At 46.2% G+C, this 144,179-nt stretch overlaps 1 protein-coding gene across 2 annotated transcripts; it reads right to left on the bottom strand.

Annotated features, from left to right (window-relative positions):
• Positions 1-31,442: 31,442 nt before the first annotated feature.
• On the bottom strand, positions 31,443-143,297 carry IRF2 (interferon regulatory factor 2). Of its 2 annotated transcripts, none has more exons than XM_075556835.1 (9): positions 142,700-142,732; positions 88,336-88,428; positions 68,968-69,067; positions 67,995-68,171; positions 67,683-67,729; positions 58,431-58,548; positions 47,375-47,539; positions 34,158-34,204; positions 31,443-32,824 (listed from the first exon to the last, which is right to left on the bottom strand). In XM_075556835.1, the coding sequence occupies exons 2-9, from the start codon at positions 88,420-88,422 to the stop codon at positions 32,492-32,494; spliced, it is 1,074 nt and encodes a 357-aa protein (XP_075412950.1). In that variant the 5' UTR covers positions 88,423-88,428; positions 142,700-142,732; the 3' UTR covers positions 31,443-32,491. The 2 variants fall into 2 exon arrangements, with proteins under 2 accessions (XP_075412950.1, XP_075412949.1); XM_075556834.1 differs by lacking the exon at positions 142,700-142,732 and adding an exon at positions 143,122-143,297 and having other exon boundaries at positions 31,445-32,824.
• Positions 143,298-144,179: the final 882 nt, after the last annotated feature.

The raw sequence follows: 144,179 nt of genomic DNA, 5'->3' as shown, positions 1-144,179 counted from the left end.
AGTTGTGTTACAGGCACATCAAATACCAGGAGGGTCACCCAAAGGGAACAGGTTTCAGCAGAGCTTCCAGACAAAGAACAGACTCTGAAGAAGGAATAGCTTGTCTACTTAGGAAGATTAGCCATTAAGAATCTTATGTATAGCATCAAAATATTGTCAGAGATCGAAAGCCTAATGAATAAAAATAGGATTTTGGGTGGTGTGATGGGTTCAAGTTGGGCTGGTATTCGAATGATCAGCAGTTGAAAATGACCAGCAGCTCCGAGGGAGAAAGACTGGACCTTCCACTCCAGTAGCCGGTTACAGTCTCAGAAACACACAGGGCGGGGCTGTGAGTTAGCACTGACTCCAGGACAGTGAGTTCAGATTTGACTGGAATGAATACAAGCAGAACACTGCCAGAGATAGTGTCGTCAGAAGATGAGCGCCTCGGGTCAGAAGGAACTCAAACTCTAAGGAGGTGACAGCTGCATTTTCAAAGGAGAGCCGCCAGAACGCCATGAACAGAGTAAAGCCTGTGTGAGAAAACCTTCGGGACCTGCATTCGCTGATGGGATATGACTCAAAGTGAGATGGAAAGGCTGAAAATTCAACTAATATTCAGAACTTGAAATTTACTAAGTATGAATTTAGGACATTGGAAGTCATCCAATATGAAATGGAAAGTACAAAGATGGATATTTTGAGCATTACTGTGCTGAAATGAAATGATGTTGGCCATTTTGAATCAGAAATTTATATCACGTACTGTGCTGGGAATGACACAATCAAGATGAATGATATTATATTCATCATTCAAAAAGGAAATTGCAAGATATAACTGGAGATACAGTGCAATCTGTGATAGGATCATAGCTGTCTGAGTCAGGGAAAGCCAATCAATACAAATATTTTAAATTTGTGCACCCACTACTAACACTAGTGATGGAGAAATTGAAGAATTCCATCAGTGGCTTTAGTTGGAAGTTGATCAAACATGCTATCAAGATGCATCTGGAATTATTGGTGATTGGAATGCAATAGCTGGAAACAAAGAGGAAGGAACCGTAGTTGGAAAATATGGACTTGGTGATAGAAATCAGTTGGAGGTCCCATAATCGAATTCTCAAAGACCAACAACATATTCATTGCAAATACCTTTTTTTTAAAACAACACAAATGGCAACTATACACATGGTCTTCTCCAGACAGGAGATCAGAAATCAAATTAATTACATCTGTGGGAAAAGACAATAGAGACACTCAATACCAGCAACTAAAACCAGACCAGGGACTGACTGTGGAACAGACCAATTGCTTGCATGCAAGTAAAGGTTGAAGCTTAAGAAAATGAAACAAGTACATAGGAGCCAAACGTTGACTTTGAGTCTAGCCCACCTGAATTCAAGAACAGATTCGCTGTAGGAAGATTAATGACAGGAGACCTGATGAACTGTGGGAGGACATCAAGATCGCCCTTCCCAAAGGAAGCAGCAGGTCATTCAAAAGGCAAGAGAGAAAGAAAAGACCAGATGGACTCAGAAGAAACTGAAAGTTGCGCTTAACCAGAGAGCAGCTGAAGCAAAAGGAAGAAATGATGAGGTCAAAGAGCTGAATAGAAAATTTCAAAGGGCAGCAAGGTCAAATATTATGATGACATGCGCAAAGACCTAGAGTTAAAAAACAAACAAACAGGAAGGACATGTTCAACACATCTTAAACCGAAAGAACTCAAGAAAAATTGAAACCTCAACTTGCAATTTTGCAAGATTTTAGGGGAAAAATATTGACTGATGTAGGAAGTATCAAAAGAAGATAGGAAGAATACACAGAGCCACAATACCAAAAATAACTATTTGATATTCCACCGTTTCAAGAGGTAGTATATGAGCAAGAACCAATGGTGCTGAGAGAAAAAGTTCAAGTAGCACTGAAAGCATAAGGTGAAAAAAAAAAAGGCTTCAGGAATTGATGGAAAAGCAAATGAAAAGTTTCAATGTGCTGATGAAGCACTGGAAGCGCTCACTTGTCTCTGCCAGCAAATTTGGAAGACAGCTACTTGGCCATCTGACTAGAAAAGATGTATGTTTGTACCCATTCCAAAGAAAGGTGACCCAACATAATGCTCAAATGTAGAACAATGTCATTGATATCACATGTAAGTAAAATTTTGCTGAACATCATCCAACAATGGTTACAGCAGTACATTGACAGGGAGCTGCCAGAGGTTCACGTAAGATCCAGAAGAAGATGTCAGATTAACCTTGGCTCAAAATAGAGAATACCAGAAAGATGTTTACTTGTGTTTTGTTGACTATGACAAGGCGGTCAATAGCCTTGAGAGGAACTGGAATTCCAGAACACTTTGTGGTGCTCATGCGGAACTCTACATAGACTGAGAGGCAGTTGTGGGACCAGAACAAGGGAATACTGCAGGCAGCACAGGACAGACCTTCCCGTCTGGGCTTCTGAGACTGTAACCCTTTACACGCCTCATCTTTGTCTTAAGAAGCAGCTCGTGGTTTTCAACTGCTAACCTTGCAGTTAGACCAATGTATACCCCACGATGTCACCTATGCATCACGAAAACACAATGACAGAACATGAAGCACCTCATGGTATGGATGGACCTGGAGAACATGATATTGACTGAAATGAGCCAATCACAAAAGGACAAATAGTACAGGAAATCACTGTTGGCAAAGTATGTATCTATAGAATAACTTTTTAGACAAACAAATAGGGATTATTGACCTGCACAGGTTGAAAACTTAAATGATTGGGTATTATTTATACCAACAATGAGGGCTGGAGATAGGGCAACCCTTTCAATAACACTCGTTCACAAAGGCACACGCGAGCACATCATGGGGGGGTGAAGACCCCATGACAATAGTCGATGTATGGGGCCATATATGGGTCATCCTCCAAGAGATCCAACCCAAAGTTCAATGACCTCTGAATCCACAACCTTGGGATACAATCATCTCCCTAGGGTGTGTCAGCCTGACATCCAAGGGAGCATGCCAGCTCCTTAAATCTGCTACAGGTGAATTTAAGGTAAGTCCGGTTCACACAGCAGAGTTGCCAAAGCTGATCTTTGTGGTGCGGCATATTGAAGGTGCTGTGCAATTTGAACGGATAGAGTCTAAAGTCCCAGTTGTTTCTGGCACGTGGCCTGGGTCACCAGGGGCTGGATAAAAACGAACTGAAACATGTCCTGTTGGGGACATAATATTGGGTATATTCTTTCCTTGTTGGTCTATGTAAGTAGTGTTAGGTGTTTCTCCTAACAGCAGGTTGCCCCAACCAGTTTGCCCACCAATAGAAGTATAATCATCTTCCAGGAGACAGATATGTCCACCCCCACCGCTTGACTTGAATTTCCAGTTAGGTTCACTAATCACTCTTGTCAGAGTGTCTATAGATGTAAGGCGATAGCAGAAAAATATTTCATGGCCGGAACTGTTTGGTTTTCTCCCTCTTCTCATCATGAGAAACTGACCCCAGCTGAGGTAAGGCCTTCCCGAACAAAGGAGTTTTTAAGATGTGTAAATAGGGGGTAACACAGAGCTCATAAGCACTAGACAAGGTACACTACCTCATTGTTTATGAGAGCAGATTAGATTATAAGACCTGAGAACAGAAGCCTGCCTTTGTATTGGTGTCTATCCTTATTGTCCTGGTCTGATACAATAGTGTTCCTTTTGTAATTGACTGCCTTCACTCAGCATAAAGATCTATCCATGTCATGAAGTGGTTTGTGTTTCCATTGCTGTGTTTTAGGGAAGCCGAGTATCCCATTGAGTGCATGTATGCACCATAGTTTCTTTTTCTTTAAATCATTTTATTAGGGGCTCATACAACTCTGATCACAATCCATACATACATCAATTGTGTAAAGCACATCTGTACATTCATTGCCCTCATCATTCTCAAAACATTTGCTCTCCACTTAAGCCCCTGGCATCAGGTCCTCATTTTCCCCTCCCTTCCCCTCCCTTCTCCCTCATGAACCCTTGATGATTTATAAATTATTATTTTGTCATATCTTGCCCTGTCCGACATCTCCCTTCACTCACTTTTCTGTTGTCCATCCCCCAGGAAGGCGGTCACATGTAGATCCTTATAATTGGTTCCCTCTTTTCAACCCACTCTCCCTCTACTCTCCCAGTATCACCACTCACACCACTGGTCCTGAAGGCATCGTCCACCCTGAGTTCCCTGTTTTTCCAGTTCCTATCTGTATCAGTGTACATCCTCTGGTCTAGCCAGACTTGTAAGGTAGAATTTGGATCGTGATGTGGTGCGGGGGGAGCATTTAGGAACTAGAGGAAAGTTGTAGTTTTCATTGTTGCTACATCACACCCTAACTGGCCCATCTCCTTCCTGAGACCCTTCTGTAAGGGGATCTCCAATGGCCGACAAATGGGCTTTGGGTCTCCACTCTGCACTCCCCACCTCATTCACTATGGTAAGATTTTTTTTGTTCTGATGATGCCTTATACCTGATCCCTTCGACACCTCATGATTGCACAGGCTGGTGTGCTTCTTCCATGTGGGCTTTGTTGCTTCTGAGCTAGATGGCCGCTTGTTTACCTTCAAGCCTTTAAGACCCCAGGCGCTATACTGGACCATAGTTTCTTTAGCCATTCTTCTACTGGTGGGCATGTGGGCCATTTCCTGCTTCTTTCTGTTGTGAACTGTGCTGCAATAAACATGGGGAAACATGAAAGACAAAGCATTAGATGTCACATTAAGAAAAGAGCCATTATTAGAATAATTGATTTATTCCTTGAAGTACTTAATATCACCAGGCACTGCGCTGACTACTTTATACACACTGTGTTATTCAGTCTTCTCAATGATCCTTCCATGAACACAAAATCATTTCTATTTATAGAAGGAAAACACCCCGAATGACTCTGAGTTAGATTAAGTAAGCCCAAGGTTTGCAAATGACAGCAGATGCACTTGAGCTCGACTTATCAGGCAGCCTCTAAGTCCATATTCTCCTCTTTCGCCCAGCCAGCCCACCAAAAGTCCCGGTGCTGTTTGCAAAGGGCTTCATTCAGAAGGGGCACACGACGTCTGCCCCACGCTGCACAGCAAGTGCTGCTGCCATACAGCTACCTCCCAAACCGGGAACACAGTGTTCTGAAATTGTGCCAGGAATAAAAACAAGATAAATGGAATTTCTCAGAATTAGTGCTAATCCCTTCCTGGAGGTAAAATTCAGGAAAGGAGTGGGGGCGGGGAGAAAAGTTTTTTGTGTAACGTTTGAGTAGAAGGCATGACCCTGGACACATTAAAGAAAGTGGTGACAACATGAACAAGACAAAGGATGATATTTTGAGGTATACAAACATTAAAGTCAACAATGATTAATATCGCATACTCCATCCTGCAACCATAGTAATAATCAACAATCATATATGAGTGGATACATATCTAGATCTCCACACTGAACAAGTATGGTATGGTAAATAGGAGTGCACCCATGAATAGATAGCAGTTTGGCAATGGATACCTCTGCATACATATTTGTATGTGTATATTACTGCAAAAATGCTCATATAGTAGAGCATACAGGAATCTGAGTCGTGGAAATTTCTTAGCCATACCAGACACCTTGATGAACTAAGTCACTGTGCTTGGGGACTCAAGAGCCATAGTCTCTGGGAGCATCAAGTTCAATTGGCACAATATAGTCCACAAAGACAAGCTTGTACATCTGATGTTGGTGAGTGGCAACTGGGGTCTTGAACAACATGGCATTGGCCATCCAACACACACTATTGGTCTCTCCCCGTCCAGAGCATACAAGAGTGAAGAAAACCAAAGAACCAGGAAAAAAGGAATCCAAGGGAGGAAGGGACCACTCACAACACAGCCTCCACTAGCCTGAGACCAGAAAATCCAGAAGGGACGTGGCTAGCGCTAGCAATGGTTCTGGCTGGGATCACCATAGTAGGACCTGGATAGTGTGGGAGGCAAATGACGAGATTCAAAATCATCCAAAGGATCAGACTGGCTGTCTGAGTAGAGAACACTGGAACCCTGAGCTTATGACACTTAGATATCCTTCAAACATGGAACAGAACCCACTCCAGGGGATTACCTGTCAGTGAACAGCAGACAGTCTGGACCATGAACAAGGATACCCACACGGAAATGCTCCTCGGAGCAATCAACCGCATGAAGCCAAAGGGCCAGGAATCGTCCCAGTGATGCTGTTGAGAAGGCAGGAAGAGGCAGAAACACTGAGCAAATTGAAATGGGAATCCAAGGGAGAAAGTGGTGTTCCTTTGAAGGAATCTCTAATCTTACACTAATCTCACAAAACAAAATGTGTGTACATCATCGAATGGAAAAAAATTTTCTCTGTCAACTTTCACCCAAACCACAATAATATGTAAAAAAAAGTAAGGGGGGTGGGGAGCAGTGGCAAGCGTCATGACTGGGTTTGGCCAGCATATAGGCATTCAGGATCATTTGTTTCTTGCTAAGAAAATGGTTCCCTTACTTAGGCCAGACCTTTCATGCACGCTGAGCTATTTAAGAATGTCAAGGAAACCTGGAACGAACTGATATAAGGAAATCCCCATGCTGCCATTTGTTGATAAAAATAATTTCACAATTTTAACAGCGCAATTTGGGGACTTCACAGTGGATCCCAGTGTCATCTATTTAGGATTGGTAGCCCCTGAGTGGCGCAAACGGATTTAACTGCTAGCTGAAAGGCTGATGGAGTAAGTCCACAGAGAGGTGCCTCAGAGAAAAGGCCTGGGTTCTGCTTTGGAAAAAATCAGCCACTGAAAGCTCTATGTCGTCCAGTTCTACTCTGGCACATGTGAGCTCACCATGAGTGGGAATCGATTTTGAAAGCAGCTGGTTTTATAGGGAGCAGTGGGATGGAGTCATATGAGGGACTCCTACCCAGCCTATCCCTCTAAAATTCTTCATTGCTTTAAACCAAAATGCTCACCTATATTTTATGCTAATTTTATATGTAGCCAAGCAAGACTTTAGGACGTACAGGTATGAAGAGTTAATAAAGAGGTGCCATTTGCTGCATGTTTACAGTTTGTCGGTGATTGCCTATGCATGTTATCTTACTTAGTCCAGACAACATCTTGTGAGCGTATGGAAAGGGAGGTGCCCAGCTCCACAGTACAGACGGGAAGCAGAGTCAGAGGGTTTATAGGACTTTCCCAAGAGCACCGAGGGTCTCAGATGAAAACCCAGGTCCTCCTCATTTCAGGGGAGACTTTGAATCATTTCTCTGAGAAGCAGGCCTGAAGCTTGTGAGCACGCCGGCACGTAACTGCCCACCTGAGAAACCGCAGAGCCTCGCGGCTACGGGAGGCTCCGACTCCCTGAGGCACGTGAGGAGTCCTTGGGAGTCACGGGTGCATGATTGCTCTTGTTGTTGTTAGGTGCCATGGAGTCGGTTCTGACCCACCGCGACCCATAGCGCAACAGAACGAACCTGCTGGCGCTCACTGTAGCAGCCACTGGGTCAATCCACAGTTTGTCGCACTGTGGTGGCTTGTGTGTTGCTGTAGTGCCGGCAGCTCTGTCACTGGGGGTTCACATGCCAGCAGGGTCCCCCAAAGCAAAGAGGTTTCAGCGGAGCTTCCAGACTAAGACCAGAAGATGACCAAGCAGTCAGCTGCGCATGCCAGTGGAAACAGCCACTGAAAACCCATGACTCGGAAGAGCCCCAACGGCAGGGAGTGTGGGTTTGGGGAGAACATAGAGGAATCAGTGTTTCGAAAGCTTCTGCATTTGAAAGCTTCAACTCATTGATTTCTCCAAAAGCTCAGCTTACAGTCTGGAGACCATGCTGACTCCTAGCTACCCCACAGGACAGACAGGACTGCACCTGTGCGTTTCCCCGGCTGTAACTCGTCATGGGAGTAAGAGTAGAAAGCCTCATCTTTCTCTACTGGAACACCTGGTGCTGTTGAACTGTTGATCTTGCAGTGAGCCGCCCGTGGCCCGAATGTGTTGTCGCGGCCACTAGCTTAGAAGGAGCATAACTGAGTCTCTGGTCAGGTCCTCTAAGTGCAGGACGGGAGAGTAGGAATTCCAAATAGTTTGAGAAGACAGAGAGAAACACGGGAGTGAATCCGGGCTTTGTGGAACCCCCAAGCTTATATAGGTTGGGGTACTCTAAGAAAAGTGCAAAATTGCAAATTCAAAAGTTATGTGTGATTTTTACGATTTGTAGTGAGGAAAGAATACCAAAAAATACATAATGTTTTAAAAACTGATAACTATCTCAAGGATTATCAAGTTCTTAAAAATAAAATACTTTTCATCAAGTGCTTATCACACCATTATCATCTTTCTATATTGATTAGGTTCCTATTTTATAGCATCACTTTGAGAAAATAGAAATATAATCCAATCTCTTTGTGAGGATATTGGATTAAAGTTTACTTTTTATTATTGGTAGTTTAAGAATATTTCTTTCCGTTTGAAAAGTTATTATTAATCATGTAAATATTTAAGTCAAATGCAAGACTGCACTTTGGAGCACCCAGAGTGATGTCAAACATATATTCATTATGTTTGTGTCCAAGAGACATGGAAATTCTGACAAATTATATAGCTTGCAATTCCTATCAACAAAGAAGCTACATGCTTGGTATATTTTTAATGGAATACTCTGCATTATTCAGATTAGTTCAAACCTGGGAGAACGTGCCTCTTGAAGGGGCACCTGTAAGAATCAAAGTCTCTACTTACACGGTGTTACTGTGCGGTGACGGCAGCTACAGACATGCTTCCGGCTCCGTACATTACAAAGATGGTTTCTCCTCTACGCCCCCTGTGCTTCCATTGCTGGGTGAAAATCGCTATGTCCTCTGACTCTGCACACTTCTGTCTTGACATCCTGAGAATCAGCACGAGGGGCTGAGGGAATGTCTCAGAAAGTTGTCCCTCACCAGGAAGGCAATACATAGCTTACCTGTATGTGGAAGTGTCTGAAAACTGCACACTTAACCCTAACTAAATGAATCCCCAACCCAAACTCCTCTGGAGCAAATATTAAAAACACCTAGAACCACTCCCAAGACTAACCACAGAGAATATAAAATGAAGGGTAACTAGAATGGAAAGAACCAGCCATCTCAATGTCTTATGGCCAAAATGTCATAATATTCTTATTTGTGGTTGGTTATGAGGTGGTGATGGTAGAGTAATTTTAGGGGAAAACTTTGTGGTGATGGTTGCATATGATGAATGTAAATCAATGTCATTGAGTTGTACATTAAAATTATTAAATTGGCAAGTGTGGGTAGATTAAATAGATAACAGATAGACCATAATAAAAGCATCTTACTTTTAAATTTTTCTTTATACTGCTCTTTATAGAAGCAGTTCCCCAACTGGTAGGTTCAAAGCACCAGCCAGCCTTTCAGTTGGCCCTTGACTTTTGCACCCCCCTCCCCCCACCGAGCTCTTATGTATTCTTACATGACTTTGACATTCATTTCTCCATGGAAATCCATGCCGCTCTTATTTTTGTGGTCACTACCCAAGTTTAAATCTAGATGAAGCGCTCTTCCAAAGCATGTGGACATTCAGCATTGAGAGCCTAGTGCTGCTTCTCCAGTGTGCTATGAGCAGTCTTTAGTTGCCTTAAGATTGGCAATGTGATAGAAAGGCAGAGAGTCCTGGCCGTTTGTGTGCTTCTTCTTTGGTTAAACTGGTCATTTTGGTGTTTGTTTGTTTTTCCTTTTTAGAAGATAAATATTAAGCAACATCTTTTGAAAGTCCCTAGAAGCTTTTGATACTTTCTGAACCAGATGAAGAGTTAGTGTTCTATGATGGGTGAAGTAGTCACACCAATCTCTCCTAGCTTTTGAAATTTGTCTGGTTTTCTCTATGAGACAAGGCCATCTTTTTTAATTGGTTATCAATGTTTTATTTATGGACTATCATTATATAATTGGGGTTTTTTATTTTTATTTTATTTATTTATTTTAAACGTTTTATTAGGGGCTCATACAACTCTTATCACAATCCATACATACATCGATTGTGTAAAGCACATCTGTACATTCATTGCCCTCATCATTTTCAAAGAATTTGCTCTCCACTTAAGCCCTTGACATCAGGTACTCTTTTTTTCCCCTTCCTCCCTCCTCCCCCCTCCTTCATGAGCCATTGATAATTTGTAAATTATTATTTTGTCATATCTTGCCCGAGACAAGGCCATCTTAGGCACACATAAGGACTGTTATTGTAACATAGAGTGGAATCTGTGAATGTCATTTTCAATGACAACCAGGGGCACCAATCTGTGAGGGAATCCTCAGAGAAGCTGGATGATTTGAAGAAGAATGTGACATCAGGACTGGATTATTAACTTATTAGCTTATTAACAACCTGAGATACACAGATGATATACCTTGCTGGCTGAAATTGAGGATAACTTCAAGCACTTGCTGATGAAGATAAGGATTACAGTCTTCAATATAGATTACACCTCAATGTAAAGAAAATCTAAATGCTCACCACTGGAACCAATAGGTAACTGTGTTTGGCAAGGTTCTCTAGAGGAACAAACCAGGCCACTTATGATTTTATATATATATAGATTATATGGAATATATATTTATGGGTAGTTTTATACAGAACAAATGAATATAACAGCTAATTAGTCCACACAGCAGTACAGAAGACTCAGTTCAACTCACTTCTGTGGAACAGTTAATATACTGGAAGTTTTTCAGCTCACACGGCTGCAGGGTCCAAAGTCAAGGAAGTAGACTTCTGAGTCTTTCTTCCTAGGGCAATGCAGGCAGAGTCTGCCTACACGCAGCAAACAGTAGGGTGGGTCACCAACAGTCAGCAGCTCAGGAGCTTAGTGAAGCAGGCCCGGATGAAATATAAAACTCAAGCAATGCAAGACGGCAGGAACCACCAGCCTCAAACTCAAGCAATGTACACACCAGCAGGTCTCAAAGGAACCTCAAGCTCTAGCAACATGATCCACAAGTTGGCTGTCCCACAGGTAGTGTAGCTTACAAGTTACGAGAACTAGCTAAAGCAGCCACATGCTGGTCTGATCACCAGGAAGAAAGAAAGCGAGGGGTAGGCTTTGCTGAGCCATTTTTCTCTTTACCCTCCAATCAATCTGTGACCGGGGATTAATCCAACATGTTCCTATTGGCCACATTGGCACATTAAACCTACCTATCACAGTAACATCATGTTTAATGGGGAAAAGTTTGAAATTGTCAAGGATTTCATCTTGCTAAGATCTACAATCAATGCTCATGGAAGCAATAGTCAAAAGATTAATTGACGAATCTCACTTGGTAAATATTCTGGACAAGACTTTTTTAGAGTATTGAAAAGCAAGGATGTTACTTTGAGAACTAAAGTGCACCTGACCATGCTATTTTCAATTGGTTCATATGCATGTGAAAGTTGGAGATTGAATAAGGAAACCTGAAGAAGAATCGATGCACTTGAATTATGGTGCTGGCAAAGAATATTGAAAATACCATGAACTTCCAGAAGAACAAACAAATCTGTCTTTGGAGAGGTACAGTCAAAATGCTCCTTAGAGGCAAGGATGGCAAGATGTCATCTCCCATTCTTTGGACATGTTGTCAGGACAGACCTGTCCCTGAAGAAGGACCTCATTCTTGGTAAAATAGAGAGGCAGTGGGGGGAAAAGGAAAACTTTCAACAAAATGGATTCACACAGTGGTTGTATTGATGGCTCAAACATAAGCAGTGTTATGAGGATGGACCAAGGCTGGGCAGTGTTTTGTTCTGGTTTTCTGTAGGGTCACTGTGAGTCAGAACCAACTTGATGGCACCTAACATCAACAACAGCAGTATGTGGTGGCCCCAGTGCAAATCCTGAAACAAGGGACAAAGTGGATAAATGGATACTTATGGGAATGCACCCCATGTTTGTGAGGCCAGAGGGCAATGCCAGCCATTAATGCCTGTTTCCTCTGTCCAGCCGCTAGCAACATCTTTTGACAAGAAGTGCATTACACATTTCAATTTAATAAATGTGAAAAATTAGGATGACTCTTAGAAGAAACATGGCAGTTTGGGATAAACAATCACAAGGCCTCGAGAATTTCAGATAGCCTGCAAAACACAGCCCCTGTCCATCCGCTCACAGCTTGTTTCTACCTCTTACCTTCTGCTCATCCGTTGCCTCCACCAGCTTTCACTCACTGCCTGGAAGGAGCGCTAATCTCAAAAGGTAGGAGAAGAATAGTTAGTGTATTTTAAGCATCCTGCCTGGTCTTCCATTAGACTAAATTTCTCTTAGGTCAGACTTCATTTCCTGAAGGCTCGTGGGCATATGCTTATTTTCATGGCTATGCTAAGAGCTGCGGGCTCTCCAGTCTAGGACTTGAACCTCATTTGAATTAGTAATGCCATAATGGTTTTTGCAAAACACCAACTTTGTCTGCCAAGGAGCTGCAGGGAATTAGCCCCTCAAAGTCTTTTGCAGTTTTTTTTTGTTTTGTTTTGTATTTGTGAGTGTGTGTGCCTTGTGTGTGGCTACCTTTGCTTTTATGCCTTTCTGGGTTTTTTCTTTTAAATAAAACTAGAAAGCAAACACCTTTTCAGTATTTAATAGTATAAAATGCTCTAGCAGTGCCAAGCCCCTCCCTTCCTATTTTATCAGTAAGACCTTTCTGATCTCTGGGAAAAAACGAAACCACAGTCAGTTCTTTCGAAGCTCAAAGGGGCAGCAGCAAGCCCCCCACACTGGAGATGCCTGAGAGTAACCTGCGTGGGTGGCAAAGCCCAGGCACCCAGTAAGTGCTCCTGGAAGGAATTTGCACCAAACTGGTAGGGAGAATCCCCTTTGGGGGGGTTCCTTTCCACATTGCCCATTGCCAGCCCCAGGGTGAGGGTGAGGGTGAGGCTGAGGGTGAGGCTGAGGCTGAGGCTGAGGGTGAGGGTGAGGGTGAGGCTGAGGCTGAGGGTGAGGGTGAGGCTGAGGGTGAGGGTGAGGGTGAGGCTGAGGGTGAGGGTGAGGGTGAGGCTGAGGGTGAGGCTAAGGGTGAAGGTGAGGGTGAGGCTTAGGGTGAGGGTGAAGCTGAGGGTGAGGCTGAGGCTGAGGGTGAGGGTGAGGGTGAGGCTGAGGGTGAGGGTGAGGGTGAGGGTGAGGGTGAGGCTGAGGCTGAGGCTGAGGCTGAGGGTGAGGGTGAGGGTGAGGGTGAGGCTGAGGGTGAGGGTGAGGCTTAGGGTGAGGGTGAGGCTGAGGGTGAGGGTGAGGGTGAAGGTGAGGCTGAGGGTGAGGGTGAGGCTTAGGGTGAGGGTGAGGCTTAGGGTGAGGGTGAGGCTTAGGGTGAGGGTGAGGGTGAGGCTTAGGGTGAGGGTGAGGATGAGGGTGAGGCTGAGGGTGAGGGTGAGGCTGAGGGTGAGGGTGAGGCTGAGGGTTAGGGTGAGGGTTAGGGTGAGGGTGAGGGTGAGGCTGAGGGTGAGGGTGAGAGTGAGGCTTAGGGTGAGGGTGAGGATGAGGGTGAGGCTGAGGGTGAGGGTGAGGCTGAGGGTGAGGGTGAGGCTGAGGGTGAGGGTGAGGCTGAGGGTGAGGGTGAGGATGAGGGTGAGGCTGAGGGTGAGGGTGAGGGTGAGGCTGAGGGTTAGGGTGAGGGTTAGGGTGAGGGTGAGGCTGAGGGTGAGGCTGAGGGTGAGGGTGAGGCTGAGGCTGAGGGTGAGGCTGAGGGTGAGGCTGAATGCGCTTTGTGTGTGTCTCAGGCCTGGGTTCCCAGCTGGTTTGCATGCAGCCCTCCAGACGCCCAGGAACCACGAGACAAGCGAAAGTGGGCCGCAGACCCCTGCCTCTTACCCCTCACTCTTTTCTATCTTAGCAACTCTCACTCACTGGTGAGAAAGGGCAGTAAGTAGTTCCACTCCACAGGGACAGCTGAAAACGCTTTCCTCTTATTTCTGAACAAAGTCAGAGCCCCCCAGGTCGCCTCCTTTGGATATCTGTCGTTCAGTCAGTATGAGTTCCTGTAAGGGACACGCTTTGTTTCCCACTGACGAGTATCTCGGCAGTGAGGGCGTGGTTTTTCCGTCCACTGACTAGGTACCAACCCAGCAGTAATCGCTTCTGTCGGCGTCAGTCGTCCTTTACTGGGGCCGCCCTTCAGATGGGTCAAGGGCACAAGGATTGCCACTTTTCTTCCAATATCTTGACTATTCTCCAAGGGGGGGAGAAAAACCTTATTGTCTTTCAAATAAATTTTCTTTTAAAAATTAAATAGAATTTTAAAAATCAAAGCCTCTGATGCCTGATGAGGAACTACTTCATCCCTTTCCTGTGTTTTGATTGCCTGATAGAAACAGAAGAAAAGATGTGTTGGAAAGGCCATGCATTAGACTCCAGGCGGTCTCTCAGCCACTAGTGGCCTTGGGCAAGCCAACTTAAGCTTTGTGAGCTCCACATTCCTCATTAGTAAACACCTGTCCAGTGCCTCTAGGGATTCATGTGAAAATGAAATTCTCCGATGTATGCTAATCTATTTTGAAAACAATATAATGCAATAGATGGACCTACTCTTCCATAATCACAGTTAAAAGTCAGAGAAAATTCTCAAGACAAGTCACTAAATTCCACCAGACCTCTGACCACACCTGGTGCCCAAAGATCCATCTGTGCCTTTCTGCACACACCAAACATTCCTGGATGACAAACGTGCCTTGTGCTGGGCTACCGACAACAACAACTAAAAGGTTGGTGATTTGAGCCCATCCTCACCAATGGACCAATAAATAACATCATGATCAGAAAATAGAAGATTGAACATGTCAAATATGACATTTTACTTGTAATCATAACAACGCTCATTGAAGCAGTAGCCAATAAATCAAATGACACTCAGTACAACCCCAGACCTCCACGCTAACCCATTCTAGAAGGAGCATCGAGATGCAATGTAGTCGAGTTCTGAATCAATTTTTCCCATAAGAAACAACTGAAAACCGGTTAATCCATTCTTGACCACCAAGTTTTTACCCTAACCTTACCTTTTTATACAAAGCATTACCCATAAATTTCAAAGTAGATGAGTTCAGAGTTAAATAATATAATTTAAATAAGAAACACTATATTTTAAAAGATTTTAACAACTACAGTATGGTCCATACCTTGAGACTGATGAGGATCTGGATCTGTGGACATGGATGTGGAGAGGAGGGATGGAGTCACTGTTTGCCAGGGGAATCCCCTTTCATAAAATCAACTGGCAGCTGTTTTTCAGGAATTTTTCCCCTTCTTTGCCTTTTTTCACTAGGATCTGGCTGACTTTCTCTCTCAAAAAAAAAAAATCTGTCTAATGTGGTCTGCTGTTGACATTTCCTTAACTGTTTTCTAAAAGAGTTTACTAAATTCTCATCAAAAATATCAACAACCAGTTCCTTATCATGATGATTCTTGTTAAAAAATAAAAGACCCTCTTTCTTAGGATCCATTTTTTTCATCTAAAAGCAGTACACAAAAGCACAAAAACTAAGCAAATTATAGCAAAATGCTTGGAGCACAGGTGCAAAAGTTTGGAACGATGCACACTAACAACGCCAAATAACACCGAGTGACCGAAACACGAACTGCTTTTGTTTACCAAAATCACATGTGTCAGGTTGGATTCCGATGTCTTGTTTGAGCTCCAACACAAAATTTTCTGGACATTTCACATGGAAATCTGATGATGTCGAGTACTGATGTAGTCAAGTCCCAGGGTTCTACTGTACTGCATTGGGCTAATCCGCTGCACCAAGCCCACTGCCATCAAGTTGATTCCAACCCTCGGCAACCTGACACAAAATCCCACACCAAATTCACTGCCATTGAGTCAATGCTGACCCCCAGCAGCCATAGAAGGCAGGGTGGAAGGGCCCCAGTGAGTTCCCAAGACTTTCACTCTTTACAGGAGCAGAAAGCACCATATCTCTTGTGAGGAGGATGGTGATTGCCAACTGTTGACCTTGTAGTTAGCAAGTTACCAACACGTAACCACAACCAGGATTCCTGACCCTATACCAACCTCCTTAAAAGTGCTAAAGAGTAAAGATGTCACTTTCCCAAGCGGTAGTCATTTTAATCACCTCCTGCACATGTGAAAGCTGGACAATGCATACGGAAGAGTGCAGAAGAATCGATGCACTTGAATGATGGTGTTGCTGAAGAATATGAATCTACCATGCACTACCAAAAGAATAAGCAAGTCTGTCTTGAAAGAAGTTCAGCCAGAAAGCTCCTTAGAATTAAGGGTGGTGAAATTCATCTCAAACACTTTGGATCGGTTATCATTAGAATTTTAATCCCTGGGGCGGGGGGGGGGAGCATCATATTGGGTGAAGTTGAGGGCCAGTGAAAAAATGGAAGACCCTCAATGAGACAGATTGGCACAGTGGCCTCAGTGATGAAGTCAAGCATGGCAGTGATGTTGGGGCTGGCACAGGACTGGGCCATATTTGGTTCTGTTCTATTGAAGAAAACGTTCAGAGTTGGATGGAACAAAGTAGACGGCATGTAACAATAAAACAGGAAAGCCTTAGTGATCCACCTCTGTAAAGATTACAGCCCAGAAAACCCTGGGGAGTTCGGTCCACATTGTAAGCCATGGGCTCTCCATGAGTTAGAATGGACTCCACGGCAATCGGTTTGGTTTTTTGCTGTTGATACTTTTGGTCTTTGGTTTTTCACACAAAAGGAGACCCTGGATGGCACGGACAGAAGTTGGTGGTTTGCATCAACCCAAGAGCACCTGCAAGGGGAATGCCTGGTGACCTACTTCTGAAAAATCAATCACGATTTGGGAGTCAAGCCAAGGGCAACTGGCTTGGTTTTGGTTTTCCCACACAAAAAGCACACTCAGCCCTTCAAGAAAGAAACCCCCCCAGTGCCTCTCCAGTGACTGTCTCCACTTCAGTATCTAGGATTTCTTAAAGATGCATAGCCTTCTCCATTAGATTCAGGTATAACTCTTGATGGATCTATACTTTTTGACCAAAAGACACAATTACTCCCTTTCCCCTCACAACTAATACACTCACACAGTAGAAAAAAGACCCAGGATAATGACAATAGAGTGCCCCCATGTGAGGCTGGATTGACTAGAGAAACAAATCCAGTGACCCTTATATATGTGTAAGAAAGAGCTTTATATCAAGATGTAACTATATATCAAGAAAACATCCAATCCTAGCCCCACTCAAGTCTGTAAGCCTGTTACTAGTCCAAAAGTCCCTCTTCAGACTCATGCAGCCACATGCAACGATACAGAATTCAGGAAGATCACAGGCTGGTAGGTGCATAGTTTTGTGGATCCAAAGTGCGTGGAAAACATAACAGGGCTCTCAGGGTCAGCAAGCAGGATGGTCAAGGCAGAGAGAGGCCTCCAGAGAGCTATATATCTCAGTTGAAACTCCAACAGAAGTAATCAGGCTGTGACCTGATTGACAGGCTAAACTCTACCAATATCTTCTTACAGGTATCATGTTGACACACACAAAAAAATGATCACAATCCATCCTTCGTCAACTTGGCACTGTATACAATTCTTTTACATGCATAATCTCTAAACATTAATGAAATCAGACCTGCACCTAACATCATACTGCTAGCATATAAAATGAAACCATTTGTACCTGCTAGATTATACATGAACAAGAAAAATATATTTGATTTAAAAATACTGACAATTATCGACTTTGCCTTTGCAATTGATCATGTGGTCATAACCGATACTTGGAGCTATCTTTCTCCACTACCCATTTTGTATTCCCTTTGCCTTCAGGCAACACCTCAGCTGGTTGCGGTTCTCTGCCTGGTGGGCTGACCCAGACCTTCCCTCCTGAGGGGTCTGGTCATTAGCAGTCCTGTCAGGATGGGCTTGCTCAAGTTTACCATTGACTTTAATCACAGGGTATGGCAGCACTAAGGATCCCTTAGGTCATCTCTTGGTTCTACCAGGTCCTGTGATGAAAGCAAATGGTAAACTACAGCAACTCAATCCTGACAGGACCGTTCATGACCCAGACTCTGGTACCATAATGTGTTAGGCTGCGACCTGACTGACAGGCTAGCCTCCCCCATATCTTCTTACAGGTGCCATGTTGCCCCCCCCCCAAAAAAAACAACCTATCACACCTCTCTTTTGGAAAAGAATAAGCAGCAACAGCAGCCATTACTCCAAAACAAGCAATGGCGTTTCTGAGGCAGGAAACAGGAGGAGCCCTGACCCTGTATCAAAATATAATTAAGAAAGTTGAAAACATAATTTTAATACAAATACCTAGTGAGTACAGGTCAAACATTTAACTCATTAATGAAGAAGTCAGAAGGGTCACAAAGCTGGCTTAACTGAGGTTATGAGATACCGAAAGAAAGGGTTAAAGATAAAACATTGGAATGATGTCCTACAAGGACAAGAAAGTGTATAATGTTGGAGTTTATCTATGAAACAGAATCACTTATTTTTCTATTAGACAAAATTCATTTCTAATTTGCCAATCTTCTACAAGTTCATGTCTAACCTGTGGATAAGCTCTTTGGCCATTGTCAGTAGTAACTATCAATAGTCCCTTAATGGTTAGATGACTTTAAATGGTTTGTTAGACAGTGGTTTCAACAATGTTGCAACCACTGGGTCAATACGGTTAATCTTTCAAGGGCCTTCTTCTTTTTGCTGCCCTTCTGCTTTACAAAGTGTGATATACTTCTCCAGGGACCGGTCTCTCTGACAACAGGTCCAAAGCATGTGAGTCAAAGTCTCTCCATCTTCATTTCTAAGGAGCATTCTGGTTGTACTTCTTTCAAGACAGATCTGTTGTTCTTCTGGCATTCCATGTACTTTCAAATAGTACCATGGACTGTCAAAATAACAACAGATAACACCAGTATCTAATCTTATGATGAATTGAGAACAGGTTGAAGTTGTCAAGGATTTTGTTTTACAAGGATCCACAATCAATGTTCATGAAACTAGCAGTCAAGATATCAAAAGACTAATTCCTTTAGGTAAATCTGCTGCATGGGCTTCCAGGAAGATGGTGACTGAGTAACACATACCAGAGGGACTCTGCAGAAATCAACCCAGGAGAGTTATTAAGAGGGAAATTCCACACTGCCGGGGTGCAGAAGGAGCATCATAAAGCATCATAAGGCACATATCCACTAGGTTTTGAGGAGCTGGGGCCTTTTGGCTTACCACAGTGGGGACTGGTTAGGGTTTGACCTTAGACCCGCCACTGTCTCAGCCAGAGCCAGGATCATTTGGAGCTGGTACAAGGGCTTTATCTCAACACAGCCACCGTTTTCCGCCACCTCGGGGTAGGGTTTAAACCCCTCCAGCCCCACATCAGGGATTGGGGCTCAACTATACTATTACTTTGTTTTCCCTCTCATCTCTCTGTCCCCCCACAGTCTCTGAAGGTTTAGTTGGGTTTTTTTTCTTTTCTTCTGACATGCCACTGTGACTTCCAGACCACTCTCCCTAACCTAGGGCATTTACCATTGCCCTTCTCCAAACTGGGAGCGCTCCATTCTCTGCAGCAATGGGAGTGCCACCAGGGGATCTCCCGCCCACCCGCCCTCTGCAGTGCTTAGCATGTGGTTGGGGGAATCCTGCCCACCTTCTTCAGGGGACATCCTGGCTGCATGATGGGGGAACTCTTATCCATCTTCTGTGGTCCCACGTGACAGAGGGAACTTCCCCCACCTGCTGTATTGCCTCACATGGCCTAAGGCAGCTCAACAAACACTCGCCCAAACTCCACGCTGCTGAGGGAACCTCTGCCCACCTCCACAGCGATTTACCAGACCAGGGAAATTCTGCCCACCATTTTTGGTGCTCTACAGCAAAGCGGCCCACCCATCTTTCTGTGGCACTCCCATTGCAGTAGGTACCCCTGCATACCCTCTGCAGCGCTCCAAGCAGCGTGGGCCACAGCATCACAGCTTCTTGTGAGATCACCTATGCCATTCTGATGGGTTCACAACCACCCAACCAGCATCCCCTGAGAGGATCATCCTACTTGCCCTCCAAATAACAGAATGCTGGTTGACAAAGGAAAGAGTGAAGCCACAGGAGGATAAAGCAGTAGGCCAATTTCACAGTGCAAGAATGATATCAACAAATGGAAGAATATCCCATGCTCATGGATTGGAAGTCTCAGTATAGTAAAGATGTCAGTTCTGCCCAAGGCACTATATAAGTTTAATGCAATCCCAATACAATTATCCTCATATTTCTTCAAAGAAATGGAAAAACTGATTACCAACTTCATATGGAGAGGGAAGAAGCCCAGAATCAGAGAACTCCTCAAGAAGAAGAACAGAGTAGGAGGACTTGCTTTAGCTGACTTAGCACATACTATACAGCCACAGTGGTCAAAACCACATGGTATTGGCATAATCACACATACTCAGACCAATGGAAAAGAACTGAAAACCCAGAAATAAAATCATCAGAATATAGACAACTGATCTTTGATAAGGGCAAAAAAAATATCCAATGGGAAGCAGATGCCCTCTTCAACAAATGGTGCTGGAAAAAAATGGATATCTACCTGCAGAAAAATGAAGCAAGACTCCTATCTCACTCCAGGCACAAGAATAAACTCAAGGTGGATCACAGAACTTGAAGCAAACCCCCAAAGTATTAGGGCCATCAATGAGGGAATTGGGACAAACCAGAGAAGTTTGGTGCAAGGACTACATAGGCTATCAGAAATAGGGAAGGACACAAATACAGATGAGTCACAAATTGACAAGTGGGATATACTGAACATAAACCACCTGTGTACACAGAAAGATTTCCCCAAGAGAGTAATAAGAGAGCACATGGACTGGGAAAACATCATTAGCAATTACATATCAGACAAAGGCCTTATTACTAAAATCTACAATACTCTGCTAGCTTCCAAAAAGAAAAAACTAATTGCCCACTAAGGAGGTGGGCAAAGATCCTGAACAGAAGTTTCACAAGGGCAGGAATCTGAATGGCCAACAAACATATGAGAAAATGTTCCCGATCTTTAGCCATAAGAGAAATCCAAAATAAAACAACTGTGAGATACCACCTAACACCCTCAAAGGTAGCCCAATTCAAAAAATCAGAAAACAACAAGTGTTGGTGGGGCTGTGATGAGACAGACACTCTCATCCACTGCTGGTGGACCTGTAGGTATGTACTGCCACTATGGAAATTGATTTGGTGATTTCTAAAGCAGATGGAAATTGAGCTACCATATGACCCAGCAATCCCCCTACGGGGCATATACCCAGAAGGGGCAAGAAACAAACTACGGCCAGACATCCGTGCTCCAATGTTCATCACAGCGCAGTTCACAATTACAAGGAGTTGGAAACAACTGTGGTACACACATACAATGGAGCACCACGCATCACTAGAACGCAGTGATGAATGCATGAAGCACATCGCCCCATGGGAAGAACTGAAGGAAATCATGCTAAATGAAGTAAGCCAAGCACAAAAGGACAAGTACAACATGAGTCCACTGAGGTAAGCTAAAAAAATAAAATCCAAAAGGGACAGAGGGGGAAAACTACTGTATACAAACATTCCTGAGGTAAGGTCCAAGTAGTATGGCAGGGGCCAGACCAAATTTGGGGACACATATGGTAACCAATTAAAATGAGGGGCAAAAATGGAAAAAATACATAGGTAGTGGGGGAAGAGGGCACTAGCCCACCCGAGGGGAGAATATTATTTATATCTCCACAGGGACAGAGGGGCCAGACTTCAACCCAGTGCTCCAAGATGTGAATGCAGCATACTGGCATGAAGCAGGGAACCAATAGAGGGGTCTAAGGAGCCGGCCCCAATCCCAACTATGTGGAGAGCCCACCCCACCCCCCAGAAGCATTTACTTCAGACGACAGCATTGAAGCTACAGCTCAGGGAGAGGGACATGAATGATCATAGCACACAGGAGCAAATGAAGTGGGAGGAAGAGAGAGTAGAGCACATCCTGGCCTACTAAGCCCTGAGAATGATATCCCTGCTCAGAGTAGCCAATGTACACAGAGGACCATTTGGCCAGCCTCACTATGAGACATGACATCCCTCACTGACCCATAGCCCTACAGGGACAACACTGGAGACACATTGCAGGAATTGTGCCCAATCTGACCACACCACACCGAGGCAAAACACTGTGTTCTGTGTGCAACATAACAGCAAGGGGAGAAGAGCAAAGAAGTCCCCAGGAAATACCAAAAATAGACTTTGGGGCCAGGGCATGGCACCCATCAGATTCAACTGGAAAACACTCATAAAGGACAACAAACAGACCTTGAACTATTTACAGCCTTTTCTCTTTTTTTGTCATTGGTTTTCTGTTGTTGTTTTTTGTTTACTTTTGTTGTTTCATTTTGCTCTGTCTTGTTTTTTGTGCATATTATTATCTCTTCAAGTCTATCTAGATATGATAGGCTAGATAAAAAATCTGGGGGACCGATGAAACTCAGGGACAAGGAACAACAAATGATCCAAAATTGATGGCAAGGAGGGTGTAGGAGGCCTAGTAGGGCTTGATCAATGGGAATGTAACCGAGAGGAATTATTAAAACCCAAATGAAGGCTGAGCACGATAGTGGGACAAGAGGAAAGTAAAAGGAAATAGAGGAAAGAACTAGGAGGAAAAGGGCATTTATAGAGATCTAAATAGAGGACTGTATATATGTAAATATATTTATATATGCTGATGGAGAAATACATCTAGGTGCATATATTTATAGATTTAGTATTAAGGTAGCAGATGGACATTGCACCTCCACTCAAGTAGTCCCTCAATGCAAGAACACTTTCTTCTATTCAACTGACATTTCGTGATGCACACCTTCCCAACATGATCGATGAAGACAAAGTGAGTTCATAAGCAAATATGGTGAAGAAAACTGATGGTGCCTGGCTATCAAAAGATATAGAGTCTGGGGTCTTAAAGGCTTAAAGATAAACAAGCGGCCATCTAGCTGAGAAGTAACACAGCCCACATGGAATAAGTATATTTGCCTGTGTAATCACGAGGTGTCAATGGGATCAGATATCAGGCATCAAAGAACAACAACAACAAAAATCACATCATTGTGAATGAGAGGACAACAAAAATCACATCATTGTGAATGAGAGGGAGTGCAGATTGGGGACCCAAAGCCCATCTGTAGGCAACTGGACATCCCCTTACAGAAGATGTCGTGGGGAGGAGATGAGCCAGTCAAGGTCCAGTATAGCAATGATGAAACATACAACTTTCCTCTAGTTCTTTAATGCTTTCTCTCCACAACTCTCATGATTCCAATTCTACCTTACAAATCCAGCTAGACCAGAGCATGTACACTGGTACAGATAAGAACTGGAAACACAGGGAATACAGTACAAATATACCCCTCAGGACCAATAATGAGAGTAGCAATGCCAGGAGGGGAAGGGGAAGGTGGGGTAGAAAGGGGAAGACAATCACAATGATGTACATATAACCCCCTCCTTAGGGGACAGATAACAGAAAAGTGGATGAAGGGAAACATTTGACAGTATAAGACATGAAAAATAATAATAATTTATAAATTATGAAGGGTTTGTGAGGGAGGGGACAAGGGGAGAGAGGGGGAAAATGAGGAGCTGATACCAAGGGCTCAAGTAGAAAGAAAATGTTTTGAGAATGATGATGGCAACAAATGTACAAATGTGCTCGAGACATGGATGGATGGATGGATTGTGATAAGAATTGTATGAGCCCCAATAAAATGATTTTTAATATGCTTCCTGAGACCTCTTTAGCATATTGAAGAGCAAGGATGGTACTTGGAGGACTAAGGTGCACCTGGCCCAAGCCATGGCCTTGTCCACTGAGTCATGTGCATGTGAAAGTAGGATATTGAATAAGGAAGACCGAAGAAGAACTGGTGTGTCTGAAATGTGATGCTGGGGAAGAATATTGAAAGTGCCCTGGATTTCTGAAAGGAGAAACAGATCTGTGTTGGAAGAAGAGCACCAGAGAGTTCCTTAGAGGCAAAGATGGCAAGACTTCCTCTTACATACTTTGGACATGTTGTCAATAGATACCAGTTCCTGAAGGACATCATGTTTAAAAACGTGACAGGGCAGACAAAAAGAGAAAGGCCCTCAATGAGATGGATTGGCACAGTGGCTGCATCAATGGGCTCAGGCACAGGAACAAATGTGAGGATGGCACAGGACTAAGCAATGTTTCGTTCTGTTGCTCAGATGGTTGTTATGGATCAGAACCAATTCGATGACACCAAACACCATGGTACTTTCAATATTTTTCACCAACTCCATAATTCAAATGCAAATGTACTGTTCTGTTCATTTTATTCCTAGAATAAAGAAGTGTGTCTGGTACATTGATATGTACTGACACTTGAGAGATGCTTAAATGATTTAATAACTCCTCATCAGATAGCCACACTTTGGTGAAGAAGAAGCGGGTAGAGACAAAGAATAGAGTCCTGGTTCTGACTCAACCTGACCATGGCCTCAGACAAAGCACTAGCACCTCAAGGTCAGCTCAAGAAGCTGTGCCTCTTAAAGGCTTGAAGTTATACCAGCAGTCATCTAATAGGGACGCAAATAAGGCCACATGGAAAAAGCACGCCAGTCTGTGTGATCATGAGGTGTCGACGGGATCAGGTATCAGATATCAAACGATCCCAAACAAACACTATATTGATGTGAAAGAGGTGGGTTGGAGTAGACAATTGGACTCCCCCACACAAGGTTACCAGGAAGGGACAATTCAACCAGGGTACAGTATAGCACAGATGAAACATACCTCATTCTTCTACTTCCTGAATGCTTCCTCCCCCTTCCACCCCCGGCCCCAATACCATGTCCCAGTTCTACCTTACAAATCTGGCTAGACCAAAGTACACACATTGGTACAGATGACAGCTCTCAACCCATGGAATTCAGGGCAGATAAACCCCTCAGGAGCAGTAGTGGGAGTATGGATATCATGAATATAGGGAAATATTGGGGCAGGCAAGGTAGGGGAAGGGTGAGAGAGGGGAACCTATCACAAGGTTGGATATATAGTCCCCCAGAGGGTACGAATAATAGAAATGTGGCTGAAGGGTGACAATGGACAGTGTAAGATTAAAAAATTATATATAATTGATCAAGGATTCACAAGGGAGGAAGAGTGGGGGAGAGAGGGGGAAAAGGAGGAGCTGATAACAAGGGCTCAAGTAGAATGAAAATGTTTTAGAAATGTTGATGGCAACATATGTACAAATGTGCTCAATACAATTGAATGATGGATTGTCATAAGATTTGTAAGAGCCCCCCCCAATAAAATGAATACTAATAATAAAAAAGATAAATCACACAGCCAATGATGCTCAGATAACAGCAAAGAATATTGCAAGTGAGGTTGCCAATCAAGGAGCAATTTGGAAATATTGTAAATACAGTTTTTGTGGAGTTTTTTTTGGTCAGGCATCATTTAATATTTTTCGTTAATATTTTTAAACTCTTTCTTATAACACACACACACACAGAGAAAAGAGGTACAATCTCTGAAACCTACAGGGGCAGCTCGGTCCTGTCCTAGAGGGTCACTGTGAATCAGAATCCACTCAATGTGATCTCTATTCATTTGTATGAAACGTAAAAGTCAGAATCCAGGCAGAAGCTACCTTCCCTTGATTTGCCTTTTAGCCCTGGCAAACATGAGCATGGAAACGTGGGAGGGTCTGAGCAGCGTCTCAACGTTCAGTCACTAATTTCATGACGAGATCATGAGGGGGCTGGTGACAAGCCCTTCCCGGCTCCTGGATGTCCACTGCACCACGTGTTCTCCCAGTGCCTGATTCCAGCACAGCCACCTGACTCCCAGCCTTCGCGGCGGTGACAGGTGGAAACAGCCCTCAGTCTGGTTCTTCCATCCATCCTTCCCAACAACTTGTAAACACTCACTTCTCTCTCTTTAATCCTTTCCTGCTTAAAATAGCTGCAGTGGTTTCTGCTTCCTGAGAGTGAACCCTGCTGATACACACAATTTTCCTTCCCCTCCCCAACTGCTGGTCTTTGCAACTGCCAGCCCTTCGGCCCTTGAGGCTCCAAGAGGAAAGCTTTACGGACCTCTGGCATTCTCTCTCCCTTACCTGGCATGGCTTTCCTTCATTGCACTTACTTTCACCCAAAGATGTTCATTTATGCTTTGGATGTCCACCCCGACTAGAATGGAAGCCCCACCAGAAGCGGGATTTTGTTCTGTGTGTTTCTGGACAGCCCTCTGAGATTCAAGCCCAAACCAACCCAGTAGCTGTCCAGTCAATTCCAACACATGACGATTCTGGTGTTAATAGTGCCAGCAAGTCCTCGGACTCAGTACCCGTCGTGGATGAAGGCATCTACCTTTCTTAGTGACTACTCCTAAAGCAAGTCATTGGTAATGGACCCACCAGCTCACGGCCCTAAGAACGCCTGGTGAAGGTGGCCCCCGGGTTTAAGCAACCCTCGGGGGCACAGAACCGCCTGCTTTCTTGAAGCTCAGCAGTACAATGAGGGTGGTGACCAGCCTCTCCTGGTTTGCCTGCGAGGGTCCCAGGTTTTGAACACAAAATTTTGCATCCTGTATACTCCCTCAGTCCTGGAGAAGGCAAAACAAATGTTTAATTGGAAAAAAAAAAGTTTGATTGCCCAAAATGAAATTCATGAGGTATGAAGAATGACATTACTGTAGATCAATCTCGCAAATACAAGAGTTTGGAGACATAAATCTGCCGGACCAGCCTGCAGTTTCCTTCCTGCATCACAGATGCACAGCACATGAGCCCAGGAAGCGCCAGGTAAAGTTAGAGCCCTGCCTTTTAATTGCATTTTGCATGTTTATGAAAGCTCCCGTCCGCCTAGACCTGCGATATTTGTTAGTCTGAGATTAGAATCTCTTCCTCACTACATGTGGTTGTGGTTGTAATGTAGCTACCAGTGATCTGGTCCCGTTTTCTGGAGGCCCAAAGTACATAAAAAAAATGGGCCATCTTCATGATCAGTTCTACTTCAGACCACTGTGGTCCACAGGGTTTCCTTTGGCCAGTTTGCTGAAGTAGATGGCAGGCCTGTCTTCCTAATCTAGCTTAGTCTGGAAGCTCAGCTTATCCCCAAGGTACCATCATAGCCACATGCAACCCCCACTGACAGATGGCAGCTGTCCACGAGGTGCCTTGGCCAGGAATCAGACCCACATGTCCCACAGAGAAGGTGAAAATTCTACTACTGAGTTGCGTACCCCAAGTCCACTGCCATCGAGTCGATTCAGTGACCTTTTAGGACAGTAAAACCGTTCCTTTGGGTTTCTGAGGCTTTAAATGTTAATGGGCGCCATCAGCTTCATCTTCTTCCTGTGGGTTTGAAATGCTGACCTTGTTTGCTGCTAGCCACCAGGGCTCCTTACTGAATTGCATAATTCCCTTAAAATAAATGACCCATGGAATTTCCAGAGAAAAGACGTTGCAGCCCTCACAATGCCAGGCCCTGGTGCCAAGGCAGGAGAAGTTCAAGTGAATAATCTAGTCTAAAGACAGGAGACAGAGCCCCGGTGAAAATGTTTATGAACATTAATTTGAGAAAAGCATAATGCGGTACATATCAGCAACCCAGGGCATGGCATTTTCAATTGCCTCCAGAGCATGGGGAAGCTGGACAGTGTGAAAACGGCTCAATGCATAAGGAAGACAAAAAAGCAATTGATGCCTTTGAGTTTTTGGTTGGGGAGTGATATTCAATAGACCGTGGGCAATCGGAAGAATATATACGGTTCTCCTGGAGGTGCTTCAACCAGATGCTCCCTAGAAGCCAAAGTGGGTGGTGAGGTTTTGCCTCTCTACTTCTGACATGTTATCTGGAGGGACTGGTCCCTGGAGAAGGACATCAGACGCAGGAGAGGGACAGTAAGAAAGAGGCAGCACCTCATGGCCTTAAACATAGCAACGGTGGTGAGGATGGCAGTGTCTTATCCTCTTAGACATAGGATTGCTATGAGTTGTACCTGGCTCAAGGCCACCTCACCTAACACAATCTCACATCACGAACCATAAGACATTCACCCCATCTAGCTGCTAATGTTATCCTGAGGCTTACAACAGAATTGCTCCAGGATAGCTTGTCGATTCCATGAGTCAACACTCCTGAACTCTGATTGGTCCGTAAGAATCTGGGGAATAAGACCATTCTCGGATACTAGGATTACCACCACCACCACCCCCCCCCCCGCCGGGTCATGCCAACCCACTGGCGTCTGGACAATTCCAACTCATAGCCCCTCTTGGAGGGTTCTGAGGCTGCATACAACTGTTTCTGTGGGCGCAGAAGCAGCCCAGAGGACAGCTCTTTAAGTTTCAGTTTTGGTTGAGAGGAGCGTTACAAAATCGAAACACTTCAACCCATGTGAGTCACCAGAGAAAGAGGATACAGTTGTGTGACTAAGAAACTGTTTTCTCCACACAGGAGGTGGTGTTTCTCCAGCCAAGGGTGTAAGGGGTTAAGCCAGCAGCAGTTGCAGAAGCCCAGCACAATGGGTGCCACCGAGCCAGCGGCCTCTGTCTGAACGTGTTGATAAAGCAGACACGGCGACCACACCTCCGGTGGGCAACTGGCTGAGAGGAAAACACACACACACACACACACACACACAGACAAACGCGCGCGCGCACGCACACACAGCTCTGCTCCTCCAGAAGCTTGGTCCAAGAACTCCCCCCAAAAGCTCTTTCTTTCAGTCCCACAGCTTGAGCCCTCCTCGGCGTGGCCCAGACCCTAGAACACACTTTGCATTTTACTTTGGCTGAACCCAGTGATCAGGCCCGGCCACTTCCTTCCTTCCGGGCTCTATTTTCAGTAGCAGAGACACAGTGCCTTGCACCTGTTGTTAAGTGTGGTCACAGAGGAAGGGGGGGACGGGGGAAACAAGTTCTACAAAACCCACCTTGGTCTGACTGACCGCACCAGCGGTGCTGGTTCTCTTGACCTTCGGGCTGAGTGGCTGCACCTGTCATATCTAGACTCACAGGTGTGCCGTGTGCCTCACTGTTCAGCGCGGGGATGACTGGGGGCGGTGGGGGATGGCTCCTGGCTGCAAGAATGGGGTCCCTTGTTGCAAAGGCTGCCGGGTGCTTATCAGCAGCAGACCCTCGTCCATCACAAAGGGCTATCCGCTCACACAGATGCCCAGCACAGGCGCAAGGCGCCTGTCCCGTCTTCCTCTGAGGCTTGAACCCACAGGATGGCCCGTCTCATTTGGGTTTCCTCCCTGCGTTCCCCTAAGCACGGTATGTAACAAACAGCAGCTGGCTTTCCTAACACCTGGCCAGGAACACTCCGAAATAACACGCAGCCCAGGCCTGACCTATTGTCAAGGCAATTCTCTTTTCATTGATCTCAATGGATCTCAGAAACCTGAGCATCTTCCCACTTGCTAATAAGGTCCTCTAAGTCTAGTGCAACCGCAAGAGTGGAAGCAGCAAGCTTGGGACTCGCCTCGTTGCTGAAGGAGGGAGGGAGCTGAGGAGTCAGTCAAGTCTGAAGGAGATAGGGGGGAGAAGAAACAAGAGGGTACCCTTCACTCTTGGGTAGCCAAGCCCTGTGATGTAAGGTCACCTCCAGCTATTTTTTAAATGAATGTTTCAAAACACAAGATGAATAAGCCAGCTGGTTTAGATATAAACGACATTACAGTGTAGGGTGTGTTTATTGAGGCTTTCCAGATATGGTTCTTGACCGAAGTGTGCAGGCGGCCAGAGGGCACCTCTGTCTTCCTGCAGGCTCCTCCTGGGGAGGAGGGGCCAAAGCTGCTCTTCACAGAACCCCCCGACCCTCACCAGGGGGCTTTTCAACCCCGAGACACCAGCCGATAAAATGCTTCAGTTAGCCATCTGGGCTGGACAGCTTGATGGCTCTAATTATATCTGCAGCCATGGAAGATGAAGCGAAGACATAAAAATAGCCCTTTGTCCTTTCATCGAAAGAACCTTTTCAAATATTAACTTAGCAATCGCCCTCACAGTGAACTCCCCAGAGGTGGTAGGTGGCAGCGAGTTTTATTACGTATTCTGATCGCAAAGGTGGGAATGGAAATAGGCAAGGCCAGTTAAATACCTTTCCCAGTGTCACTTATAAGTTCAACTTGAAGAACCATGGGTGGGGAATGGATGCAGGCCGTCTGGAATTCACCTTTCTCACTCCAGATGACGTACCTTAAGTACTGAGGGCAGGGCCCATGCTGAAAACCCAAAGCATGGGCGTAAGGCAGGCAGCCCCGGGGAGATTTCTTGTTGTTGCAAAGGACTCAGCCAGGGGTCCCGTAGGCAACATGAACACAGAACGTGGGGCGCACTTGTACGTCTCTGGATGGAGACGCAGAGGTGGCTGAAATGTGTCCACAGAAGGAAGTGAAGAACCCTCATCTCCCTGCTATCGAGTCAATTCTGACTCCTATCAAACCTGGAGGGCAGGGTGGAACTGCCTCTGTGTGGTTCTGAGACTACGACTCTCTACAGGAGTAGAAAGCCTCATCTTTTCCCTGCAGAGGGGCTGGTAGTTCTGAACTGCTAACTGCGAGTAACTACTCCACCAACAGCGTGGGTAAAAAGACTCCCTCAGTAGCCCTGGTGGTTCTGTCAGGTAAATGTTAAGACTGCTAACCCAAGGTTAGAGGTTCAAATCCAACAGCTGCTCTGAGGAAGAAAGAGGAGGCTATCTGCTATTATCCAGATGTATAGCCTCAGGACCCCTACACTGGGTGATTGTGAGTCAGAATGGAACTGGATGGCAGGGAGGTGTCAGGGGTGCCTCATAGCAAAGGGCAGGCCTGACACCTACTCCACAAGACCAGCCATGGAAAACCCGAGAGAACAGTTCTCGTCTGACCCGCACAGGGCTGATCTCAATGGCAACCAACCTGGTCGCTCGCCCTTGGCCCTTCCTAGCTCTGTGACTTTGAGTGAGGCGTTCTATGGTCACTCACCATTTCTGCACATGTGCGATGGAGATCGATGCACACTGTGGAGCACACCTGTGATCAGGGAAGACGGTAGCTCTGGGAATGCTGGCCCAGTGTCTGGCCCGGATGAGCACCCACCAGAGAGAGTGTCTGGGTGGTCCTCAAGCACATAGGCGGAGGATGCTGTGATTCCTGTCCCACATATGGAGGAATCTTGGTGGTGAAGGGGTTACTCTTTGGGCTGCTAACTACAAGGTCAGCAGTTTGAAACCCCTAGTCGCTTCTCAGGAGAAAGATGGGGCTTTCTACTCCCATAAAGACTTCCAGTCTTAGAAGCTCACAGGGACAGTTCTACCCTGTCCTATCGGGTTGCTATGTGTTGGCACCGACTCAATGGCAATGAGTTTGGTTTGATCCCATGTTTATATTTAAAAGTAGACAGAGACAAAGCCAGGCGTGGTCATGCCCATTAAAAATTTAACTATATGTCATATTCATTTATTATCAATCCACAGGATAATTTCATTGCTACATGAGCTCATAAAAGCTTTTCACCTTTACAAAATTAAAAAAAATGTGCCACAAGGATGTAATAACAACTGCCGATAAACAAGAAAAATGAATCTTAAAATTATAAATTTGCTGTAGAAAAGATAAAAAACAATTATATTTCCTTTTAGAATTTTACCTTGAATAAAATATTCCCCTGTATAAAAAATAAAAAAGCTTGCTCTGGTTTAGAATTAGAGGTTTTTTGTTTTGCTTTTTAATCTTCAAATCTGGGAATTTGCATAATATTTCCATGATACTTTTCCTTTGTACCGCGTGGCATTCAAGCATAGCAGATTAGAAAGATTTTTTTAAAAGCAGTCTTAAAATGGGACATCTGTAGAAAGGTCTGTTTTCTCCTCCTCCTCCTCCTCCTCCTCCTGCTCCTCCTCCTCCTCAGGCACGTGGGACACAGCCTTGGAGACAAGGAAAAGGAGGAGAACCACCTCAGGGGCAGGAAGGGAGGCAGGAGGAGGGATTCTGTGCTGCGAAGCAGAGCAAGATCTTAAGAAGGCCTATTTGTAAGTGCTTTAAGATAAGGTGCAGAAGCAGACTGCCACGTGGCGAGTCCTGCCCTATGTACATATTCACAAGAATAAAAAATTCCAGCTAGTTCACATTTTCTCTTGCATTCCGAGGCAGCCACTCCACCATGCTGGCCTGGGCTGCCCATTGAGGGTGTTGGTCCTATGGCATCCTTGAACTTGAGGAGGGAGCAGCCCTGGGGGGGGGGTGTCAGGGGGCAGGGCGGGGGTCCAGCAGACTCTAGAGAGACGTGTTTACCAACGGGCTGGAGTCCTGAGTTTCAAAGAAGCTCCAGTACTGGAGTTGGACACAGCGATAAATGTTCTGTCGCCAAGGCCTTCCCCCTTAGATTTGTCTAAAACAGGTGTCAGGAGAGACCAATAAAAACACAAACAACACCAAGCCAAGAAATCCCGACAACCACCAGGGAGAGTTCACGGCTTTAGCAGCTCTTGACCCGGGCCTGGGTGACATCGGATGTTTTCTTGATGACGCTCGCCCGCGTTTCCCGGTCTGGCCGGCTGCTGCTGCTGCTGCTGCTGCTGCTGCTGCTCGGGGCTGCAGTCCCAGGGGGCGTCAGGGGCAGGTCTGCGAAAGAAGGCCAGGAGCTGTTGTACGGCACCGGACAGCTCTCCTCTTTGATGGTGACCTGGAGATCGGGCTTGTTGGAAGTCACGAAGGTGGCCATGCTGGGCAGCAGGTAGGTGCTTCGAGTGCCCATGTTGCTGAGGTACTGCTTGCCTTCGATGTTCCTCTTCCTCCAGTGCGGCCGCACCTTTCAGGGAAAACAAGCGTGAGCTAGTTCTTCTTTGCCTGCTGGCGACTGCCTGCCCTTGGCTTGAGAAAACAAAACAAAACAAAGCGAAAACCCTACCCGGGAGGTTCCTATGGGCTGCTGTTTCAACAGCATTTCTTCCCCTTTTTTGTACTCTTTTTTCAATCGTTTTATTAGGGGCTCACACAACTCTTATCACAATCCATACATACATCAATTGCAAGGGCATTTCTTAAGACTCACAGAAGGAACAAAAGCCTAGCGGCTCCTTCGGCAGCCCTCCCTCAAACCCCCTTCCTGCTGGACAATGGTTGTTTTTCCTTTTGAGTCCATTCCCAGAAATCCAGCCAAGCCGATTCCGCGAGGGCGAAAAAAGAAGGTTGACAACTCCGATGCTCCCGCCCCTGGGCTCTGGGCCCAGCTCTGCTGGCCAGCCTGAAGCGAGAGGGGCTTTAGGACAGCCGGGCTGGCTTGTCAGGGCTACTGGACACCTCACCGGTGGCCTGACCTGCATAATCAAAGGAAGGTCAAGTGGGGACAGATGCCCCTTGCCCCCTCTCCCACCAGGGATTACTTAGAGCTCTGGGAGGCCTGACAGCAGGTGGCCTCCAGTGGGGTTCATTCAGAGAAAAGAATGGAATGCTGGTCTTGGAAAAGAAGGATTGAAAAACACCCAGGAGCATCTACACCACATTCAGAACTGCTGGCCTCTCCTCAAAGGTATTTGGTATATTTGAGAATGACTGATTCCAACACCCAGGAGTCCCCTCTCTCCTTTTCCTCTCATTCATGCACGCACCCCTCAGACGCCCCTCCTATTCCTGCTCGCACTCAGGCAGCATTTAGGCACTGTGGGAATCATCACATCCATCCTTGAGGCAGCGGGCCCTTTGCATGGCCACTTCCCATCACCCTGCCAACCATTTCCTGCTATTGTGTGAGTACCCGGCTGGCCAAGAGGGGAGAAACAGGAAGCAGGTCGGCTCAGAATCAACCTCTGGGTGCAGAACAGGGAGCGCCGGCCTCCAGGTATCTGAGGAGGTTGTTCTTGCTTAGCTCTTCCTGCTGGTTACTTCCAGCTGGACATTCTATTTCTGCTTGTGCATGAGGGTATTTATAGGGGCAACAAACCCATTTCCTTTTCCTGCCCTCCCAGCCTCTAAGGATAACACATACTTCCCCCCCCCCTCCCGAGCAACCCCCACTGGGTCATTTTACCACTCAACACACCAAACCCCAAACTCACAAGGGACACCGGAAACGCTGAGCCAAATGGGCAGGGAGTTTGCAGGGCTCCCAGGAGTGCCCCAGCCCACCGTGGAGGCATGCTCACCTCGTTGCTCTCCTCGTCGCTGGGCACGCTGTTGGTAGTCTCACTTTCTGTACAGGGAGAGAAATACACAGGGCCGTCATTTCTACCACCCACGTCCTTTTGAGGCTCAGTTTATAAACATATTTATCATATTTGTGGGAAGCTCCAGTAAGCATTGTACTCCTAACCACAAGGTCAGTGGTTCAAAACCACCAGCTGTTCCTTCCTTGCTGTGAAGATGAGGCTGTCTCCTTCTGTAAAGATTTACAGCCTTGGGAACTGCACACAGGCTCACTGTGAGTCAGAATGGGGGGAGGGGTGGAGTGGATTTCAATCTGTAATGTTGGTCCTTTAGAGAAAGCTGGGTTTAGAAGTGTTCTTTTTGCTCGTTGGCCTTGAATGGATTCCAATACACGAGGCCCCGTGTCAACAGAGGAAAACCATTCCTTGAGGGTCTTAAAGGCTGTGACTCTTCAGAAGCTGGTCAGGCCTCTCTGCCGGGGGCACCACTGGGTAGCTTTGAACTGCTAACTTTGGGGCTCGCCATCCAGCACTGGCCATTTATGCCACCCAGGGCCCCTGAAGAGCAGAGGGCTGGCTTTATCTTTGAAGGGCAGACTAAATTTCCACCACCTTCCAATGTGGGCCATTCCTTCTTATGGTGCCAATGTGCTGCTTCCCATGCCTGACTCCGTTCAGGCCCATCCCTCACCTATCTCCTACACCCCACGTTCAGGTCAATCGTTATGTCCCAACTCAGAGTCAACAGTCATCCGAATCTCTTTGCAGCCCTCCTATGCCCTTCAGGACTTCTCTCCGGGGTTTGCAGTTACATGCTCCACACGGGTTACAGTGCTCAACAAATTCTAAGGGGACCCCACGGTCCTCATTTCCAGGTGTTTGCTTTTCTATTTGATTCCCATAGATAACAGCACCTATAACCAATAACTGAGATGCGCCCCCCCCCCCTCCGATTAGGAGGAAAGAGTTAGGTTCTTGTCCACAGCCAGGCCCCGTGTTGGTTTTTTGCATAAGACGTTTCTTTCAGTTTCCGCTGTGTTTTGCTGACACCGATAGATAAGTAACATCTGAGAAACAGGGGACTTTAACCACTCTGGGCAAACAGAAAAATGGGGCCCACGTGCAGCCACAGGAAACAGAAGGTGTGGATGTAAAACTAATTAGGAAAAGTGATGCCAAGATGTAAGTGATTGTCCTTGGGGGGGTTATGTACATGACCAACCTAACCTGCCAAGCTGTTTTCTCCTGGGACGGGCTACACTTAGGAATCGCTAGCTTGCTGCCATCAGGTCGATTAGGGCCCAGAGAGGCCCAGAGAGGATCTCCCAGACCGTAAATCTTTCCCGGGGGAGACAGCCTCATATTTCTCCTACAGACGGGCTGGCGGGTTTGAACCAGCGACTTTGCAGCCCATGCTTACCCCACAGTACCACCAGGCTTCCATCTAGTTGCTCGACTTGATGTGTCTTGTTCAGCCCTCGTGACCCCCACAGGGTCCCCACCAGAAGAGGAGCCCCTTCACTCCCGTGCTCCTGCCGTCCTCACCGAGGCACTGGTCTGCAAGCTCACACCTTGCTGGGGGCAGAGCTGGGACACCGAGGCCCGCAGACCAACCCGACCCCTCCCTGCAACACAGAACACCGGCCACAGATGGGGCTCGGCATAAATTCAGAACCAAGGGGTTCAGCCCTTCAAACAAGGGGGTGAGGGACAGTCACAAGGCACCCCAGAGCCATTTTGCATATTTCTCAATCATGGTTCTCCAGTGGTCCCCCACACCACACTGAAGGCCGACCATGAGCAACGAGAGGGCAGGCTGCTAAGCTCCTTGGGTCTGAGTGCCAGCTTCCCCAAACCATCCCGGTGGAGAACGGCACACGCCAGGAAGGTGCACACGCCAGGAAGGTGCGGCCGCCGCTGAAAATGGCGCTACCGGGGCGCGCAGACCACAGCGGCAGGAGAAATGACGCCACACCATGAAAACGAAAAGCAGCAAAGGTACATTCTCCTCCTACCCTCAGCCCCCCCCCCCCCCGAGCTCCGTGTCCCCGGGAGGCCGGATGAAATCAACACGGCTCTCCCCGCCCCCCGCGCCCCAGAAAAAAATGAGGAACAGAGATGTGGCCACATTGGCCGATGCTCCAGACGGAGTCAGCAGAGAGGGCTGAACGCAAATGTGCCCTTCGGGTGCCAGGGCCTCGTGTGCTGGACACAGGAACTCGGCTGCCAGAAGCGCTCCTGCGGCTGCCCGGGGTGGGGGGGCACTGATGAAATTTCAAGATCCTCTTTCTATTTTTATGCTTAGCGTTCTTTGTGCTCCAAAGCCAAAATTTCTCTCCCAAAGCCAAGATTTCTCTTCCTTCCATATATGGCTGGGCCCCTTCCCTCGTAATGACCCTACATAAATACCACCATCCTCTCTTCCTCAGGCCCTTCAAACACACACACACACACACACACACACACACACACACACACACACAGAGGCCACACACGCGTGGAGGGGGAACAAGCGGTTACCAGCGCGGTTCTCAGGCTCCACCAGTCCAGGTGGCAGCGGCTTGGAGGAGCTGGAAGTCAGACCTTTAGTTAGAACCCTTGGGAAGATGCTGACCACGCATTCGACCCCAACGTTCATTTCCTTTAGAAGCCTGGTTTTCAACTCACAGCATTTCAGATCCTTTGAACTTATGCTTTAAGCTGATACTAATGATAGGTGGACAGCATCGTTTCAAAGTTAAAAATCAACGACTTCTGAACTCAACCAAACACCCAAAGGAACAGTGGTCACTGAGTGGACTTCAAGTCCTGATGTCCCCGTGCACGTCAGAGCAGAACTCTGCTCCACGGGGTTTTCCATGCCTGCTTGGTTCAGAGAGAGATCTGCGAAGGAGCCTCGGAGTAGACTGGTACCGCCAACCTTGTGATTAGTAGTCAAGCATTAAACCAAGTGCACCTAGGACTGGTACTTCTGAACTAGACTCTCCATACGAAATACAACGAGGTGTCGAATTTTTCGTGTTTAAACAACTGGCCTTGAGTGCCTCCCGCCAAAGAGTAAGAGAGGCTCCAAGCTCCCACCTGACGGTCCCAGGCCCTTTCTTCCTAGAATAACCGGGGTTCTCAGGGCGGTGAGCGGGGAGGCACTGTCATAGCAGGGGACGTCAAAATGGCCAGGCCATTACACTTCAGTGCAGAGTGTCAGCAGAAAGGTAGTCTTTTAATGAAATATCCCTGCAGTGACTTATAATAAGCCAATAGATCTACAAGGCTAAAACTGTTCATTTACTTTTGGAACGGCTCTTATAACCCAATTACAATGATGCTTCTAATCACGTGGTCACAGCTACAAGCACATGCTGCTGTTTTCGCCATTGCTGGTGCTTTTCATAAGGGCGGATTTTGTCCCGTGTTCCGATGCCTTTAACGGCAATATTGTGGTAATTTGTATTCATGAACCTCTCTCAATACCTTGTTGAAAATGAATAAAGGAGGAAAATCAAGAGGCTGCCTGCCCCAGAGTTACAAATAATATTGTCATTAGTAATGTAGAAAGATTTCCACGAGGCAATGTTGTTGTCAGTATTCCACTAATCTACAAAATATTGTATTTAAGAAATGTGCACATGTGTCACCTATTATTCTATGATTAAAATGGGTAACAAATCTCATGAAGGATTCTGTCTGGTGTGATACGGGAGGAAGATCATGGGGGTGGGGGTGACACCAACCCTAGTGCCCCTCCCCACCTCACCACCCCTGAACTGACAAGTCCTTTTTCCTCTGCTTTTGTAGCGTGACTCTGCCATTGCCGATTTTAAGCATCATGTTTTAAATATAGAACAAGTTATGTTCAGTGCCTGCTTCTGGATCAAACAACAACAGCAACAACCACCAAACTCACTGGCATCGAGTCAGTTCTGAACCATAGTGATCCTTCAGAATAGGAAGAACTGTATTGTCGTTTCTGAGACTACAGCTCTTTTTTTTTTTTTAATTCTTTATGGTAGTAGAATGCTTCATCTTTCTCCCAATGGGTGGTTTGGAACTGCTGACCTCTTGGTAAGCAGTCCAAAACCTAAGCTACTAAGCCCGGTACCGGGGACTCTTGCTGAATTGGCTCCTGCTGAAATATCAACATGAGATAGTAATTCACTTTCAATCACCAAGTATTTTGACTTGGATTTGTTTGGATTTTTGCTGCACGAACTTTGAATGCAGCAGAATAACAAGTCTGGAGCAGCTTCGCTGGCACTTCCAGGGTGATGGTCTCTAGGCTTACACAGCACATCAGTGAACTTTAGGATGCTTCTCTGTGAACACACAGAGCCCCTGGGTGGACACACAGCACACTCAGCTGCTAATCAGAAAAATCAGGGGTTTCAGTCTATCCAGGCTGGCGTGGAAGGAAGGCCGGACAGTGACTCGTCCCCACACTAAGCCGGTGCAAACCCCTCTGGAGCACAGTTCTACTCTAACATTCACAGGGTGGCCGTGAGTCAAAATCAACCTCGCTGGGAAATAGCCTGGGGAATACCGCGTGTTGACCCATCTCGGGAACATATTACCTAGAGGGAGATGATTTTTGTATGTTCAACTTGTTTTGCCTTCTACTGCCCTAGGAACATTTTTTTTGGAAAGACCTTGGTCGGCAGCTTTGGTAATAAGATTGACAAGGATTTCTTTTCTGCTACCTTCTCCTGGATTAGTTTCCTTGATTTCAGAAAGGTCAAATCACAGTGCTTTTGATCAGCAGGCTAAACTACCATTGCCCCGGCCCAAACCAGGCCAACCTTATGAGGTTTCCATAAGGGCCTACCAGCTTCACTGACCTTGCGAATCAACCGGAATATTCCATTCTGTCATGAGCTATTCCCCCACCGTAGTACACTTTCCTCTCCAGCTTATTCCCCATTCCCTCCCACCTCCCCCAAAGGAAATTCTATTATGATGTTTTTTCCACGAAGCCTCCAAAAACCTAATCCAATTCTAGTGTCATTGAGCAGGCAAGAGACCGGCTCACTAGAGACCTTTAAATAAATAAATAAAACCAATTACTTTAAAGAAAATGAATGAGTATCCTCCAGAGCTTGCCGAGGGAGTCTCAGAGGGCTGCTAACTATTATGTGTTCCCTGCTTACCAAAAGGCTGGTGGGCCCAGCCCACCCCGAGTCACCTCAGCGGGCAGGCGTGGTGAGCTACTGCAAGCCTTCACCCACTGAAAACCAATCCAAGATGCACAGTTCTACGCTCACACTCGTGGGGTCGTCGTGAGCCAGCAGGCAGTCCATTGGCAATTCATTTGTTGTCGTTGTTGTTGTTTTCTAAGAGCTTCTTGGGGTGGGTTTTAGACAGTTCTGCCCCAGCACAGAAACTTTAGAAATCAAACGAGAACTCTGTTGCCTCAAAATACCCAATGCAAGTACTTCCACTGAAAGCGATGGCCTGTTTCATGTCTCACCACGATATTTAGGACACAGAGAAGAAGACAGGCTTAAACAACTGAATGTGATTTTGAAATCTGATTAGGATTATATTTCTGTGATAAGCAGGGGAAACACAGCCTCAACTCCCAAAGGCCAGTTTCCGATGCACATAAGTGAGGGTGGTTAAAGGGGGCTGCAGTCCCACTGAGTAGCCCTCCCATGAAATGCTGGGAAACAGACTATCGGCTTGGGAATATAAAGTAAGAAAGGTGACTACAATGAGGAAGTTGCCTTTCCTAGCAGAATGTGAAACATTACTGTTCCCTGGAGGCATGATGGCTTAAGCATTGGACTGCTAGCCCCAAAGTCTGCAGTTCGAACTCACACAGTGGTTCTCAACCTGTGGGTCGTGACCCCTTTGGGGGGGTCAAATGACCTGTTTACAGGGGTCGTCCAATTCATCACAGTAGCAAAATCACAGTGATAAGTAGCGATGAAAATAATGTTATGGTTGGGGGTCCCCACCACACGAGGAGCTGTATGAAAGGGTCGCGGCTTTAAGAAGATTGAGGACCACTGCTCCAGGAGCTCCATGGAAGAAAGAGGAGGCTGTCTGCTCCTATACAGATCGACGGCCTCGAATACCCACCGGAATCTTCCTACTCTGTCCTATGAGGTCACCATGAGTCGCAATCAGCTTGACGGCAGTTGGGTTTGGTTGAGTGTCCCTCTCAAAACACACATGGCCCATCCTCACTTCTATTCCTGTCTGGAAATGAACTGTGCTATATGCTACAGAGACAGCGATAAGGCCCTGTCTCCAGCCGATCCCGTCTGCGATCTAAAAGAGATCACACATGGCCATCTAGGAGCCCAGATTCAACAAGCCATCTCCACATGATGATTGCCCAGGGGCAGCAACTCCAAGAGACAAGGACATTCTTCCAGAGAGAAGCCCTTCCCGAGAGGCAGCACTCTGAATTCGGATGACTAGTCCCCGACACCGTGAGAGAAGACGTTTGTGTTTGTCGAAGTCACCCAGGAATGGTATTTCTGTTGTAGCAGCACTAGATCATCCAGAATTATTTGGTGCTGCCATGAGGTTCCGCTCCAGCGGATTCCTAAAGCATGGAAATGGTTTGGGAACTGAGTAAGGGGCAGAGGTGAGAAGAGGTTTAAAGGGCCTAGAGAGGTACTTGAAGAGGCTGTTGATAGAATTACAGACCGACTACAAGGATCTACATGTGACCACCTCCCTGGGGGATGGACAACAGACAAGTGGATGAAGGGAGACGGACAGAGCAAGATATGACAAAATGATTATTTATAAATTATCAAGGGTTCATGAGGGAGAGGGGAGCGAGGGGAAAAAATGAGGAGCTGATGCCAGGGGCTTAAGTGGAGAGCAAATGTTTTGAGAATGTGCTTTACACAATTGACGTATGGATGGATGGTGATAAGAGTTGTATGAGCCCCTAATAAAGTGATTTTTTTTTAAATTACAGATGTGAACACACTTCTGGAGATGGGCCAGAACACAGCGAGAAGAGCCGCAGAGAAAGTCTCTACTGTCTTTGGGAATATGCGTGGCCCAGTAACACAACGTTGCTAGAAAGGCGGCCATTACATGCATTTCTGGAGAAGCTTGAAAAGAACGTGATGACTATGTACTTGGACAATGCATTAGTGGGAAAAAAGGTCTGAATTAGGTTAACGTGGGAGGGGAGGGTCAAACTGCTACGTGGGGGCTTGAGCATCTGGCTGTGGAGATTTCGGAGCCAGCTCTTAATGGGATCCCATGGGTTCTTCCTGCTGCTGAGGGAGGAGATGGACTGCACAAATGAAAACCAGAGCTTGGCGATCCAGATTTGGAAAATGTTGTTGTCCAAACGAAGGACACATATCCTCGAACTTCCTCCCATGGAATGGCTGTGCAATCTTTTGTTCAGAACATGCAGCTTGGGAAGCACAGCCGTAATGAACTTCCACAGTAGGAAACCTAACAGCGGAGACTGAAGAAGACCAAAAAAGCATGAGAGAGAATGCTGTTTGTCTCTTGGAATTCTACAGGTAGGAACAGGCCGAAGGAATTACATCTTTTGTTCTGCAAGAAATAAAAATACATAATCATCCCTGGAGCAGCTTGGAGATCAAAACTGTTGGAAGGAGCATGGAAACTGTATTTCCATTTCAAAAGGTAGGGCCGTGGTCTCCTGGACGGTGGGGCTGCATCAATGTGTGCCAGGATGATGAGCGTGCCATGCCCAAGGGGCAGAGAACGGGTGTACCAGGGCTGAGAGGGTAGAAGTGGAATGGGGCTGCCCAAGGCCAAGGAAGCAGAGGAGCCATCCCAGTGTTAAAAAGCGAAGATGTCACTTTGAAGATTATGGTGCACCTGACCCACGCCATGATGTCTTCAGTCATGTCACATGCATGTGAAAGCCGGACAATGAAGAAGAAGACCAAAAAGAATGGATGTTCTATAATTATGGTGCTAATGAAGAATACCAAAAATACCACTGACTGCTAGAGGAACACAGAGATCCATCTTGGAAGAAGAACAGCTACAATCCTCCTTAGAAGGGGAGACGAGATGGTGCGCAGCTCTCAGAAAGAATAGCATCTGGGGGCTTAAAGGCCTGTCTTAACACAAGTAGCCAGCTAAGAGGAGATTAACTAAGTCCACATGGAGGAAGCACACCAGACTGTGTGATCCAAGGATTGTAAATAAGAAACCCAAGTCCCCCAAAGGGAATGTTTGAATTGTGAAAACTCAGTTTGCAGAAGGCTACGGGTGACAGAGGAAGCTCAAAATCCATTGGCAGGGTCCCCAAGGGCAGCGAGTCTCCAGTGACCACAGCTGACAGGTGAGTAGCCATGCTATTAGACAGGGAACACCGTAAAGTCGATTATGGCAGATGTAGTGACACAGAAATGTAAGAATTGATCACTTCATCTCCTTTTGGACCCATTTCACAGTTGTTTCTATTGTTAATGTTTTCTGCCCTTTGAGCGTTTTCGTTGTTTTATCTAGTCATTGTTGTTGGGTTTGTTGGTCTCCTTATTTTGCATGATTTTGTATGACTGTGCTTTTTTTTGTAGGGTTTTCTGTATATGAAATCCAGGAGAGAGATCTAGTCTGGAAATCCAGATCTACAGAGAGAGTACCTGGATAGGGGCAGCATGGCAGGGAAGGATGGGGGGGTGGGGAATGGGGAGCTAATAGCAATGAGTATGAGAAGAAAGCATCCTGAAATTGATTGTGTTTATAATTGCATAAATCCTAATATGATCGACTGATTAAATTGTATTGTGTGTTAACTATATGCCAACAATTTAAAAAAGAAGCGAACGGGAAGATGGTGAAACTTTACATACTTTGAACGTGTTTTCAGTAGAGAGCAGTTCCCAGAGAAGGCCATTTGGCTTGCTAACGCCGAGAGGACGGCCCTCAATTAAATGGATTGACACAGTAGCTACAACAATGGGTTCAAATAGGACAATGATCGCGAGGACGGCACAGGACCAGGCAACGTTTCCTTCTGGTGCACAAAGGGTCTTCGGTTGGAATTGACTCAATGGCACCTAAAAACAACACCAGAGCTGGCACCTGTCATTTCAACTTCTAGCCTCCTAAACACTGAGAGAACAAATTTCCGTTTGCTAAAGTTACCAATTTATGGTATTTTTATCATAGCAGCACAAGATAACTAAGACCAACCTCAGAAGCCAATGACTAAAATCCTTTAGCCATAGTTAGTAACCATGTGGGAATCTGGTGACTTCCAGTGGGCCCAACCTCCTGCAAAGCATTTGTCTTGACACCCACATGGACTGACTCGGGAGCTACAGTTTAACAAGATCCCTCTGGAGATACATGAATCACCCAGGGATTGACAAGAACCAGTTGGGGATAAACCAGTCTTTCTGGAGTAGAAGGATCAATTCTCTGCAGGAGGCTGAGCCATACTGAACTGATTCAAAGCCTTGTCAGCAGCTGATAGAAGTCTTGTTCGTAAGCTCTAGAAAAGCAGAAGAGGGGGGATATGATGGCTCCGTCGAAAAAGCCTCCTTTAACCACAGCTCTGGAAAATCCAGACAACAGAAGCTCCGAAAGAACTCCAGGGCGGCCTGAAAAGCAGCCCTCTCACTCACTGCCTGCCGTCCTGGGACTAAAGACCCTTCTTTTCAAACCCCTGCAGGTGGCTCCAGGAGGATAAGGAAATATTCATTTCTCGCAACCTGGATCAGTTGGGCTGGCGACTTTTCTGCTCAAGCGCAATGCCTCCACTGCCAGGGCAGTTTGAAGAAGTCTTCCAAAATCCCCACGCCACAGAACAATCTGACTCAACACATAATGCACAGAAATGTTTTCTTAAGCCCCAAGCTTTAAAAAGAAACAATGCATGAGGTGTGATAATGCCTACCAAAGCATGATCGAGAAGGAAGGACCACGAATGCTCAGCCGTAGCTATGTAAACAGAGGCAAGTTTGCTTAATGGCAAGCTTCCAGTACCTTCATTGTCCAATTACGACACACACATTCCCTCTCCTTTGATGGATTCTTGGGAAAAAAACACCGGAGAGCCTGTGTGAGGACATGTTCGGAGCGGCCAAGCCTGGTGCTGCTCTCCAGGGCAGCATGACAGTGGGGTCTCCAGAGGAGGCCTGGGCATCCGTGATGCACAGGGTTGAGCCGTACTGTCCCTTCACACACTGCTCTCTCTGGGAGTCTCTGTTGTGAAGAGGGCCTCGTGACAGTATCCGCACCGACAGGGTTACTTGTAGGAAGATTAAACAAGTCCGTCAACACCAAGCATTTAGCCCCAGCGCTTCCAGGGCAGGAGAGACAGACAGACAGCCGCATTTATTGCTGGAGGCTGGCAAAGGGCCTGGCTCACATACAGGTTCAAAATACGGTTGATGAACACAGAAATGGCAACAAGCTTATTCTGTTGGACAGATTCTAAGCACCTTGTAGCCAAGAGTTGACCTAATTTTTCCTTTGCCATCCCTCACATAAAGGAAAGCGTCCCCGGGGTTCCAAAGCATAGATCTTTATGGAAACAGCCTGCCTCAGCTTTCTCCTGAGGAGCAGCAGATGGGTTTGAACCACCAATCTTGTGGTTAGACCACTTGTGTCTAACCCCTGTGCCACCAGGGGCCCTGCAGGTTAGTTGGCTGGCTGGTAATTCCCAAAGAACCAATCATTTGAGTCAATCTAACCCTAGCACTGATTTAATGGCCCCCAGAGAGGCAGCCTGCCCACTGGATGGCACTCCGTTGGGCAACCTAACAAGTTAAGTTGGGAAGAATCCCCGAGCTATGCTAAAGCTGACCGGGCCATGGCCGGCGACCCCGGGCTTGCCAGAGTAGAATGGTGCTCTGTGGGGTTTCCTTCCTTTCTTTAAAAATTCGTATGATAGTGTATTTTGGGTGACAGTTGACACAACAAATTAAATTTCCCATTTAACGATTACTTCACAAATTTTTCAAAAGGTGTTGGCATCCTCTTAATTCCCTTCTGGATGTTTGATTTCCAGTTTTATGGAAACTGGGAATGATTTGATGTTACAATTTCCCGTTTGAATCTCAATCAGAGTCCCTAACCAGGGTGCTGGTTAGGGATTATGTCAAGTAGACACTCTAGGTTTAGAGTAGGGCCAAAGCCCAACCTATCAAGTTGAGTGTGGTCTTTTCGATGAGACAGAGAGAGATCAGAGTTGAATTCTTTTTGTCGCTCTGCCTTCCACTGGGGCTGCATCTCCCATCTGGCTCCTGGACGTTCTGTTGCAGTCTGCCTATCCCAAGAGCTGTCAGTGGACTACCAACGGCGGGTCCACTTAGCCAACCTTCATATTGCCCCTGCATCTGCCAATCTGGGCTCCACCCCTCCTCCCTTGCTGGCCCTGCTCTGTCTCCTACTTCCTCAAAGTAGGGTAAGCCTGACTTGTACTAGACTGGATTTACTTATTTCTACATCTGTGGATGCCATTTCTTTCTTATTTTAAAAATCATTTTATTGGGGGCTCGTACAACGCTTATCACAATCCATCCATCCATTCACTGTGTCAAGCACATTTGCACATTTGTTGCCATCATCATTCTCAAAACATTTGCTTTCTACTTGAGCCCTTGGCATCGGTTCCTCATTTTCCCCTCCCTCCCCATTCCCCCCTCCCTCATGAACCGATGATTATTTACAAGTCATTATTATTTTGCTCTATCTTACACTGTCCGATGTCTCCCTTCACCCACCTTTCTGTTGCCTGTCCTCCAGAGAGAAGCTTATATGTAGATCTTTGTAATTGGTTTCCCCTTTATACCCTACCTCCCCTCCACTCTCCCAGTATTGCCACTCTCACCACTGGTCCTGAGGGGTTCATCTGTCCTGGATTCCCTGTGTTTCCGGTTCTCATCTGTACCAGCGTACATCTTCCAGTCCAGCCAGATTTGTAACGTATAAGAATTGGGATCATGATAGTGGGGGGGGGGAAGCATTTAAGAACTAGAGGAAAGTTGTATGCTTCATTGGTGCTACACTGCACCCTGACCTGCTTGTCTCCTCCCCTCAACCCTTCTTTAAGGGGATGTCCAGTTGCCCACAAATGGCCTTTGAGCCCCCACTTTGCATTCCCCCTCGTTTACAATGATGTGATTTTGTTCCTTGATGCTGATACCTGATCCTTTCAACACCTCGTGATCACACAGGCTGGTGAGCTTTTGCTATGTGAGCTTTGATGTGTCTGAGCTAGGTGGCCACTTTTTTATCTTCAAGCCTTTAAGATGCCAGATGCTTTATCTTTTGGTAGCTGGGTACCATCAGCTTTTTCCACCACATTTGCTTATGCACCCATTTGTCTTCAGCGATCTTATCAGGAAGGTGGGCACACAATGATATGATTCTTTGATGCCTGAAACCTGATTCCTGACACACCTCGTGATCACAGGGGCTGGCGTGCATCTTCCATGTGGGTTCGGTTGCTTCTCAGCTAGCCGTTTCTTGATATAACTCTCTTCCTATGCCAGTGCCGTGGGATTTGCTTCTCTAGACCACTCAACCTGGCACATACCGGGAGTCCTTTACTCTCACCTGGTCCAGTAGGCCTAGGCTTTGTTTTAAAAAATAATTTAAATTGTATCACATATTTCCTCGTCCTCTACCAGGATCGATCTGCTTTGACCCTGATCAGAATGACCCTTAGTGTTCGCCAGGAAGCATGGAATTTTGCTGGCCTCAGGGCAGAAGAATCTGTGGTACGAGTAGACTGCTCCTCGTGCAGACTGGTTTCTTCTCGGAGACTTTGGTTGTCTTCCTGCTCTTTTGCTCTGAACCAGAAAATCACATCTCACAAGTGTTTCAAACTCCAGGGTATACTACTCCCCAAACTAACTCTATTAGGCCAATTGGTTGAATTGTCCCGAGAAGATGGTCCTAAGGTTTAAACCCAGAAAACAAATCCTGCGAGGTCTTGTTATATCTTAGTATCATGCACCTTATTATACATCTATGAATGCACATACGGATATAGATGCATGTGGGCACACACACAGATACATGCACTTAGTGTGATGTGATCGAGTAGAGAAACGCTGTAACCATGTCTTGGAACTGGGCACAAAGTGGTCAACAGGAGGATGGCACAGAAAATAAGAGACTAAATCCACCAAGAGCAATGCCTAGGGCAGAGGAGAGAGCTGTGTGGGGAAGCATGGAAGCTCTAGAGTCTTCTAGACCAAAGGAGTATATTCCCTCCTCCCTCCACTCAGAGTTCTCTCCCCACGGCTCACCTGCGTAGGAAGACACGGGGGAGATCTGCAGAGGATAGAGCTCGCTCATGCTGACCGGCTGCTCATCGCTCTCAGTGGTCACCTCTACAACTTGGCAAATGTCTGGTGGGTTAGTGACAATCTCTTGATCCTCAATGTTGGTTTCCAGATGAGACTGTCCTATAACTTCAAAGAAAAGAGAGTCTCTTGACTTTGCACGCTTTCTTAAAACACCAACAAACAAAAATCAACAACTGCTCCCCCAACCCTCCAATCCAATCAGCCAGAAGTCAGGCTCCCAACCAACACCTACCACCTGCCTTGAAGCTGAAGAACAAGCCTTAGCTTCAGGCAGATGTCTCCAGAGATGCAGTCTGCCAGTGATCTGGATAATCTGAGCTGTTTCCAGTATACCTGCCATGGGATTACAGGACGCCTCATCCCATCTACCTCACAGAGCCCCCAAATCAAGCCAGTCCCAGGCGCATGCTGCAGCCAGATGCAGCTGCTGAGCCATGATTGACAGTCCTCGGAGCCTGGCCTGTGTCTGTTCTTCACCCTGGCGCTGAAGGGTTGTTCTGCTATTTTCTGGGATTGTGGTCCAGAGAGGCAGGATCACATCTTAATAAGGGAACAGATCCACCCCTGTGTGTGATTTCTAGCTTCAAGTGTTCTGTTCCTGATCCCAAACCTCCTCCTACCCTGCAGGTAGCAGGATCACTGGGCAAAAACTAAAGTCAAAACAATGACATAGAGTCACTTTCACAAGGCTAATAAATGTTAGTGGCGTCAATTTCCCAAAAAACGCTGGCAAGGAGGGATTCTGACCCATCTGGCTCAGTGTAGACTGGCATGAATTTGTGAGAAAAGTACACAAGTCCCCTTTATAGTGTTTCCTCCAATGGTAGCATTTTACAAAACTGTAGTACAATACCACAGTCAGGATAATGACAGTGATACCGTCCACTCACCTGGTTCTTATTTCCTCTGTTTTAATCAAACTCATTTGTGTACGTGTGTGTCTGCATGCATATGGAGTTTTATGCTACTACATAAACCTGTGTGTGCAGATTGACATATCTGTGACCACAATCAAAATAAAGAAAAATGCCATCACCACGAGCATCTCTCAGGTGACTCTTTTTAACCATTCCCAGCTGCACCGGCTGCCACCATCTCCCCCCACCTCCTCTTTGTTCTAATCCCTCGAAACCACTCAGCTTTTCTCCATTTGGTTAAATCTTGCCATTATTTAATTGGGAAGGTAAATCTGCCACCCATGACCTCTTGAAAGTGTTGAAAAGCAAGGAGGTTACTTTGAGGAGGAAAGTGTGCCTGTCCCATGCCATGGGACTTTCTGTCACCTCAGAGGCATGAAAAACTGGACACTGAATCAGGAAGACCAAAGAATTGATATATTTGAATCACGGTGCTGGCGAAGAATAGTGCCGGTACCATGGGCTGCCAAAAGAACAAACCAATCTGTCTTGGAGGAAGTACAACCAGAATGCTCCTCAGAGGCAAGGATAAGACTTCATCTCATGCCCATTAGACATGTGGTTAGGAGCGACCCGGAGAAGGACATCATGCTTGGTGAACTAGCAGGGCAGCCGAATAGAGGAAGACCTTACATAGGATGGACTGACCCCGTGGCTGCATCGATGTGCTCAAACCTAAGCATCATCTGCTGCTTTTTACTGCTCAGGAGTGTTCCAGTGCACGGAGAGACGGACTAGGCCCTGACTGAAGGGCATCTGGGTTGTGTCCAGCTCTGGGCTGTTACAAATAAAGCTGCTACAAACATTAGTGTATGGTTTTGCACATGAACATGAGTTTCCATTTCTCTGGGACAAATGCCCAAGAATGCAATTGCTAGGTCATATGGTAATTGCATGTTTAGTTTTACAAGAAATTGCCAAACAGTTTCCCAGAGGAGCTGTGCCCTCTAGCATTCCCTCCGGCAATGTGTGAGTGACCCAGCTTCTCTGCTGCTTCACAGGCGCTGTGTGTTGGAGCTCCTTTGTAATGCTGGCCATCCTGAGAAGAGCATGAGGGTGTGTCTCAGAGCGGCCTTCGTTTGATGCCCCTAGTGTGCTGCCCTAATTTGGAACAAAACTGACATCCTAGTTGATTCAATGAAATAGCTCTGAAAATGAACTCCCAAGAAATACAAGAAAAGATCAGGCACTAACAATGTTTTCCCAAAGTTCTCACCCCATCTAAATGGGCGCCATCGTCCTCCATGTTTCATGGGTCTTTCCAGGTGCTTCTGCAATTTCAACCCCTAAGACTGATGGGGGAGCACCCTTCCTCTGTGATAGGTGAAGAAACTCCGATACAGAGTAGAGTCACCTTCCCAGAGCCACACAGCGGAGACTGTGTGCGGCGCCCCCTGTCCCTATCATTTGCTCACTCATGCCCACCATGTTCAGGTTAGGCAGGAAGGGAATCCTATTCCAATCCCTTCGGAAGGCTAGGTACTCAGAACAGGCATACAAAGGGCCCTGGTTTAAACTGTGAGGGAAAGACGAAGGTGTCTGTCCCCAGAAAGACATAGGTCTTGGAAAGCCCATGGCAGAGTGCTACCCTGTCCTATATGGTTGCTTTGAGTTGGGATTAACTCAGTAGCCATGGGACTTATTTTAACTGAAGCCGAGGAGCTTGAGTGGCATAAGCAGTTTGTAATCAGTTGTGAATCCACAGGTTGAAGGCTCCCTGAAAGGCCAGGCTTGGCAAGCTGCTTCCACACATAGGACAGCCAGGAACCGTTCTGGCACGCTTGTCCTGTGTATCAAGGGGTGGCCGTGAGTCCGGGGCCGACTGCATGGCAGCTAAAACCAACAAGAGTGAGCGGCACCTCACAACCATTACCAGGTACCTAACGGCGACAACAAAACAAGGCGGCGGGAATCTGCAGGTTCCCTAATTATGAAAGGAGGCTGGACAGGGGGATGTAGGGATGTGGTAAGAGTTCACAAAGTGACCACACAATGAGGGAACGGGAATTGGATGCTATTTAATTTTCCTGGAAGGGATAAAAGTTAAGAAAGGGGAAAACAGGCTACATGTGGCAGACAGACTCCCAATGTCTTATTTCATCCACCCGACCCTCCCATTTCAGTCTGAGACCATCAGTTCCGCACATCCCCAAGAACAAACTTGGTGCCTCTCTCAGGGTTTCTTCGGCTGCCTCTCCCAAGTAAAATAAAGCGTGGAAAAATGAGAACTGATTCCAAGACCTTTCCTGTCCTAAGCCACTGATGAGCACAGGTAGAAACCAAAGAATGCGTCTCGGTGGAGGAGGGAACAGGGAAGCGAGAGGAGAATGCAACTAGTAAGATCGTACATAGTAAGCGGTTAAGGCCTGAAAGCAATTTGATTTCAATCAAAGACACTTGAACGCCAACATTCCAAAGCTCCATTCTCGTTTCTTTAATCGAGACCCCGAAGGTAGCTTCGAGCACAATGGCAGCAGTTCAAGTATCTTCCTAATCACATCCTTTTGTTCTGACCTAGAATTCTTCTCCCTGTAATTTTCTTCCCAGAAATTGTTTTCCCTCATAATGTCCAAGTCAGTTCTTCAAGTAGCATGCTTTTCACCAGACATGGCGAAGTGTCAAGTGCCATGAGGGCACGTTGTTGCTAGGGGTTCTCAAGCTGATGTGGCCCTAAGAACACAGGAGAACTGCCCCAGGATGCTCCCAACTGGGCTCATAGCAGACTCCCTTCTCGACTGAGGGTGTGCAGAAGACTAGTTGTTGAACTGAATCATCAGACACAAGCTAAAGCCCGAGGAATAGTCTAAGAAAAAGAAAATCTGACCCAAGGCCCCAGAAGCAAACTGAGTGTCTGGGCCCAAGACACGCCTCTGCTTGGTCAACCAATGGAAGCTTCTTCCTTTGCTTTGATGTGTTTCACGTCTCTATAGCCACAAAGACTTCAACCTCGGCAATCACAATCCTATCTTTTCAGAGTTGGTGGTGGTTCGAATCCTTGATCTTTGGGAAGCAGCTATGGAAACTTGAGTTAGTCGAGACTCCTGGTGGCGACACGTCTAGTATGGCCAGAAGCCAGCAGGCATAAATCTAGAGACAAAATATGAGACCACAGGTGGGTAGGGACTGGGTGTGCAAGGAGACTGTGCACAAGGAAACACTGCGGTGACAGAAAGGTTCTCTGTCTTGAATGGGATGGTACTTACACAAATGTATGTGTTTGCAAACGTTCATACGGAGCTGTACATCTAACATGGGATTAATTTAAATGTGTGTGAATGATACTTCAACTTACAGAAATGATGGAAACAAGTAGGTCAGCATCTCCACTTGAATTTGACATGTAATCTGGACATATGGCTTTGTTTGCAGGACCACAGTCTGGATACCCAGTTAAGATGACTGCGTTCTAGCTAAGGTTCAATTGCCACCGGGGGAGTATGTAGCTTTATGTCTGTGCATTCCTTTGAGGACACATCAGAAACGGTTCCCAAATCTCAACTCCCAAACCCAAGACAGCAGCAGGGAACCCCCAACTTCTGAGATGGGATCTGCCCGTGCTTGGGTGCCATCGCTAGTCAATTTCTCTCCCTCTGTGGTCAGGAATGACTTTCTTCGACTCAAACTCAACTCCGTCCCAATTGGCAAAAGAGAGAGCTAGTCGGAGGCCTGGGGAGCCATGCGCTATCTTTCACAATAAGCCAGCTGGGGAGCAACACTCCCCTGGGTACCGAAGAGTATCTTGACTGTGATGAACACCAATGTCAAGAGCTAACATTTCGCGAGCGCTGACCTTTGCCCAATTTATGTTGATTGCTTTACCAGCATGATCTCCAAACCCTATGAGGTCATGATAGTCCAAAGGTGGACACGATCCAAGTGTCCATCAACAGATGAATGGATAAACAAATTGTGGTGTAGACATACAATGAAATATTATCCAACCACAGTGAGAAAGAAGTCCCGATACATGTTTCAACATGGACGATCCACGAAAACGCTATGCTGATTTAAATCTGTCCATCACAAAGCAGCAAATGATCTCACCTCTGTGAAATAGCCAAATACAGCGAGACCCAAGTTTCATCAGTGGCTATCAGGGATGGAAGCCAGGGGTGTGTTTCGGAAAGGTCAGCCTCTCCTCTGGAGAAAGATGAGGCTGTCTGTTCCCATATGAGGAGCCTTGGAAACGCCAAAGCTACCCTACTCTGTCCTCTAGGACCACTATGATTTGGAATTGACTCAACGGCAGAGATTCAGCATGGAGGGAACGGAGTTTCTGTTCATGGTGGTGGGATAATTTGGAAAGCAGCAGCGGAGATGGTGCATAGCATGGCAGGTGTTATATATACTCAGTGTCGCCGAACTGCACATGTAAAAAGCGTTGCATTGGCAAATATTTTGTTATATATTTTTTTTACCACAATAGGAAAATACTGTTGAGGAAGGTACCGTTTTCATGACCATTTTAGAGAGGACACAGAGTCCAGGCGAGCCAAGTAACACATTCCAAGTCTACAGCTCAGAAGTGGCAGAACCAGGATTTGAATTCAGCTTCTCCTGGCCCCCAAATTCAACTCTTAAAGTGCTTCCCAGTAGGAAGAGCTAGGGAGGTTCAAAACGCTACTCTGCTTTCTAAGCCCCCCAAATAGGATACAAACTTTCAACTCTCGCCTCAATGATATTCTGGGTTCAAAACTAATACTGAAATTTCTTTTCAACAGTTCTAGACTGGTTGCCAAGGAAATTCTCCAATGACTGGGGAGCTAAAAAAATCCACTTATCCCACCCCCCCACCCCCCCACAGCTTATTGAGGGCAGTACATAAAGGAAAGAGTTACCCACAGGAATGTAACTTTATCTGAACCTAGTTACTGAGAATTAGAACAATATTATTCATGGCTGGTTACTGATGAACCGGTTTGCTTCCTTAAATGGTCACTCTTATTTATTAACACTCCTTGCCTAGAGGAAGGCTCCACTTCAGAGAGGAACGTCTTTAAAGCAGGGACTATTGGAAATGGAAAGACCCTTAGAGGTGATTGGGGCCTATCATTTTACAGTTGAGAAAAACAAAGAGTCAAAACCCAGAGAGGTCAGGGAAATTGCCAAGGTCACCAAGGTAGCTGCAGTCACGAGCAAAATGTCTAGCGAGGGCATACATTTGGGCCATCAGCCATGGTACAAGTGGACAGTTCTCTGACCCTGCCTGGAAAGTCGGTCGTGGAAACTGCCAATACCAGCCGGCAGGATGCAGCGCAGATGGAGGTTAATTGTGTCTCCCCAGTATGTTGTAATGTGATTTTGATAATATAATAATACTAATATTATTTTAACACCTCTAATCACACAGTGATTTATTCACCCATCTTGCAACAAACCAGAGAGAACGGCAGTCATTTGAGAGACAGGAGTTCTGCCCCTGTGTGCTTCAGACTGGCCTCTGTAGCTCAGAACTGGCCAAACTGGTTGGTTCTAGTTGCAGGCAGCAGCAAGAGGGTGGTTGGTGCAGTATAAACTCTCCACCCCTTCTAGGAGGTGGCATAGCATGGGGAGAGGTAATGGGGGACCATGGAAATTTTGGGGTTTCATCAACATGTCACAGGGCACAGCAATCTGAGAAAGGCTTCTTGGATCGGCAGCTTACACGTACTGATTTAGTTTAAGATCCCTTTGTTGTTGTTGCCGTATTGTGCTGACAGAGCCTTAGTGGCCTCTGGAAAATAGCAAACACAACACCAACCTGGCTTTCTCCATACAGAAGCACCTTTTGTCTGGGGTCGTGGGCCCTGGGAGGCTGGGTGGGGGGTGAGGAGAGTGACATGGTTAAAAATCACTCTGTGGGAAAAGGAGATGGAGAGGGAGCAGAAGCGAACGGCACTCAGCAAGGAGTGAAAGGGACTGGGGCCGGTGCCTGAAGTAGAAAGATGAGACTGGAGTGGAGAAACAGGCTGAGAGAAGATAGGTGGATTTGATGCGTAGAAGCGGGGTAGGGAGGAGAAAACAAAACAAACAAATAAGTATAATCCATAACAAGACAAGGATCTTGGGGGAAATGAGAACTTAAAAAGTTGAGAAAAAAAAGCCAAGCTTCACTGCCCACCGCTCCTGATTAGCACACAGTGAGAAAGTCCGGAGACCTGCCTCTGTGGCCCAGTCAGCTGAAGGAAACGAAGGGCTGTTGGCAGTTCTGTCTGGGTACATCGTGAGATGACAGAGAGTCCCAGGTCGACCTGTGTTTTCTTCTGCTATTCCACAGTATAGTCAATATCCCTTGCCAGCACTGTCTCTCCAGTCTTTATGGAATATTCCACCGTCTGCCGGAATGGCAAATCTACCTTGAAGGTAGAACTGCAGACTGCAACTGAGAGGCCAGGGTGGCGAGACTTCATCTCCTGTACTTGGGACATGTCCCCAGGAGGGACTAGACCCTGAGGAGGAAGTGGCAGAGGGGGGTGAGGGGGGGGAAGACCTTCAGTAGGATGGATTGGCACGGCGGCTACCACAGTGGGCGGGCTTCAATGGAGCAGTTGAGAGGAGGTGGCAGGATCGGGCGGTGTTTCACTCTATTGTCCAGAGGACCTCTTAAAAGCAATGAGTGCTTTCCCAAGGTCTGACTCAATGGGCCCTGTCCCTGAGCTCCCGGGCACAGAGCACAGCTCAGAAACCACTGAGCATGGACTTGGAAGACCCCACTGCCACCCCCTTGCAAAGGCGTGCCTTCCAGCGAAAGAGCCACCTCAAGATGATACTGCAGATTCTAGATGGAATTTCACATCTTCAGGACCGGGGTGGAATGGGGTGGGAATGGGGGAAAGGATAATAAAGAAAGGAGCTACGGAAAGACGGGGCTCTACTGTGCAATCCTGTGCAGTACCATCGTTGGCCATCATGGAAACCGCAGGGAGCCAGGTGCCAGGGCTGCCCGCCCGACGGATGTCATCTGAGGCCATCATCCCACAGTTGCCCATCTTTCCTCCTGCTTCCCTCCTGACACGTGGGTTTCCCAGCTGGCCTTTAAAAAGCTCCTCCAGTTTCACTTCAGATAAAGTGAAGTCAAACTGAATAGCGATCACCAAACCCCAAAGAAGACAAAGATCCCAAACACATTCTTTCCTGCCTGCCCTGTGTCTCGTCTCATGGAATCAGGTTTCTTGAATTCAGGGGCATGAATGGCCTCCCTTGTCTCCCGGCAATCTTTGCTTGAATGGAAGGGTGGGGTGGCCCTTTATCAGGAAGCACTATGGGGCTGTACAGCACTGCCCAGACAAGTTGGACAGAACGTCCGCACCTGCAAGCTTCCGACACTGGCCTGCAGATCATTTCCATCCAGCTCAGCATTGAGAGCACTGCTCCCCCGGGCCAGATGCCAGCTGGGTGTAGTCAGAACAATTCACATGTTGCTGGCTTCTTCCGCTTCCTAAAAACAGTAGTCACCACACACGCGCACACACACACACGCACGCACACACTTCAATGCTAAAGAAAAGTTAAATCGTGCCACCACCACCCGCTTCTTCATCCTTTTAAAGAAAAAGCGGAGATAAGTCTTCACTGTGCTTCTGATCATACATGTACCCAAACAGGCGAGCTGGAGCCGTGGAAGACAGGCTCTCTTGGGGATGAGGCATCTCGGGACACACAGCCGGAACTCGCGGAAAGGGTACCTCAGCTCTTAGGGGGCAGGAGTCCAACCGGAACCCAGCCCTCCCGTGTGTGTGTGTGTGTGTGTGTGTGTGTGTGTGTGTGTGTGTATCCTACTATCAGGGTGGCAAAAATCACAGTAAACAAACCAGCAATCAGGCCAGGCAGCTCTCTGCCAGGGCAGCCACCCACGTCATCTGTTGACCACTTACTGAACTTGTTGACAAATGAGCCAACCCTCACCAGAGTGAGAAATCGACTCGGGGCTGGCCTTCGCTGGATTCGTAATTCTCAATCTATTTCGCCCGCTCCCTAGTCTACAGACATGTGAGGAACGCATTCCGGACCCCAGTGTTACGCTTATAGGCGGCTGCTTATAAAAGTAGGATGAGAATTCCTTGAGGCTTCCAACTCAAGGGGGACAAAACAATCTCACAAATTCCAGAGGCCTTCGAAGGAAGACTCCGCGGTTTCGCATCTCTGCACAAACTGCAAAGATGGGGTGGGGAGTGGTGGGAGAGAGAGCTAATCAACGATCTCAAGAGTGTAGGCAAGAGCTTGCAAAAGAGCTAAACCGGCCGAAGCATCGCTATCATAGACGATCACAAATGACCCAATTCTCTAAAATATTGCACTTGTCTATTTTATACATAATGACATTCCTTCCTAAGGGTGCCCACTAATTACCTACACAGATATTCATTCTCACTCCGCTGCCATGCGCTATGAATTCCTTCGTAAATGCAATGAGAATCCATCTGATGATTCCCTAGCCAACCCTGGGGTTTTCCCTGGCCCTAGAGGAAGATCATGACTCAGTAAGTGAGCGCCAGCTCCCGGCAGCCCCACCTATACAAAAGGGCAAGGAACACTGAACTGGACAGAGGGTTTTTATAGTGAAAGCCCAAGCAGAATTTCTCCTAAAAAGCAAACAAAACTCTGGGACAAGTGAGGCTTTGGTTTGGCATTTTATCTGAGGCTGAGTTTAATTTCATACACAGAGGGGAACGCCAAAAACCTCCCACTCACTCACAATAGGCTGAATTCTAGGAAGAGAGTCTGGGAAACTCCATTTTTCTTTTTGTTAAAGGCTCAGTGAGCATACATTTTCCTCAGGGTGTCTGCTGAGCAAGGTAAGATAAAGAATCAGGAAGGTGGTGAAGGAGGCCAGGAGGTCTCTCAAGCCATGGAAGCAGCCACAGAGGCAAAGGGGAGAAGACTTGGGAGCTAGGGTGTCTGTCAGGAAAGTAATCTTGCTTCCCATTTCTCATCCAGAAGCATCCAGAGTGCGTCATGCGTAGGACCCTTCCCAGCTGGGAAAACCTCACCTCCTTCACTTCTCACGGAGTGGCAGTCACAGCTGTGAGTGTGAGGCACATCGGTGCCCTTTCCTGTTTGCCTGACACAACCCACAGCCTTCGAGTCCCTTCCAATGCACAGATGCTGTCTAAGGTTCTGGAGATGGAAAATCGGTATGGAAAGCAGGCAGCCTCGTTATTCTCCCTCTGAGCAGCTGGTGGGTTGGAACTGCTGCCGCTGTAGTAAGCAGCCCGATTCCTAGCACACACGGCTATAGAAAAAGGTTTTTTAACAGTCCCACGTCACTTGACATGAACCCCAACCTCCTTCCCAGAACTGCCATGGCCTGTACAAGCCACCCCTGCCTCCCTTTCTGTCTGAGGCTCACGCTCCCCACCAGCACCGTGCTCAATCCCACTGCCCCTCCTTCTGCTTTCCCAAGTCCACTGCCTGCCCCATAAGTCACCTGTTGCTCCTCACAGGGGCCCCGTGGCCTTCCCAGTCTAAATCTGGTCCAGGTCACTCTTTTTTCCTTGGCAGCTCTTACCACGATGGGTCTAGCTGCATTCCCACTCCATCTCCTGTCCATGGCCTGAGTGCACATCATCAACGGAGGGGACTCAGACATAGCTGTTGAAGCAAGCGATTCCCTTTGGCAACATGGACTCGGGGCCTCCATTTCTTTACCTGTGACACGAGTCCCACCTCAATCGCAAGCCTGCCCCAGAATAAACAGGTGCTCACAGAATTCATGCAGAGTCTCCCGTCTCCGTGGGGCCCGGATTTGATGCACAACACACTGGTTCATGTAACTCAATATTGGAAAAAGATGGAGCATCACTAATCATTAGCCGCTGGAGGAAAAGGCGCTTCCTCCACTCCTACTGCTGGGAAGCCATCCTCTCAGCCTTCTTCTTCTTTTTTTTTCTCCAGACAGACACATGCAAGTTTCTTTATCTCATCCTCAAAGGCCTTTATTTTTTCAGCCCTGGAATTCGGGGCCGGAACGTGCATTTTGAGATAGATGCAACACCTCCTCCCATTCCCTGACTGTGTTTCACGATCACTGCTTTACAAATTCCAGCCCCCTGGGGCCAGTGTGTGCATTTAAAAAAAAACGAGATGTCAAAACAGTTTACCTATGATGTTCACCGTACTATCCACTTCATTTTTTATAGCTGAATTCAGGACCGCATACTCGGGAGAAAGATCACTTACTCCATTACTAAGCCCCAAAGATGACTCAACTGGTTCTTGCTAGGAAGAAGAAAAGAAAAAAGAATTGAGAACACTTTCTTTTCCCTCCCTTCCGTTGCTTAAATTCCACTGGTTTACTTTTCGAATGCTAGGGGCGGACTCCACGCTACCGAATGCATCCCCTACTTCCTTAAACCAGCCTGGGGCTAATGGCGTCCATTTCCGCCTGACCGCGCACGCGCTGGGTAGTCCACTTCTTTCATTTCCCTTCAGGGAAGCGGAGCCACCGCAGCTGGCTTGCCAGACGGTGGCTTTGGCAAGAAGCAGGACCGTCTAACTGTCCCGGGAAGTCCTACACTGGACACATTCGAGATGGCGTGCTCGCAGGAGTCAACTGCAGACTCTCTCAGGAGGAATCACGACACCACCTTCGCTCGTATTTCTTAGGAAACGTTCTGCCTCACCGGCTGACCCACCTACAGGGACCCAGAGGAAGCTGTGGTTGAATTTTCCTCAGGGATGGTTTGCACCACCACTGGCTCTGCATTGGGTGACTAGCTGATGGCACGGGCCACCCTCACAACTGGACTCTCCCTCGCTTGGATGGGGACCAACCAGACCACCCCACACCCCGGCCTGCATACATGCCTTTCAAGTACCTAAGTGCCTCACATCCAGCCCAGGAGGCTACACATTCATGCTAGCGAGACAGTAAGGACAAAATCCTTGACCTCAAAAGAGCTATAAAGTTAGTTTGCTTTACGAAAGGGCATAAGGCTCCTCCACGCTCCCTAAGAGCACCAACCAACTCTGGGAAAGCCGGTCCTGAAGTACGAGTAATTTGAGAACTTTTCCTCATGGTCAGATTGCATATACTTTTCGGAAAGCCATCAGGTGAGACACAAAAAGCCATGCAAGATGACTCGTGGGGAAGCCAAAATGGAAGAAGAGGGCGGAGGGGTGACGGTCACAGGACTCGGATCACATAAGGCAGAGTATTAAGAATGGTATTCAACTAGAAGGTATGTAAACATTTTAATCAACGTGCTACTTGTATATATAAATTACATCGATTGAGTCAATTGTACGTAGAAAGTATAGGAAAGTACCCCTGTGGGGGAAATTACCTGCTCCTGCGAGAGCCCACTTGGCAGGACAACCATGTTGGATGAGAGCAATCCCACCCACTGTGTCTGCAAACACGTCCCCCCACCAGCGAGTCTGCTCTTTTAAAACACCGCCCACTGCATGCTCTCTGAGATGATCCAAAGGTCAGACATGAGGAAGGGACCAGAACCACCCCACTGAACAAAAATGTTAACCCTTTCCCTCTCGGCATTCTGCACTTTTCCCTCTTCTGGGAAGTCCAAATAAGAAATCGGATTGCCTCACCTGTGGGGAAGGAGATGGAATCATTTGTGATCTGAGCAACCATCATTTATTTCCTTTTATCGTGACCAGACTCATGAACCAGTTCTAGACCTTTCTGGCTATACCTCCTCACCAACTCCCGTTAGCATCTGTGGTCTGTCTCCTGTCCACCCTGCTGGCAGAATGGAGCCCCCAGGGGGCTAGGAAGTCTGGGAACAAAGGGCAGCTCCCCTGCCGCTCGTTCAGGGGCCTTGTGTAACCTTCTTGGACACGGTAAAGGGCTATGAAGTGAGGACACAAATAGTATCCAGGCACAGGGATGGTGTAAAGATGAGATACATCTATGCCTGGCACTTCAGATTCCAGCAATGCATGCTTCTATCAAAGGTCACCCATAAAACCCTGCTCTCTCAAATCCCATGACCTTGTCTCGGGTCCCTTGCCTGATCTGTGATGCCCAGTAGGGAAGACCAGCTCTCCCCTTTAACGCCGTCTCTGCCCAGACTGAATTCTGTGTGATGGGGTTTGTTGCAATTCTCCATCTCTCCAATCACGGTTTGCTCTCTGATGGGCGTCCTCAATGGTCTTTCTCTCTGCTCCCTTCCCCCACGATGCCCACATTTCATTGTTCCACTTCCCTTTCCACCGTGCCTGGCCATTTCGTTGGTGATTCAGAAAGGAACTGAATGCAGGACCATGTCAAGACTTTCTGGAAGACTACTCATATTGAGGTGTTTCTTCTGTCCCAAGTTCTTTTTTACTCATGCTCTTTCTACGTGTCTCATAGAACTAGCACAGCCTTGCGGACATTCAAAGGCCTAAGTGAAGTTATTCCAATTTCTCAGTGAAAGAGCTCTAAGTGTTCCACATGATTTTTAGTTTAATTAGTTGCAAGTGGAACTTTGGCCACTTTCCACTAAGAAAACTACGACTCAGAGACTAAATTAATTTTCCAAGATCACACTACTCCTGGCCCGAGGAGACACAAGCACTGAGCCCAGTGGGGTCCAGAGGCGTCCTGTCTTAATAAGCCCCTGCATCCTGATAGAACAGAGCATGCTGTCCATGGAGATGAAGGTCATTGTTCCACTCCCTGCAGCTCCGCCCCAAGGAAACTGTCTGTCTCAAGGTCTTCCAGGCCAGACACCTCACTGATACCATCATTCCCGAAGGAGGATCTAGAAAACTGGCAACCAGTGCGTCCCTTGAATACGCCCTTGTACCAAGGGCCCAGAGGGTAGGCCTTTCAGAGAAGACTCGTCCTACACTCCATTCGAATCTTGGAAATGATCAGAACTCGACTTTCACACCTAAACTCCACTAAGATAAAGTCAAGGATCCAAGTTAAGTCAAGGATCCAAGTTAAGAAAGCACGGTGTATATTATTCTATGCAACATGAGCCCTGCCCGGAGGGTCAGGAATGACCTCTACCCACAGCCCCTCCTGGTTCCCTATGAAGCCCCACTTTTGCCCTGTCCCAGCAGCCCCTTGCCCTGTTATAACCACCCTAACCTGGACTGGCTAATCCTGAGCCACGCCTTCCTTTCTGGTGGGAGATAGACGTTTCTGCTGGATGGCATAAAACAAGTAAGTGCTCAACTCGACCCCCAAAGGTTGGCAGTTCAGATTTACCCAGAGGCACTTCAGGAAAAGGCCTGGTAATCAGTCTACTTCCAAATGGTCAGAGCCATTGAAAACACTGTGGAGAACGGCTGTACTCAGATACACCGGAGTCAGAGCCATCGCAACAGAAACCGCAGCTGCTGGGTTCTGGTCACTTTCTGGGTTTCTAACTCTCTTGTCTCTCTCCAAAGAAGAGAAAAGAAAACAAAAAGTCTGGGCTTACAGTCAGGCCCCATCACAGCGCATCAGCCTTGCCAAATGATTTATGCGGATGGACCTGATCCGCCATCATGGAATCTCATCCCCCAAGATGCACCAGCTCATCTGTGCTCACCTCGACTCTTCGAAGCCTAAATTAAAGCTTTGGAGGGCAGCCCAGAATATCAGACACCAGGAGTGCCACTGAGACGTGTTCTGAGTAAAACCGGTGGAAGCCTTCATCCGAGGGCCCCGTCCCTGCTTTTTCTTTCCCAGAACTAGTCTGCGTTCTCGTTCTCAGGCTCTGACTGGAATGCCCCTGGGCCTTTCCTTGATCACTTTCCTCTCCCTCTTTCTGGGGGCTTCATCTCATAAAGTTTCTTTCATTCAGATGCCATCTGTTTTCACGAACTCCGCGTCTCATTCAGGAGTAAATGGCCACACACCTTCACTCCAATGTGTGCACACGCTTTCTGCCTGCTGGGCCTAAGTAGCTACCCACAATGTGCTTTAGAGGGCTCTCTGCCACTCCAATGCCAACGTTTTCAATGTTAAACTCAACCTCTTTCCTACAAAGCAAACTCTCTTCCCAGCATGCCTGTCTGAGGTCTGAAAACGCAGGCTGTCCTCCTGGACCCGTGTCGGTTTTCCTTCTCCAGAGACTTCTCCATCTGCCAAGGCAACGTGTCCTCCTTTCCAGCTCTTCGTGCTCACAAGCACGAAAATGACCCTCAGAGATTTCGTCCATCGCCTTCTGCATTGGCTCCAAGAAGTCCGAAAAAGGTCTTTTCTAAAATCATCCCTATCTAGATTCACTGCCATCGAGTCAATCCTGACGCCGAGCCACCCAGTCAGACAGCACAGAATGGCCCCAGGGGGTCTGAGATGGCAACTCTTTACAGGAGGAGAAAGCCTCCTCTTTCTCCTGTGGAGTGGTTTTGAACTGCGGACCTTCTGGTTAGCAGCCCAATGCAAAACCAACTATGCCACCAGGGCACCTAAAATCACACATAGAGGCCTTTTAAGAAGGCTGAGTGGCACAAGCAGGTTGCAACTGGCTGCTAACCAGATGGTTGGCAGTTTGAACCTGTCTCCACAAAAGAAAAGCCGGGTGATCTGCCTTCGTAAAGCTGATGGCTAATAGAGACATCAAACTTCGGGGGAATAACCCGCCGGGACAGTTCTTCTCTGTGTCGCATGGGGTAGAGTCAAGGGCAGACTGGATAACAGCGACCCACAACACGTACAGCGAGATGTCATTTAGCGGACCCACCCTCAGACTGCTCTGAACCATCCCTCCAGACCTGCCATAGGAGAGGAGGAGACAACAGGGTCAACCTGCGCGTCCACCTCATCCAGGGCACTGCCCGTTGGGTGACAGACAGCATGTGCTTTCAGCTGATGAGCATCAGTCCATCAGAGAGATCTTCCGACCATTGAGTGAATCCCTCCCCTAGTAGCCCTGATCCACGATCCTTCGGGCCAATCTTTGCATGGTGACAGGGTGGACGCTCTTTCTGAGGCCAACGCTGTTGGAGCCAGCCGATCAATTAGGGAGCTCTGCAGGCCACTTTCTGCCTTCCTGCAACTTCTCCCCATAGGTCTGCACTCAGAATCAATCCAGCCCAGGTCTGTGATTACCAAGTCACTTTAGAAGCCACCGCAACTGTCTTGTCCGTCATCACAGCAATGTGTTGCCCTAGAACGCTTCCAGACCTGTGTCCTTCGACTGCAAACAGCCCTGTGAGGCAGAGCAGAGTCCTTGGTAATCCGCTGCCGTCTTGGATGTCATCATATCCCATTACCGCTCACCAGCTCCTGTTCAGATTCCAGTTCCAGATGGCAAGATGACCCTGGACAATTTACTCAGCCTCTCTGAACCTCTGCTTCCTCACAGGCGAGAGGTAACCTGCCCATCACAGAGCTCAATGTGGTTACTGACCACCAGGAGGGTTGGCTGTTTAAGTCACCCATCGATGCTATGGAAGGCAGGCCTGGTGATCACTCACAAAATCAGCCACTGGCAAGCCTTCCACGGCAACACCGAGGAGTCCAAGTCAACCCAATGACAAAGTGACCTCTTGGTTTTGCCACCACCTGTGGTGCCACAGTGGGCTAAGCAATGGACTCCTATAACCAAAAGGTTGGCAGATGGAGCCTACCAGCCCCTTGGGGGCAAAGGGGCGAAATCGTCTACTTCCATAAAGATTAACAGCCTTGGGAAACCTATGGGTCGGTTCTACTCTGTCCTATAAGGTCACTATGAGTCAGAACTGACTTGATGGCAGTGGGTTATCCTGGTTGATCTTGGCCTTGCCTGAATCTGTTCCATGTTATTTCTTGGAACTCCTATGTGCACTGGTGACCAATGATCTACCAATGCCCACTGTGGGGTTCCTTGTCCTCATCCCCTCAGGCACCTGCACACAGGCAGGGCTTTGTTCTAGGAACACAGGACTCAGTACGGTAGAACAGAGTCACAAGGAGCATGTTCTAAAACGCTGAGGCATAATTAATGCAGGCCTGTGGCCTCCCCAAGCTCAGGGAAACTGGGGAAGGGGGGCAGTTAGTATGGAGATAAATTGTTTGAGTAACCAAAATAAATTCTAACCTTTGCCCACATACCTTACACACTGTTTATGTACTAAAATTTCCATTCAACTTGAGGCAAGCTTATGGCAACAGCCAGTTTTCATACTCTAGTTACTAGACACAGACAACCGTTCCCTGGGGAAGAAATTATGCACCAAACAGATTAACTCTGGTCAGCTACCTATGTTCACAGGGCACATTCGCTCAGAGGTTATGTGTTCAGACACACAACCAAAAATAGCTTATTAATCACAGACACATGAAGTCAACCCTAGGGTTGAATCTTCATGGCAGAATTTGGAAACTGCCTTATCCCTGTTGTGCTGCTACATTTAGGACTGATTCAAGGGCATGTATAAGCAAAAGTTAGACTTTGCTTATTAGTGATGAATCCCCTCCCTGCCTTCTGCTGATACCCTTCTGAGGGGCAAGTTATGATTCTTAGCCATGTTGTCATCATACACGTGGCTGGGATGGAAGTTGACTTGCAAGGTTGTGACCAAGAGGCAACCTCCCACTCACTCCCCTGGGCCACTGTGGCCAGGTCCACGAGGGTTGTGCCTTCCACAACTTGCTCTTCTGTGTGGCCATGTGGAAGGCAGTGCCAGTGCTGGCAGGACTGCGATTCCTCTACTAAAGACCCCGCACAGCACTCATTCTAAGACTCCTATTCCTTGCATTTCTGCATCTTGGAACAGGATGTACTTTAGCTTCAATTGTGTGTCATGGTTTAATTGGAAGTAGCTTTTCTTTCTGGGTGACGTATAACAATGTAAAACAGATATAATGGCTAGCACCTGACATCCAGTGACCTATGGTGGGTATGTTTGGGCAAAATATGGTAAAAAGTGGACATCAGTTGTGATTCCATTCTGATTTTTCCACTCATGGTGATTCTTAGCTTAAATCTGCTTTCTAGTGGAAAAACCCTCACCTCCACCCCAGATATTGTTATCTATTTATGCGTCTCCTTAAGCCCCAGACACACAGGGACTCCGTGATTAAATGTGTAGTAATTACTTGTTCTGGGTCAAGCGCTGAGCTACATGTTGGGAAACGAAGCGTGACTGTGGTTCGTCACACTGAGGATTGTCACCAGCTGCTCAACGTCCACATATTTGAGGGGAGCCGTGTTTTTCTGATAAAGCAACAGTAGTCAAGATGTACGGCTAACACAACCTCAAACTGCGTGGGAATCATGATCGGATTCACAACCAGGCTTTTTTCAATGTCTAGACTGTGAGGGGGAAACATGTAATGATGGGGAGGGAAGCTCTAAGTTAAAAAAAAAACAACAACTTAAAAGTTATATCAAAAATGATAAGATCAGCACCTTAACCAGATCCTGATTCAAATAACAAATGGAAGAATGTGTAGCATTTATAAAACAATTGGAAATCTGAACACTGACTAGCTATTGGATGGCATTGAACAAGCTCTGGTTATTCTCAAGTGTGATACTGACACTGGGCTATTTAAATTTTTTAAAGCTAGAAACTGTAGCACTCTTTCCATGCATAATTCAGTTTCTAGCTTTATGGACAAGGCTTCAAAATGTAGAGGTAAGATACAAGAAATGATCTCTGTAAGGAAAAAATCATGAACTATAGGCAATTTCATATTCTATAAAGGGAAGCAGGTCAGAAACGAATGGAGCCAAATCACCCATGAACTGATTACTATTGAAATTGGGGTGATGGTCTACAGGCTAAGTTGTACACATTTAACTCCTTTCACAATAAAATGTTAAAACAAGAACCAAACCTTAATACCATGCTATCATTAAAACAGACACAAACTAGACTAGTCAAACACAAACCCAGAGGCATCAGCGCTAAAGTACACCCTGCCTAAAACATTTTGTTTCCACCACAGACATAAATGTCTCCAAAGTTTTAGCAATTTTGCTAAGCTTTCCTTCAAAGTCAAACTGTCTTGAGAAATCTAACTTTATATCTACACTATTTTGCATGTCCCCCACTAGGTCAACTTCTTGGTCTGTTTTCAAACATTGTGCTCTCTGGACGGATTGGTTCTTTTCTTCGACGGTTATTCCTCATCTAAAATTGGGATGCTTGGCATCCCGATCAAGGATGGATCTAAATCACTATGTGATCCTGGCTCCGGTCACTCAGCTGTCGGGAGCCACAGTTTCTTCCTCTTCAAACCAAAGGCAGAAGACTAGGGAATCCTCCCAGGGGCTAAAGGTCTGTGGCGATACCAGCTGCTCTTTGCTGGCAGCTGTGTTCACTCCAAATTTTTGTCCAGGATGTTTGACTAGCCTCTCACTAGTTAATAAGAGCTACTCGATCTACTTCATAGCACACAACAACAACAAGCCCACTCTACGGCACAGACTTCTCATACTGTGGAGGCTGAGCTAACTGTGGGGAAAGAGAGAGTTCAGACTACACATTCTATTGAAAACCATGCACCCTCCTCTCTCTCTCTCTCTCCTCTCTCTGTCTCTCTCTCTCTGTCTCTCTCTCTCTCTCTCTCTCTCACACACACACACACACACACACACACACACACACCTCCCCAAACTCTTAGGAGTGATAAAAATGAAGCAGAAAAATAACTGCTAAGCACCACAATAATAAAATACCTACATTGCTAGGTTAAAATTTAGCGCCATGTCATTTGAATCTCCCTTATGATCCATTTAAATCTGTTCTCATTTTTAATATTCTCGGCTTTCTTTTCAATTGAGGTTTTCATTTTGTTATTGTAAGTTATTTTGCTTTCTTACATGTTTTTTGGGATAAGAAACCCAGGATAGGTAAATCTACAGAGACAATAACTGGATTAATGGTTCTTTGGGGGCCTGGCAGGGAGGTGGGGGGAGAAATAGGGAGCTAATAAGGATGAGTACGAGATTGAAGAGCATGTCCTAAAACTGATTGTGGTGGTGATTATACAACTCTTCTTGATATTGAATTGCATGGTATGTGAATTACATTCCAATAAAAATTTTTAAAACAAGCAAAGCTGCACTGACTACTGTGTCCCAGTTTTAGAGCCTGCCATATGTGTGTGTGTGTATAAAACACCAAATAGAAGAGAATTACATCTCCTATATGTTAAACATATCTAAAAGTCTGAAAACAGACTTCATATGATTACATTTCAGCTGATTCCTGGGGCTTAGCTGGGACAAAGTGACCAGTGGGTCACCATCGCGGCGTGAATTTGTGATCTCATTCATACATTTCTCAGTGGAACGAGGTTAAGCAAGGGCTGTGCGGGCTTGTGTCTGCAGGTGGTCACATGTGAAGCACATAATGCACAATCAGAAAGGAGGAAGAATCAAATCCCTCACAGAGCTATGACTTGGCTTTAGGAAACTGACTACGAATCATTCATTTGCTCAGAGGCTGGGCCTTCTCTATGAGCAGCCAAAGATTACCTTGATGTGCTTAACTCTGTCTTCTTTTTCTGTCTTTGGCTTCTTTCCTGCGGTGACAAAACAAGAGTTGTGGATTAATTCCTGAGAAACGTTTCTCCTGAGTCAAACTGCTTCTGAAATCCTTCAAGAACCAGAGGCTTTCATCTGGACAGGGTCAAAACTCCCAGGTTTCCTTCACTGTCTTTGGTGACCAGAAAGTCATTCTCCCTGGCCAGGTGAAGGCAGACACACCAGATAAACAGGTGCGCTACCCTGGGAGACCCAGAAGTGGGGAGGAACTTTGATATACATTTATGCAACCTCTTTCTCTACCTTTCTTGGAAGGACGTTCGGATAAGGGCAGCATCCGGTACACTCTAAAGGCATTGTTTCCCTTCTTTATGCTTTTATCCTTGACTTCTTCAATATCCGGCAAGGAGTTCATGGCGCATCGGAAATTTGCCTTCCATGTTTTGGGATCAGGTTTATCTACTCCTGGTTGATGCTTTCCTAACAAAACAGTCAAAGGTTAAGAAGGGAGGGGCGGGGGTAGAGATCAGATACGGAATAAACATTTCTGGAGAAATGGTGTTGCTGACCCAGATAGAACAGAGAACCTCTCCCTTCCGAGCTGTACCTAGAATGACCAAGGTCGCTTCGCAGTGGGCCCAGGACTATGGGGTTTCTCAGGGTGCAAGCACTTCATTTTCAGAACCCAGAGAAAGTGGGGCAAACTAAGACATGTTGGTCACTCTGGAAACAACAAACAGCCTGAGGGGAACGGATGGTGGCAGAAGAATGGAGAATTAACAGGAATGATACAGAAGGAGGAGCTCTGTCGGGGTGGTGGGCTACTCTCATTGGGCTGTGAACCACAAGGTCGTAGGTTCAAACTCGCCAGTCACTACTTGGGAGAAAGATGAGGCTGTGGGCTCCCGCAAAGATTTACAGCCCCCAGGGGCAGTTCTACCCTACCCTACAGGGTTGCTATAAATCTGAATTGACTCCATGCTCATGAGCTTAAAGTTAAGGTCAGAAGATTTTGGTTCAAAAAGGAATAAATTGTCCTGATACATGTGTGTGAGGGACTTACCAGAACACCACATTTAGAGGAAATCTAAGGGCTACAATTCTATGGGACGTGAGGAACATGGCTTGTGAGTGATGAAGTTTGTACCCTGGTACCTTGGCTGTGACCAAGGTTAAGTCACAGATTCCCACAGCTCTTTTCAGGAGCACGTGTCAGGGTCCAAAGCAGCACAGACAACGATGCCTGCGTCTACCAACAGTGCAGGAGGTGGATTACCTGTATGGATTGCCCAGTTTCTAAAAAGAGGAGCGTCTTTTTCCACATCCCACCCGTGTCTAGCTGCATGCATCCAGGGGATCTGGAAAATTTTCTTTTCCTAAGAAGGGGGGAAAAAGTGAAAGTAAACCACTGCGCCCACAGGTTTCAGTTCATCTTTGGAAAGGGTTCTTGCGTTCCCACTCGTAAGACCCCCACTAGACGTCAGTCACTGGGGGTGCTGTCCCAGTAAAATGTGCTGGCAGCTCAACCTGCTTTCCCACCGGGGCCGACTCTTGGTCGCCTGCTCCAGGTGCGAGCCAGTCCTGTGGAGTGTGGCAGGGTAAGAACGGATTCCAAGGTCTGCATCTTAAACTTATCTTTGACAGGACCACGGATAACTGGCAATTGCTCAAAATGACCAGTGCGTATTTTTGAAAAACTTTATTCTCATCATTTGATAAACCAAAACTCCAGCTGCCTTGAGTAAATTAAAAATTATGTAGCTTTCCAAAAGAGCACCATTTTGTGCTGCTAAGGGGAAGTTGGAATCAGCACAGGGCACCTTGGCAGAGACTACATATCACTGTCCGTAGAAATCAAGGTTTCTCGTGTGCTATCATTCCTATCGGTCTTCTGCATTGAGCAAAACAGCAAAAAGTGCGGACAAAGATGCACGCATGACACGTATAGGCTACAATTCTTTTCTGGGGAAAATCCCTCAACACAATTCTTAAATAAAAACCTTCTCTAGCTCTCGTAGAACCAGAAAGGCAACTCAAATTTACTCCCATGGATGCTGGCAAATGCACAGATTAGAAACGAATGCTTTGGAAACAAAGTTACAGTACTTACATGAAACCTGACTCAACTAGCCCTTGTGACCGCCCGGCCTTTACTGACATTCCCTGTGGGACTTTGACTGACACCTGCACCAGGTGTTGGCTTTAGTTCTGGCAACAATTTAATTAGCTGCATCTGTGTTATCATTTCTATTTTACAGACAAGGACATTGAGGATTAGAATTACGGTTTAAGGCCAAAGAGTCATAAGAATCCTGATCCACAACTGAAGTATCATGATCCCACATTCACCTACTTAAGCACACCAATTTGACTCCCCATGTATCTGGGTGAATCACTGGGAAACTTTTAGAGTTAAAGAAAACCCTGGCGTAGGGCACCAGGAGCCTTGGTGATGTAGCGGTTATACACTGGGCTACAGTCCACATGGTTGGCACTTCAAAACAACCAGCAGCTCCTTGGGAAGAAGACTGGGCTCTCTACTCCCATAAACTGTCACAGTTTCAGAAACCCACAAGGCATCACCGTGGGTCGACAATGACTCAAGGGCAGTGAGTTTGAGTTTTGTCGTGTGGCAGTTGGTTCAGAAACCATATTACAGAGGCAGTAGCTCTAATTCTAGTGTCTAGGAGTAAGGACCCTGGCCCTCAGGTCCTGATGAAGGGAAGAAATGTCAGGGGGGATTTCCCACCACCTGGCTCCCACAGGACACAAGAGTCCCAACCTCCTCAGAACAAATCGAAGAGTGTGAACTAAAAATATTTCAGAGCACGTGTTTCCCAAAAGCCGTGAAGCAAGAAAATTCGATTGTACTTAGAAGTCCGTGAACCAAGCAGACCTGAAAATGGCAGACTGTGTGTAAGATCCTCCTCACTCATTCTTCACCGTCCACGGGAACAGCTGGGCTGTGGGTTCACCCGTGTTGATGGACAGTGGTTAGTGATGAGGGCTGAGGAACACGAGTTTTTTAATGTGGGCAATGTCAGAAGGAGCATTCGCTTAATAGAGTAGCTTTGAGGTGTTCATCTGAACATACAAAAAAAAAAAAAAGGCTCAGCCTCAAAAGACGGTGCCTACACACGCAGATTGTGAGAGACTGTGTAGTTGTGCTGTGTGCTCAGTCAACGGAGGAGTGGCAGGGGCGTGACCAGAAATCAACCGCACAAGGACAAAGCCGACCTCTACGAGGTGGGACTTCTCAATCATTTACATGTGCACACAGACACGCAGGTGCACACACTGGCAATGCCTTTACACCAAGCCTCCCGCAAACACTGCCAAAATCATGAAACCACAAAAGCTATGCCCCAACCCAGCAGTCCCCGCTGGGAATCTTCGTGAAAGTGCTCAGGGTGTAGAGCGGTGACAAACAGGCCAAACAATGCTCCCCATTCATGACAAACCCAGACAGGGAGTAAATACTGATGCCATTTTCTTCTGATTATCCCTAACTATGGGGCTATCTCTCTGCAGCCACTCACCCAGCATGTGCCCTAAAGCTATATGAAATACACATTTTAAAAATATATTTGGTTGAGCAGTTACAAAATACTGGAGTAGCAAACTCCAGGATTCCATTCCTCCACAGAATCCCATGCGCTGCCCCCCCCCCGCCCGCCCTGCAAAAATAATTATTCGAAGCTGATAGCACCCAAGCAAATAGTTAACCGTGAAAAGGGTGACTGCATAGGGTGGAAGAGCGGTGTGACATGTCACCTTATCTTTTCTCCCATTCCTACTTTGCCTAGTTTGGTGGAGGCCTTAAAGACCGCACTCTGAATTCCCAGGAAGATCCCTGCTTCATGAGGGCGCAGAGCATACCTTGCTTTTCAAGAAGTGTTGTGATGCGGTTAGGAGATCCCTGAAAAGCTAACACAGAGGGTTTGCCTTCACTTTGCCTAACTCCGAACTCTCTAAGGACAAAGATATAGACAGCTATAGAATGGGGCTCCTTGAGACCCATCCAAATTAGACACTGCCACCCGGAACATCGGATATCAGGTGGGGCAAAGAGAATGAGTATATGCCAAGAAGCTTGAAAGTAAATGTTTGGAAGACGACACTTTGGGGAATCAGGGCATTGAGAAGCTTCCATGTATTTCTGAGAATTTAGGAGACTACATCCATACACAAGATGGGTACATGTTCAGAAGAGACATGAGAAAACCCCAAATTTTTATTGGCTGACCTTCAAGCTCTGTGCAAGTAGTTAGGGAAAGCAGACAGGCCAAGAAGCAGTCTAGCTGATACTTAAGGCATGTCCCAACTTACAGCGGCCAGCTGCAAACACTGGGAGATTTTGTTTTCTCCGTTTTGGGGGCTTTAGGTATTTTTGTTTTAATTCTGTAAAAACACGAGCTGACCACTAAGATAACAGAAGAGATTCCAGCAATGCAACAAAGAATACAAACATGACAAAAATAGTTTAGCAAAGTTACTACACAAACAAACAGGTACAACCCAGAAAAAGCCACAGCACCCAACTATGGGGCCGAGAGGAGAATCTGATTTCTGGAAAACTCACAATATAATATTCAAAATGTCCAGTTTCAAACACACGATTACAAAGCAGTAAAAGAAAGATGAAGAACCCACTATGGATGGATGGATGGATGGATGGATGGATGGATGGATGGATAGATGGATGGAAGGAAGGGAGGAAGAGAGGGAAGGAGGGAAGGAGGGGGGGGGAAGGAGACACTGTCCTTGAGGATGCACAAACATTGGAAGTCCTAGAAAAAGACTTTATGTGCAAAGAGCTAAAGGAGTCCACAAAGGACTACAGCAAACAAGAACAATGATGTTCCGCCTAGTAAGGAATATCAATAAAGAGTTATCATAAAAAGGAACCAAATGGCTCAAGAGTGAGAAGCCGAAGACAGACTGACAACAGGAATGGAATTTATCTAGTCTTGGGAACAGAAAGGAAAAACAAAGGCGAAAAGTGAACAGAGCCTAAGAAATCACCAGAGACCACCTCCACATCACGGGAGTCCCAGAAGGAGAGGGGGTAGAGAAAGGGTATTTGGAGAAATATGGCTCAGAGCTTTCCAAATGTGATGGAACGAAAATTAATCTCTACATCAAAGAAACTCAACAAACTCAAAGACACTCACACAGAGGCACATGATAGTCATGTGGCAGACAAAGACAGAGGAAACCTTGAAAGGAGAACGGCAACTCATTACACACAACATTACCAGCTGAGTTCCCATCAGAAACCCTGGCAGACAAGGTATCGAGGTGCTGCAGACAAAGTGCTGACAGAAAAAGAAACTCTCAAACAACAACTCTACATCTGGCAAGACGATCTTTCAAACGTGAACCAGGAGTTAAGACGTTACCAGAAGAACAAAAGAAGTTCCTCTTAAGAAATGCTAAATCTATCAGGCTGGAAGGAAAGGCCACTAGGGCAGTAAATGGAATTCAAATAAATAACACAAGCAAAGTTATATCAAAATTTATTAACTATAAGGTTAATATAAATCGGTATTATTGGATTTTTAGTTTACAACTACTCTTTTTTCTTATATGAAGTAACAGATAAATGTATAAAGCACTACTTTAGAATCTATGTTAATGGACACGCAAAATGTAAACATGCAATCTGTAACAAGAACATATGCAGGAATGACAGAGTTCCATAAAAACAGAGTTTTTTATATGTTTCAGAGAAGGCCATTACGCTTCTGTTAGTGGGTACAATGGGTGGAGCAATCTCCCATCAAGGAAAAAAAGTTTATCAATACTTACATAGAACCCAAATGGAGACTACGCTAGGTCCTATGCCCCAAATCAGACACTTTTGACCTAGTTTCTATCCAGTCCTTGGTGACCCAGGCCATGTGCTATCGACTACTGAGACTTGAGGCTCTCTCCTTGAAAGGTCCCTGACATCAGTCATAGGCCACATCAGAAGGATTGGAGGGGGAAGCCCCAAGCAAAGTGGACCTTACTTCAAACTCCCCTAGAGCAGATTTAAAGTACTGACAACCGCTCTTGGGCATAAGGATGAACCACCCTCATGTGGGAAGGCGCAGATGACTGCTATCCCAAGGTTATGGTCATTGGACTTTGGTTTGACTCTCTTGCTTTGAGTGTGCCCAATGAATGGTGGACTGGGATGACTATCTATTTACTAGTGTAATGCTTTCCTTGCTTTCTCACACATGTATTAGTCTAGTAGACATGGTTCTCCTCTTGCCAATGAGTGTTATTGAAAGTCCTGCCCTCTCACCTATTCCCATGGTTCGTGTAGCTAGTTTCCAGTCACTTAGGAGTTTAATCTGTACAAGTCAACAATTTATGTATTGTTGTCTGAAGCCAGCCTATACATATCATTGCCATCTTTCAACAAAATTTTAAATTCTATACCATTCGCTAAATTAATGACACTATCGAGAGAATTGCCTGATTCCTAGGGAGATGATTTACAGTATTCTCTATCATAAAATGATAATGGTCTCTACAGTGAACCAGAGACATGGCTAGATGAATGGATTGGGGGCTTGCACTTAATTCTAACCCCAAACTAAGAATAATGAGTTCTTAGGCCATCGCTCTACCCAGTACTCACCCTCATGAAGAGCTCACTGAAGACAGAGGAACTACAGCAAACTGCAGTGAAGAAACCAGATGGCATCTGGTTCACAAAAAGAATAGCGCCTGGGGTCTTAAAGTTTGCTTTTAAACAAGCAGCCATCTAAGTGAGGCATCAACTAAGTCCACATGGAGGAAGCACACCAGACTGTGTCATCCAAGGTCTGTAAATAATAAAATCCAAATCCAAAGGAGGGAAGGGCATCAGAGCTTAAATTGTGAACACCTGGTTTGCAAACGGCTATGGGTGGCAGTGGGTGGCAGTGGAAGCCCCAAATCCAGATGCAGGTCCCCCCATGGACTAAGGCTCCAGTGAATCCCCTCCGACCACAGTCCAGGGGTGTGAATAGCATCGCTATCAGACAGGGAACACTGAAATGTTGATCATGCCACGTGTAGTGTGGTTAAAGTGTAACGCCTTATCATTTGATCTCCCTTTTGACTGATTTGAAGGCTGTTGCTTCTTTCCATTTTTAGTATTTTCTATTTTCTTTTCAATGGAGAGTGAGCCACAATGAATACGAGGAATTGTTCTGAAATTGATTAATAGGATTGAACGATTAAGTTTGATATAAGTGAAATCACATTTTAAATTAAATTTTCTATGATATGTGAATTGTATGCTACGTGAACTATATGCCAATAAAACTATTAAGAGAACAGAGATTTTATATTCTATTAAAGCTAAAAGGGTATATTTTCAAACTACCCTGTTATAAACTTAAGATGGTCACTGTAATCTTTCGATAACCATTATGGAGCTGTCTTTAAAACGGACACTAACGGAGATGAAACAGAGTCTAAGTGACACTGAGTTTGACAGAGTTGATGCTGGCTCCCAGGCACCCTGCCGCGGGTTTCCAAGGCTGCACATGCTTGGGGAGCAGACAGCCTGTCTTTCTCCTGCGGAGCTGCTGGTGGGTTGGTGCAGTTCCAACCAGCCAACGTTTAAACAGAGTAAACAATAATGGAGAAACCAAGTACAAAAAAGGCTGGAAGACGTAGAAAACAAACAGCACACAGCAGCAATAAGATCTCTCTATTCCTTACTTTAAATGCAAAAGAAATACATGCTCTTACCAGTTATCACACTACATGGAAAAGCATTAAGTTCTCCAATTAAAAAGCAGAGTATGCCAGAAGGGGAAAAAAACTCATGATCTGACTTTATGTCTTCAGAAGACTCACTTTAGATCCAAAGACACAAACAGGTGGGAAGTGACAGCCTGGAGGAAGCTATGGCATCTAAACAGCTCAAGGAGAGAGTCGGAACGGTTATACTGACACCACACCCAACCGATGCCAAGGCAGAAACTGCTGTAGGAAGCAAACAAGATTCGATTTTGATAAAAGGGTAAATCCATCAAGAAGATATAAAATTTTAATTTTATAAATATATACTCACCTAAGAACAGGGCATCAAATATATGGGGGGAAATGGACAGAATCGATGAGAGAAATACAGTTGTACGTTAGTAGTAGTTTGCAAACTCAACCCACTTACAATAATGGACAGAACAACTAGACAGAGGTCAGGAAGGAACCGGAAGAAGACGCGAAATTCACTACATCTAGCAGATGTAGACAGAACTACAGAACACGCAGTTTTCTACCGTGCATGCAGACCATTCTACAAAACAGACCATATGCCAAGCTAGTTTAGAAGTCTTCATAAATAGAAAAGATTGAAATGGCCCACAGTACCTTCTCTCAACACAAAGGAATGATACAAGCAATCCGAAACAGAAGGAAAACTGGAAAAAATTCACAAACATAGGGAGATGGGTGTCAAAGGGGAAATCACAAGGGATTAGAAAATACTTTGAGACAAATGAATAAAAATAAAGCTTAATTGGACAGCTCCAAATACGCACCAGCCTAACTTTATGCCTTAAAAAATTAGAGGGGGTGGAAAAAGCAAACGAAACCCAAGATAACAAAGGGAAATTACTAATAAAGATTATAGAAGAAGTCAACAATATACACAATAGAAAAGAAAATTAAAAGCTGACTCTTGGAAAAGATCGACACTATTGAGAAGCTTTTAGCGAGAATGCCTCTAGCTAAGGCTCAAATTACGAAAGCCAGAAAGAAAAAGTAGCAACATTTCTATTGGCCTGATAAAAATAATAAGAATATGTTCTTACCTAAGCCATAGTATCTTAATCACCTCATATGCAGGTGAAAGCCAGACTATGAATAACAAACACAGAAGATTCTATGGAAAATATGTGTTGAAATAACTACAGCCAGATTGTTCCTTGGAAGTGAACATGGTGAGATTTTTGTCTTTCATATTTCGGACACGTTATCAGGAAGGTCGGTCTCTGGAGAAGGATATCATGCTTGGTAAAGCCAAGGGTAAGCATAAAAGACCTGTGACAAGACTATCACAGGGGCTGCGACAATGGGCTCAAACACAGCAACGACTGTGAGCATGGCACATGGCCAGGCAGTGGTTGTTCTGCTGTACAGAACTTGGCTGCGAGTCAGAACGAACAGGACGGCACCTACCAAGAACACAACCACATGAACCATCAGTTATACACCCAACAGTAAAGCTTCCGTTGACCGAGATGGAATGGAGAAACTCCTAGAAGCACACTACCTACCAGCACTTACTCTAGAAGATAGATACCTACCAGCACTTGCTCTAAAAGATAGAGAAAAAACCAAATCTGAACGGACAAATAACAAATAGACAAGAGATTAAACAAAGAAAAGATTTCACTGGTAAACACGACCATACATTTAAAGAATTAACACCAGGACCTTTCAAATTCTGTCAAATATAGAAGAAAGGAGAAGACTTCCTACCTCAGTCTATGAAGCCAGAGTTACTTTTTATAGCAAAACCAAAAACATCCCAAGGAAAGAAAACTACAGACAAAGATTCTTTATATGTAAAAATCCTCAACAACTTCCTAATAAACCAGTTCCAGCAGCATATTGAGAGATTCATGCACCGTGACCATATGCCACCTTTGGTGCGTAACAAAACCAAACCAATCGATATACTGTAACCCAGTGAGAGTACAAAGGAAAGAACCACAGGGTTGTCAAACGCAGGAGGGAAAAAGCATTTGACAAAATATAGCATCTTTTCAGTTGCTGATGAAGATCAAGAAATGTAGCCTTCACTATGGACTACAACTTAATGTAAAGAAAACAAAATTCCTCACCATTGAACCCATAGGTAGCATGGTGATAAATGAAGGATATGTGGACGTCGTCCAGGATTGCATCTTACTTGGATCCACAATCAATGCTCATGGAAGCAGCAGGCAAGAGATCAAAGGTTGCATTGTATTGCGTAAATCTGCTGAAAGGCCTCTTGACAATGTTGAAATGCAAGGATATTACTGTGAGGACTAAGGCGCAGCTGGCCCAAGCCATGGTATTTTCTATCAGCTCATGTGCATGTGAAAGTTGGACAATGAATAAGGAAGACTGAAGAAGGATTGATGCATTTGGATTATGGTGCTGGTGAAAAATATTAAAGGTGCCACGAACTGCCAAAAGAACAAAAAAACTACAGCCAGAATGCCCTTTAGAGGCAAAGATGGTGAGGCTTCGTCTCAGACCCTTTGGACACTTCATCAGGAGAGACAGTCCTGGGAAAGGATACCATGCTTGCTAAAGTAGAGGGGCGGTGGGGAAAATCCTCAACAGATGGAGCGACGCAATGGCTACAATGAAGGGTTCAGACGGCTACAATGAAGAGCTGGGACGCGGCTACAATGAAGGGCTCAGATGCGGCTACAATTGCAAGGGCGATGCATCACAGGGTCACGATGAGTTGGAACAAATTCGATGGCACCTAACAAAATAACATCCTTTCATGGTAAAAATGCGCAAAAGATTAGGAGTATAAACCAACTTCTCAAGATGGTTAAAAAAAAGAACACTTATGGAAAAAACATCAGTATACTGCTTAGACTCAAAGATGACAGATGTAAAGCTTGATGGCTAAGATTAAAAAAAAGAGACCGCGGTGCTCACTTTTGCCACTTCTATTCAGCACTGTACTGAAGTTGAAGTCAGACAGTGACACAGAGAAAAGCAATGAGAGGCATTACACTATCTCTCTTGATAGATACCATGATCCTCTATTGGGAAAATCCTAGAGAACATTTTTTTTCTCATTGTAGCTAATAGACAATTTTGGTAAAGTTGCTGGATGTAAACATAACACACAAAAGTCACTTGTACTACTGTACACTTGCAATGAAAAATCTGAAAAGGAATTTAAGAAAACAACCATCTCTAAAGTAGCAACAAAAATAATATAACATTTAGAAATACATTTAACCAACCAAAGAGGTGCAAATCTTGCTGAAAATGGTGAAATATCATTGAAACAAATTAAGGATGACCCAAACATATGGAAAACCTGCTGAGTTTATGAATTAGACATATTGTTAAAATGGCAGTATTCCCTAAAGTAATCTAATAATCCAATGCAATCCCTATCAAAATCCAAATGTCCCTGTGGCAGTCACCTGATCTGATGTCAATTTAAGGATTAAGAGCATAGGGGTGGAGTCTAGGCTGTCAATCTGGAGATATTCAATGAGACTTCTGTGTGGCCATGCCTTCTCCTAGGAAATCTGGGAATTCCTTCTTGGAGGCAGGAGTGTCTCTCCTCTTCTCTCTTCTCCTCTCCTCTCCTCTCCTCTCCTCTCCTCTCATCTCCTCTCCCTGGGAGACATTGCTGAAGAGAAGCTACATGGGCGCAACCAGACCTCAGAAGCCGGAGAAGCTACAGAGATCCCTGCCAGCACTGAGATGTTTCCAATGACACTGGATCCAAAGACTTTCTACCCACTGGCCTGTGATCTTCTGCATTCGGCATCATTGCATGTGTTTCATGAGTCTGAAGAGGACTTTATAGATTGATATCGGAAATATAGGCTAAGATCAGACTTACGGACCTGGACTGGGCTGAGATGTTTTCTTAATGTTCAATTGCTCTAGTACATAAATCTCTTTCTTGTACACATATATACGTCCATGGATTTGTTTCTCTAATCTACCCAGACTAACACAGTGTCTTTTTACAGAAAGCTGATTTTCAAATTCACATGGAACGTCAAGGGCTTAGTGCAGCCAAAGCAATCTTGAAAATAACAAATTTGAGGAACTCAGACTTCCCAATTTCAAAATTTGTTACCAAGTCACAGTAATTAAAACAATGTGGTACTGGCCGAAGGTCAGACATAGAAACGCTGCCAGTACAGTGGATTTAGCAGTGGGCTGTTAACTGTAGGACAGGCAGTTCCGACTCACCCAGAGAGAAAGACGACGCTGTTACTCCCATAAAAATTCGCAGAAAACCTACGAAACCAGTCACTCGGTCCTACGGGGTCACTTTGAATCAGAATCAACTTGATGGCAGGGGGTTTGGTTTGGGGTTTTGACTACAGACTTATGCATTAAAATTGAGAGTCCAGGAATATATCCACCTATCTCCGATCAATTATTCAACAAGGGTGAGGAAAAAAAACTGTCTTATCAACAAATGGTGCTGAGACGACGAGACTAAATATCTCCATGTATAAAACTGAACTTGGAACCTTAGCCCACACTATACATAAAAATCCTTTCAAAGCCAATTACATATATGATAAATATAAAAATCCAAACCATAACTTCTTGGAAGAAATACCAAGGGGTCGATCTCCATGACCTGTTGAAAACACAGGAGCGGATCTCTGGTTTCTTCAGGGGTAAGGCCAAAAGCACACATAACAAAAGGAACAACAGACAACTCTAACTCCGTGAAAATCAAAAACTCTTAGGCACCGAGGGACACAAGTAAGAAAGTGAAAAGAGAATACACAGAATGGGAGAGGAAAAATTGCAAACCATATAACTGATAAGGGCCGGAAAAGAACTCGTACCTTTATCAATGACAAAGGTACCAGCAACCCAATTGAATTATGGGCCAATGGCTTAAACACACAGTTCTCCAAAGAAAAAATGGCCAACAAGCATATGAGAAGTCGCTCAACTTCATTTATCATGTACCCCCGACCCTTAAGTTGATTCTGATTCGTATGGATCCTACAGAACAGAGAAGAACTGCTCCCTGGAGTTTCCGAGGTGGTAAACATTCATGGAAGCAGATCGCTGCATCTTGTTTCCATAGAGTGGCTGGGGGGCAGGGAGGGTGGTCAAACCACCAACCTTGCAGTTAACATCCCAGTGCTTAACCCACTGTGCCACGAGTTCCCCTTCGTTAATCGTGAAAAAGCTCACTGCCCTGGAGCCGGAGCCGACTCCTACAGGGCAGGACAGCACCCCCCCTTGGGAGTATCCGGGACTGGAACTCCTGAGGGGAGCAGGCTGGTGAGCACTGAAAGCAAAACAAAATCACGGGTGTTGGTGAGGATGTGGAGAAATTAGAGCAGGCATACCCGGCAGGTGGGACTGTCAGGGATAAATAACCATACCGACGAGTTCGCTCGTTTCTCAAAAAGTTAACAGAGAATCACCACTGAACCCAGACTATAGCCTAAAAGAACTAAAAGAAGATGTCTAACAAAAGCTGATGCGTAAATGCTGGCAACAGCAATTTCACAGTGGGCAAAAAGAGGAAACAAGCCAAGCCGTCAGCAACTGATGACTGGGTAAAGGGTGCACAATGGTGCATCACGCACCCGTAACAAGGAAGGGTGTCTTGTTCTGTTCTTGTAGTGGACAGCACGGATGAGCCTTGAAAACACTATGCTGACTGAAAGGAGCCACAGATACAGACACAAAAGCCAAACGTAAGTGTTCCCTTTATTCAAATGATCCACAAGAGGCAAACCCACAGAGCAAGAAAGAGGATCTGAGGTTTGAGGAGGAGGGGAGGGAAGGGGGCCTGATTGCTTAATAAGGGCTTCCTTTCAAGGTGACAAAAAAGTTCTGAAACATGATGCGTGAGATCGCGGCTGTGCATGAGGCACGCATTTGGTGTTAGTGAACAGGACACAGTAAAACGGCAGCTCTTAAAACATGCATGCACCTTTTAAGAAGTTACTCTTAGCAAATAGAAAAACTCCTACTCTGTGGGAGAGGAAAGAGAGTCCTAATAAATGAATCCAGGATCGTTTCAGAAAGAGATGCTGAAAGGTAAACAAGACGAGATTCCTTTTAAAACCGAACGAGATGCTAAGCAGCATACGACCTGGCCATAGATCGTTGTGTTCTGTGGGAGGATGACAGCGTGGGACATCATAAGGCCCTGGGTGGCCTAGCAGCCCCGCGTGCCCAGACCCGCATGTGCAGTGACTGTACACCCCGTGTACTGAACGACCCTACCCAGCAGAGTCCATTCAGGTGGACATATGTACAGCACTAGGCCCATCAGAGGGCAGAAGAGATGAATACTCCCTCAATTCAGAATAACCCTAAAGATTGTCCTAGCCACAGTAGAAACTAGTTCAGTTATCTCCATCATATTTATAAGATTTCATAAACAACTTGCTGTTTTTCTTGGACTCCTTAGCTTGTTCAAAGATAACCGGTGTCAACATAAGAACAAGGCTGCTTTCAGAATGAAGAAAAGGAAAAATAAGCAGCTCTGAGAGCATAGCACAGTGGGTTTTGCGTGGAGCTGCTAAGCACAAGGTCAGTGGTTCAAACTCACCAGCTGCGTGGCAAGAGAGAGATGAGGCTGTCTACTGTTGTAAAGATACTGATGTAAAGGAAACCTGTTAGAGCAGCTCTACTCTGTCCTATAAGGACACCGAGTTGGAATTCATTTAACAGTAGTGAGTTTTTGCTTTGTCTGGAGCTAAATAATAATGTCCTGTCCTTGGGAGTGGCTTAGTTCCTTAGGAAGTGGCTTGGGCACTTTGATAAGACAGGTCCTCAATATGAACTAGAAATTTCAATGGCCAGAGTGGAATCAAACAGAGATGAGAGGCATGATGTCACTAACTCTCAAGAAATGACCCAGGGATGCCACAAAGAAGCATGGGGACAAATCCAGAACCGACCCGGTCCCTCCGGCAGTCAGTGGCGAGCAGGAGAAAGAAATGAGTGGGCTCTAGACGCAATCAGGAGAGACTTGGCGACCAAACCACCACACACCCATGGGCTATTCTTTGGATCCTGACTTGAACAAACTGTTAAAAGATCTTAGGGAATATTCATTGGGTATATAAACGGGGTATTGATATTTTTTTAATGATCAATTGTGTCCCAGTGATTGAGGGTAGAGTGGACTTACAAGAAAATGTCCTTTTTTCTTAGCAATGTAGATTGTTAAGGACTTACTTTAAAATAGTGTCCATACACAAAACAAAATTTAGATTTCCCTGCTAAATGTGAACACAGGGCAATTTGCTATGCAGGCAGTCCCAAGTTACAAACATCTGGATTAAGGATAAATCCGACTTGCCCTGTAATGCTGGGCTTTGAACTGTGGCCAATAAAGAGATACAAGAACAGACGAACATTTTTACAACTTGGGTGATTTGTCATGATAAACAGACAAAAAGTACAGGCCGACACCCTGGATTGGGAGACTCAGAAGAGGATGGTGAATTTAAAGCATGAGACTGGAATATTGGCAGGACAACGGAGAGCCACATGGGTTCAAGGAATCGCGATTAGCTGCCATCTTTGAATAGGACACTGTCACCTTTGAAGCCTTGCTTCAATGTGACATAAAACTGTCCTCACTTTGAAATGAGTCGGCTAACTCTGCCTCGGAACAAATTCTTCATCAAAATCACCTTCACTTGCTGCACATTCAGCTTTTAAATCAGAGAAAAGGCTTAGAGCCCGATCTCCCACGACAGCAGGGCCAAAGAAAGCCCTGTGTCCACATCTGTTCCTGGACACCTACAAATCCTTAAAAGCTCAGTAGTGGGCAGATCTAGCATCTGTAACCCAGAGACTGCCTCTACCCTTCCTTTCAGTCATGAGTCTATTCAAACATGCTATGTATGCTTGCAAATACTCATGATACAAAGCAAATGGCTGGCGCCAAAGCTGTGCGTACACCGTGCGGTTATAACACCGTGCTGCCACACTTCCTCACTCCTTCAGATCATCCCAAAGCCTGCCGTCTATCACCGCCCTTCACCGCATGTATTGAGAGTAGGAGATGAAAACAAATTCGCTCATCATTGAACCACCTATTTGTCTCTTATCAAGAACACACTGCGTTTGATGGACCTTCAGCGTGAGAGCTACACGTGAAAACTGACAACTCAGTGTTGCTAAGTCTAATCATCTTTTTTGTTGTTTGTTTGCTTGTTTAGTCTTAATAAATGAAAGCGACACAACAAATGGGAATCCATTTACTAATTTTTAAATCTAACATAGGCCTCAGCACAAAACTATTCTCAAGGAAGAACACATTACTTTTCCTGGAATAGACCGTTCTCGAGACAAAGGTTGTGTGTGCATTTTAAACACCATTGAACTGAGTTAAAGAATACATGCTAGAGGTTTGACCAAGAAGGGCTCAAAGAACCACCTGGGGCAGGACCCACAAATATGGAGTCAGCAAAGACAACCCAGGATTTTCAAGGTGGTCTGGAAAGTAGAGCTCACCAGTGCATAGACCAAGGGATGCAAGGGTGGGGGTGAGCCCCTGTTCAAAATCTTGCTATTCTGTGTTTGGATGCTTCTTGACTGGGAGTCGCTCACAGTCTAGAGGAGCTTCGGCGGAGGAGTCGGAGGTTCCTCGTGTAAAGCTACATGAAAAACCTGTAGCTCTTCCTCATCCTCCTTGGTCACCAGCTCCTGTCTCAGAAATACTGTGATTGGCATTGCTCCTCTCTAAGTCAGCTCGAGTCATGACCCATGAACAATGCTGACCAAGTGCCGCCCAAGCGTCAGACAACAAGCCTGGCACGACATGGGCAGCCCTCATCAATGTAGCCAGGTGTGCACCTGCCAGTGGGGCCCTCTACTAAGAATACGGCACACGGACAGCATCATCCCAAGGGCAGCGCCCATTTTCTGAGAGTCCGAACAGTTTTCCATGGGAGAAGATGATGGCGAAATGGCCTGCTTACACCTCAGACCACTCAAACTGGGGACAGAGGTTGGTTTGTTTGTTTGTCAATCCAAACTTCTGTGCCTGTGGTTACCATCCCATTTAGGGATAGGTTATCTTGGGGAATGTTAATGAACATGAACAGACTCATGCCAGATATAAAAATATTCATCTGAAAAGAAAGAGTGAAAGTCCTGACCTCGCAGTAGGGATGTTGGGTTTTATTGCTTTGGCTGTGATTATTCATTACCTTACATCTCCTCTCTCCTTTCCTGCTACTTCCAGGTACCTCCACCGCCTCTTTTTTGGGAAGAATTCCTCCAGGGGATATGTCCAAAACTCTATAGATACCGCAAGCTAATAAAAATGTACGATTATCCCCAAATTTCACTTCCTACAGACAAGCTTTAAAGGTCACATAAAATGAACATGTGGCTTATTTAAAGGATGCGCTTAAATAAATACCTTCAAATAGAGTAACGTTAAGTCCAATATTAGTGAAAGAGGAAAAAAGAACAAAAAGAGAAATTGATAGCGATCTGGGGAAAAAAACAAATGAAGCAGAAATGACACCAATTCAAAAGAAAAAGAAATTACACTGTGATAGTTTGTACCCTTGTTAGAACCAAGCCCCAGCCTGGCACTAAGCTCTCCAGAGCCTGACACAAGAATGAAGCCAATCAGCTACACTATGCACTGTGTCCTCAAGATTAAATGAACGAGAAGGCGGGCAGGGATATGGGTAGCGGGAATAATATATTCACCGAAAAACCATAATTTCTCCCTTAAAAAGGGGATGATGGAGGAAAGAGCTAGGAGTCAAAGGGCATTTATAGAGGTCTAAACAAAGACATGTACATGCAAATATATATATATATATATAAAGATGGGGAAATAGATCTATGTATCTATATTTACAGGTTTAGTATTAAGGTGGCGGAAGGACCTTGGGCCTCTACTCAAGCACTCCCTCAATGCATGAATATTTTCTTTTATTAAATTGGCACTCTACGATGCTCACCCTCCCAACACAACTGCTGAAGCCAAAGCGGGTAGACAAGTAAATGTGGTGAAGAAAGCTGATGGTGCCCGGCTATCAAAAGAGATAGTGTCTGGGGTCTTAAAGGTTTGAAGATAAACAAGCGGCCATCTAGCTCAGAAGCAACAAAGCCCACATGGAAGAACACACCAGCCTGTGTGATCGCGTGGTCCCAAAGGGATCAGTTATCAGGCATCAAAGAACAAAAAATCATATCATTGGCTGCACACCTCCATGATACGATCACCGAAAACAAATGAGTGCATAAGCAAATGTGGCGAAGAAAGCTGATGGTGCCCGGCTATCGAAAGAGATAGTGTCTGGGGTCTTAAAGGCTTGAAGGTGAACAAGCGGCCATCTAGCTCAGAAGCAATAAAGCCCACATGGAAGAAGCACACCAGTCTGTGCGATCACGAGGTACCAAAGGGAACATGCCAAAAAAAAAAAAGAATATATGTATATATACCATAGTGAATGAAGGGGGAAGTGCAGAGTGGAGACCCAAAGCCCATTTGTCAGCCACTGGAGATCCCCTCACAGAGGGGTTTAGGAGAGGAGATGAGTCAGTCAGGATGCGATGCAGTACCGATGAAGAACACAGCTTTCCCCCAGATCCTGGATGCTTCCTCCCCACAACTACCCCATGATCCGAATTCTACCTTGCAGGACTGGATAGGGCAGAGGTTGTACACTGGTGCATATGGGATCTGGAGGCACAGGGAATCCAGGGTAGATGATACCTTCAGGACCAGGGGTGTGTGGGGCGATACTGGGAGAGTAGAGGGGGAGTGGGTTGGAAAGGGGGAACTGATTACAAGGATCCACATGTGACCTCCTCCCTGGGAGACGGACTGCAGAGAAGGGGGTGAAGGGAGACTCCGTATAGGGCAAGATATGACAAAATAACAATCTATAAATTATCAAGGGCTTATGAGGGAGGGGGGAGCAGGGAGGGAGGGGAAAAAAAGAGGACCTGATGCAAAGGGCTTAAGTGGAGAGCAAATGCTTTGAAAATGATTAGGGCAAAGAATGTACGGATGTGCTTTATACAATTGATGTATGTATATGTATCGATTGTGATAAGAGTTATATGAGCCCCTAATAAAATGTAACAAAAAGAAAGAAAGAAAATGATGATGGAAATGTATATGCAAATATGCTTGAAACAATTGATGTATGAAATGTTATGAGCTGTAAGAGCCCCCAATAAAATGATTTTAAAAATAATAAAATAAAAAAGCTAAAAAAAGGGATGATATATTTCATTTAATTTTCCCTCTACATTACACAAGGGGCTATTCCAAAACATTGATTTTTTTCAAAACTATGTATTTTAATTTTTTTAAACAAATCAACCTATGACTTTTAAAGTACTCTCCATTACACTTAATACATTTGACAAATCTGAGATTCCATTCTTGGAAACATTTTTCAAATTCATCTGTTTGAATTGTTGACAGCGCCTCCCACATATATTTCTTTCCTTTTTTGCCATTAGGACTCCTTATTTATTGTGCAGTAAGTCTTATTTCTGATCCTTTTTTTAAGATAACAAATTGGAACTGGCCTCCCACATATTTTTCTTCATCTCTTCTATGCCCTCTAAATCTCAATCACTCTCTTTTCATGTTCCTCTTTATTCGAGGAAACAAAAATAAGTCACATGAAGTGAGGTCAGGTGAGTAAGGTGCATGGACTAAGAGAGGTATGCTGCTTTTGCCAAAAACTGACACACTGAGATGGCTCATGAGCAGGTGCACTGTCATGGTGGCAAAAAGAATCCCCCATCTGCCACACATCAGGCCTCTTGTCACACACTGTTACGCTATTTTTCAGAAGCTCTAAATAGAAAGCTTGATTAACAGTCTGAGTAAAATCCAAATGCACTATTCCTCTCACATCAAAAAAGCAACTCAACATTAGGTTTTTTGGGTACCCCCTTGTAAGTATATATTTTCAGAGGCGCCCTGGTAGCATAGTGGCTCACAAGTTGAGCAAGATCAGTGGTTTGAAATCACCAGTGGCTCCTCAGGAGAAAGATGAGGCTTTTCGCTCTCACAAAGACGTATAGCCTACAGGGCATAGTCTACAGTAAGCTTGGAGACTTGGGTTTATTGTTATGGCTCTATCAGGTAATTATTTGACTGTTCAGCTCCAAATATGGCAGTCCGAACCCATCAGCTGCTCCACTGGAGAAAGAAGAGGTCGTGTAAAGATGTACAGCCGTAGAAGCCCTATGTAGGGTCACTATGAGTCAGAACTGACTCAAGGGCAGTGGGTTTGGGCAGTGGGTTTGGGTTATTGTTACAAACATTATCTCTTCCTGGTTCCCCGGAAGAGCTGGGATCAATTGAAATGAGAGTCTTGCTGTTGTCAACGTAAAGGTGTGTTTTGGGATATCATGGGAGGGGGTGTTGTAAATGAGATACTATTTTTTAGAACAGATGGATCCACGAATAAGGTTTCATGACAGATAAAGATAAAAAGAAAACATTTTCTAAGACAAAATTATTTTTTTAACATAGAGACCATTAAAAAGAAAATCTATACGCTCCAGTCTCAATATGAAACCCTACAACAGTTCCTATGAAAGGCAGGACACACACACTCACATTCACACTCACACCTACACAAGGGAGGGGCTGGAGAACCAAGTAAGGGTCCTTGAAGGAAAGCACAGCAAGAGATTTCTCACAAATACTCATCCAAAACCCCAAAGATTAGTTGAAACTGGTAACTCATAATTGGGGCTATGGTCTGAGAAGATGATAAGTATTGTATTTCTATGCTGACTTGCTGTTTGTACGGAGTTTCAGGGTGGGCTGCTTTTGTACGTAATAAAGCATAAGATTTTTAACACATGAAGAATGGTTTTACTTTTAGCAGCACTCTCTCTTTGTCACACACACACACACACACACACACACACACACTCACGTGCTTACCTTGTTAAGCCACTTTAGCCCTGGTATTGTGTTTGAGTTTATCTGCTCCTCCAGCCATGGGCGCATTCGCATCCTTTCCACAGGCATGGTACCCTTTTGCAAAAGAGGAACACAGCATTAGGTACTTCTACTACTCAATGTCCCTGTCTGCACCACAAAATTCTACATAATTCTACTTGACTTGATTGTTTTCTATGTTCCCCTTCCTCAAAAGTACACAGCTTATTTGTGTGTGGAGTGGGGTGAGGTCAGGAGAGTGTATTGAAAGGCTTTGCACAGGGGCCACCTGCCCTGCTTGCCACTCTGCCTGGTTCCCAGGAATTGGTCCTCTGGGACGATGTAGTGTGGGCCAGGCCTAAGGTTAGGTTTTACCGATCCTGGAGGTGAGCAGAGTAAATGGACTCTGCTGTTAACTGAAGAGTTGAAGGTTCGAGCCCCCCCTTCCCTAGGTACCTTGTAAGAAAGGCTTAGCGATCTACTTCTAAAATAAAAAGGCATTGAGAAGCTGGAGGAACACGGTTGTTTTCTGACACACCTGGGTTGCCATGATTTGGCATTGACAGCAAAACCAGTTAGTTGGCTCTTCCACATCCTTCACCAACGAGCCATTCTCTCCCGGCCTGTCCTGTCCATGGCAGAGCGCACCGGCATCTTGCTCTGGCTTCTCCTTTACTTTCACCCTAACGCAAGCTCCTATTCCGATGTCACCTGGCCTCGTTCTTTATCTTTAACCTGCTTTCCCTCTGAAAATCATTCCTCCCCCACACCCACAGGAGGGTGTGCTTTCTCTCATCCACCAAAATGTACCCGAGATGAACTCACAGGGAACTTTCTATGTTAGTTACATAATTTCATGTCAATTGATAAATAGGTCTAGGGGTTGAGTCTAGCCTGTCAATCAGGTCACGGCCTGATGTTGCTTCCTTGTGGGCGTGCCTTTTCATGAGGAATCTAGGAACTTCTCTGTAATTCTGCCAGCAGAAGAGGTGGGTCTCTGTCTCTCTGTGTGTCTCTGTCTCCCTCTCTCCTTCACCTTCCTGTTGACAAGTCACATGGAGCCACACTGATGGCAGCCAGAACCCTGGAGCTGGAGGAGCCAGGTAGAGACCTGTGCCAGCACTGAGATGCTTCTACTGCCATTGAATCCACAAGTCTTTCCATCCACTGGCCTGTGATCTTCCTGCAGTCAGCATCATTGCACGTGCTGTGTAACTGTAAAGAAGAATTTATGAACTAGTATTGGACATATGGGCCAATATCGGACTTAGGGGCTTGATCTGGACTAGGCTGGGATGTTTTCTCAATATACAATTGCTCCTTGATCTAAAGCTCTCTTATACACATGAGTGTCTCTGGGTTTGTTTCTCTAGTCCAGTGGTTCTCAACCTTCCTAATGCTGCATCCCTTTCATACAGTTCCTCATGCTGTGGTGACACCCCTCCCAAACCATAAAATTGTTTCCGTTGCTACTTCCTAACTGTAATTTTGCTACTGTTATGAATCAGGCAACTCCTGTAAAAGGGTCATTTGACAACCCCCAAAAGGGTCATGATCCACAGATTGAAAACCACTGAATCTAGTAAATCCAACATAACACACCTTATAAATTGCTTAGCACTCTGGTTCATCCTCCTTGACGGTAAATTGAAATTTCACCTGGGACTTAGAAGCAAAGACAATGCAACTTCAATTGTACAGGATCTCATGAACAGTGGGGCATGATAATCCTCTTTTCAACCCTATATGGTCTCTTCTTTCTTTTACCCATTTCTTCCTCTAAGCAGGAACTCTGAAATTCTATTCAGATGAATCTGAGCTGAGATGGCCTGAGTTTCAATAACTCTCTCTTCCAGCTTCCAAAGGCCTCCTTCCATCCTTTATGACTAACTCCCAATGCCGTGGCCGATAGCAAATGTCATCATGTGAACTCCTGGGAGCATCTGTCTCTCGATCTCTCCCCCAGTTCAAGCCTACACATTGTTGCACACACTCCTGCTCCCTCCTGCACTTCTCTGCTCTGCATTTCTTTCCCTGGCCTTGCCGATCCTTTGCATCCTCTAAAACCCAGCCTCTAGCCCCTTTCTATACAAGGCCTTGCCAGACCCCTGCAGTCTGAAGTAACCATCCCCTTCTCCTCCAACGTCTACAGTACACACCTGTCATATACTGCTCTTTGGAACACCAAACGCTAAGCACTGAACTGTTCCTCACAAGGCATGCAATTCACACCCACCAGGCACCTACAGGAGAAAGCTAAGGCTGTCTGCTCCTGTAAGGCAGGACTACATTGGAAACCCTGTGGACATGCTGACCGTGACTCAGACAGAATTGACTCCGTGGCAGCAAGCTATCACCATGTTGTCATTATTGACAAACTCGCTTTACAACCTGTACACTTTCAGCTCTCTTCCTGCCTACTTCTCATTATAAATTTTCTGAGGACTTCCCCCTTTACAGAGCTTGTTATCAAACCCCAATGCTGCCTTCCACACTGACATTTAACCAAGGACCAGGCCCGTTGTAAAGCCCAAACTAGATCTTAGACCACTCATCCACATGTTTCAGGTCTATAAGACCAAAGAAAGGAACCTCAGAGGCAGGCTAAAGGGATAAGGAAAAGACACACACACACACACACACACACACACACACACCAAAAGAGCAGCTAGTAGTGGTTCTCAGGCATTCCATTCATTCCACCCATTCAAAGACCACTTTTTGAACATGATGTTCTAAGAACTGGAAAAAAACCATTTTCTGCCAAGTAAGCACTCCACCTGCCACTCTGCGAGAGAAGGATGAGAGAGACTTTGTCCTCCCCTAATAAGAAAGAGTGACAGTCTCGGAAACCCTCAGGCACCGCTGTACCCTGTCCTACGGGGTCGCTATGAGTTGGATTCAACTCAATGGCAGTGAGTTTCATTTTGAGAGTTAGTCCAATAGCGGAGACAGGAAAGCAGAGAACTATAATCTTACAAGGTGAGTTCTGTATTCCAAGTGGTGTGGACAAACTGAGAGTCTGGCAGTGCTGGCTGAGTGTTACCCAAAACCCCTCCCCCTCGACTCCCCACCCTGGGATGACCACCATGAGGGCTCTCACAGACATGGGGCTCACCACCAAGCCTGCCTAAGCCGAATAAGATCTCAAGACACAGAAAGGGGCAGCTCAATCAGGAGCCATAAAGTAGGAGGAGCGCCATGGTGAGTATGCAGCTGCTAAAGGAAAGGTCACTGGTTCAAACCCATGGCCCGTCCCATATGAATACCATCCTGGAGATCTGTTTCCACAAAGATTGCAGCCCAGGAAATCCCATGGGCAGCTCTACTCTGTCCTGTGGGCCAGCAACGCCTCCATGGCACATTATGACCACAACAAAGTGGGGCCAGTTCCAACAGTCACCAGGGGAGCACTAAAGACACGGCCTTCAGAGAGACCACGTGACAACCACGGCTGTTGTGGAGCAACAGTGTTGAGACTGTGCCTGTACTTGGGTCCATGGCCAGATGAAGACAGTCCTGCCCCCATTCATAATGACTACAAATGTGAACTCAGCTTTTTCACAAGTGGCAAACTGGGAGAAATGGTCACCTGAAATATTCTAGAGAGCCTTTTGTCCTTAAAACTGCGGCCTGTGTGGGAAGACGATCATGCTACAATCATGGGTAAAGGAGGAGATGAGGATGGTATTGATCATAATTTATCACAGTTAATCACTTAGCCTCCCAAAAAAACATCAGCTTGTCTTTCTCCCACACCGGAAGATCTAGGACTAAATCCTTGGGACCCTATTACTTATGCTGGTATTCACTCCCTGGATAATCTCGCCCAGTCTTTATTTTTTTCTTTTTGATCATTTTATTGGGGGTTCATGCAGCTCATATCACAATCCATACATACATCCATTGTGTCAAGCACATTAGTACATATGTTGCCATCATTCTCAAAACATTGTCTTTCTACTTGAGCCCTTGGTAGCAACTCATTTTCCCCTCCCTCAACCTCCCTCATGAACCCTTGCTAATTTATCATTTTTTTAAATGTTTCCTGTCTTACACCAACGGCTGTTTCCCTTCACCCATTTTTCTGTGGTCTATCCCCCTGGGAGGGGGTTATATGTAGATCATTGTGATTGGTTCCCGCTTTCTCCCCCATCTTCCCCCTTGCCCTCCTGGTATTGCTACTCTCATTATTGGTCCTGAGGGGTTTATCTGTCCTGATCCCCTGTTTTGTGAGCTATTATATGAATCAGTGTGCATGCTCTGGTCTAGCTGAATTTGTAAGGTAGAATTGGGTTCATGATAGTGGGGGAGAGGAAGCATTAAAGAACTAGAGGAAAGTTGTATGTTTTGTCAGTGATATACTGCGCCCTGACTGGCTCATCTCTTCCTGATGACCCTTCTGTAAAGGGATGTCCAATTGTCTGTAAATGGGCTTTGGTCTCCACTCCGCACTCCCCATCGTTCACATGGATGTGATTTTTTTTGTTGTTCTGGGTCTTTGATCCCTGATCCAATTGACACCTCATGATCACACAGGCTGGTGTGCTACTTCCATGTGGAGTTTGTTGCATCTCAGCTAGATGGCCGCTTGTTTATCTTTAAGACCCCACCAGATGCTATATCTTTTGATAGTCAGGCACCAACAGCTTTCTTCACATTTGCTTATGCACCCATTTTGTCTTCAGCGACTGTGTTGGGAAGGTGAGTATCACAGAATGCTGGGATATTAGAACAAAGTGTTCTTGTATTGAGGAAGTACTCGAGTAGAGGCCCTATGTCTGTCTGCAACCTTAACATTTAACATATAAATATATGTACATAGGTCAATTTCCTTATCCTTATATATAAATATTTTTACATATGTACACACCTGTATTTAGACCTCTATAAATGTCCTTTGCTTTATGGTTCTTTCCTCTATTTCCTTTTACTTTCCTCTTGTCCTACTATCATATTTGGCCTTCATTCAGATTTCAGTAATTCCTCTTAGCTACATTGCCCTTGAGGAAGTCCCACCGGGCATTCTATGGCCTCCTTGCCATCAATTTTAGATCACTTCTTGGTCCTTTGTTCCTGGGTTTGTTGACCCACCTTCCTTTCCCCAGCCTCCCCCTGTCCTGTGTCCCCCGCACCCAGAACCATTGGTGCCATTGTTTTCTCCTCTGGGTTGTTTAACCCACCTAGCTCACTGAGCTCAACATGCAGACAATAAAAGCACCAAAACAAGTCAGAGAAGAACAAAAGAAAACAACAAAACCAACGACAAAGTAAGAGGATCCTATTTGTTGACCTTTAGGGGTGTTTTCTGGTCAAGTCTGATGGGGTGCTACTCCCTGGCCCCAAAGTCTATTTTTGGTGTAGCCCAGGGACTTCATTGCTTTGCTCCCCTTTCTGCTATGTTGCACACCCTTAGTGTTTCGCCCCGGTGTGTCTCACCCAGTCTTACAGCTTTCCCCTCACCATCTATACTCACCTTTCAGGTGGAGTCGCTCCCCCAAACTCCAGATTCCAACATGCATACTCAACATCTCCTCTTGAACTCAGGCCTTTCAAATTTAACTCAGACCCATGCCCATTCTCAAAGTCAAGTTCATACCAAGTCTTCTCCTGTCCACGAATGGCAAATCCATCCTTTCAGAAGGCCAGGTCCATACCCTTGGCATCATCCTAGGCTCCCATCTCTCACCCCACATCCAATCCACCAGCCAGATTGTCAACTTCATCTGCCACACATGAAGAGGCTTCAAGAAGTTGATGGAAAAAACAGAATTTAACAATAATGGAATTTTCTCACCAACTTTTAGAAGTCCCCACATATCCTGACTTAGCTCATCTCCTATGTGGATGGTAATAATAATTTCCTCTTCGATCTTCCTTCCATACTTCTCTCCATTAATCTCTTCTCAGCCGGTATAATCTTTTGGAAGTATAAGTCAAGACATCTGTCATTCTCTCCTACTTCCTTCAGAGTCAAAATCAGAGTCACACACTAGAAAGTTCCTTGGCATCGACTGCTCTCATGTCCTCCGACCCATAGGCCATCTCCTCTGGTTATGCTTGCCTCTCTGTTGTTCCTTGAGCATGTTCATCATACTCTGGCCTCTGGTTTATCCACACTGCTGATTCTTCTGCCAGCAAAGTGTTCCCCCGGTAAATCCATGCAATTCATTCCTCATCTTCTTCAAGCCCTTATTCAAATATCTCCTCCTCAATGATGCCTGGTCCAACCATAGTACTGAAAATAGCCCTTCTCGTCCATCTCACGCTGCTTGTACTTTGTGCAAAAAAAAATGACTAACAGCAACTGTGTGTTGCTGTTGCTGTTGTGAGTACTGTTGAGTTGGGCCTGACTCACATGGATCCTCATAACAGAAGGAAACGTGGCTCAGTCCTGTACCACCTGCACAATTGTTGACAGGTTTGAGTTCATTGTTGCAGCCACTGTGGCAATCTATCTCATTGAAGTTCACTCTCTTCTTCACTGACCCTCTGCTTTATAAAACATCATGCCCTTCTCTAGGGACTGGCCTCTCTTGATAGCATGTCCAAAGTACATGAGTCTCACCATGCTTGCTTCTAAGGAGCATTCTGGCTGTACTTCCTCCAGGAAAGATTAGTTTATTTTTCTGCTATTCACAGGTATACTCAGAATTCTTTGCTAATATCTGATGCACTTTAAAAGAGATGCTTCACAAGGGCCCTGGGTTTTGTCTTTTTCTTTCTTTTTGCCCAGCAACAGCTCAGAGTTCAGCATAATGCTTGGCAAATAAATTAAGAGATTTAATCAGAAGATTTAATGAGAAAAGCCTACGTTGAAGAAAGCATGGTGAGATCATGTTGCCTCTTGGTCAACAAGGAGGACTTGAAGCACTTGCTGAGGAAGATCAAGCACTGCAGTCTTCAGTAGGGATTGTAACGCAATGTAAAGAAAACCAACCGCACATACTGGACCAATGGATAACGTTGCGATAAAGGCAGAAAGATTGAAGGTGTCAAGGATATTCATCTGGCTTGGATCCATGAACAACATTGTTGGAAGCAGCGGTGAAGCACACAAACAGCATTTGGCAGATCTGCTGAATCAGAGCTCAGTCAATGGCATCCAGCAACAATAACAACAACACTCTTGTTTTTCACCAAGACTGAGCCATGGGGAGTTAAATTTCCAAAGTCTAGCACTCTGTAGAGGTGAAATCCATGTAAGATTTCCATGTGAGAGACCTAGGCTTGCTTTCTGGCCAATATACCTCATGCCTGGCCCCAGTCCTGTCAGTGACCTATTGGTGGAGGCTTGCATGCTGTTCTGCCACTCAACAGCTTCAGCAGGTCTTACATACTAAGACTAGAAATCAAGTCCTGGTGAGCTGCATGGGAAAATAATCCACTGAAACCCTGCGGGGCGCGGTTCTAGGCTGACACATACAAGGTCTCCAAGAATCAGAATCAACTTGACATTCCGGAACGGCTGGGGTTTGTGTGTGTTGCTTTAAGTTGATGAAGGAAGTCTGGACTGGTGCTTTATCAACTTTGATGCATATATGTGTAAACACTTCCAGTAGGTCTGGGTGGATCCTGAGATGCTGTATTTCTCACCAGCTCCCAGGTCTAAGCTTTCCTCGTATTAGTTTAGATTTCCTGGTGTTTTTAATTACTAGTCACCTGTTAATTCTGTGGGTTCCTATAAAATCGGGTCATTTGGGCAGATGGCCCTCCTCTATTGGTCTGATTGTGTCAGACTTAAGAGCATGTCCTATCGGTCTATCCCTTATTTCTAAGCTATGCCTTTCTAGTAAATATGCACCTCAGTCAAACTTCGGGGTGCTCCTCATGCAGCCCCAAAATACTAAGTCCATCAAACATCAAATCATTTTTCACCATCTCAAATCAAGATGGCTATACATTCATGATAAGATGATTTTTAGGGAATGCCAGGAGAGCAAGCATTTCCCCAAGGGTTTCACTTATTTTTGTTTTTATGCTTTGCTGTTATTGCTTTGGTTGTTTGTTCTATAAAGTACTAAAATATGCCCCAGTGACACTCAACAGACAACCAGCCTTTTTGACATGAAGGCACTTCCTTTTTACTTAACAGACCTATCTCCCTACACATTGAATAGGGCAGGAATTACCACGGTCTGGCCATGACAGTGAAGAAAAGCTTCCAGTTTGGCAATGATTTTCTCCTGACTTTCAAAGGGAGCGTATCCATCCTTACTTCTCAGGGCAGGGAACAGTGGGATTCTTCACCATGCCTGATCCCAGAAATTGATCACTTAGTCTGGCACCGATAACAGATAGACAGAGAGGCAGACAGATGGATAGACGGACACACACAAACATAAATAATATGCTCAGAGATTAAAAGGCTGGGTTGATAGCGACAGGGTGTCAGAAGACTGAGTATGGAAAAGGGAAAGGGCTTACTTAGCAGATATTTCCTACTTTCTACCAACAAAATCCAGAGGAACAAATTGGCCTTCTTCCTGTAAGGCCCATAGTCAAGGGCACTAACACTCAGGCCACAGGAAACAGGGAAAGAGCTGATTGGAAAAGGCACAAAGGAGTTATTTTTGCTGAGAAAACCCAAAATGCACCAGAGATTAGGATACTGGTGTTCCAGACCTGACTTTCAGTGAGGCCTGGCACAGGTCACTTAACCTGTCTGATCCACGCTTGCTCATCAGGGCGTGACTACCATCACTTTGACAATGCGATGTTCCAAGAAGGTGGCACCCGTGGCTATCTGACTCGATGCCGTCTTTGGTAGCATGAAAGCTCACAAATCGGTTTGTCTCTTTGGGACGTTCCTACTCTTGTACATCGGGTTGCTTTTCAAAGTGAAATGCTAAATGTTTATAATCCTATAAAATAGGAGCAGCTTGCACTTTCAGGGGAGTAAAGGAGTTGAAGCAGCTACACCCGGGCCTGGCAAAAAGGCCTTTTGTGATATCGCCTGTTCTACCACCGAGGCTTGGACACGAGAGCATCTTCAAAGCCAGGCCATCTGGCTATAAACCAACTAAGAACATGCCATAGGTGTTTGGAGTATGGCTGGTGCCAGGGCTGCTGCAGAAAGCATGCAGGCCGTTCCAGTGATTCATATGAAAGGACTACTACCTCTGGCGTTGGGTAAGCCTATGGCCCCAATCAGTGTCACTGACCAGGCTCTTGCTTGTGTCTTGCAGTAGTAATGACAATAGCTATCCACTGAGTATTCACTACATGCCAGACATTAAAACTAGGTTTTCTACAGCTTCCTCACTTAATTCTTACAGCCTTCAGAAATGGGGATTTATTAACCATTGCAATTATGGTAGTTACACCATTTCATGTCATCTTGAAGCTAAACAAAAGTGTAGGAGTGGTATTCAACCCATCAATCAGGACACGGCCTGATGGTGCCCGCTTGTGGGTGTGGCCTTCTCAGAAGGAGACCACCCTCTCTCTGCTTTCACTTCCCTGTTGGCTGACCTGGCTACTGCCAGGGCTCTGGATGCATCCACCGCCATTGGATCCACATGACTGCACCTACTAACCTGTGATCTTCCTGCATTCTGCATCATTGCATGTGGCTGCCTGAGTCTGAAGAGGGACTTATGGACTCATATCAGACTTAAAGACTTGAATTGGACTGGGCTGAAATGTTTTCTTGATATAGAATCACTTCTTGATATAAAGCTCTTGCTTACACGTACATGAGTGTCACTGGATTTGATTCTTTAATCAACCGGCCTCACACAGCAATAAAGGAAAAGAAAGGCAACCCCTCAAAGGCAACCCACTTTTAAGTAGGGAGTCAGGACGCACACCCAAGTCTGACAATGAAAAGTCCAGGCTCATAAACCCTAAGCTCTACTTTCATCATATATGAGAAATCCCTCCAATGGCCCTCTTGGCTGTTCTAACCAAGCCTTTCCCAACTCCTCCTCGTCTTGCATACCACTGTCATATTAATCTTCCTAAAAGAGCGCTTTACTCATATCAAGTCTATGTTCTAAAGTCATCCAAATATCTCTGCTGGATCGAAGATAATAAAATCCTTCACTGAGAGGAAGGGCTTCTGGTAATGGCACCTTAGGTAATTCAGACCTCATTCTCAAGATGAACAATGAACATATGGGGTTCAGAAAAACACCACAGGACTAATGGATAGAGGGAGAGCCAGGAGAAGAGAGAAACCTCGGAACATGAGCGAGCATTCGGGACTGCTTTTCCCCCCATCTAGGGGCAGCTGAGAAATCAGGGGGCATAATGAATTACAGGTTGGGCTGCTCTCCACAAGGTCAGCAGTTTGAAACCACCAGCTGCTCCAAGAGAGAATGACTGGGCTTTCTACTCCTGTAAAGAGTTATCATCTCGGGAACTCACGTGGCACTTCTATCCTGCCTTTGGGTCACTATTAGCCAGCACTGATCTGGTGGCAGTGAGGAGGCACATCTAGAGATGCCAGTCAAGGCGGTTGTGGGCTTAAACACTGGGCATAGCAGTTTTGATAGTCAGGGGAAGAGAAACAAGAATTGCGGAGCAGGGCTCACTAGAGGGCAGGTAGGGCAAGTAATAAGACCAAATGGAATAAACTCACCCTAAAAGACTGAACCCCAGCATTGAATCATTTCAATCCCTGATCAAATTAGAGTAATCTGGAACTATCTGAATAAAAATCAAATCATACCGATGAAAATAACATTAGCATATTATCTGGAGTTTGGTTTTTGTTTTGTTTTTCATATACGCAAGACAGCAATCAGTCAATATCATGAGGAATGCAAGGATAAAGGGCAACATAATAGAAAGCCAAGGGAAAGAATGGACATCAGAAATAGACCCACAGGGATATAGACATGGCTGTCATGTGGGTATAATGTGAAAGCCCAAGAAGGCAGTATAGGCAGAAGCAAACAGGGGAAGCGACAGCCTCTATGAACATGCCAAGTGGTGAAGGGGCATGGGGACGATGATCACTAGGAATACTGCCAGCTTGCTGACACATCTGTTCACAGTGACTGATCACAAGAGATGGGCCAAAGCTGGGGAAGGTGTGGAAACTGAGTCACTAAGAGCAGGGCAGTGTCCTATTCCATACCTTCCACAGTTAGTTTATTTGTTCAAAGTGACTGTACAGTGGTCTACCAATAACACTACCCCTACACAGCCCTCTTATCTCCCTACAGAAATTCTACCCTCAGGAAAAAAAGAGGGGGCTCAAATCTGTTTGATCCATCATCTTTCATCGCACCCTTCTCCTATGCCATGATCTGCCAGGCATGCCCCTCGACACTTCCTAAGCACACGTGTTATCAAAAGTAACTGTGCTAAGTGCTATATGCTAACGGAGGCTCCCACGCTGTGTGACACATGACCTCTACCTTCAAGGAACCAATGCATGCACTGGGGAGGTGAGACATAAGTCATATAAAATTAATGAATAGATACTGTAATTACAGTCATCAAAGCCTCAGAAGGCAGTGTATGATTAATTGGGAGCTAAGTGTGCTGGTTCATCAGGCATATACATAAATCATGTTTAAGTGGTCTGTAAAAGACAGCTTTATGGTCAAAGAAGCGCTGATAGGAAGCATGAGAAGGAACTGCCTCGGCAGAGATAAGGCGGCCAGCAGGCCAGGCAGCCTCAGAGGACGGCGGTGATGGCCAGAGACAGACGAAGAAGACGCAGTTCCTGGCACGGGCAGAGGAACTGACAAGATGCGGGCGCTGTTTGCTAACAAGTCAGTTAGCATGTGAGAAGCACCCCACTAGATCGTGCCCATACATCGTCTTTAACCTAAAGACAGCTTTACGTAGTGAGTTGGTAGTACGGCCACTTTGGAGAAAAGAGAAAAGGACGCTTGAAAAGTTTTAAAACCAAACAGTTCAGCTCAGTATAAACCCAAATCTAACTCACTGCCATTGCGTCAATATGGACTCACAGTGACCCTATCGTGCCGGATAGCGCTGCCCCGTGGGCTTCCAAGACGGCACTGTTGATGGGAGCGGCAAGCCCATCTTTCTCCCGCGGAGCAGCTGGTGCTTTGGACCTGCTGACCACTACGCCACCAGAGAGGGCTCTGTAAACCGAAACCTAACCACACTCATTGCCCCAGTGGACTCTGATTCCGAACGACTCCCCACCCCGCCGCCCAGTGGAACTGCACGCGGATCACAGCCCAGGGGGCAACCATGACACCACCATGCCCCGAGGACCCCACCCCACAAGCCCGGCGGCGAAAGAGGGCCGAAGAAGACGGACGGATATACTCGAGTATAAACCAACCCGAATAGCAGCCCAGGCACCTAATTTTACCACCAAAGCTGCATATGCAAAATGTACTGGGGAAAACTCGGCTTATACACGCGTATATACTGTAGTTACTGACATGGGCAGGAGTCAAGTTTGAATCCAGATCTTTCTGGGGTGTCTCACGTGCTCCTGTAAGTCTGGGCTTGCTCGTGCAGGCTGCTAAGGACTCCTGAATGGGTGACGTGATAAAAGTCCTAGTTGACTATCATGAATCCAGCAACGGTGTGCGGGCTCAGATGGACGCAAGGAGACAGGTTAGAAGCTAGTTCAAGGTGAGGCTATGCAAATGCTCAGGAGAGAGTGCGCCGAGAGAGAAGAGGTCTTAGTAGGGTGATTTTCCGGTGCGGACAGTTCCAGTCGCTGCAGGGGGAATACAGCACATGGAGACCCTGCATGCGGCAGAACAGAACTGCGCTCCACAGCGTTTTCAAGTCTCTGCTCTTTTAGAGAGAGACAGCCAGGCCTTTCTTTCAAGGCACCTGGAGGTGGGTTTGAACTACCAACCTATGGATTTGTAGTCCAGCACTGTGTACTGCCCAGGGATCCCCTGCGTACCGAAACCTTCCTAAAATGCAAGTTCCGCCCGAGGTGAGGGGTCTTGCATGCCTGATTCCATTCAATGTCCAAACAAGCTGTATGGATATAGTCTCCGATCTCCCATTATAAGATCTGGAAGCCAATGCAGCGAAATCAAGCTACTTTCCAAGGCCCATAGCTAGTAGCTGGTAAAGCTAGTGTTCAAATCCTTCTCTGCCTGAATCAAAACAACAGGCTAGACATTTCTGAGACTAATATTTTTCAGACCTCTGCTAACAGCCTATGGGAGGATCATGAAGTCAATGTATTAAATCAGCATTTTAAAATTTTTACTTTCAAAGAACTGGAGTAGAAAGTAAGGTGAGGTGGGGGTTCCAAGGCCAGAAGTTTGAAACCACCAGCCCCTCTTGAGGAGAAAGATGGAGCTTTCTACTCCTGTGAAGAGTGACAGTCTCAGAAGCCCACAGGGCAGCTCAACCTTGCGCTAGAGCAGTGGTTCTCAACCTTCCTCGTGCCACAACCCTTTCATACAGTTTATGTGTGGTGACCCCCACCATAAAATGATTTTCATTGCTACTTCCTAACTGTCATTTTGCTACTGTGATGAATCATCATGTAAATATCTGATATGCAGGATGTATTTTCATTGTTACAAATTAAACATAATTAAAGCATAGTGATTCATTACAAAACAATATGTAATTATATATTGTGAAATACTTATGTGTTTTCTGATGGTCTTAGGCAACCCCCGTGAACGGGTCAAAGGGGTCGCGACCCACAGGTTGAGAACCGTGTGCTAGAGGGTCACTATGAGTTGAGATCAACACGATGGAATGAGGTTTTATTTAGTCTGAGAATAGAAAGTAGAAAATGTTAGCGCACCCTAAGTAGGAAGAATAAGCACCATTTATGAAACTTGTTTCAATTTTATATTAGATTTTCATGGGGGAAAAAATCCCATTATCCTTTCACTCCATTTGTCCACACCCTTTTTGGAACCCCTTCATGTATTAAATTATACTATAGTGATACTGTGGTCCAAGGAGTGGACAGAGCCCTGGCCCGAGCTGAAGGAAGCACACCTGGAGGACACGTGTAGGAATGTCCAGTGACAGCTTTGGGGGCGACAACCCAACAGGGCTGCCTTGTGGTGCTGTATCTCACGGGTTTTCGGTATTTGACAAAGCACCATCTGGACCACTTTTCCGTCACTTGTTTTACTGGGAGTTCATTTGTTTCCGTCTAGGGTGGCTGTGCTTAGAGTTCTCCCAGGCTTCCTTATATATAGCTGTGTGCATGGTGGCTGGAGGGAGAGGGGTGATATCAAGGGAAAAGCAAGAAAGGAGGATACAGGACACGAAGCAGCAGCAAAGCCCTGAGAACTGTACTGACTACTGGGAGGCAGAAAAAAAACTTGTGAAAGAAGCTTCAAGGTCTGTGCGTAGCACGGAAACACCATGTTCAGAGACAGAATAAGAGGACCTTGTACATTTGTGAACTACTTACCAGGCGATGCTTGAAACGGCTCTTCCTAAAGAATGGCAGTCACTCTAAACTGAAGAATGGGGATGACGTTACCAATCAGTGGCCATGAAATCAAAAAAGAACTTTAACATTTGTATGGGGTACCAGCCATGGAAGAGAAACAGTCAGTCTCTAAGGAAGCATCCTATCCGCAACAACACACACAATTTTAAAGTACTTTGTTCAACTTCAGACAAGTTTCTGAACAATGGGAAATCAATCCAACCAATGCCATCAAGTGGATTCTGATCAGAGAGCCTATATGGCAGCCAAAAGATCGCGAATCTTTATAGAAGCAGACAGCCTCATCTTTTTCCCACAGAGTGGCTGGTGGGATCGAACCAGTGACTTTGCTGTTAGCGGTCCGGTGCTTATGTGACAGCACCACCAGCACTCCTATTCTCTTCTGTATAACCTATGCCAGGAACCAAAAAACTGCTTTTGCAACAGGATTATCTGGGGACTGAAGAAAGATAGAGAAAGAAAGCTAGAGAGAGGGAGAATTCTCTGGCCCTCAGGTAGATCTACTATCTCTTCTTCTCTGGGTCTTAGAAGCAACTGAGATGTTATTTATTTTTTTACTCAAGATAATCTTGATATACATGAGGAACCATTGTTACTTGGTACCGGTTAGACCAGCCACCTTCTAGAACCCAGATGTTTAATAAACATCTCCAGTTGAGATCATATGAAAATAGGGAGGCCACGGGTGACCGGATTTCACCATGAACAGTACATATGAAATTAAAATTCTCAAATGCCACAAAACAAGTTTTCCGACCTGAAGCTTGTCCAGACTACAGCTCCACATATTTGCCAGTCAGTCTACCCACCGCCTTCTGATTAGCTGTGTTCTCTATATCCTCTTGGAGTTATTAGCCTATTACAAAAATTACCCCATGTCTGACCACAAACTACTCTGGTAGCTGAAACTATAATTTTGCCACCATTAATAACTTGTGCTGCATAATTAACAGCTGTAAGTGGACAAAAGTATGACTTGGGGTTTCCACCTGCGGGCTCAGAAGATACTGAAATGCCGCGTTTTTCAGGCTGGTGGGGCGACAACAGCCATTCTAGAAAACAGTTCTCAGTGCGGCCCAAAGACAGCAGGACGGCTTCAGCAGGGCGCGAGCTTTAGGAATGTACGCAGCATGCTGGGAAAACTGCATTTCCGCATGCAGAAAAATGAAACAGGACCCAAGACAGACACCAGGTACAAAACCAAAATACAAAATATAGTCAGACTCTTAATGTGCAATCGAAAACCATGACTCCTAAGAAGAAGCCTAGTTTCAAGGCCTAGCTTTCAGCAAAGGATTATGTAATATAATAACATATATGTGTGTGTGTGTGTGTATATATATAAAGAGAGAGAGAACTGTGGCAACCACAACAAGCCAAGTCAATCGTTAAATGGACAAAGGACTTGAATAGACATTTCACCACAGAGGATATTCAAAAGGCCACCAAACATCTAAAAGACGGTCAGTGTCATTAGCCATTGGAGAGATGCATATCAAAACAACTGCTAGGGAAGTGACCATAAATTATTAATAATAATAAAATAACAAATGTTGGCAAGTATATAAGGAAATAGAAGCCCTTATCCATTGCTTATAGGAATGCAAAATGGTATCATCATTTCAAAAAATGTGGCAGTTTCCCCCAAAACACTAAAAGTGTAACTAATATATGACCCAGCATTCCGCTTTTAAGTCTCTACCCAACAGGTGCAAATGAAGAGATTCAAGGAGAGACTTGTATGCCAATGTTCAGTGCAGCACAATTCACAAGAGCCAAAAGGCAGAGGCAGCCTGAAGGCCAGATGCAGAGAGAAGCTAAGCGTGGCACACAGCCATGTAACTCGCAGCTCTGCAGCAGGAGGAGAAAGGGAGTCTTGATACATGTTACAATACGGAGGGCGCTGGACGACACGAGGCTGACTAAATTAAGTCAACCACAAAAGGACAAATATTATATCGCCTGCTTTATATAGAAGGGCAAGAAAAGGCCAATGCTTAGAAATAAACATTTCTTAGTGGTTACCAGGGGAAGCAGGGAAAGGGGGTGCAAATGGGTGATGGAAATATCACACTGATTAAGGGCAGGGCCCCATAGCCAGCTATTGTAATGGCTGCTAGTAAAGTGTACATCTGTGAAAAGGTGAAATGGCAGTGTACATGCTGTATAAGTAGTATGTTATATTTACACATATCTATGCCTCCTCAAAGGGGGTCTACAAGCTCTCAAAGAGCAGAAACTTACACTCACATCCCCTTTCTTCCACAAAACCTAGTCTAGGTGACTCAACCCGGATACAAACCACCTCCCTGTCCCCTGGAATTCGTGGCACACTGTCCTTTGGCGTCATTGAGCATCGACCTTATGCTCGATTTCATTTATGTGACCATTTGGACAATATGCTCCTTGCAAGCACACCAGCTATTTGAACATTGTTGCGTGTCCCACTAAACTGGGTTGTCTCCTGTCTGGGATCCAGGAAACACCTCTAAGGAAAGCTCAGTCCTGCCCAATACGACTCTGTGATGGAAATAAATTCACGCTCCGGGCACTTCCATAAGGCAACCGCCAGAGTACATGGGTCTCCCCAAATGGAAACGTGCTCTCAAAGCTGGTTCTAATCTTTCTCCATCGCCATGCGTGACCAGGTACCTGGTGGAAACAAAATGTCTGTGTTGGAACTCGCTGTGACAGAGTTACCCGACAATGGTAACTGCTCTCTTCTGAGGAAAGCCTGCTTTTGAGCTCTGCCTCACACGCTACACTCTGCAAGCGTAAGCAACTGGTGGAGCTCAGGCTGTTGGTATGTGAGGGTGCTTCTGCGTGCTATCGGATCCTCCTCTTGACCTGCAAGCCCTGAAACCAGCACCAGCTGGGAGACGCAGGGTACGGAGTATCCAGGGACACCATAATAATATTAACAAGAGCTAATGGGTATTAAGTGCCTGACAAGATTAAGCAAGTCCCAAGCACTTATTCATCTTCATTGACTTGATTCACATGGCAGACCTAAGTGGCAGGTACTCTGATGACCCCTGTTTTATAGATGAAGAACCCGAGGCACATGAGATTAAGGAACTAGCCCAAGGTCGCAGTGCTCCTGGGTAATGGAGCTTGGACAGGAGTCTGACTCCTGAGGCGAACCTCTGCGTTTCTGAATCATGATACAATATGCAGGCCAAACTGGGTTCTGCAGTGAGTGGCTCAGAGAATGTCCAGTACCTCCCTTCCTTGCACATCCTCTGTACTGGGAGGGCTGGTAAAAGGGCGCCTCAAAGGCCCTAGAACAATCCAGCCCTGTGAGGACGGCTCAGGCTCAGCTGGGACCTGAGGACCACAAAGCAGTTTTTACCAACTCCTTCACCCAGCCTCTGTTTTTCATTCAGTGGGCTGCTAACTGCAAGATGGGTGGTTTCAACCGCCCACTGCTCCTTCTGAGAAAGATGAGGCTCTCTGCTCTGATAAAGATTCACAGCCTCGAAACCCTGTGCAGCGCTGCCAGGAATTGGAACTGATTTGGTGGCCGTGGGTTTGATTTTGATTATTACTATTTAGAGTCTTTTAGTATTTTCCTGGCTGGTGGGTCTCCTCAAAATCCACGTCTGTCCAAAGCTTTGCTTTGTGCAGCCTGAGTAGGGAAACAACCTCCGGTAGCCGCTCAAGGTAACCCCTGAGAAAAAACATGCTCCCACTCTCCACCCCTTGCCCTGCAGTACTCTGTAGGAACCAAGGCTCTGAAAGTAGCAGGAAAGACCAGCTTCGCCCTCCCTCTCCCACCACCCCCGACCCCGGTCACTTGTGCACCCTTTCAAGCAGTTTCCGTTGTTCCTGCCTGCACCACACAACAGGGTCGCCTGGCCCAGAGGGGCACTGTCACCCCACCCCATCTGCAGCCCTGAAGTGCCGGCTGAAAGCAAGAGATGGGGCTGGTTGGCCCAGCCCCTTACTGAGTAACCTGAAAAACCCTTTTCGGGGAGCACAAGTAAACCCCGCAGAAAGCTAAGGCGCCAAGGTGTATTCAATGGGTAGAAAACCATCCAGGTGCTAAGCATTTTGAATATTTGCCAAGTGCCACCCCTGCCATTTCAGTGTGTATAAAAGAGCACACACTTGATAGCTATATGGCCATTTTGCTTTCCACTCAAAAAATGACCTCACTTTTCGTATCAATCTGGAGTGCCAACTTCCCAGGCCTGACCACCTCAATCCAGCCAGCTGAATCCTCTCTCTCTCACACACTCAGTATGCCGGCATTCTCTCTCTCAGCTTTCAGGGGCCAGGCTGGACTCTACTCTTCCAAATAAACATTTTAAAATACCATGCCCTAGCAAAAGCAGACTCAACCCTTACCAAATGATCATTTCCCTCTTTACCGATATGTCAGCCTCAAGGCATACGTGGACATCAGTTACGATCAATCTCGACAGACTCTTAGCCAGATGAGCTTGACATCATGGAATTTCCTGGAATTAAAGGATTATGGCTCACACAGTCCTCATATATAATCAAACGGGATGGTGGCCCGGGGGTAGGGCCCCGCTCGCACTAGGACAGTGACTGACTCTGGGTCACGCTGGCCAGGCGTAGGCAGGGCAAAGACCTGGGGAGACCAGAGCTGCTCCCTCCTGCGTCCACCACCATTCGGCAGGGAGTGAGACTGTGGCTGGTGCAATGTCTTTACCACTGCACTTTATAGAAAAACAGTGTCAGGGAGTTGGGACCTGACATAAGAACTTAACTTTTCCCTCCCCTAAAATGTCATAAGTCCCTTAGCTCCTGCCTGCCTCCCCACAACTGGAAGAGTCGCTCAGGTCTGGGTGTTCCCATCTGCAGCTATGACCCCAGAACACTGCTCCAGGATCAGAGAACATAGGCCTCCATTTTCTCATCTACGAAATGGGACAACTTCCTCACGTGGACGGCTGCTCTCAGATTAAGCAATAAACCGAGCTCAGTAGAACTAACAAGGTGTCTACTGTGCTTGGCCCAGCATCTTGTCTACATTTACTAATTCTTCGCTCCTGCGGGCATAAACTTGTGAGCTGAGATGTTCACTGGTAAGCATTTATTTACAGTAGCAGAAATTCTAAACCCAAATACCCCAAAGTAAGAAGATAGTGGATTAGAATAAAGCCTCTGATGGGGGCAGTGGCATTTGAGATGGAATCAATTCAACAGCAACCAATTTTGCGTTTTGGAGAGTCAGAACGTGACGTGTTCAGACTACAGAAGACTATTTCATCGGCAGTCGGAAATGCTCAGAATGCAGAGTTGACAGAGAAAAGGCGGCGGAGGGGGCGGGGGGGGGGGCAGGTAGTTTTTCAACCCTGAGGACAATGAAGGGCCAGGAACTGCAGCCAGGCTGCCCCGTGGGTGACTGCGTCAGGGTGCTGCCCGGTGCACTCTCGTCCCACACAGCATCTGCGCCAGTGCCAGTGTGCCCAGTACACCAGCTCCCACAGCCACACCACTAGCCAGCACAGAACGGGGCGCTGTACCCGATCCACAGCGTCCAGTCAAGAGGTTGTTGTTTGGTCTGGAACCAGGCAACAGTGGGGTTGGAGGGTCACCCACTTCCGGACAGCATCCCAATAGAGGGTGGAAAGAGTTTCCTGAACACTGATGAGTAAAGGCTGCACAGGCTTACTACACGAGGGGTGGAGAGTCCCTGAGGAGTTGCCAAGGCCCGGAATGACCATGATAATGGTAATAACAAAGGGTCCCGGGTTTCCAAGCAGTCCTGACTCTCTCAGTGCTTCTCAACCTTCCTCAGGCCGCGACCCTTCCATCCAGTTCCTCATGTGGTGGGGACCCCCAACCCTACAATTATTTTCGTTGCTACTTCATCACTGTCATTTTCCTACTGTGATGAATCGTAATGTCAATATCTGATATGCAGGATGTATTAGGCGACCCTGTGAAAGGGTCGTTCAACCCTCAAAGGGGTTGCGACCCACAAGCTGAGAACAGCTGGATTAGACAATAAATTAGGGCGATAGAGTGCTTCCTCTAAAACAACTTGGCTGCCTCCGCCTTTCCTTCCTCAGCAGGATTTGGTCGGACACCAGGAGGCAGGGTGCCTGGCTGGAGGGTGTGATACAAGACCAGGCCTAGCAGTTTTCCAAGGGGTGGGTGGGACCGCGGCATGGGGGGCAGAAACCCATCTGTGACCATGCGCAGACCCAGACCCACAGGAGGGAGACAGCAGCCTAGAGCCGGGTGTCAGGTCATGGGGAGAGGGATGGGCAGGGAGGAGATCGAGTAATGAGCCAATACCTTAAGGATTATGAAAGCCACAGTTCCCACTGCTGGAGAAGGGAGTTCAGGAACATACAAATGAGGGAAGGCGTAAGACTACAAGAACCTTGGGTGTTGTATTGGAAGGAAAAAAATGACTGAACTCGTGGCTTCAAAAGATATCTAGGTAGAGAAATGAATACGTATATGGCAGAGAATGTGTATAGTTAAGATATATTTACATACATATAAATAATGTGTACACATACAATCATATATACCCTATCAATAATATATATTTTCCCCTCTTTCCACTAAAAGAGCTTGTGAGGTAGCACTTCACCCCACATGGCTAGTGCCCAAATCTTGGTCTCGAAGGCTATTCTCCCCTAAAAGAATCCCAAGTGCTTGAAGAAAGAGCTGGCTCCAGGCCAGGGAACACACCAAGCCGAGCCTGAAAGTTTCTGCTGGGCCCGGAAGGAAGGAAAACCTCAAAGCATGATGGGAACATGGCTCCCACACACAGAAGCCAACTTCCCGGGGCTCCCACTGGCCAAGCCTGAGAGCAGGTGAGCTTGAAATAAATCAGGGCAGCCAGGCACTACACCACCCACTGTAGGAAAGAAGAAAGCGGAAACAATAAGCAAACGGGAGGAGAAAGGTTTCCTATGAGCAGAATGATCGCTAACTAATAAAGGTAGAAAGAATGACAAAAGCAGAGGCTGGCCATTTGCCAGCCGCCAAAGCCATCAAAGTTCGCTCAGCCCGGATGCGTCAAGGGATGCTAAATCAAGTGGATGAAAGGTTGATAGGAATGGAGATATTGACGGTCGTGAAGTTCTTCCCACACTACGTGGTTTTCCTGACAACGGGAAGAGAGGGCTTCTTCTCTACGACAGAGAAATACCTCCTTAGTGCAGGGACCAAATGAGTATCGCCATAAAGGAGCAAATCACACTCACACACCACCTGATGGAGTATAATAAGAACATCTGGCTTCGTGGGGAATGGGGGGGGGGGGCAGGATCTGAAACTCATCACAAAACAGCGAACCCACAGGGAAGGGTGTTCAGTGAGACAGCTGACTCCTTGCTGTCAAGAGACGACACAACTAAATCCAGCCTCCAGCCTGGGATGGATCCCTCTGCTATGGGAAACGCTGTGGAGACGGCTGGTAAACCTGCATGGGGGTCTGTGCATGAGAGGGTGGGAAGGTCTCCAAGTGAATTTCCTGATTCGGATGGGTCGTTTGCGGTCATGTTGCAGAATGTCCTTCTTTGAAGAACACACACACCGGGCCATTCAGGAATAATGCAGCATCGTAATTGGCCAGTCACTGGCACTACAGGTTCGGGAAGAGTTCAGTACTATTCTTGCAACTTTAAAGTAAGTCTCAAATCATTTTTAAAAGAAAAGTAAAAAAATACAATAAACAGCAAAGTGCGTAGCTGATTTATAGGACAGAGGGGAAAACAGCATTTCTGCAGAAAGTTCCCTTTGTGGTACTTAAATGATACTCCTGGCAGTGGTGTCATTCTTACACCAGGCTGGCCCATGCCTGTGTTAAGTCCGCACATCAATCACTTTCCGGACCCATCCATAAGGCGCAGCCTGAAAGCAGGCAGCAATTCGCAGGAGCCTCTAAGCTTCCTCTCCTGGGGACAGGAAGACTGCGGACCCTAATTCACTGAAACTGCAGGTTGTGTAGAGAACTAAAAGTAAGACAGCTGTGAGCTCATCTGGGGAACAGACAAGGCTCTCTGCTCCCCATAAAGAGTTGCAGTCTCAGAAACCCAGAGGTAGTTAGTTCTAGCCTGTCCTAGAGGGTCAGAGTTGGGTTTGGGGATAAACCCATCAGCATGTTTTAGAGAAGGCTCTTTTCAAAAATCTCACAGATTTACCTCCAGTCCAACCTCGGGGCTAATATTCAACGCACATCATTTACATTTTAAAGCAGGTTGGTTCCCGAGTCCTATTTCCTCAGTTCGTGGATTAATGTTGCAGCAAGGGAGAGGACTCAGAAGTGCCCGCCCCCTGGGCAGTCACTGGCTACATTTTTCAGATGCTCGGCCTTCAGACACCCCCACGGCTGCCACCGCCTGCTCACAGGCCATTTCAGGACAGTTTCAAGCTTCCACCAGAATGCCAAGAGCTGGCAGTCCCTGCAAAGCTTCATTTTCTTCCCGGACAATAGTTGCCACTCCCACGACCTTTCCAGCACTTGGCTCACAAAGGGGCCGCCATGAGTAAGGGTTTTGCTTTTTGTTTCTCATTTGCAACTTGTCCGCTAGAAAGCAGTCTGCAGAGCACCCTCAGCTCTAATTGCTCAAACTTGCCTGAAAGGCTCCATGACTTTGGGCTCAGACGAACAAAGCACAGTATTTATGATTCTCCAAGAGAGCAGTTAGGGCAGCAGTTCTCAACCTGTGGGTTGTGACCCCTTTGAGGGTTTGGGGGGGGGGGGTGTCAAACGATCCTTTCACAGGGGTCGCCTTACACTATAGGAAAACAAATTTCTGATGATCTTAGAAACAGAGCCACCCCTCTATCTTCGGCCGGGTCCACCCACATGCAGATACGCCCACATATGAGGACCCAGCATGAAGACTGTTACCCATGTTACACCATGCTTCCAGACAAAACTTCATTTATTTATTTTTTTAATTAAATGATTTTATTGGCAGCTCGTACAACTCTTATCACAATCCATACATACATCCACTGTGTCAAGCAAATTTGTCCATTTGTTGCCATCATCATTCTCAAAACATTTGCTTTCTAGTTGAGCCCTTGGGATCAGCTCATTTTCCCCTCTATTCCCGCTTCCCCCCTCCCTCATAAACCCTTGATAATTTAAAAAATATTATTATTTTGTCATATTGTATACTGTCTGATGTCTCCCTTCACCCACTTTTCTATTGTCCATGCTGCAAGGAGGAGGTTATATGTAGATCCTTGGAATCAGTTCCCCCTTTCCACCCCACCCTCCCTCTACCTTCCTGGTATCACCCCTCTCACCCCTGGTCCTGACAGGATCATCTGTCCTGGATTCCCTGTGTTCCCAGTTCTGATCTGTACCAGTGCACATCCTCTGGTCTAGTCATATTTGTAAGATAGAATTGGGATCATGATAAAATTTCATTTTATTTGTCATTAGAAATAAATATGTCACAATATATAATGACATATTGTTTTCGTGATGAATCACTATGCTTTAATGATGTTCAATTTGTAACAATAAAAATACATCCTGCCCGTCAGATTTTACATGACGACTCATAACAGTAGCAAAATGACAGTTATGAAGTAGCAACAAAAATAATGTTATGGTTGGGGTCACGCCAACATGGGGGACTGTATGAAAGGGTCGCGAGCAGCATGAGGAAGGAAGGTTAAGAACCACTGGTTTAGGGGGTTGTAAGAATAGAAAGTGAAACTCTTCTGTCAAGAACAGTTCCGTCCTTCAGCAAAGATGCAGCGCTGGGCCATGATTCGGACGGCTTGTCCCCAGACCTACTCAAACCACATCATTTGCCTGGAAGACTGAATCTATTCTTTTAAAAGCACAAATACTTCTTGTCATTCCACTGCTTAAAGCCCCTTATTGCCACCTGCGACAGCCTGTCTCCCCAGTGTCGTTACTCACCTGCCTTCCAGCCAGCTGGTCAGCCTGTAGGTCTCTGAACCCACTGTCCCTCCGCATGAAGAGCATCCTCTTTTCACACACCGACTCTTACTCATTCTCCAGATCTGTACCTCCAAACCACTTCCTCAGCCGAGCCCTCTCTGCTCCGTCCTCCTCAATATGGGAGGGCCAAGGTCAACGCTGTGCCCTAGGCCTAAGGCGAAGCAAAGACTAAGACTTGAGGAATGGTGACTAACTCGCTTTCTCTACATGATGGGAATTGTGAGAGCGAGCAAAGGAGGGGAAAATTGTCACTGCACAATCCCCACGCGTGGAGACCCATGTGTGCACAGTTTAATGGCTCCACAGGCTTCATGGGGCTGGAGCCTTTCGGGTACATTTGAGTGGACGGCCTTTCAGCTCATAGCTGGGTGGGTTAGCCATTGTACCACCAGGGACTCGGTGATAAATAAAGGGGACACAGAAAGGAGGCCTCCATCCCGGTCAGAGAGAGGAGGCTCAAGCCCAAGCCATTATCACAGGGAAACCGATGAATTGCCTGAAAAAAGCAGCATCTATAAATGCTGGGAGAATTCTAAGAAGACGGAGATGCACACTTAAAAATCATTTCATAGAAGCAACGGCTTAAATTATTTTAGGTTCAAGAGTGAGCTTGGAACCTTGGCTATTCCCAAGCGGTCTATATGGGAACGGTCTGGAAACGGACTGCAGCGCTCACTATCTCTGCCTTGCCCATTCCCAACAACTCCTCGGGGGTCAGTAGGGGACCGTGCAGTCTACTGCTCACAAAGAGGTCTGGATGAACAGCGATACTAAGCACCAGAGAGAAAGAGACACCAGCCCTAGAAAAACCAGAGTGTGAGAGTCCCTTGGCTATAGAGCAGGGTTTCTCTGAAACCGGTTCAACGACATTTATTCAAAATCCTTGGGTCAGATATATTTCAGAATTCAGACATTTGGGGATTTGGGAAAGATCATATGGCGCACCTGCCATACAGATTTAGAACGCAATCCGCTCAGCAGTACCTGAGACAAAAACCCAAACCAAGTCACCCGGTTGATTCCTGAGACTGTCCATCGCTACGGGGCAGACAGCGCGATCGCTCTCCCATGGAGCAGCTGGTGATTTTGAATTGCTGACCAGATAGCTACCAGGCTAGCAGGGTTCCAGTGTCTAGGGTGGGCCCCTTAATCCAACACAGTAATCTTTCTGCAGCAAAACATGAACAGTCACAGTGAGTTGGATAAATAAAGGCTATGAATAGCTACATGTTAATTCGGGGCAGACTACACTGCCAAGAGAATCATGATACAAACTTTCAGCTTTCAGAGCTTTTTTGGATTGCAAATATGAAATCTGGACTGGTAGTAGATCTCAAGTTATTTCTGTTTTTGGAATATATTGTTTCTCTCATGCTATACAATGAAATCTGTTTATTTTTATTTTTTACTGAAATTATACTTCTATTATTAACTAACCTGGCTCACATGAGGCTGAGTTTAATGAATAGCAGTTTATGTTTAGTCCTGAAATGGAAAAGTTTAACACAAATTGCTTTTGCATATTAGAATGTGGGAAATACTCTTGCTGAATATTTTGATCAAAGTCTAAATCTAAATAGCCTTGTAAAAAGGGCTGTTTCTCTTAAGCCAAGTCTACTTCCTAGAGCAACATGTGTGTTTTACTGTACCAACCCAATACAGAACAATATTTATATATGGGCTAAAAGCTTTAAGATACCACCTTTCCCTGAGATACTCTCCCTAAGGTTCCTTTCCAGGCCATATCTCCTCCTAAAACATTTTAAATTTGATTGATTTCAAAAAATTAAAGTGATTACAAATGATGCTTTTATGACTATCAAGTTGAGTCAAATGTGCTTCTTTCTGCCTGGATATATACACTGAATGAGAAGTACTTCATCTACTGATATGGATGTAGGCACCCCTGTCCCATTTATTATAAACCCTATAATTTCTAGAAGCCATGTATGAAACAGATCTATTCCATGTCTACATCCAACCTTCTAACAAGGTGAAATACTTGCAGTGGCACAAATGCTAATTAAGAAACAATCGCTGGGTTTGGGGATTCCGGGGACACACACACACACACACACGTGTGCACACATGCATCAAACCATGTCTCCAAAGAAATGCTTTCCTGATTCTTTCTGAGAGCATGAAGGTGGTAGGGATGATGATGGCAAATACCATTCATTGAGCACCTAGAAAACACCTGTCACTAAACTCGGTGCTTACCGTGCACCATCTCAGATCAGCCTTTCAGCAAGCCAGGAAAGGAAGCACTCCAACTAGCCCCACTATAGGAAGCAGCGGCTGAGGCAGAACATTTAAGGAAGCCAATGAGTTTCTGTTAATCACAGGAGCCACTAAACAACAGCTCAACTCAACAGCTGTGTTGTTAGTGTCACTGAAGTGCACATGTACCAACTGGGGAATGGGTTTGTGTTCTATTGTATATATTCTCAACAACAGCAGGAAAAAGAAAAAGAAGTTTTAAAAGAAAGCAGATTTGACCATGGGGTGCAGGGGAAAAGCTAGTGTCACAAATCACCCCACATACAAAGATTGGTCAAGAAGATAAATGAGCTGTCTGGGACTTTTTCTCAAAGAGGAAATCCCTTTCAGAATTGACTAGATGGCAGTGAGCTTGGTTCTGTTTTTCTGACCCCGTGTGACCCTAGGGCAGTACCGCTTTTGTTGTTGTTGTCGTTTTAGCACAACAAATCCAGCAGCAAAGATGAGAGCAGGTTTAATGTCCCTAAGAAAAAGTCAATGTCTTGTACTTCTATTTGACCCCTCTCTCTTGGCTCTCTGTGGGGAACGAAGCGGGGTTGGCCCTGCCAAAGCCTCCGTGATTTGAGGGGCTGTGGGTGTGAGATACTGAACACCAGCTCCAGCTGGGTTTTTTCAGGAAGTGAGACCCAGTGGAAGGATGTGGATCTCCAAAGTGACTTCTACCCAGTCCTTCAGAGTTGCCAAGAGTCTTTGAAATCCACTCAATGACAGTGCTTTTGAGATCCTCCATGGAAAAAGAGAGAGAGAGACAGACCTGGTAACGTAGTGATTACATGTCGGGCTCTGATCTGCAAGCTCCACAGTTCAAAGCCACCAGCCGCTCAGTGGGAGGAAGATGGAGCTTTCTACTCCTGTTGAATTACCATCTCGGAAACTCACATGGGCTGTTCTACTGAGTCCTATAGGGTTGCTGTGAATCAGCATCAATTTGATGATGGCCGCGAATGAGAGAGAGACCCTTGAAAAATCAGGAATGAGACCTAAAGAGAAAAGATGCTATCAGTGTGGGAAGGAGCTCATCACAGCATGTCATTGGTAATTTTCTCAGACTGGTTTCCGTAGAAGCACGGACTTCGGGACCTGGTTGAGCTGCTGGATTTCAAATCCAAGATCTACAATGTATTGGCTGTGTGACCTTGGGCACAGGCTACTGAACCTCTCTATTCTGAATAGCAAGGAAACCCCTTAGAACAGTGCTTTAGATCTCACAACAACCAGTCCATTAAAAAAAAAACAACAGCAGCAAAATCAGGACCATTAGTTGACTACAACTCCTTGCTCCCCTAAAGGGAAGGGTGGAGGCGCCCTGTGGCTTCTGAGACTGCAACCACTCCACCACAGGGGCTCCCTGACCTGGTCCCATGGATCGGGTCTTCAGTGGGCTTTCTTTGACTCGACCAGGCAATTTCTGGGAATGTTGCCCAGGAAGGTAATCTCATAAATTCCCAATGATAAATAACAGCAAAAGTACAATAGAAATGAGATGTATGGTATAATATGATTACATAGCATGACCCCATCGACGAAAAACTGTTTAAAGTTATTTGTGCCCATAAACACGGAGAGATGTCCTTTACAAGGTCCCAAGGGGAGAAGCCACTGTTATCTCTAAATGGTATGATTAGAGAAAATGTAAATTGTTTATTTTCATTGCCTTTACCTCCTTGAACATATATTGTTTTTAAAGTCTCAAAGCAACTCTTTTCATTTCAAATAAATAGGTTATAAGCTTTTTATTTATAACAATGCTGGCCACAAAAATTGTATTTATTTAAAAATAGCAGGCGCCATAGTTCCCACGCTCGGGAAGCAGTGAGCTGGAACAGGGTGTGCCATGTATAAACAGGAGGGTATGCGTATAAACAGGAGGGTATGCGTGTACAGGGGAGGGCATTGACACTTTGTCTCCACCTGACTGCAGCATCGGGATCAATGGAGACAGTATTGCACTTTTCAAAGATGTTGTTTGACTTGGATCCACAATCAGTGCCCATGGCAGCAGGGTTAGGACATCAACTAGTGTATTTCATTAGGCCAGCGGTTCTCAACCTATGGGTCGCGACCCCTTCAGTGGCAGGGTGTCAAACGACCCTTTTACAGGGGTTCCCTAAGACCATTGGAAAACTTGTATTTCCGATGGTCTTAGGAACCAAGAGGTTGGCTTTTTTACACATACTGTTGCAAAATGTAGCAATGTAGTTCACTGTTGCTATGTTAAGACTGTTACCCGTGCTACACCAGGCTTTAAGACAAATTTTCATTTATTTGTTTTAAACACTTCAGACATTATTTTAAAACAAATCATTTCATTGGGAGCTCATGCAACTCTTATCACAATCCATAACTTTTGATGAGATGGACTGACACCACGGCTGCAACAACAGGCTCAACTATAAGCAACGATTGTGAGGATGACACAGGACTGAGCAATGTTTCATTCTGTCACACAGAGGGTCACCATGCGACACAGCAACAACGATACCAGGAAACATTTCAGCAAAGTAATCTCATATATTTTAATCAATCATAGTGGTGCGACAAGCCCATATGCAGGAGGTTTTATTTAAAGCCTTCCCACGGGCAGCAATTCCTCTGGCTCTGACAGTCACGGAAGGTTGCGTACGTTTTACTTTTCCTTGGAGGTGTAATCCTGAGTGTTGCAAAGCTCTCTTCTTTTAAAAATACTTGTTTACCAATGAAAAGATACGGATGGTCTGCTTAGGAGTCTGATCTAACAAGGCTGAAGGGGAACTGGAACGGACTCTATTCCAGTATATCCCTTAAACCCGTAAGCAAAGCGACACCCAGCCAACTACCCCGCAAAACAAGAATCAACTTCCCTCCCTAACATTTCCCAGAGGAGCTAAAAATCTCACTTGGGAATCAGTGGTCCCAAAGTATCAAATAGAAGCTTACACTCTGGAGACAGGTGAGAGGCTTGACAAAGACAGACAGATAAGAGATTAGCAGGGACAGATCTTTCCATCTCTTCCTATACTATACTTCAATTCAAACCAATCTACGGCCTCTTCATAAACTCAGTTTAATCTGATGTGCAACATACATTTTAAAAGAAACAACAGCCTCTGATGAATGTGAACCCTGTTGCTGGCGGGAAGAGCGCCTTCTCTGAGAAAGAACAAACTAGGAGGAGAAAGCTGGGTGCAGTTGCACTAGGCACTTTCCAGATCATCTAAATTATGAAAATCCTTGGGGTTTCTGAAAAAATGCACTGCCTTTTTAAAAGTGTACTTTCTAAAATAATCCTTATGAGGCACCAAGGACCTAAATAGGTAGGTTGAAGCTCCAAGCATCCCATACACTGACAATCATGCTGAGCCCATAGGATGAGTTTGGCCCCAGGTCCCAGCACCCCAACAGCATCAGATGCTGCAAGTCAGCAAAGCAAGTGAGAACCATGGGCAGATTTCAAAGCAGAAGGGCACAAGCTCCTACTGCATTTCCAAATCTTCCTTCCATATGGAAAATGGGAAAAGAAACGGCCCCAGTTTTCCCTTCATCAGCTTGTCCTCTCCGTGTCGCACTTGCAGGGCAGAGGAAGGCAAGCTCCAAAAGGCGAAGTTTCTTCTTCTGCATACACCCGTCCACCCACAGTGGTCTATAAATAGACCGACCCACCAGACAACCCAGGAGGGAACCTTCACTTAATACTGTCCCTCTTTCCATGGAATGGTTGGTGTCTCTAGAGCCATCTGTCTAAGTCAGCAGAAGGCAAAGCAGGAACAGACCGGTCAGCCATCGTATATCCAGGGGAAACCGGCAAAAGTTCATTAAGATGGTGCATGTGTGGAGCAAGGGTAGACAACAGAGTAGATAATGAACACACACACACACAGACTTGGGGAAGGAAACACAGCAGGCAATGGACAGGACCTCAATTACGTGGGCTGCTTACTTTGTCCATGTCACTACCCAGCTTCCAACTTCCTTTTTATGCTCCACAGGCCGAGAGAGGGTGTGTTTGGCTCCACAGGAAACGCAGAAAATACTAGGGGACATGGGAAAAGAGGAGATGGCAATTCTTCCAATACTGAGAAGTCTAGTAACAGCAAGTCTTAGAAGGGCCTGAATACTAGAACCTTCTAGGAAAAATGATTTGCATAAAAAGACAAAAGTGTTGCTGCCATCTGATTTCAAACCCATCATTGAGAGACTGTTGAAAACTCTGTCTGTTTCCCACCAGCACTCTCAATGTTTTAGCTGGCTTCAATTACTCACAGCCATGGCCACACAGAACTCAAAGACAGTGCTCCTAATTAGAAAGCTTTGGAGGAGAGCAGGCTACAATGCCAGTGCATAACTCAGGAGACGGAGGTTAAAGGACAAAGCTATTCTCTGCCGTCCCACAGGCAGGTCTCAACTTCTTGGCCTGGCCTCGGCCCTGCGCAATGTTAAGACTTGCTGGTAAGGCTGCCAAAAAATGCCCAAAGAACATGCCACTGCACCATACACCTAAGCCTGAAAGGAATCAGTCCCAGCTTTGTGTGCCTGCTGTGACGTGCCTGGAGGCACCCCAGTCCACAAGCTAGCCTCCTGCACAAAAGCACCCAGCTATGCTTGCTCAGAGGGGTAGAAAGTCCACTAACTCTCTCGAGCTCTGGCTCCTGGTGCTTTTCCTCGGCCGCTTCTCTGGTGTGGCTGCCTCCTGGAACGCAAAGGTTTGATGCACCGGACTCATGGAGTTCAAAGGGCATGCTCCACTCTTACCGCTCCTCTCCTGTTGGTAGTAAGAGCCCCACTTACTTCCTAGTGCTGAGCTGGCTCCTGTTGATGCCCAGCAGGAGGCAGAACAAGCATCACAGCTGAATCAAATAATCCAATCAGGAGCTTCCTCCCCCTTCCTACCCAACCCATCAGGAAAATGAAGATCATTTGGTGGGAGTATCAAGACAATGTGGCTAGAAGTGCGATGTTAAATACTTCATGGTACTGACCTTCCCATAAGATAGTTGCCTCGGAATAATTTGCTCTTGAAAAGACTGCATTTGTAGGGCACTGCGTGAATGAGAGTAAGGGATCCTCTGTGCCCTCCACAGTCACGAGCTGTCCCTGACCCCTTTGTCTTTGCTGCTACATTTCCTTTCAGGACAAGAAACCCTGCCAGTAAGCTCTCAATAAAGGTTGTTGTTGTTGTTGTTGTTGTTATTCTAGTATAAATGTGCCATCCAATTGCACTCTGTGTGTCAAACCAGGTCATGATTTGACCCCAAAGCTATGAACGTTTGCGCCAGTCTCCATAGGTTTGATGCTATTCCTGAGATAAACAATCCAATTTCCAATAATGCTAACTAGAAAAGAGAGCCAACGTTGCTTTCCACTCTAAGTACAGAAATATCTCCAAAGCAAGAACGCCTGTCTCCTGTAAGCTACAGAATTGTCTTCAATTATTTTTCCAAGATACTCTCTCTAAACAGTAGGTGGAAATTGGGAATGACCCCCATTGCCTTGCCACCAGATGCTCTAACCTCCCAGGCCCAAAGGGGTTTCCTCCCCTCTTCTTGTTGAAGCCTAATGTGGTAGAGATAGAGTTAGATAATGCACTCAACTTTCGTAACAAGTACAGCTGTATTAGAGCCCCACCCCATAAAATCCATCTAAGTTCTCTAAGCCTTCTTTTTCTTCCTTGATCAACAGTGAGCTTGATAGCCGTTTGATAACATTGCTATGAGGAAGAAAATATACAGGATGTTTTGTATTAAGAGGGAACTATAGGATGAGATTGCTTTCATCTTGCTTAACATTTCCCCAAGGACACTTCAGTTAGTATGATCGAGGATCCGCTGATAGCGTGGGATTGTGCCAGATAATCCCAGGAAGAGCAGCAAGGGACTCAGGGTCCATTTCTATAAGACTGGCATAGTCTCCTCCCTGCAGAGCACTGGCCACATTAATCTCCCCAAATACCTCATTCCCATGCTCATAGGCCTTCAAGGGCTCCGAATGCCCCCTCAATAAATAACATCTGGACTCTTAGCTGCCACCTGGTACTCTATCCCACCCTTCTCACTGTGCTCCCATTGATTCCCTCCTCCTTCTGACTCAGTGAAAGCTCACCGCTTCGTGCGCATGCGGAGGCTTAGCTCTGTACTCAGTCTCTGGGAGTGAAAGCCCCAACTTACTCATCTCTGAACCTCGCAAAGTGTCAAGCTTGGAATTTTGCACATGATGATATGTCATAATTATTTATTAATAAGAAAGTGAATGGATCCCTCTTGGAGAAGCACTTGGGGCAGCAGGGTGTGGGGCACATGATAGTAGCTGTATTTTGTGATGGGTAACACGTGAGTAACAAGGAATTGGCGGGGGGGGGGGGGTCAAACCAAACTCACTGCCATTAAGTAAATGCCGATGCATAGCAACCCCATAGGATAGGATAGAACTGCCCCTGTGAGTCCCCAAGGCTGTAACTGCTAACGGGAATAGAAAACCCCCTTCTTGCTCTCTCAGAGCAGCTGGTGGTTTTGAACTGCCAACCTTGTGGTTAGCAGTCCAGTGTGTAACCACTACTACACCACCAGGGCTCCTTAAATGCGAAAGAAGATGGGCATAAGAAACACATAACGAAAGAAAAGGAAAATTATTTTTCAGGTAAATCAAGCTCAGTATATTCACAAACTTAAATAAACACTTAACCAATATTTTGGTTTATTAGGATTATTTTATTGGGGACTCTTACAGCGCTTAGAAAAAAATCCATACAGCAATTGTATCAGGCATATTTGTATATAAGTTGCCATCATTATTTTCTAAACATTTACATTCTATTTGAGCCCTTGGTATCAGCTCCTCTAGTTTACCCTCCCTCCCCCACCTCCTGCCCTCATAACCCCTTGATAAATTATAATTTATTATTAATTTCATGCCTTACACTGACTACTGTCTCCTTTCCCCTGAGGTTTCTTCCCCACTCCTCTCCCTACCTTCCCCCTCCCCTCCTGGTATCGCTACTCCCATTCCTGTTCCTGAGGGGTTTATCAGACCTGGATTCTGTGTGTCCTGACCCCTTATCTGTGCCTGTGTACATGCTCTGGCCTCACCGGCAGTGAATAGCAGGATTCAGGTCATGACATTTCATTTAAAAACAAACCCTACTGAGCACTAATACCCTTCCATACAAAGACGGGGAAGACACTGCTGCTGTCCTCGATGAGCTTACATTACAAGGGTGGAGGCAGGCACATAAAACTCAACAGCAACTCAACTGACTGCCACATCATTCTTCTGCAGAGGCACTGACAGGTTCGAACCACGGACCTTTCCGTTAGCAACCCAAATGGTAACCCACAAGGAGACCAATGTCCCCTGATACACAAACTACCTACTTTAAAAGAAGGTATCATGTCCTAAAGGTGGCACTAGAGAGAGAAGCTATCTAAGGAGAGGTGTGAGAAGGGGCCTTACCCTAACCTGTCTCCTGGTATCTGAATGCATGCTTAATGTGATTCACTCCTGGTTTATTCTCTGCATCCGACACCTTCCCATCATTTCACTAACCTCACAATAATATGGCCCGCATTTTATACCAATGGGAATTCTGGCAGTTTTACTGTAGTATGTAGAAGTCTAGAAGGGAGAAGACTCGGGGAAGCTTCCAAGAAGAGAAGGCAGGTGAGCTGGGTGGGGAAACGTAAGAGTCCTTTAGGAGGAGAGGAAGGGGAAGTATTCTGAACCACGGCAGGAGTAACCAGAAAGCCGGGGGAGGCGTGTGGACGGCTCAGTTGAACCCTGAGGAAGGAGAGGCCACGGCAGAGGAAAACTGGGTAACTGTCCCGGAGAAACAGCTGGAAGGCTTAGCTGCTGCCGCCCAGTGAACAGAGAGCCATTTGTGTGTGTAGTTGAACAAGGATCTCTATTGACTGACGACAGAAAATGTTCCAGAGCGCATACTAGCCTGGCTGCGGTAATTTCCACCTGCCGCCTGGCCCTGTTCCTTACCCAGCACAGGCCCTAGGCTCCGGCCTACTATGGATGGGTGGGTGTCTGGGCAGCAAATAACAAGGAAAGTAACTAAGGCAATCATCGCAAGGCAACCAGTATCTGCGAGTGGCGCAGCGGTTAAGCACTTGACTGCTAGCTGCAGGGTTGGCAGTGTGATGAGGTTGTCTGAGTTGAGAAGGAGTAGAGCCACAGAAAAAAGTATGGGGTGGTTCTACTCTGCCTGGTAGGGTCACTATAAGCTGGAATTGACTCAGAGGCCAGGAGCTTTGGTTTGAGTAAAAAAAAAAACCACTTTGCTTGCATTCAAAACGGCATAATTGGGTTAAAATAGCAATAGTCTAGAATGTAGACTGTCAGATATAAAAAAATACCATAAATGTATCCAGGACCTTTGAGGAAGACTTTCTAACTTGATTCCTACAACAAGGTGAAGACAAAGAGTAAAGCGGGCCAGTCAACTCAAGCAATTATGGCTGTGGTTCTTGACCTTCTAATGCCCCGGCCCTTTCGTACAGTTCCTCATGTCGCGGTGACCCCCTAGCCATAAAATTATTGTCATTGCTACTTCATAACTACTTTTGCTACTGTTATGTATAGGGTGACCCCTCGCAACTCTGCCATTCTCTGGGGTGTGAAGGGGATTAAGTGGAAGGAGACACAAGCCATTCCTCCAGAATCTCCCCGGGAGTCTTTGAAAAACCTTGCAGTTGAGGTGTGACTCTAGGGTGTTCACCCAGGCCTTGGTTTTCGAGAGCCAGTCCTCAGAAAATCACAAAGAACATCTTCTTCCTGGCCGGCCGGAGGCCACCTAGCCTGAGGGCCCATTTCACTACTGAGGAAAGAGTTGATGTAGTCCACCCTCTGAGCCAATTAGGAAGCGCCGTCCAGGTCAGTAAGGTTAATGTTACCTGTCAAATTGGCTCTGCTGTACTTAGCTTCCATTGGGTGATCTGATGGCATCAGGAGAGTTTCCTTTAGGGCATGGCCTACATCCAATGGATCTGGATATTCTGGCAAAACCCACCCTTGATCCTTCTGATCCCGTATCCAACTCATCATTCTCTGACCTTGGAGGATGCGAGCCAGCAGCCTGATGTCTAAAGTATGGATTTGGGATTCTTCAGCCCCAATAACCATGTAAACCAGGAGAAGCCTCCAGCCTGATGCCTGACCCTCAGATGTGGGATTTGCTAGTCTCCACAACTAGGTGAACTATTTCCTTAAAATAGATGTGTGTATGTATTCTATATATACACACATACATATATGTACACACAGACACACATATATACATATCTAATGTGTGTATACATATATGTATTTATGCTGATGAAGATCAAGGGTTGTAGTCTTTGATATGGAGTACAACCTAATGTAAAGAAAACAAAAATCCTCACACCTGGGCTAACGGGTGGCATCATGTTAAACAGGGAAAAGATCAAAGTTGTTAAGGATTTCATGTTACTTGTATCTACAATGAATGCTCGTGGAAGCAGCAGTCTAGATATCAAACAACACATGGCATTGGGTAAAACTGCTGCACAAGACCTCTTTAAAATGTTGAAAAGTAACGAGGTCACTTTGAAGACTAAGTTCATATGCATATGAAAAGTGGACAATGAATAAGGAAAACCGAAGACCAAAGATGTTTTTGAATGACGGTGCTGGCAAACAATATTGAAAGTTCCACAGACTGCCAAAGGAGCACACAGATCTGTCTTAGGAGAGACGGGCAGCATGCTCCTTAGGACTTCGGGTGCTTTCTGCGGACGTGTGATCAGGAGAGGCCAGTCCCTGGAGAAGGACATCGCGCTTGGTAACATAGCAGGTCAGCAAAAAAGAGGAAGACTCTTTGACCCAGTGGCTGCAGCAATGGGCTCACACATCGTGAGCTGGCGCAAGACCTGGTCCAATTTTGTTCCGTGGTACCTGGGGTCACTATGAGTCACCCCACTTGATGGCACCTCACAACCTCAGCATACATGTACGCCTCACGAGTTTTGCTCCTGTAGAGAACCCAGCCTAAGACACAAGCTAAGAGGCTGTTTCGGGGCATCTGGCCTTTCTCTTGGTTCTCTAACATAAGCATCTTGGTGAATTAAAGACAATCCTTTCAACCTCCTCCTTACTTGGAAATGATAAGCCCATTCACAATTGCTTCACATTCTTTATAAATCCAAATCACAACAAAACAACAGACGAGAACAGAAAACGCTTTCACACTGCTGCCTCGCTTCAAGAAAGCACCTCCAGGACAGGCCTGGTTCTCGTCAAAAGCACTCTCCAGTCCCTGCAGTGGGGCCCATTGTGTTTGTGAATAACAAGCACATACCCCTCACCTGTCCACTTAAACAGCTGCAGGTGCACAGTCCTGACACATTCAGCTGCTAAACAGTCATTATCGATCCGCTTTCTCAAATGTGAAGGGGGTAGCAGGCATGTCCCAAATCTCCCATAACTTTCCAGGAAAAAAACAAAAAACGTGCTCTGTCTTCAGAACAAAGTCTTTGAGACACACAGGAACACGTGCCTGGAATGAGCGGTTTGTGGCCACCAGGAACTGGCCCAGACACTGCTCCCTTGGTCTGTCTGCCCCAGCCACACAGAGAGCGCTGTCCCAGAGTCAGGAATTGCCAAGCCCTGCGTGTCTTCCCTCGCGCTGGTCTCCCAGACGGCGATGCTCCTAGCCCATGTCCATCAGCAGCACTCCCCGCCAACTTGGGGCTGGAGAACATCAGTGCTGACACACGAGCCAATTCCATAGCTCCTACCTCTTCCCCAATTCAGCTTCTGGCTGGCTGTGCTTGCTTCCACGAGACACAGAGTGCCTCCTTTCTGTTACTGTGGATGGTTAATTACCTGCCTGTCTCCCTATCGAAATAAGCCTTTTGAGAACAGGAATAAGAAAAAGTTCAACATTACGTATCCACAACCAAGTACTGAAACAAGCCTTCAGAACTGAACTGTTCTCCTAGGGGTTGCAGAGGTTAATTTTTTGGAAGTACTTAACCAGGCCTTTCTTCTGAGGCACCGCCGGGTGGTCTTGAACCATCAACCTTTCTGTTAGCAGCTGAGTGGGTTAGCCATTAGCATGAATGCTCAACACTAATTTTAAGGGTTTGGGCTTTGTTTTGTAGCTTTTGCTCTTGCGCTTGAAGAGAGGACTGTCTCTTTCAGTAGAGCACAAGTCTGCTCACCCTGTGTCAAACAGACATCGTGTATCTTCTTCCTAACCATCTACAACTCATTCTGAGTGGTAATTCAGGCGTTAGTTTCCCAGGCCCAATTATCTCATAAAGACCAACTTTTCAAAAGAATTATGTGGAAAGAAAACCCCGAGCATAGCGTGCACGTTAAACACAATGTGTGTGCGTTCTTCATCCATTCAAATAATGGCCTGGAAGCATCGAAGGGTGGAGGCTGTTGACATGTTCATCCCACAAACCATCAATTACTCTGAGGCGGCTTCTAGTCACCTTTACCCCAAATACCACAGAAGTAAGGCATCCAAGGGGCTTTGCCGGGAACCCCAAATTCAGAGCAGCTGCTTACGCAACACCGTATCCCAGCACGGCTCCATCCTGCCTCTCTTCAAGTGTTGGAGAAGTCAAAAGAAAAGAAAAATGATCCAACCCAAAAGAAGCGACCGGACTCACTGGCATCAAGTTGACTGCAGGCCACAGCATCAGAGCGAGGCTGACCATCGTAATGGGAGCGGGTGAGTTTGAACTGCCGACCTGAGCTTAGTAGGCTGACAACACTTACCCACAGCACCACTGGGCTCCTTACACAGAGTTCAGTGGAATATACTAAGCCACCAGACCTGTCCCTGGGCTTGAGAAGAGCATCTGATTTCTAGCATTCCAGGAGAGATTTTGTTCTGATTCCAGCCTCTAGCCTCCTGTGCCCACGCCTTGCCTCACCAGGGCACCAGATGGTTGTGTCTTGCATGTTGCTATGATGCTGGACATTTGGTCACCAGCACATCAAATACCAGTGGTGTCCACAGAGCGGACAGATTTCAGTGGAGCTTCCAGACTAAGGCAAACTAGGGAGAAATGCCTGGCAGTCTGCTGCTGAAAAGCCATCATGGAAAATCCTATGAGTCACAGCAGAAGACTGTCCAATGCAGTGCAGGAGGATGAAGCTCTGCGTTGGGAGGCAATCAAAACACATGGCAGCTTCAACCACACATAGCCTCCCACATCCCCTGGTCATGAAGATGGTGCAGGTCCACGCCAATCATTTGCTCTGCTGTGTACAGGGTCGGAACAAACCAGGGTCCACTTGATGGCAATTAACAATGCCACATTCTATCTTTATTTCCCCTGGAACAATCCACTCTGATTCACTCCTTTTAGTATCATGTGATCTCCCAAAGTGTGTCTTACATGGGTTAAAACTCAATGCCATTAAGTCAATGCTGACTCACAGCGACCCTGTAGGACGAGGCAGAACTGCCCCCCTCTGAGTTTCTGAGACGAACTCTTTATGGGAGTAGAAAGCTCCATCTTTCTCCCTCGGCAGTTTTGAACTGCTGACCTTGCAGATTGCAGCCTAACACATAACCACTACGCCACCAGAGTGCCTTACCAGGAGGACAACAATTGCGATACTAAGGAAATAAAAATGGTTTTGTGCTGCATGCTACACACGGTCATGAGGGCGACTCTAGGTTAACTTTTCAGATGGTCCTATCTTTGTGGAACTAAGATAGTTCCTTAGTCCTATCTTTGTGGAAACCACAAAACACCGGGCTAGGAAGACATTCCTAAACCCACACCTTGCTACCACTCTTTGCTTCAGACCTGTCGTGAATGATCATTATTCTTCTGCTTCAGCAACTGAAAGTATTCACAATGACTAAACACACACTCACACATACACAAAGAGAAGACAATGCACATTTAAAAACAGATGAGGTCCCAACTTCCCCTCCATGGTGGATCCAACTCAAAGGGTAAGGAGAACGCCTATCACTGTCATGCACAGAGGAAATTTCTCACACAGAATTCCAGGGAAGGATTGAGAGCCAACCTAACCCAAGCTCAATCACAGAGACCCCACAGGACAGAGTATAACAGCTCTGTGCGTTTTCCATAGCTATCATCTTTCTGGAAATAGACGGTGACATCTTTCTCCCATGGAGTGGCTGGTGGGTTCAATTTATCATGTCACATGGCCCGGTATAGACATTCAAGGGGACTTCAGAAGGTTTGTGGGAAAATTCCATTATCTTTTGGCTCCATTCTCCCAGAGAGTTTTCAGAACCTGTGCATAGAGTACAATTAAAGCTATATTTGTACTTGACTTGCCCACACGTGTTGACCAGTGTGGCAAGAGACACCACACAACAGTTGAATTCTACACCCCAAACAGAGAATGAAAGAATAGGGGAAAGGAGACAGCAACGATGAATTCATATGTCTTTTGATTCTTATTACAATGTGGGAGGCCGGGTTAACTAGAGAAACAAATCCAGTGATACTCATAGATGTGCGAGTGAGAGCTTTATTTCAAGAAGTAGTTCTACATCAGGAAAACATTCCAGTCCAGGCCAACTCAAGTCCATAAGTCCAATATGCCTCCACAAGTTCAATTCTACTCCTTGAATCCCTCTTCTGACTCACAGAGCCACATGCAAAGATGCAGGAAGACCACAGGCCAGTGGGTGCAAAGTCTTGTGGATCCAAAGGTGGTGATGCATCTCCAGAGCTCACACAGGCCTCAGCGTGCCAAATAGTGATTTGGGGAACCGTGGGCTTTGTTGCCTAACTGCTTGATTCTATTTTCCCTAATACTCAGGGTCCTAACTATTAGGATTTCAGATCACCCCCTTGGCTAACTCAAATCCAAGTGGATTACTTTTCTACCTTTACATACTCCCTTGTGCTGATAGGTGGAGTTTCTGGGTGATGCAAACAACTAGCCCACTAGGCTGCCCACCAAGACCTGCTGACCTACTTCCAAATATTCAGCCACGGAAACCCCTGTAGAGCACAGTTCGACTCTGACTACATGGGGTGGCCAAGACTTGGAGTCCATACGATGACAACTGACCTTGAATCTCTATCCATTCAGAGAGTCCCTAAATACAGGTCAAAACCAAACCCACTATCACTGAGTCAATGCCAACTCATAACAACCCTATAAGGACAGGGAAGAGCTGCCCCTGTGAGTTTCTGAGACCGTAGCTTTTACAGGAGTAGAAAGCCCCATCTTTCTCCCTCGGAGCTGCCTGGATGGCTTCAAATTGCTGACCCTTAGGATCACAACAGAAATGGATAGCCTCAACAACACCAGGGCCTCTCCTAGAGGTGCAAATGTAGCAAAGCAAACTGAGTGCGGATTCATAACAACCCCTATGGCTTTCTGAGACTGTGACTGTTCGTGGGAGCAGAAATCCCAGGCTTACTCTCGAGGAGCTGATGGCTGTTTTAAACTGCCAAGCAGGCAGATCTCAGCCCAAGACTTCAGGGCTCCCAGGAGCATATGTAAGTAACACTAAATAAATGTTCCTCAAGTGTGGTAGTTACATAATTCCGGGTCAACTTGAAGTGTACGGGGTAAGTCTAGCCTGTCCATCAGGTCACAGACTAATGATGTCTTCTTGTGGGCGTGACCTCATAAGGAGGGTCCTGGGAACACCACGCCACTCCCACCCCCACCCTCTCTCTCTGCTTCACCTCCCTGCCGTGGAGTCCCTGGGAAAGCTGCCAGAGGCACCACCACTGGATCCACCAGACTTTGCACCCACTGGGCAGTGATCTCCCTACATTCTGCATCTCCAGAGGGATTTATGGACTAATACCAGACTTATGGATCTGACCTGGACCAGGCTGGGATGTTTTCTTGAGAGAGAATTAATTCTTGATATAAAGCGCCTTCTTATCCTTAGATGAGTCTCTCCAGATTTGTTTCTCTGTCAACCCAGCGGAAGGAACACTTGTAGTGACTGCTCAGGACGGCCCGTTGTTTTTGTTGAATGCCCTTCCCTTGCCCATCTCCCAAATTGTAGCCTGATTTTGAAAAGAAAAGAAACAATGGTCCGATAGTAAGAGCAACTGTAAGAGAAGCAAATCCTCTCCAGTAAAGTTGAAATTTGCCACCACTTCAAAGATCAACAATGTTATCACATCCAAAAGTGGAAATAGCAGTTTCCCTACATTCTCTCCTGGGCCTCCCTGCCAGGCTCCGCCCAACCTCCCCCTCCCCCACCCCCACCCCCACCTCTGTTTTCCATTTTCACTCTCAATGGAGAGATAAGGGGAGCAGCAGCATCTGTGTGGGCATTGGGAATAACTGGGGCTGCCCACACCCCCAAACTCATCCTTGTGGGGTGCCAGCTTCCTATCTGACTTCTCCGTCCCTTTCTTCCTGGCCCCTTTGAGGACCTTAACTTAAAAAAAAAAAAAATCAGCTAAGCAGTGGGCACGAGTTAATTTTCCCCATATGAACAAAATCCCAACATCCCAGGATAGCATCAATCGAGATTTAGCTTCAGGATTACTATTTTAAAGTGAGATTATGCTTTCCTGTTCCTCTGTCAATTGCAAATCCCCAAACCAACCAGAATTCACTCAAAAGTAATCTATGGTGTTTTCCTTGGAAGAAAGCAATCCAGAAAAGCTCTGACCCACCGAGCAGCTGGAGATTTCTTTGCTGCACGTTTGAGTTCCTCTTTTTTCCCTAGCTGCTGGCCTTGCTAACATGATTCCGTGAAGGTCGCGTGTAATCTTGCAGAGAAAGGCTACCTAAGCAGTTCTTAGGCAGGGCTTCGGTAAAAATAAACTGCCCTGGCTCTGCCGGTGAGTCTGTTGCTTCAACCTAACAATTAGGGTCAAGGAGAGCAAATGAAGGCAACTGTAAAATATTGTACTTGATTTCAAAAGACTCTCACTGCAGACATGTTACAGGCTGAAAAGGGTTCATTACCAAACCCACAGAGAAAGTAGTAGCTCCCAAATGCGTATTTCCAGTTTATGACCAAATAACTTACTTACACATTAAAAATAGAAGCAGTACCATCATTGGAGCTTAGATAGGCATGGCCTGGCGAGACTTTTTCCTAAAGGCCTAGGTACCAAAGAGAATAAACCATGTGCTAATTTTTCACCTTGTGGATCACCTCCTGATCCAAAGCAACAAATCCTAATGCAAAGTGGCATAGCCCAGTGTTGGCATGCTCAATAACTAGATCATTAGGCTTTTCAACCAAAGTAGATTGAACAGCTGCTATATAGCTGAAAACCAATCAATATTTATCTAGATCTTAATGCATCTCAAGTGCTGGCAGGGAGTGCAAAGAAATACAACACGATCCTGGCTCTCAAATAACTCACTATATAGATGATAAAAATGGGAGAATATAAGTCATCCACAATGTGCAGAATGGCTCAGGAGTCGAAAGGGATCCATCAAGACGCACCTGAGTAATCGCCATGGGGATGGTGTGTCCCATGTGCTGCTTCTGTTGACCCCCAGAAGACAGTTCGTGGATCTCCACCCGAGTCCGACTCATGGGGACTCCTGAGCGTCAGTGCAGAACTGTGCTCCACAGTTTTCAGGGACTGGTTTTTCTAAAGCAGAGCACCAGCTTCTGGAAGGACTCTAACCGCCAACCTTTCAATTAGCAGCTGGGCACATTGTCCATTTGGACCACACAGAGCAGGTTAAAGGCTGGAGGGATTACCGTATGTACTCAGGTATAAGCCAACCCGAATATCGGCTGAAGCACCTAATTTTACTCCCAAAAAAAACGGCATTAAAAATGTGCTGGAAAACTCGGCTTATACACGAGTATATACAGTAAGTAACCTTTGTAGGCAAAGGCATATGAAGATTGCTATAGTTATGGCCAATGTGACCCGCCAAACGACACTTTCCTCCAATTCTTCTCGGTTCCTGCCTTCCTTACCACAAAACTCTGCTCCATGCCCATCTATTTTGCCTCGGACCTTGCAGATCAAGCTGAAAGTTCCTAAGCTTGCACTGTCCAACGTGGCAGCTATATTGGCTATTAACTCACTGCCATCAAGTGGGTTCAGCATCATAATGGCCCCACGGACCAGAGTCGAACCACCCATGTAGGTTTCCTAGGCTGTAAATTTTTACAGGAGCAGAAAGCCTCATCTTTCTCACAGGGAGGTGGTAGTAGGTTTGAACTGCTGACCTTGTGATTAGCAGCCCAAAGTGGTAAACCACTATGCCTCCAGGGGTCATGCAGTCATTAAGCACTTGAATGTGGCTAGTCCAAATTAAGATGCAATTGAGGTATAAGATCACACTGCATTTTGAAGACACAGTATGAAAAGGGGGGAGGGTAAAAAGGTCTCGTTGATATTCTTTATATTAATTGCATGCTAAAATAATATTTTCGGTATACTGGGTTAAGTAAAATTTATTATTAAAACTAATTTAAACTATTTTGTTCTTATATTTTCATGCAGCTACTAGAACAAGGCAGGAGCTCGATTGCACACTCGGTGATTAGCCAAAGACCCGCCAGCGGCTCTAGAAGGTGCCCACCTGCTGCAGTAAAGATGAGATCTACGCTACCGCGTGACCACTCAAATGAGCTAATGGCACCCAGCAGTAACCAAATCAAAAACGTATACACCTGTCTCACAGGATGCTTCTATTTAACAGTGTGCGAATCAATACGTTTGTTGAGTTTTTGTTCAGTTTTCAGCTATGCTTCAGCATCCTGATGCCGAATTCATCAGCTCCACACAACCTTAGGTTCATAGAAACCCAAACTGCCCCCCATATCCACAAAGAGATCCAAACTTTGTTTGTTTGTGTGTTTGTTTTTCCAGGTAAGAGCAGGGCTTGGGGGGCGGCGAGGGAGTGCTCTTCTTGAGTTCTAAGAAGTCAGAGAGCACTCTGATGACGTCATGCTACGTTTCTGCCACAAGGGGACTTGAAATGGGATAAACAAAACTCTAGATTTCTTCCTTCAAAGCCCTCTCCTGGGAAATGAGGGTGCGTACAAGGGCTGGGCGAATAAGGGATAGAGAGAAAACGTTTGCTCACAAGTCTAGAACGATTTAAGAGCTCCAGAGACGTCATAGTTACAACTTGGGCTGCAATCCCAAAGGTCAGTAGTTTGAAACCACCAGCCGATCCTAGGAAGAAAGGTAGGGCTTTCTACTCCCGCCAATAGTTACAGTCTCGGAAACTCACAGGGAAGTTCTACTCTGTCCTCTGGATCCGCTCGATGGTGGTGAATCGGTTTGTTTGAGAAACAATTTATTCTTGGCATATGGTGTAGCAATTTGTCAAATGTTTGTTTGCTTTTGTCGGAAAGGGTTATAAAACTTCTTTTGTTTTCCAAATACTTCGTGGAAAAAATAGAATTAAAGGTAATGGAAGTTTACCAGGAACTTGTTGAAGTCCTCTTGTGTAAAGTCTCTCTATCTTTATGAAAGGGCTCTGGGGGGAGTGGATCTAGTGCTTGACTACTAACCAAAAGGGTTAGCAGATCAACCCATTGATCACTCTATGGGAGAAAAAACATGATTTCTGTAAAAAGGTACAGCCTTGGACATCTCATGGGGCAGTTCTGCCCTGTGTCAGAATTGACTCCACGACAGTGGGTCTGGCTTGGTGGCTTTTGTTTTTCATAAGAAGGCCAGAGGGTTACAGCTGGGCTAGGTCCCTAGATTAAGGCCCCAAGATGCTGGGAAAACTCATCCCGGGTGTATTTACATTACATCAGAATGAGGTCCAGACACAGATCGCTAGGTTACAAAAGCCAGAAAACGCCTGGGGCTTCTCTTGCCTTGGAATGAGCTTCAAAGTTAGGGGAGAACTTCCTGATCCTTTCCATCAGAAGACCCTTCTCTTTTTGGAAGAAATGCACCCCTTCTTCCAAAGTGGAAGGCAAAGTGGGTTCAGCAGTATGGTGCTCTTCTAGAAAAGTCTGTGGGACAGTTCTGTTGTATCACATGGGGTGCTTTGAGCTGAAGTCCGCCCCACAACAACCAATGACAACCACCTCAACCTTCCACCATCCAGGGTGAGGTCAAGAGGGGAGGGGCAGTTTAGAAACACCCAGAGTTATAAAAGTAATTGTGATGGTTGTATTAAGTTTGGAAAAATGCAAAAACATTTCACTGGGGGAATAACCCACACTTACGCTATTCACATGATGTGTTTGGGTGTTTTTAGATCTTTAAAAAAATGAACAGTTTTGCTTCTAACTCACTGAGTTTTTAGATAGTTTAAACATATTAAATCCAATAATTTAAACATATTAAAACATCGCCACAGTTTCAGGGCATTTTCTTCTTTTTTGCATTCATTATTATTAGCTCCCCACTTTCCCCACCACTCCCCCTTCCATAATCCCCAAGAAACTATGAATCCAGTTATTGACTACATTTATATGTATTTCATATAAAGAAAAACATACAAAATATTTTATGTTATACAAGTACATACACTTTCCACTCAGCATATATCATAAACATTTTCCCATCATGAATTTTTCAAAAATATTAATTTTATAAACTAACTACATTTGCATCTGGGTGTGCCATAATTCAATTAAATGTGTGCCTATTGTTGGATAGTTTGGCTGCTCCCAAGTTTTCACTATAACAAAAGTCAGTGCAATAGACGTGCATGTACATCAGCTTCTATTCGCAGCACAAGTTACTTCACTGGGGAGATTCTGTTTGCCATGTTTACAACTTTCAATAGAAACACTAAACTGAATTTCAGAAGGTTATTTCAGAGTCTAATTCCAACTACAATATAGATTTGTTTCAAAACCAAAGAGCCCCGGTGGCATAATAGGTTACTACGCATTAGGCAACAAACCACAAAGTCAGAAGTTCGAAAATGCCAGCCACTCTATGGGAGAAAGGGGAAGCTTTCTGCTCCGGTAAAGTGTCCCCGTCTCAGAAACCCACGGGGACAGTTGTACGCTGTCCTATAGGGTGACTTTCATATAGAATCAACTCGATAGCAGTGAGCTGGGTTCAGTTTGACTTTGTAAATCAATGACCTGCAGTGCATTCAGACTTCAATCTCACCTGTGCCATAGATGCAGACACATAACACAGCAGTGGCCCAGTCTCTTTTCCTGGTTCTGTATTTACCTCCGATGGTGGATGTTGTAGCCACTGAGTCCATTTGGCCTCACAGTCTGAATCATAGCCACCACCTCACAGAGGGTGACGGCCCCATTGGGTTTCCCAGACTGTAACATGACAGGAGCAGATCGCCAGGCCTTCTCTCCTGCAGGGGAGCTGGTGGGTTTGAATCACTGTTTCTGCCGAGAAGTCAAATGCTTACCCATTGAATCACCAGCATTCCTTATTTATCACCTACCACCTTGCAGGAGGCGGCCTTCTGTAAAGTAGTGGTTACACATTGGGCTTCGGTCCACAAGGGTCAACAGTTCAAAACCACCAGTCCACTCCAAGAGAGAAAGATGAGACCTTCTACTCCCATAAAGAGTCACAGTCTTAGAAACTCACAGGGACAATTCTACCCTCTCCTGTACGGTCACTGAATCGACATCGACTTGATGGCAGTGAGTTTGTGTTTTACCCTACAGAAAACAAGGACGAACGCCTACAGGAAAGGAAGAGCGCCTAAGACAGTTATCTCAGTCTTTTAATAAATATCTACCTATATTCTGAAGGCGCCTGGGTGGTGCTATCGGGTAAGCACTAGACTGTTAACCACAAGGTCGGTGGTTCAAACCCACGAGCCACTCCTCTGTAGAAAGATGAGGCTACAGGGTCCCTATGAATTGAGTTGACAGCTGTGGGGCCCTGTATTCTATATCTGTCTCGCGGGACCTAAGGTTGTCTCCAAAGGAACTTCTAGATTACGTTTGAGTCTTCAGTGCTGTTGTTTTAACCTGCCTGACTCAAAGCAAACACTTGCACAAGGGAACAAAATGCTGCCTGGTCCTATACCACCATCCCTTAGGGATTAAACCATTGGGAACGATTGGATTTTCATAGCCAATTGACACGAGTAAATTGGCCAGTTTTTCTTCCTATTCACCTTAATCTGGAAGCTCTGCTGAAAACTGTTCAGAGAACAACAGACATGGAAGGCTTCCCGTGTTATAAACTGGTGGTCAAGAAGCACACCTGCGTCTACCGCATGGAAGGTGGGGCGTCTACCACTCACCACCCATCAGGGGCTCTCGGACTCAGACGGTGGGCATCAAATCCGCTTTTCAGAAAAAGCACCCTAACACGAGTATCTGTAATGAGGCTTCACCCATGGCCGCGTGATAATGACTCACAACTCCCTTTTGACCTAGATGATGCCAAGGAGTTTTTCCACCAGACTCATTTTCCACCAGATAAAAAGGCCTGACCCGAGCATCCCCCGCGGGAACCCTACAAGGGTTCAGTTGGTCAACTAACTACGGACTGTTACGGCTGCCTGTTCCCCAAACCTCGGAAAAGCGTTCAATGGCATCTGTGCAAAGACAGAACATTTCTCTGCCTGGTTACGGTAAGCCATCTCTCTCCTAAGCCAGAATTCCTCAATGCACATCTTCTAAATGACTCTGCCACCCTACACACCTAGAATGCCTTAGTGTGAGGATATTTTCTCCTTGCCTTTTTTTTTTCTTCTCATTTTCTTCTTCAATTGATCCAAGATGGGGAAACAATCACATCAAAAAGAGCTCTTTTTCATGTGTGTAATTTTCTCGCTCATAATGTTGGCAACCTCTTAGAATCAGAAAGTCAATATGAAAACCAAACTCACTGTCACTTCATCAATTCTGACTCACAGTGACCCTGCAGGAAACGTTAGAACTACCCCTGTGGGTTTCCAAGACTGTAACTCCTGATGGAAGTAGAAAGCCTCATTTTTCTCCTACAGAGCAACTGGTGGTTTCAAACTGCTGAACTTGTAGTAAGCAGCCCAACGTCCGAGCAGTATGCCACCAGTGCTCCTTGAAACTTATAGAGTCCAGACAGTGTATTCTATTTCCGAAGCACTTCCTCAGATGACTCCAAACACCTGACGTTCATAAACTCAATAGAAAATTTAATCGCTAAGGCTCATCTTTCCTTTGAGCATATTATGTATGCAAGTATCAAATACTGTTACACAGACAGCAGATTGCCAAATATGCCTGAAAAGAAAATACTAAGGAAAACTGATTAAGCAGTTGATTCTCAAAAATGTTTAATGCAAACTAGGCAAGCATTTATCACAGAAAATCCTACACTAAGACGTTTTGGGTTAAATTGGTCTTGTCCTGAAGACAACAGTGCTCAGAATCTATCACAGAGAGAACTGCACAAGCCTTCTGCCTGTCACGAAGCTGGGGCTACACCATATGCACATGGGACATGGCACAGACAGGGTTGTTTCTTGCTTATGTGAACTGAAGACAAAACCGACAAAAGGATATCTGAGCCCAAACAGAAATAAGGTATACCTTAATTGTGAATTTTAAAAAGGCCTTCCCGCTTCTCTGAAGTGGAAAGTTCAAAGCATCACAGCCGTCACACTCTTGCCAGGGCTGTTCACTTGCAAGGTCAGTATGGGCAGAGCCCGGTCCAAAGTACTCGCTCAAATGCTCCGCTGCACGGCCCTCCTGCACAGCTGTGGCCCCTGAGCCGGTGGAAAGAAGGCTTTAGTCCTGGAGCCTTGGAGACACTGGGAAACCTTGACCGCGCAGCCCTTACAGCGCTGGGCCGCTAACCAGAAGGTCAGTGTTTTGGACCCACCGGCAAAAGACGTGCTTCCTTAAAGACGCCAGCTTTGACAACCCCACGGAGCATGTCCATTCTGTCCTGTGGGCCTCTAGGAGCCAGAATCACGTCCATGGCAACGGGTTTGGTTTGGGGTTGGAGACGTTGGAGGGAGCCTTGTTGAGGCAATTTTAGTAGTTTGATACCACCAGCGGCTCTGAGGGTGGGGGATAAGACCCAGCTGTATCTGTTCCCATAAAGATTCCAGCTAGGCACCCCTGCGGGGTGGGCATGCCCCTCAGTGCTGAAGGGTCAGGATAAGCCAAAACTGACTCCACAGCACACCACCCCAGGCACCTTCTGTGGGCATCCTGGTCCTCAGTGACAGAAGCTCACTCCCTGAGGAGTGCCAGGCCGAAGAGAATCTGTACACCCCACTCCGTCTGACAGGTGAGACAGCCAAGGCCCAGAGGAAGGACGTGACCGAAGACTTAATCAAAGCCCTCAGGGTCAACGCTGGGCCTCTGGATTCTGGGTTTCTGCATCTTCCATCCACCGAGATTTGTGTATAGCTGGATGCCAATACATATTTAGCTAATAAATGAATTAATGGCAGTGTCTATACTTGCTCACCAAATAAGTGCATGTGTCAGAATAGGCCCTATCTTGGGCCCCCTGGACCCCTGGCAGAACTCAGCAGTGCTGATGGAGGTGGGTATGTCCCCTGCTAGTTTCAGGTACTTCCAAAAGCTTCATGGGAGTGTGAGCATCCCTGTACATGAGGCTAAAACACCAGGTTCCCTCTCCTTCACCTGGAATTCCATCACCGACATTTGATAATAACAGGTTCTCAAGTCTAGTCTAAGTTCTGACTAGAAATCTGATGTGTCTCTGAGTCCTAAGAAGGTAGGGGGTGGGGGGAGGGACATTCTTCCTAGTTTCATGGGAGATGTTTCAAGACACGGAAATGAGCCTTGTGAGGGGGGACGGCATTCTCAAGTTCTCTTTCGAGGTAAAACGCTAGGGCGTGCGGACCTGCTGTGTGCTTGGCATCCAGAGGGCTCAGGCCGCTCAGCAGCACGTGCCATGGGTTTCCCGTCACGGCTGTGGCTTTCCCTGGTATCCCAGGTAGAACACTGGCTTCGGGTTTACCTCTGAACTCTCCTATCACTTCCTTTCTATGTACAGAAGTGTGTCCATCTTGGTGAAACACTGCGGTGGAATCCAATCGCCGGCCACCCCCTCAGCCATCCAGCACCTCCATCAGCAGGCCACTATGCAGCCCTGCGTCGGGCAGACATTAGGCACAGTCTTGTTCAAACACAGCTCAAAGGTGCGGCCAAAACGGGACAGAAAGTGCCGACCTTTCACCCCTGCATGGAAAGGAACATGGAGCCAGAAAGGCAGAAGAAAAACTAACTGGCTTTTATTATGAATAAATAACTGACATATCTCAGCATGACATTTAATATAGTTTTATGCAAGTAGTCATATTCTTCACATGTTTACTACATCATTCTTCTTATTATTTTTCACATACTTAATACTGGGCACCCTTTATTGCAGAAATACAAATTAGTTAGTCAAATCCTTTAAAGATGTTATAGCAAAATACTGAAATGAATTGAAGCATGCCTGTAATTACAGATAATGAATTGGAGAGACTGTAAGAGATGGTGATAAAAATTCAGATTGCAAGAGGACCTGATGCAAAGGGCTTAAGTGGAGAGCAAATGCTTTGAAAATGATTAGGGCAAAGAATGTACAGATGTGCTTTATACAATTGATGTATGTATATGTATGGATTGTGATAAGAGTTGTATGAGCCCCTAATAAAATATTAAAAAAATTCAGATTGCGTGAGGCTTGAGACATTTTGGTTCTGGGGTTTGGTTTGGTTTGGTTGCTGATATTCATAGAGAAGAAAAACAAAACAAAAAAACATTGCTGTCTCCATCTTATTTGGTCTCCAGGGGTACCACCTAGCTTTCCTTTTGACAGGACAAGTAAAGTGGCATTGTTATAGTTCACTGTTAAATACTTTCTTGATACTTGGCATAAAACAATTAGTCCAGGTTTACTTCTTTACCATTCTTTATACCCTCTCAGAAGAAGTAAAATTGTTGGAAATTCTATCGGAGAAAGTCAGCGTTTAACCCAAAGTCATAATCAGCTGGCTTTTTACCACAGTAGTAATCTGACAGTTTTTTCAAGTTACTGTTTTACACATGACTGGACTGTAGGCAACTTTCTCTCATACACAGTGTGTTATTTATTTCTTGAAGCGCCCCAATGAGATATGCAGTTGAGTTGTAGTGCTATCTTTATAGAGGACAAATAAGTCATTTTTTAATCTTTTTAGAATGTTTATTATTGATTGGAAGTTAACACATATATCATTCCATCGTTCCCTCACATCAAGAAGAATTGTACAATTAGTATCAACCAGAATTCAATTTCCCTAAAGGTTAAAGAGCCCATCCTTCTTGTTCTCAGTGGAATTCACAAACCTAGCACTGGTTCTGGCAGCAGAACCAGTAACTGTTCTATGGATAGTTACTGAATAAATCAATAAATTCCCTTATAGGTCTTAAGCACCTCCCCCCTTCCCCCAACTTTCTTCTTCTTTTCTGTATAAAGCAGATTAGGAGGCCATGATGAAGCTCAGTGGTCTGTGCACCATCCTTAGGAAATTGTGTGCAAATGCTCCTAAAAACACCACACACCAACACAGCACCAGAACTCGGACTTGATAATACTAAGGTCAAAACCTAAAAATGTATTTGGCAACATGAGAAATCCAAAGCACATCAAATGCTGACCTTCCCAAGTCCCAAATGTTCCATGGCAAAGTTTAAGCATCTCTAACTAGCACCAGTACCCTGAACCTCCAATAAAACACTGCCAAGTACAAACGTACGACCATAGTTCACAAAGCTCCCAGAGACTTAGGGCACCATTTCTTGGCCATACTTTGTTTCCAATTTGACTACAAACCCTGCTTTTTTATTATGATGACATTTTTATAGATAAGGATAATGGAAATGTGTAATATTATCTCTAACTTCTGAAGGTCAGGAGAGAAAAAAAGATAATTCATTGAGACTGGAAAATATAAGGGTTTCGTTTTAAGAAGCAGTTAAACTACAACAAATCATAACGACAAGAACTCTTGGGTCTTGGAGGTCACAATCTCTCTTCTTACACAAGAGGCCAAGTAATATATTATAATCATTCACTAATTACAGTGAAACTCTGGACTTTGACACATCAATCAATACATACTGCAAGGTGAGAGATGCTGATTGAAGGCCGAAATAGTCTATTTGGCAATGCTTCCCTTAAAAAGATGCTTTTCTATGAGTTTTTACGTTATCTATTTTCACCCTTCTCGCCCCGATTTTAAAAATAAATAAATATGCACGACCGACGGGACTCTGGGGAAAGCAATCAGCTACGATTCTGTGTGTGAGAGAAAGTTAAACAGGGCTCAGCCTCCCCACCTGGGAAGGAAGCATGCATCTGTCTAACAGCAGGGCCATCCACCTTGCATGCTGCATCTGCCACCAGACTCCTACCTGCACCTGCCCTGAAGCCCAAAAAGTGCCCGCTGGTAGGGGCCAAGGGTGTTCTCAGTCGGACTGGAAACTAACAACCGGCTGCACGCTTGACAACTTTGGCGATTCCTGAAAATCCACAACAGGAACTCTATCCTCCACCCTCCCTAGCCATTCATCAAAAGCAGACCGAGTCACGGCAACAGGGAGGCCAGAGGCGGAAAGCAAATGCCATGGTCATGGTCATTTTTCTTTATTTGGAAAGACTCTGCTCCTAATTTTTTTTCTCTCTCAATCTTATTCTCTAACCAGGGACGAGGAGCACACTGCAGGAAGGAGGCTACGAAGGGTGGGAGCCTGAAAATGTGCCCACGTTTGCAAACACCAAGGCTTAGTTGGACACGGCGGAAACCTAGTGCCCTAGTGCGTGGTAACCTCAACTGCTGGTTCCCAGAGCGCTGTTTACGACTGATCCCCAGGGGTCCGGTCTGTCCGGCTGACCCGGCTCTCCGTCCCGTGCCCTCTCACTGTCCCTGCACGCCGCTCCAGCGAGGGCCTCGGGGTGGCCCCGGGAAGTGGGGGCGGTGCGCGCAGGGGAGGGGGCCGTGTTCGCAGCGGAAACCGTCCCCTCGGAGACAGGCTCCCGGCGCGGCGCGGCGCGGGTGCTGGCCCGCAGCCTTGGCCACCGGGAGCGGCACGGGCGGGCGGGCGTGCGCCTCGATTGGTCGATTGGACCAGCCGGGCCGGCGAGGCGGAAAGGAAGTGGCGGCCGCGGCTTTGCACCAGCCATGTTCGGCCGCGGGGCAAATGTCACCCTGGGTCCAGGGTGGGATCGGAAGGCGTGGGGCGGGCACTCACTCCCCAACCTCCTCGAAGCCCGCGTCCCGGACCCCCGGGGGCCGCCGGTGCCCAAAACCCGGTCCCCGGGGCTCCCAGCCCCCACCTCGCCCGCTCCGTAGCCGAGGCGGGTCAGGCCCAGCGCGCGCCGCCGGCCCTGGGGAGCCCGCGGGGACCCGAGGCTCCGGGTGCTAGGCCGCGGCCGGGGCCGACGACCCATCGGGGTGGCGCCCTCCGGGGACGCGCCGCCCGAGCCCCCCGCGCTGGGGGACAAGTGCAGTGACAAAGCCCCAGGGCCTGGCCGGGCGCTGGCCGGCGGGAAGCAGGACGCGGCGTCCCTCCCCGAGAGGCGGCGGCCCAGCCCCCGGGGCGCGCTGGCCAGGCCCGGCGCCCACCCCGCTCGGAGCCCGCCGCCGCCGCTCCGCCGGCTGGCACCCGCTGCCCGCGGGCCCCTGGCCGAGCCCGGCGCGGGCGAGCGGTGGGACGGCGGCGGGCCGCCCCTCCAAGTTTGTGCTGCCCGCGGCGGGAGCACTTGCCCCGGCCCGCGCGGGTCCCCGGCGAGCGACGCTAGGGGCGGCCCAGAGAGGGGCACCGCGGAGGACCCGCTCCCCTCACGGGGCTCCGGTGGCGACAGTGGCTGTAAACAAGCGCGCACGCATACACGCAATAATTGTGTTTTAAAAGGAGGCCCGACTCCGGCGGACCGGGACACACACACACACGCAACACACAACACCTGGGGCACAGAACAGGTCTGCGTCCACCGAGCCACCTCTCTCCGTCTGCAAATCCAAAAGTGAAATTAAACCTCCACTAACCTCCTCCTCCTCCACCTCCTCCTCCTCCTCCTCCTCCCTCTAGACCTCCTCCTCCTCCTCCTTGCAGCCTCAGCGGCCCCAGGAGCAGCAGCGACAGCAGAACCTGCTGCCCCCCAAATCAGATGATCCATAACTGCGCCGACCGTTCCTCCAAAAGCCGGAATTAATACTTAGGAACCCCGGCATTTCCGTCTGCAAAACATCGTGTCAAACCATCAGGACCCACGAGCGCACACGTCCCCTCCGGTCCTCACCAGCAGGCGCCCCCACCCCACCCCACCCCCCGCCGAGCAAAACCCCGCACGCACAAGTCACAACTATGATTTGAAAAAAATGTTACCTCTCAGGGTGCTTTTTCACGCTACCAATGCAATCCCGCAAGGTTTAAATGTTGCTAGGGTGTGTGAAATGGAAACGAAAGCCCGTCGGTTGAATAATCGCAGGAGCAAAACTAAAAGTTACTCCCCGGCTTGCCTGAGAACAGTCCAGATCGAAAGCAAAACAAGGAGAGGAAACTGCGAAGAGCCGCGGCTGGAAATCCCCCCACCCTCCGCCCTCCTCCGGCCTCCCTCCCTCCCGCCCTCCCCCCGCGGCCCTCCTCTCCCCGCCCTTCCTCCCAGTGTTTGTTTCCAGCTTGTGCAACCGGGAGGTGGAGGCGGAGAGGCCGCGCGGCCCGGCCGGGAGGTGCGGAAGTTCGCCGCCGCAGTTCATTGGCAGGCAGCGCCGCTTTCATCATTTCTCGGAAAAGTCAATTTCATTTTCACTTCCCCCGGTCGTGGCAGCAGTAGCAACAAGCGGCTGCTGAGGATCTGTGACTTGCACACCGGGGCGCTCACGCTCACTGCACAAACACTCGAGTGGGGGTCTGGGGGAGGGCGGGGCGCGAGCTTCGGATCCGGCCAGAAGCCGGTGGCAACAGCAGGGCAAAGCAGGTACCTGACTCCATCCTTGGAGTAACTTGGAATGGAGGGAGGCTTCCGGAAGCAAAGGGGGCTCTTGCCGTCCACTTGATAGGGCGGTTATGGTGTTTAGAACGGGTTGTTTGTTTTGTTTGTTTGTTTGTTTGTTTGCGGGCAGGGGAAAGGCACTTTGTAAAACTGCCCACCCCTAAGGAATAAAAGGGGCAACAATGCTGACTCATACTGACCCCCGGTGGGTTTCCAAAAAGTCTAACTGGAGCCCAGTCTTTCTCTTGAGCTGCTGCTGGTTTCGAACTGCTAACTCTGCAAATCGCAGCCTGACTTGAAACCACTCTGCCACCAGGGCGCCTAAGAAAACACTGCCTAGATATTAATACATGAACTGGGTCAAGGGACTTGTGCCCTTAACTTTATGTGTATATCCTTATGGCTAGTTGAGGGTGGAACCATTTGAGAGGCCCCAACCATTACCTATAAG

Source organism: Tenrec ecaudatus, chromosome 8 (assembly GCF_050624435.1).
Source record: "Tenrec ecaudatus isolate mTenEca1 chromosome 8, mTenEca1.hap1, whole genome shotgun sequence".
NCBI lineage: Eukaryota > Metazoa > Chordata > Mammalia > Afrosoricida > Tenrecidae > Tenrec > Tenrec ecaudatus.
The sequence above is the reverse complement of the archived record's forward strand: the minus strand, read 5'-3'. Positions and strand labels throughout refer to the sequence as shown.

Bases quoted from the DNA above. Each gene is read 5' to 3' on its own strand.
- IRF2 (XM_075556834.1), bottom strand. From the start codon at position 88,422: ATGCCTGTGGAAAGGATGCGAATGCGCCCATGGCTGGAGGAGCAGATA. The intron at 47,540-58,430 runs GTAAACTGTTTT...TTTTCTTTGAAG, and splicing joins TAGTACGGTGAACATCATAG to TTATAGGACAGTCTCATCTG. The intron at 34,205-47,374 runs GTGAGCCGTGGG...CTCCCTGTACAG, and splicing joins CCCCGTGTCTTCCTACGCAG to AAAGTGAGACTACCAACAGC.